At 40.4% G+C, this 121,896-nt stretch overlaps 1 protein-coding gene and 1 long non-coding RNA gene across 4 annotated transcripts; one reads left to right on the top strand and one right to left on the bottom strand.

The window, feature by feature from the left end:
- Positions 1-1,162: 1,162 nt before the first annotated feature.
- KIF14 (kinesin family member 14) lies at positions 1,163-77,980 on the top strand. Of its 3 annotated transcripts, none has more exons than XM_017966582.4 (30): positions 1,163-1,218; positions 2,728-3,957; positions 6,420-6,674; positions 7,676-7,763; positions 13,248-13,346; positions 15,924-15,976; positions 16,827-16,857; positions 17,260-17,367; positions 18,572-18,688; positions 19,604-19,719; positions 20,938-21,110; positions 22,509-22,656; positions 22,896-22,959; positions 24,733-24,917; positions 31,894-31,996; positions 33,419-33,579; positions 43,005-43,152; positions 43,884-44,036; positions 46,015-46,141; positions 51,521-51,614; positions 52,229-52,358; positions 56,050-56,150; positions 60,918-61,012; positions 64,627-64,851; positions 65,042-65,226; positions 69,068-69,226; positions 70,491-70,613; positions 74,441-74,515; positions 75,288-75,426; positions 76,150-77,980. In XM_017966582.4, the coding sequence occupies exons 2-30, from the start codon at positions 2,843-2,845 to the stop codon at positions 76,527-76,529; spliced, it is 4,950 nt and encodes a 1,649-aa protein (XP_017822071.4). In that variant the 5' UTR covers positions 1,163-1,218; positions 2,728-2,842; the 3' UTR covers positions 76,530-77,980. The 3 variants fall into 3 exon arrangements, with proteins under 3 accessions (XP_017822071.4, XP_035136627.3, XP_078212551.1); XM_035280736.3 differs by having other exon boundaries at positions 1,188-1,508; XM_078356425.1 differs by lacking the exon at positions 69,068-69,226 and having other exon boundaries at positions 1,188-1,508.
- LOC144580331 (uncharacterized) lies at positions 30,191-42,646 on the bottom strand. Its single transcript, XR_013529631.1, has 3 exons — positions 42,508-42,646; positions 33,388-33,497; positions 30,191-30,320 (listed from the first exon to the last, which is right to left on the bottom strand). It is a non-coding gene; the product is annotated as an uncharacterized LOC144580331 (long non-coding RNA).
- Positions 77,981-121,896: the final 43,916 nt, after the last annotated feature.

Genomic DNA, 121,896 nt, shown 5'->3' with positions numbered 1-121,896 from the left:
AAAACAAAACAAACAAACAAACAAAAAAACAGGAGTTGTAAGTTTTGTCTCTGACAAAATAGACTACAATAGTAACAAAGACTAAAAGAAACAAAGAAGGACATTTCATAATGATAAAAGGATCAATGCAACAATAGGAGTCAATAATCATAAATACATATGCACTCAGTACAGGAGCATCCAGATACACAAGACAAGTTTTCAATGACTTATAAAGAGACTTGGACTCCCGCACAATAATAGCGGGAGACTTTGACACCACATTGTTAATATTCGACGGATCAACGAGATACAAAATTAACAGGGACATTTATGATTTGAACTCAGACCCGGAACAAGTAAACTCAGAATATTTATAGAATTCTTCACCCCAGGTCCACAGAATATACATTTTTTTTTTAGTATCACATTACACCTATTTTGAAAGTGACCACATAAATGGAAGCAAATCACTCTTCAGCCCCTGCACAGCATTTCACAGATTTAAACGAAATATTGGTTGGCTGTTTGTTATTTTCTTTCCTTATTCCTTCCTGTCTCCGCTGTTAAGCACAATTATCAGCAAAAAATTTAATACCTATTTCTAGATTGCATTTCAGCCTGGGTAAGAGCAAGACTCCTGTTCGCTCTCCCCCTTTTCTCTTTCTTTCTTAAAAACAAAAACAAAAACAAAGAAATTCTCGATCCTTCACTTAAAAAAAAAATACCTATCTCAAAAGATTTTCAGGACTGAGCGTTTAAAATGCATGTAAGACATTTAGCCTATCCCCTACTTGAACGCCTTGCGTAGGAAACACTAGAAAAGTCAATTATTATGATTAACTTGGGGGCAAATGTCTATTTACAATGTGAAGTCTTCGATGCAATGGCTTCTTTCAGATTAAAGATCGACAAGAGTGTCACTGTCACGCGTCTCGCTTAACACCCACTTCAACGAGGTGCCCGCTGGACCCGCGACCGTCGCTCCTTCCTCCGCTCGGATTTAAAGCGACCCAAGCTCTACGCTTGAGCGGACCCGAGGAGGGGCGGGAGCGTCGCCTAGGAGATGAAGGTGGGGAGAGTGCAGCTTTCGGAGTCGGCTACCAGAGCCCAACCACGAGCGCTTCCGGGGGACGGGAGGAAGCGAAGGCGCGGCGCCCGACGCGACGCCCAGCAGCCAATCAGAAGGCAGGGCGCCCATTCAAATTGCGGCCTTCCTGAGAGCCAGCGCTGGAGGGGGTGAGTGGTGTGGGGACTGTCTCGAGGGGGTCCCCAAGTTGCCGGACCCTGCGGAGGGGCAAATTATCGGCACTGAGGGGGCGTGCGGACGCTTTTCCTATAGGCGACCGCTGCGGTGCGGGCGGGTGCTCTTAGCTCCGGTCCCCCATTCGAGTCCTCAGAATTCCAGGTCTGTGGCGAGGGGCTCCCAGAAGGAAGGGCGCAGGGCAGCGTCTCTGCTGGGACCCGGAAGCCCGGTTTCGGCCCGCTGGCTTCACCCCGAGTATCCCCGAATCGGTCAACATTAAGAGGTAATTAGTCCTAGCCCCTGGTGATGACTAGCAGAGAAACAACAGAATCACCGGATGTTTTGGTTTGGATTGTGTTATTTTCGTTGTATTCCTTCCAGTCCTTTTGAAAATATGATGAGGAAACTCCTCAAACAGAAAGCGTATTGATTTGTGCAAATCGTTTTTAGTTGCAAGAGAATTTTCAGAATCTTTTTGCCTTTAAATTCATTTCCTAACAGGAAGATTCTATATTTTGAGTTGAAACGTTGATGGGAGATGTTTATAACCTAAGTTTGTTTTTTTTTTTTTTTTGTAATGATGACTGTTATTTACGTAAAAATTTAAAAGACTCACTTAAAAACTACCTTCCATTAATTTGTTCCTCGATAGCAATAATCTCTGCAATAGTTTGAACCAGTGTCATTTTACAGGTTAGAACCCTGCGTGCAAATTTAAAGTCTTGTTTACATCCTTGTAAGGAGTTGGATGCAAAGTTGACTAGAAACCAGGTGTCTTAGCTGTCACTGCTGTTCCCTTTAAAACGTTAATGCCTGATAGATACTGTCCATGTATATTTACATACACCCCTGTCTAATTTGTTGTCTTATTGCTAAAGGGCAGGTTTTCTATTTATCTAATCTTGCATGTTTTTTTCTCAACACGATGACTCAACTTACAGTACTTATTGTACTTACTGCCTGTAATATTTGGGAATAATCTGCCTCGTGACACCAATCAATTTAATTTTCTCTGTAGGCATTCCTGTATTCGACACCCATGTAGCAGGTATTTGTGAAAACATTTTGCTTCACACTCTGATTTAGGTGCTAGGGTTTCCTTTAGTCCTTATTCCCACTCCCCAAGCTGGGAGTACTTGAAAATCTATGCTGACATGTACTTTTTACATCTCCTAAGTCATTTGACACATTTGGCCTGATAAATGGCTTATCTGTATATTTCTTCTAGACTAAGGAAATGAGAATTGTATTCTTGTCTTTGAAGTCTACAGTATCTATCAGCGGGCCTGGCACATAATGGAAACTTTGTCAATATTGGTTGAATAATGATCATAAATTCTTTGTGAGACTTGTCTGAAGTTGGTTGGAAGCAGTTTCTGAGCTGCAGATTGTGATCTTTTGTAATGTATGCCTCTGGGAATTTGCTTACACAATGGAATATTCTCTCTGTACTTTTAAAGCTTGTTTGTAGTCCATGTAATCCAAATCTTTTCTTTTTTCAGTTTAGCAGATATTTTCAGAAATGACTACTTAAGAAATGGCTGGAAACCAAATTAATGTCCAAAGAAGAGCTTAGGGTCTTAGTAACATTCTTTTTAAAAATAACTATCTGCCAAAATGTCGTTACACACTACTTATAATAGAAATAACAGCGGCGATATTCTTGATATTCCTTCTTCCCAAAATAGTTCGTCACTGAATACCCTCACCCACAATAGCCGACTTAAGCTGCATTTGAAGTCGGATATGTCAGAATGTGAAAATGATGATCCATTATTGAGATCTGCAGGTAGAGTCAGAGACATAAATAGCACTTATGTTATTTCTGCCAGTAAAAAAACAGGAGACATGCCCCTTACCCCTAACCCTGTAGGCAGATTGTCACTTCGGAGAAGAACTACAAGGAACAAAGAATCATCTTTGCTTGCTAGTGAGTTGGAAGACACAACTGAAAAAACAGCAGAAACATGTCTTACATTACAACGTCGTGCTAAAACAGATTCTGCAGAAAAGTGGAAAACAGCTGAAACAGATTCTGTCAATAAGTGGCAAATGACACCGAATGTGGGAGGCAAAGCAGAAAATAATTGTGTTTCTAAGGAAAGTAGAACAAATGTAAAGATTGTAAATAATGCTAAAAACGTTTTTGTGGCTTCTTCTGTACCTTTAGATGAAGACTCAAAAGTCATTGAAATAATGGCTAATAAGAAATACAAAGAAACATTTTCTGCCCCCAGTAGGGCAAAAGAAAATGTTGCGCTTAAGTATTCGAGTAATAGAGCACCCATTGCTTCCTTGAGCCAGACTGAAGTTGTTAGATCAGGACACTTGGCAACGAAACCTACTCAGAGCAAGTTGGATATCAAAGGAACAGGAAACTTGTATCAGAGAAGTATTGGGAAGGAAATTGCAAAAACTTCAAATAAATTTGGGAGCTTAGAAAAGAGAACACCTACCAAATGTATAACAGAACACAAATTGACACCAAAGTGCAACACACCTCAGCTTAAGAGCCCAGCTCCATCAATGCTGAAGAATAGAATATCTAACCTTCAAGTTAACCAGAGACCAAAAAGTTCTCTTCTTGCAAATAAACAGGAAAGGTCAGCAGAAAATACAGTCCTTCCTGAAGAAGAAACTGCAGATCAGAACACCTCTGCAGACAAAGACCCCTTAAAAGTAGAGAATAGTCAAGTGACAGTGGCAGTACGTGTAAGGCCTTTCACCAACAGGTAGGTGACACCTTTTAAAAATCTAAAGCCAAGCAGTGACATGTAATGTACCTTTAATTCCTCTCTGCCTTTGGAAGGTCAGTGTATTCATGCATCTTCAAACTTGTTGGCAATATTTTTACATAGAAAGAACTTTTAGGTCTAGTTGTCATGTGTTTATAATTTTTGATGACTGACTATAAAATTAAAAAATTGAAATCACTGTATTTTGTATATTGAAGTTTCTCTAGATATATTCTTTTAAAAAGTCTAAATGAGTCACTTAGGTCTCTAATGCAATCTGCTTTCAGATCTGCAATATATGCTGGAATGATATACCTATCCTTATAAAGAGCCACTACAGGCCAGCTGTGGTGGCTAATGCCTGAGTCCCAGTGCTTTGGGAGGCCAAGGCAGGAGGATAACTTGAAGCCAGGAGTTTGAGACCAGCCTGGCGAACATGATGATACCCTGTCTCTACTAAAAATACAAAAACTAACCAGGTGTGGTTGTGGCCACCTATAATCCCAGCTACTTGGGAGGCTGAGGCAGGAGAATTGCTTGAACCCAAGAGGTGGAGGCTGCAGTGAGCTGAGATCAGCCACTGCACTCCAGCCTGGGTGACAGAGGGAGACTGTCTCAAAAAAAAAAAAAGAAGAGCTGTAACAAATTACTCGTTCCCTAAAGAGGTCCTTTCAAAACCCTTTCCAAAGTGGTGATTATCATCATCGTTTCTGATTACTATATAGTAGTTATACATGCAGCGATTCATTAGATTTGATTTTGATGGCAAAAAAATCTCTGTCTAAAAGCGATGTGGGTGGGACAGACACAGATTGAGGATAAGACTGGAAAAGATGGACATGACAAAATGTGAATGTGACAAAATGTAATTGTTTTAAAACATTTTAATGTAATTTAAAAAATATTTTAAGGGACAATAAAAAACTTCACAGGGTTAGTAGTGTTTAACTTCATGCTGTGTATCTAAGCAAGTTAGAAGAGGACATGGTGATCACTGCATTGGGAAAGGAACCTCCAGTTTGAACCTAAGGGGTCAGTAGTTAAAGGCAAGTTATATAGTACTGTGCAAATGGGTTAGTAGTAAGAGGAGAGAACTGAGGGTGAGTTGGTTTGAGAGAACTGGGATGCCTAACAAAGCCTCAAGAGCCATGATAGGAAGAGAAGCAATAGAAGGAACTGGTAGGGACAAAATACAAGATGGATGACTATACTGAACTTAGTAAGTGTTGGAAATAAATGCTCTGTGCCACAGAGAAAAATAGCCCTGAGACAAAGGAACTTTCAGCAATGTGATTTTTACTTCCTTGACTGCAGGAAGGGTACTCTCGCTAGCATCTTGCCACAGGAGTACAGTGAATAAAGGAAAACAAACAAATTTATCCCTTATGCATTTGGGGTCGTCCTTACTGCTGTGTCTGATATTTGTTGGCTACAGTCGGACCTCACAATCTAAACTAAAACCTGACTGGCTAACAACTTAAAACTTTTCTAAACAGGTAAAAGAGCTGGGACATGCCTGTGAGCACATCCAGCACAGATGTCTTTGTTAAGTATAAGGACATAGAATATACTATGTTCCCGTAAGCATGGCACGTTTAACAGCTACGTGGGAGAGGGCTTAACAAAGTTGTTAGCCCACTTATTCTTTAACAAGAAAGGAAACTTTAAAGAGGAACTTGTTTACTTCCCACAGTAAGGGACCAAGTGCCTGATTCCAAACTCATCAGACAAGCCTTGAAAGCAGGGACAGGGTAGAGTACTCATGAAATTGATGAGGCAGCTGTTTTTTCCATAATAAATTCCAATTTAAAGCAGAGTCTCAGAGTCGGGAATGGAGGGGTGAGGGAGTGTATGTCTGGAGATAGACAGGAGTAATGATGTTTTTCCGTGCATCTAGAGTAAGTGAAAGATATCCACCTAAGTCTCAAAGGGAAGAGGCGTGTACATGAAGATTCATGATTTTAAGGGAGACAATCTAGAGGAAGAGAGACCTTTAGTAGCCAAGAGAGACACGATTCAAACTTCTAGTCAACGGAGTTTGTTGAAATTATATTTGTATTTTATGCCAGCTTTATTGAGATTGACATCTCCCAAATTTGTGTAATAAAGATATTTCTAGATTTGAACTGAAGAGCATAGGTAGATTCTAGTAGGTGGGATGGGAAAAGCTATAGTTCAAGAGAAAAGAAAAAGAGGAAAAAAATCTTATAAAAGTAGGGTAGGTTTTCTGGAGAAGAAATCTGGAATTTTCCCTTTGATTGGTGGCACTGGAGCCACAAGAAATATATTTTGGAAACCCACTAGGATTAGGTTTGCTTGTCTGCATTTTCCACGTGAAAGTAAATAACTATCCTGCCTTGAAAGATTGTTTAAATAGTTTTGAGGTCCTTAACATTCTGTGGGAATAAAACCCATGGTAATTATGGTAACTTGATTTTTTTCTTTGTGCTTCTTTCAAGAGAGAAGATTGAAAAAGCATCCCAGGTAGTCTTCATGAATGGGAAAGAGCTAACTGTGGAACATCCTGACATGAAACAAGTTTATAATTTTATTTATGATGTTTCATTTTGGTCTTTTGATGAATGTCATCCTGACTATGCTAGCCAGACAACTGTCTACGAGAAGCTAGCAGCACCACTCCTAGAAAGAGCCTTTGAAGGCTTCAATACCTGTCTTTTTGCTTATGGTCAGACTGGCTCTGGAAAATCCTATACGTAAGTTGTATTGGAAACGCACTTATCCAGAAGTGTTTAAATATACTTTTGTGAGAAGCAGCATGGGGGGATGAAAAGAATGTAGTTTTGAAACCACACAGATCTTGTCCCAAATCTCATTTGTTTTATATACCAGTTCTGCAAACTTGGGCAATTTACTTAACCTCTGGGTTTGTTTATACATTTATCTTGATACAATTCATCTTGTAATTATCATTATCACATGCCCACCCCCACCTGCCTTTTTTTTTTTTTTTAAAAAGAGATGGGGACTAAATTGCCCAGGCTGGACTTGGACTCCTGCACTTAAGCAATCCTCCTACCTCAGTTTCCCAAGTAGCTGAGACTCTAGGTGTATGCTACCACATCTAGCTTACTATACTTTATATATTTTATGTAAACTGAGGCCCAGAGAGGTTATCTTAAAGTATTTTTGTGGAAATTAAAAGTAAGGCATCTAAGCTAGATATGGTAGCATACACCTATAGTCTCAGCTACTTGGGAAACTCAGGTAGGAGGATTGCTTAAGTGCAGGAGTCCAAGTCCAGCCTGGGCAACTTAGTCCCCATCTCTTTAAAAAAAAAAAAAAAAAAAAAAAAAAAAAAAACGCAGATAGGGGTGGGCATGTAGCTATGATAATAATGGTAGCTATGATAATAATGTCCTAGAAGGAAATATTCGGCATTTTAACAATACTAACATTTGAGTTCTTACTATATTCCAGGCACTGTGCTAAAGACTTATTTTCTCCAGCAACAATTCTCAGAATTGGATAGTTTTATTATTCCCATTTTACGGTAGAGCAAATTGAAGTTTAGTGAGGTTAAGTATATTGGAGTTAAGATATGGACTCAGGCAGATTTGGTTTCAGTGTCCAGATTCTTAATTATGAGATTCAATTAACTTACTTCCTACTCCCTTCTCAGCCTATTTTCCCGAAAAGAATTTTAAAAAAAACTAATTAGTTTAATTTTTTCCCTTATTCATAATGTATTTTCCAGGATGATGGGATTTAGTGAAGAACCAGGAATAATTCCAAGATTTTGTGAAGATCTTTTTTCTCAAGTAGCCAGAAAACAAACCCAAGAGGTATGTTCTTATAATATCTGCAAGCTTCTCATCAGAGTAGAAAATAGTCAAACCAAGTTCAAATCAGTCACGGCCACTAAGGAAATATTTAATGGAAGATAGTTCTAATTTATAGATCACTGTTCCTGGAACAGTGGTATGGAGAGGGAGGGTGGAAATTCTAAATTCAGAATCAATTCCACCTGGTGGGCAGTGAGAGTGAAGTCGTCTCTTCTGTCTTCTCTAACTTGTTTTTGTTTGACTTCTTTTGTGTATATGTAGAGACTCACACGTGTGGTAGTTCTGTGCTATTATACATGTCTTTGTGGTCAGATAGGTACGCAGACTTAACTAAGTACAGCAGGCATAAACTTTTGGGCAACATGAATCAGAAAGAGTAGTGAAATTGGGATTTAAACCCAGAGTCTTCTTCAAAAGCCATCCTTTTCCCACTGTACTACACCTGAATAGGCTGTACTGGCTTCCTATTTCACTTACTCATTTACACATTCCGCAAGCTTTTACTGAGCATTCTGCTGTTGCCAGGCAGCCTGTTAGATCATTTTTTTTTCCTCAAATTTACTTGATCATAAGAATCACCAGGAATTCTTGGCAGGGACATATATGTGTATATGTGTATGCACGCTTGCTAAAAATCTCTTCTGGAGGTTCTGAGTCAGTTAGTCTGGTGTAGAGCTTGGGATTTTATAATTTTCATGCTTTTCCTCCAGTATTTTTTATGATAAGGGAAATTGGGAAAATTGTGCTAGATTAGGGGTGTGGAGTTAAAAGACCCCGTCCCTGTATTCAAAGGAGTGTAGTGGAAAAATAAGCCAGTTAACAGCCAAGTACAATCAATTAAATGCTAAACAAACTAAAGTAGATGCTATAATAGAATGTGTAACTAAGAACACAGTAGATTGGAGGGAGACAGATTCAGATTCTCTCAGAGGAAGGAGCAACTGAGTATATTTTTGAGGGATACATAGCATTATTAGCTTGGTGAAGAAAGGGAGAAAGACATTCCCGGAAGAGGGAGCAGCATATCAACATTTGAAAGCAAAAAAGTAGGGAACCTTTGGGAATCTAGAAATTATTTACTTTGTTTTGAGGATGACATTTGAGGGTGGAGAGTGATAAGAGAAGAAACTAGAGGCTGGGAGCGGTGGCTCACGCCTGTAATCCCAGCACTTTGGGAGGCCTAAGCGGGTAGATCACCTGAGCTCAGGAGATTGAGACCAGCCTGGCCAACATGGCGAAACCCTGTCTCTACTAAAAATACAAAAATTAGCTGATGGGATAGTGCATGCCTGTAGACCCAGCTACTTGGGAGGCTCAGGCCTGGGAGATGAAGGTTGCAGTGAGCCGAAATTGTGCCACTGCATTACAGTCTGGGGATAGAGTGTGACTCCGTCTCGAAAAATAAAAATAAAAATAAGGATAAGAAACTAGAGAGGCAAGAAGAACTTGGCTTTGAAGGTCTATCTTAATAAATATAACTGGTAAGACTTGCTGATTATTAGAAATGAGGGAGAGAGAAATTGGTGTTTCTGGTTGGACAACTGGATTAGATACTGATGGCATTTTTTGAGATCACAAGAGGAAAAGTAGATTTGAGTTAAGTGATGAGTTCTGTCTTCTCTGTGGATACACTACCCCTCCTCTGTCTTCTTCTACCTTCAACCTCTCGTTCTCAATAATTAAATTGAAAATAAGAGGAGTAGGGGATCAATAAAAGTATGGTGGTCTTGAGACTATGAGATAAAGTATGATTCAGGTCCAAGTTTAGCGGACATAAGAGAGTGAGAAAGCTGTGGGCTTGTAGGGCAGAGTCCTCTATTGGCTGTTCAGATTTTAGAGGGAGAGATAGACAACTAAAGTTGAGGCAAAGGTCTTTGGAATGATTTCAAAGGACTGGGAGGCTCAGATTTTGCACTGAATGACATAGTGTAATGAGGTGGCTCACACCTGTAATCCCAGCACTTTGGGAGGCTGAGGCAGGCAGATTACCTGAGGTCAGAAGTTTGAGACCAGCCTGGCCAACATGGTGAAACCCTGTCTCTATTAAAAATACAAACATTAGCCCGGTGTGGTGGTGGATGCCTGTAATCCTAGCTACTTGGGAGGCTGAGGCAGGAGAATCGCTTGACCTCAGGAGGTGAAGGTTGCAGTGAGCCAAGATCTCACCACTGTACTCCAGCATGGATGACAGACTGAGACTCTGTCTCAAAGAAAAAAAAGTAGAAATGTGACTTTGAGGGGGGCCGGGTGCGGTGGCTCACGCCTGTAATCCCAGCACTTTGGGAGGCCAAGGCTGGTGGATCACGAGGTCAAGAGATCGAGACCATCCTGTCAACATGGTGAAACCCCCCCCCAACTAAAAATACAAAAATTAGCTGGGCACAGTGGTGCGTGCCTGTAATCCCAGCTACTCAGGAGGCTGAGGCAAGAGAATTGCCTGAACCCAGGAGGCGGAAGTTGCGGTGAGCCGAGATCGCGCCATTGCACTCCAGCCTGGGTAACAAGAGGGAAACTCCCTCTCAAAAAAAAGAAATGTGACTTTGAACAGTTTTCTTAATGTCTGTTGCAGACAGAAAATAGACATGACATTGACAATATCTTTCTCATTGGTTTGTTGTGAGGATTAAATGAGTTGATCTATACAAAAGGTTTTGAAGTGTGCCCGACACATAGTGAGCCCAACTAAATGTGTTTATATCAACTTTGGAATTAAATTAATACTACTCAGGTAGAAGATAATAGTATGTGGATGGGGCTAATAGAAGGTTGTATAGCAAGCCTCATGGCAGGAGCCTTAGAGAAGAAAAAAGTAGGTCCTCTCCAGTGTGGCCCCAACTATCTTTTCCAATTTGTTTCCCACACTACATTTTCATTTCTAAGTCCTGGAGCCTCTATAACATAAAATACTATTTTACATAAAATAAACATTATTGCATGTTTATTGAATTCTGACAGCCTCCATACCTATTGGTAGCATTTGTCAATGACACGATAATTACATGGTGTTCCCATATATCTGACCTCTTTTTCTGGAAGTGTTTTGTTTCTCTCTCATTTCACCAACTGTATACTGCCTTATATTACTCATGTACTCTATTGCATCTCCAATTAGATTCTGAGTTCTTTCAGGATAAAAACTATGTCCAGTTTATCTCATGTTTTCCCACAGCTCCTAGAAGAGTGCTTTGTACCAAGAAGTGCACAATAAATATTTGGTGAATTGAACTTAAATCTCTTTGACACTCCTGTGAAGCTTCCAATTCCGTTAGATGCTTGCTAACTCAATTCTGGGTCAGTGGATAAAATTTATTTGTCTTAAATGTCAGAAGAGCTGTTTGGAAGCAAAATTTCCCCTTTTTGGCCTCTATGCTGTATCTTTCTAAGTCAAAAGAAGGAGAATTTCAGCCATACTTAGTCGAATGATTGCTTTCTGCCCGATCAGGAAGAATTGTTGATTTAAGGTTCTATATTACTAGATCAAATGTCAACCTTCAGGGTGTCTTTCCTATTCTCAGCATATGCTGCTGTCCTTACCCAAGAATGCTCTTCCCCCCCTTTATGGTTCAACCCACTGTGTCTCTCATGCCTCACATTCTATTTACTCCTTCCCTGTTCTTTCTGGCCCTAAATATTCCCCTTTCTGATTAGTCATTTTATTTATAGTTATCTCATTTTTTTTTTTTTTTGAGACAGTGTTTTGCTCTTGTCTCCCAGGCTGGAGTGCAATGGTGTGATCTCAGCTCACTGCAACCGCTGCCTCCTGGGTTCAAGCGGTTCTCCTGCCTCAGCCTCCCAAGTAGCTGGGATTATAGGCATGTGCCACCACACCCAGCTAATTTTGTGTTTTTAGTAGAGACGGAGTTTCACCGTGTTGGTCAAGCTGGTCTTGAACTCCTGACCTCAGGTTATTTACCCGCCTCGGCCTCCCAGAATGCTGGCATTACAGGCATGAGCCATTGCGCCCGGCCATACTCATCTCATTTTGATTCTTAATTTTCTATTGCTCTGTTTTACCTATTGGAAGGTATGTTATATGTCTCTGAAATGTTAGCCTCATGGGCAAGAACCTTGTCTGACACTTCTTATGTCCTTCTGACAATAACCTAAAGCCATACACATAGTAGGTAGGTACTTAAGAAATGCTTATTGGATTGAATTGAACCTTATGCAGAAAGTAAGAAGAAATGCAAGGACTTTTGTTATTGTTCATATTAAATTTTTTAAAATTAGATAAAATTCACAGAACAACAAATTAACTTCTTTAAAGTATGCAATTCAATGGCATGTAGTAAATTTATAATGTTGTATTACCGTTACTTCTATCTAGTTCCAGAAAATTTTCGTTGCTCTCCAAGGCGACCCTCTACCCATTAAGCAGTCACAATCCATTCCCCCTTCTCCCCAGTCCCTGGCAACTACTGATTTGTTTTTCTTCTATGGATTTACCTGTTCAGGAAATTTTATATAAATGGAATCAGGCAACATGTGATGTTTTGTTTCTGGCTTCTTAGCATAATGTGTTGAGGTTCATCTGTATTGTTACATACACAGTACTTCATTTCTTTTAATGGCTGAGTGATATTTCATTGTATGGATATACCAGTTTTATTTATCCATTCATCAGTTGATGGACATTTGAGTTGTTTATACCTTTTGGCTATTGTGAATAGTGCTGCTGTGAACATTGGTGCATGTTTTTGTTTGAATACCAGTTCTCAATTGTTTTGGATGTATAGGAGTGGAACTTCTAAATTTCTATGGTAATCCTATGTTTTTTTTTTTGAGATGGAGTCTTGCTTTGACTCCTAGGCTGGAGTGCAGTGGTGTGATCTCAGTTCACTGCAGCCTCTGCCTCCTGGGTTCAAGTGATTCTCCTGCCTTAGCCTCCTGAGCAGCTGGGACTACCGTTGCCCACCACCATGCCCAGTTAATTGTACTTTTAGTAGAGGTAGGGTTTTACCATGTTGGCCAGACTGGTCTCGAACTCCTGACCTCAAATGATCCACCAAACTTCACTTCCCAAAGTCCTGGGATTACAGGTGTGAGCCACTGTGCCCAGCTCAGTAATTCTGTTTTTAACCTTTCAAGGAACTGTCAGTTATTTTCCAGAGTGGCTGTACCTCCACTATCGATGGAGGAAGGTTCCAGTGTTTCTACATCCTCACCAACAGTTACTGCTTTCCACTTATTATTGCCATCTTAGTGGGTATGAAGTGGTTTTTCATCGTGATTTTAATTTGCATTTCTCTACTGAGAAGTGATGTTGAGCATCTTTTAATGTGCTTGTTTGCCATTTGTACATCTTCTTTGGAAAAATGTCTATTCAAGTCCTTTGTGCATTTTAAAATTGGGCTGTTTGTCTTTATGTTGTTGAGTTGTAAGATATTTTTATATATTTATATATTTTGGATGCTAGATCCTAATCACAGATATGATTTGCAAAACATTAAAATGAATTATATGCTTTGTTTCTATTCCTACTAGGTGACCTATCACATTGAAATGAGCTTCTTTGAAGTATATAATGAAAAAATTCATGACCTTCTGGTTTGCAAAGGTGAAAGTGGACAGAAAAAGCAACCAGTAAGATTAAAACAATTTATTATTGGTTTTGAATTTCTGTTATTATAAATGCATCTAATTATATGAGTTCTCTGGATGATATAGCTTAAATATTTACTGTAATGATATGATAGCATATGCTTAAATCTGCAGTCTAATTAGATATTTAGGAAATAAGCGGAAATTGGCCAGGCGCAGTGGCTCACCCCTGTAATCCCAGCATTTTGGGAGACTGAGAAGAGTGGATTGCCTGAACTCAGGAGTTTGAGACCAGCCTGGGCAACACAGTGAAACCTTGTCTCTACTAAAATACAACAAAATTAGCTAGGTATGGTAGTGTGTGCCTTAAATCCCAGCTACTTGGGAGGATGAGGCAGGAGAATTGCTTGAACCTGGGAGGTGAGGGCTGCATTGAGCCAAGATCGCGCCACTATACTCCAGCCTGAGCAACAGAGTGAGACTCTTTCTCCAAAAAAGAAAGAAAAAAAGCAGAACATTATCATTAGTAGAAGTTAAATTAGTTATTAGATTTAACGTCCTTATTTTGATCAAGAATTGTGTAAAACTAAAGATAAAATATTTGTTCCAAGATTCAATTTGACCACATAAGTTGAACACCAGTTTTCTAATAGTTTATAAGCCAAAACATAGTAAAAGTTTTAAAAATTATATTTTTATTATAGAATATGTATTTCAGTGGATTATTTAGCAGATTCATATCTTGTAGATAATCTGTGAAATAGAAAGTTTCACAATTATATCATCTTTTTAAAAAACTGCTATTCAGATTAAAAATTTTTAAGTTTGCAATGAACCTTGGAGCACAATAAAAAAAAAATCTAAAGAAGTCAGCTGCTCTCTTCATTTGCCTGTGGTCATGCAGTTTACCATTGGCAGTATCAAGAAACTTAAACAAAACTTGACATTTGCTTCTATGATTTCTATATGTTTAAAGCCTTTTTTGGGCCGGGCACAGTGGCTCACGCCTGTAATCCCAGCACTTTGGGAGGCCGAGGCGGGTGGATCACGAGGTCAAGAGATCAAGACCATCCTGGTCAACATAGTGAAACCCCGTCTCTACTAAAAATACAAAAAATTAGCTGGGCATGGTGGCGTGTGCCTGTAATCCCAGTTACTCAGGAGGCTGAGGCAGAATTGCCTGAAACCAGGAGGCAGAGGTTGCGGTGAGCCGAGATCACACCATTGCACTCCAGCCTGGGTAACAAGAGCGAAACTCTGTCTCAAAAAAAAAAAAAAGCCTATTTTTGAGATGGAGTCTCTGTCCCCCAGGCTGGAGTGCAGTGGTGCAATCTTGGCTCACTGCAACCTCCACCTCCCAGGTTTAAGCCTCCTGCCTCAGCCTCATGAGTAGCTGGAATTACAGGCACTCGCCACCATGCCCAGCTAATTTTTTGTATTTTTAGTAGAGATGGGGTTTCACCATGTTGGCCAGGGTGGTCTCGAACTCCTGACCTTGTGATTCGCCCACTTCAAGCCTCCCAAAGTGCTGGGATTACAGGTGTGAGCCACCGCATCCAGCCAGAAACATTGAAACATTTTAATGTCTGAAATTTAACAAATATGTTTTAGAGAGCATTTAAAAGTGTATAAACCATAGCTACTGCAAGATTTAACATTCGGATGTCTTACTGGAAAACTAGGAAGACAAACTGGGTTCAGTGGCTCACACCTGTAATCCCAGCACTTTAAGAGGTTGAAGTGGCTGGACCACTTGAGGTCAGGAGTTCCAGACAGGCCTGGCCAACATGGTGAAACCCTGTCGCACCATGGCTACAAAAGTTTGCCAATGTGGTGCTGCTGTCTTGTAATCCCAGCTACTCAGGAGGCTGAGGTAGGAGAATGGCTTGAACCAGGGATGTGGAGGTTGCAGTGAGCCAAGATTGTACCACTGCACTCCAGCCTGGGTGACAGAGTAAGACTCCATCTCAAAAAACAAAACAAACAAGAAAACCAGTAAAACATCTGCTCTATTGGACAATTCTAATAGCAGTCTTTTAAGAATAAAAAACTAGTGAGACATTTGATGCTATACTATGTTGTTGCATATTGTGCTACTATAAACAGTTTTTTATATCTAAGCTGTTTCCTAATGCCTTAGAGGTTTGTTTTTGCGAGAGCTTTTGTGTTGTGTGTGTGTTTTTTTTTTCCTGGATAAAATTAAGACAAATCTCTTACCTTAAACTGAAGATATAGAAAAAATGAGCATTAGGCCGGGCGTGGTGGCTCACGCCTATAATCCCAGCACTTTGGGAGGCTGAGGCGAGGCGGGTGGATCACAAGGTCAAGAGATTGAGACCATCCTGATCAACATGGTGAAACCCCGTCTCTACTAAAAATACCAAAATTAGCTGGGCATGGTGGTGCGTGCCTGTAGTCCCAGCTACTCGGGAGGCTGAGGCAGGAGAATTGCTTGAACCCAGGAGGTGGAGGTTGCGGTGAGCCGAGATCGTGCCATTGCACTCCAGTCTGGGTAACAAAAGCGAAACTCCGTCTCAAAAAAAAAAGAAAAAATGAGCACTTAAAATTATATGAAATATTTGTCATACTCCTAATGATTCATGTATTTGCTTCTACTAGCTGAGAGTGAGGGAGCATCCCGTTTATGGACCGTATGTTGAAGCACTGTCAATGTAAGTGTTTGGCTCAGCAAGGGCAAGGAGGATAAAACAAATGAATAGAGTGAATGTTACTCTCCCATAGTCTTTATTGTATTCTCATTGGCCTTCCTAGCTTGGAAACCCTGGGTAACTATTTAGACTTCTACCCTTGATAGTGCCCAGTTAAGTTTTCCCTCTCTTTCCATAGAGTGTTAGTTATTTGTTTTTATACTTGCTTGTATATTTCACAGTAGCTGTAAAGTATCTGGCATGGAGTATTCATTATAATGAGTGTGAAGTAAATATCTGCTTTTTCTCCCTTTTTACCCGTTCCTTTCATCATTAATTAAATCTTCCTTCTCAACCTGCTTTTTTATACCAATGACTTTAAGCTAAACAGAAGTAAGAAGAGTTAAGAGTTTGATACTTACCAAGAGTCACTTACTTTCTTTTTCAACACTCCAAATTCTTTCTTATAGGAAAGGAAAAGTGATTATTAACTCAGCTGCATTTAATACATCTGGGATTGTATTGGGACCCACATACACCCACATATAAATATGCCTATGCATATGCATATGTGTTAAAGTTTATCTTTTGGTATTGTGATTTGGACTTGAATATTGTGTTAAAATGCTAAGGTGCTTCATTGTGTTAAGAAAAATCGTACTTTTTGTTAAGATTAAAGCATTGTTTTATTTCCTGTCCTTTAAGAATGGGGAAAATAAAAGATTCTGGGAGAATCAGTAAAATAATATTCATGAATTAGTCCGTTGTGATCTTCAGAGAGTAATTATGTAATTGAAATGTTATCATTACTTTATGAGAACAAGAGTATAATCATCAGTAAAATTGATTTTATCTTTTTACTTCTTAAAAATAGGAATGTTGTCAGTTCTTATGCTGATATCCAGGTAAGACTGATTGTATTTTGTCTTCCTTTCACTGGATAGAGCATATTCCTAAATATTCATAAGAATATTTTTTCTTAATTGTTGTTTTACAAATAAAAGATTAGTTTCGTTAATTTATCACAAACATTTTGTTTGTTAAGTTTTAATCAAAATAATTGCTCTTCATATTTAAAATAAATATTGACCTTCATGTAAGCTTAGTTATATGCCTTTTAAAGTTATTATTTCCTGCCTCAGATTTCTATGTCAGAAAACAAGGCAATGGGAATACAAATTATTAAAAGATAAATACTCATTTAATTTTATAAATTAATTACAAATGTGTATATGTTATCTCTCTTACTTTTTATACCAATGAATTACAATCTGCTGATCTGATCTGCCTTCCTTTTTTCTGATAAGAGTTGGCTAGAACTGGGAAATAAACAGAGAGCTACTGCTGCTACTGGTATGAATGATAAAAGCTCCCGATCTCATTCAGTTTTCACCCTGGTGATGACCCAGACCAAGGTATTTTTTTTTCCACAAGCAAGATAGTAAATACATTTAAGTTTCATGTTTTTCTTGTTGTCTTCTTTAAATCAAAACATAAAAGTACAGTCATATAAATATATACACTTAATTTGATTGTAGGAAATATACCTAACTTTGAATGACTTTTGGTCAATGACCAAATGACGTACCACTGTATACTGTTTACCAAATTTTTAAATCAGTAATAGATGCTTGTTATCATGATATCATTGATATGAACATATCAACATATTATAGTATATTTTACATAATATATAGTAATTATGCAAGTATTTAGAAAAACATCAGAAAGTAAAAGACTTGTAAAAATTTGGCCATAGGTTCTACTACTCAGATAAACCCCTCTAAACATTTTGGTATATAATCTTTCAGGGTTTTTTTTACCATCACAGTTAAATTCACTTAAAATCACACTGTTAAAATCTGTAACAATTTTATGTTATTAAAATTTGTATAAAATAATTTTTAATAGGTATATACTATTCCATTAACTCTTACAGTTCCTCAAGGTTTTCTCTGCTGTTGGACATTTGTATTATTTTTAAATATTTTGCCATTATAATGCTGGGATAAGCAACATCTTTGTGCATTAAACTTTTTCTCTATTGTTATTTCCATAATATAACTGAATGGTTACAGATTTTAATCTCTAAAGCAATTTCTTTTATTTTGGCATAATCCATCCACTGCTCAATATTCTTTTCGGTAGACCATGTAAGTATTTTTATGTTATAAATTATCACAGATTTACCAAGGGATGATTTTAGGCCCAGTGTGGTGGCTCACTCCTGTAATCCCAGCAATTTGGAGGCCGAGGTGGGAGGATTGCTTGAGCTCAGGAGTTTGAGACCAGCCTGAGCAACATAGTGAGACCTTGTCTGTACTAAAAATAAAAAAATTAGCAGGTGTAGCAGTGCGTGCCTCTAGTCCCAGCTACTCGGGAACCTGAGGTGGGAGAATTGCTTGAACGCAGCTGATTGAGGCTGCAGTGAGCCGTGATCATGCTGCTGCACTCCAGCCTGCATGACAGAGTGAGACCCTGTCTCAAAATAAAAAGAAGGGATGATTTAAAAAATAAATGACTGATGTGTAATCTTGTACAACTTTCCCTTTAAAAAACCTCTATTGATAGCAAGTCATAGAACTTAAATTATTTTTCTTTAATATCATTTTGCTGTAGACAGAGTTTGTGGAAGGGGAAGAACACGATCACAGAATAACGAGTCGAATTAACCTAATAGATCTGGCAGGCAGTGAGCGCTGCTCTGTGGCTCACACTAGTGGAGATCGACTAAAGGTAAATGGGATGCTTTTCTCCTTTTGATGAAATTTATTCCTGAGGTCATTATTTTTAAGGAGAATACACTTAACCCCCAAAATGTATCTTTATCTGCAATTTATAGACTGCAATGCTGTGGTTGGAAAAGAGATACATACTTTTTGGTTACGACTAATTTTTTTTTAAAGATGGGGTTTCACCATGGTGGCCAGGCTGGTCTTGAACTCCTGACCTCAGGTGATCCACCCACCTTGGCCTCCCAAAGTGCTAGGATTACAGGTGTGAGCCACTGTGCCCGGCTATGACTAATTTTAAAGAAAATAAATTTTTGCCTGGTACGGTGGATCATGCCTGTAAGGCTGAGGCAGGTGGATTACAAGATCAAGAGATCGAGACTATCCTGGCTGACCCAATGAAACCCTGTCCCTACTGAAAATACGAAACTTAGCTGGGCGTGGTGGTACACACCTGTAACCCCAGCTATTCAGGAGGCTAAGGCAGTAGAATTGCTTGAACCTGGAAGGCAGAGGTTTCAGTGAGCCCAGATCGCGCCACTGTGCTCCAGCCTGGTGACAGAGCGAGACTCCATCTCAAAAAAACAAAAAGGGAAATAAAATAAATTTTGAGTCATAAGAAAGTTGGTAGTTTACCGAAAAAAGTATTTATAGAGAGGCATTGTGGCATGTGTCTGTAGTCCCAGCTAATCAAGAGGCTCAGGTGGGAGGATTGCTTGAGCCTGGATGGTCGAGGCTCCAGTGAGCCATGTTTGTGCCACTGCACTCCAGCCTGGGCAACAGAGTGAGACTCTGTCTCAAAAAAAAAGAAAAGAAAAAGGTATTTATTCAGACATATGAGGGGAGAAGTATGTTTTGTAAAATAAATTTCTTGTTGAGAAGTTATTTTAAGCTAAATTTCTTTTTTCCTTGTATGCAGGAAGGTGTGAGTATTAATAAGTCCTTGCTAACTTTGGGAAAAGTTATATCTGCACTCTCTGAACAAGCAAACCAAAAGAGAGTTTTTATTCCTTATCGTGAATCTGTTCTTACATGGCAAGTATCTTTTGAAGTACAAAGAATTGCATAAAATATAGTGAATACTATGGGGAAAAGAATGATAGACTGACTTCATTAACTTTGGGATGGAGAAAAGTGGTAAGCATTATGAATCCTAGAGCCAAACTACCTGGATTTGAATCTCAGTTCAGCATCTTAAAAGCCCTGTGACTTTGGGCAAATTACTTAATATTCTAGCCTGTTTCCTCATTTGTAAAATAGGGACAAAATCAATACCTTTTAGGGGTAAGTGAGGATTAACTTATTAGTGTAAAATTCTTAGTACATAATATGTACCATATGAGTGTAAATAATTATTCTTGTACTTAACTGTTATTTGTCCTTGATGTTTGAATGTATATGGTACTACCAAACATATTGCTAGTTGTATAAAGAGGAATTAAACCATTTTGTTTGTGTAGCACACAGTGCTAATATGTGGGTGCTCAATAAATGTTTTCATTAGTGAATGTAGATTTAATTTTCAGTATGTTACATTCAGATTACATCTGTATGGATTTAATATTCAGTTCTGATATTAATATACAGTTAGTATACAGGCATTAATATACCTGTTATGATAAGGACTGCATCTCTACTTGAGGGTAATGTGTCTTTACGATTGGTTTATTATAATGTGGTTGCCACCTTGAAACCTGTAAGGGAAAATCTTATTTTTTCATGTCTCATGAAAGTTAAAAATAGTGACATTCCTTCTGCACTAATACATGTTTTAAGTCTTGTACTTCCTTTTTTCTCTAAAGATTTTGCATATAGTACAATATAGAATTTTTGTTTCCATGTTCATTCATCATTTTCAACATTTATTGAGCACCTGCTTCAAAAGGTTGTGATAGCACTGGAAATACAAAGATGACCTAACCACTAAGATACTAGGATGACCTAGTGCCTTCCCTGTGTAGCTCACAGTCTTGTAAGAGGAGAGGTATCTTAGGAAACATTTGGTGGTTAACCACATTTTAAAGTCTGCACAGACTGTTGCCTCATGAAACAATACAAAAAGTGTAAGAGAAAAAAAGTGTTTATGAGATCTAGAAATAGTTACAAACACCAGAAAAAGTTTTAAATGATATTTGAGTAGACTACAATAATACTGTATTGTATACCCTATTAGTTTGTTTTGTGCTTTCTAGATAATTACTGTTATTACGTTGTTGTAGAAGCAAAGTCTAATTATGACTTTTTTTCTTGCAGGCTGTTAAAAGAAAGTCTGGGTGGAAATTCAAAAACTGCAATGATTGCTACGATTAGTCCTGCTGCCAGCAACATAGAAGAAACATTAAGCACACTTAGATATGCTAACCAAGCCCGTTTAATAGTTAACATTGCCAAAGTAAATGAAGATATGAATGCTAAGTTAATTAGAGGTGAATATTTTCTCAGAATTTAAAAATTATTTTGCCACAGTTTAGTCTCAAATATTAGTTGTAGTCTTAAAACATGTAATATATGAAAATCAAAGGCTTTTCTTTAATACCTATTTCAATAGAGTCTAGTCATCAGCCTATAGTGATGGAGTATGATAGGTAGAAGGACAAAGGGAAAGACAATAAATAATGAGAAAAAAATCAGAAAAAACCCCACAGAAAACAAGAGTATGGGTAAAGGGGAAAAAGCAAGCATTAAACAATAAATATACACACTGAGTCATAGATGTATACAGCAAAATACCAATGGAACTATTTATTATTTTACTTTTATGACCTTTCTTCCATTGTCGTTTTATGTACTAGCTCTGCTCATGCTTAGTTCATTGATCCAAAGGCAATTTAAGCTTGAGTTTCTAACATAGGCTGAACTTATTTATGCTAAATACTGCTTTGTATTTATCTCTAGCTAATCATCAATTTAGAAATAGACTTTAATGCCTGCAAGATTTCTTGATTTGTACAGTTTTATCTTTGCTGATGTAGAACTATCATTTTTTCATGGCCCTTTGTCTTCTGGCCCTTTTTAGCATCAGAAGGTGATAGACATTTCAGATGTGTGAGCCAGGGAGGAATCTGTTTTCTCTATTCTGATCCATCCTTTCCCTTTTGGATCCCTTCTTTTTCATGAGTGGGATGGTTTTCATTGGCATGGTGGCTCAAACCTGTAATCCCAGCACTTTCGGAGGCCAAGGCAGGCAGATCACTTGAGGTCAGGAGTTTGAGACCAGCCTGGCCAACATGGTGAAACCCTATCACTACTAAAAATACAAAAATTATCCAGGCATACTCGTGGGCACTTGTAATCCCGGCTACTCAGGAGGCTGAAGCGGGAGAATTGCTTGAGCCTGGGAGGTGGAGGTTGCAGTGAGCTGAGATTGCACCACTGCACTCCGCCTGGAGTGACAGTGAGACTCTGTCTCAAAAATAAAATAAAATAAAATAAGTATTCTGAATTCTAGCTAGAAAAATACTTGATCTTGGCTGTTCTGTCTAGTGAGTAGGCATTCTTTTATTCCTTTACTTTTTAAATAAACTTACTTTCACTTTAACAATTCCCCCTTTTCCTCTCAAAAGTGTCCCAATTTGGTCAATACATTGTATAGCTTTTCTACTTATGAACAGGGAAAGATCATTAATATGGGAGCATATTTTAGGTTCAGACTAAGTAAAGATTTATAGGTTATAAAAGTAAAGCTGATTTTTCCAATATTCTGTTTTATTTAGTAATACTGTATTAAAAACCTCAAATGAAATAGAAGATTGAAGGATTGTGCTTACTATGGAAATCACTGTATATCAAATATAATTGTCATGCATCTTTGTCTAAATCTTCAGAATTGAAGGCAGAAATTGAAAAGCTAAAAGCTGCTCAGAGAAACAATCGGAATGTTGACCCTGAACGATACAGGCTCTGTCGGCAAGAAATAACATCCTTAAGAATGAAACTGCATCAACAGGAGAGAGACATGGCAGAAATGCAAAGGTGGAATATAGTCAGTCCTTTAAATGTTAAGTGTGTTGCTGTGGAATCATAGGACTGGTAGGGACCCCAAGAGGATACTGAGTGTTTTTTCCTACCTTCCTTATGAATAGAGCAGCCCAGTCCCAGACTATCATATTTTAAATATTACTGGGTAGTTCCCTAATTTTCACTGATTTTCTCTTGACTCTCAGTCTTATATATCTGGATGTGTTTAACTTATTTTCTTTGTTTTTCGAAAGAGTATGGAAAGAAAAGTTTGAACAAGCTGAAAAAAGAAAGCTTCAAGAAACCAAAGAGTTACAGGTATCATTTCAACTTTCTCAACTGATTTGAAAATAAAAGAAATATGCCAAGAAATAAATATTGCTAATATGCCAATGCATGTAAATTTAATGTTTCAAATACTTAGTGTATACTGACTCTGTACAAAGCAATACCATAAGGAAAATTAATATAAAGAAATGTCAAGATCAAGATTGATTGCTTAGAGCTAGCCGATAAGCTAGTTGGAAAGTTAAGAGTATGAATAAACCATCTTGTCATATTTACTTTGGTTTCACAGATAGATATTAAATGTCTATGCTGTGCCAGGAACAGGGGAAGCCAAGGTGATTAAATACAGTTTCATCCCTCAGAGAGCTTGTGATCCAGAGAGAGATTTACAAAATGTAAATAGAAGACTAAAATGCAACATGATTTCATTAGATTGAGCCATAAGCAATTCCATTTTTGTAGGTAAAGAATGGTTGAACACTGGCAGTTTCATATGGTTGAAACTTATGTAATGAAAAGCATTTCAAGTGATTGGCAGTGGGATAGTACTATAAGAATTCAGGAGAAGGAAGGAAAATTCCTTGGGCATGGCCAGTCCAACCTCATAGAAGAGGTGGCATTTGAGATGGGCTTTGAAGTTTGCATAAGATTTTAATAGGAAGAGAAAAGGAAGACAGTATTCTCTGAAGAGGAAATTTTGTGAAAATTAAGGTAGAAAAGTTTGAGGTGTCTTTAGAAAAAGTTTGAGGTGTCAAATGGACAATCATTTACCAAACCTTGTTAATCTTAATGAAGATCCACAACTATCAGAAATGCTGCTATATATGATAAAAGAAGGAACAACTACAGTCGGAAAGTATAAACCTTTCTTTAGAAAGGGTGTGTAGATCAGTTTTATTGGAAGTAGTTTATCTGAGATCATAAGGAGATAAAACTGGAAAGATATGTTATGATTAGTTTATGAAGGACTTGATTTCCAGGCCAAGGAAGTCAAGTTTTATCCTGTAGGAAGTAAGAAGCTGTTGAAAGTGACCAGGGAATTTACAATCTGAGGGTACCCTTTCAAGAGAATTAATCTGGCTTAGGATATGAGATGGCTTGATAACAGAAGCTGTTGACAGTGATCAGGAGACTGCTTCAGTAGTTTTGGTATGAGTTGATAGGGGCCTGACTAAGGTGATGGCAATGAAGATGCAACAACAGAAACTGATCTATTGTAAAGACGGCCAGTCAATAAGAATAGACACAATTTAGTGATGATAGGTTGATATATGAGTAGACTGAGGATGGTGAAGGACAAAGAAGGTAACAGTTACAGGGAGGTCACAAAGGAGAGATTCTAAGGAAGGAGGAGAGAGTCTAAAAAATGTTTATGGCCAGGTGCAGTGGCTCACACTTATACTCCCAGCACTTGGGGAGGCCGAGGTGGGTGGATCACCTGAGGTCAGGAGTTCGAGACCAGCCTGGCCAACATGATGCAACCCTCTTTACTAAAAATACAAAAATTAGCTGGGTGCAGTGGCACATGCCTGTAGTCCCGGCTACTCAGGAGGCTGAAGCAGGAGGATCACTTGAACCTGGGAGGCAGAGGTTGCAGTGAGCTGATATTGCACCATTGCACTCCAGCCTGGATGACAGGATGAGACTCCATCTCAAAAAAACAATAAATAAATACGTAAAAATCTCATTTATTGAGACTTCTTATAGAATTGTTCTAATGTTTAATATAGACTGTTTGTTTTAGGTGAATTTAACAATTTCATATTGTGATTAAGATTAATTTCTTTTTCTGACTTCTACCAGAAAGCAGGAATTACATTTCAAATGGACAATCATTTACCAAACCTTGTTAATCTTAATGAAGATCCACAACTATCAGAAATGCTGCTATATATGATAAAAGAAGGAACAACTACAGTCGGAAAGTATAAACCAAACTCAAGCCATGATATTCAGTTATCTGGGGTGCTGATTGCCGATGATCATTGGTATGTTAATCCTCTAAAAAAAAAAAGGCACCTGTTCTATGTCTTGATAACGTGGTTTCTTTCATGGCATATTCATTGATGCTGACTGTTTGGTATAATTCTTCAAACTCATTGTTTGGCCAGGAAAAACATACATTCTGAATGTTTTGTAAGGTTGATAAGGTCAGTTACTCTCAATATAAAGTGCAGCGTAATGCTCTCTCTCTTTTTGTTTTGGCGTACTTGATCTGTTGATTGAAGAATAATATCTTTTTTGCAATTATAATGATGCACATGAAAGTAAACCATCTATCTTACATAGCAGAATTTTTAGTTGGATTGACCAATTTAAAAATGTTTTATGTTAATTTTGTTCATATGAATGGAATGATACTTGTATATATTGTTGGAATGATAGTGTATGTAAACTTTTGTGACTCCGCATTGTGTTTCTAAGATTTATGTACATTGGTCCTGTTTTATTTTCACTGCTATGAAGTATTCCATTGTATGAATTTATCTCTTATAAAATTTAGGAAGCACTGTTTAAGAGTAAAGATAATAGGTTGTAGAATATGTACATGTTCAACTTTAGTAGATAATTTCAAATTATTTTCCAAAATGATCACCACTTTTTATTCCAATTGGCATTGAGAATACCTGTTACTCCACATCCTTGCCAATGTTTAGTACTGTTGGCTTTTAATTTATGCCAGTCCGATGAACATAAAATAGTATCTTATTATGGATTCAGTTTACATTTCTGGTTAATGATAAGGTTGAGCATCTTTTTCATGTGTAGATGGGCCATTTTTGTTTACTATTCTGTGACTTGCCTGCCCATATCTTTTGTCTATTTTTCAACTGATGTGTTTGTTTCTTAATAATTTGTAGGAGTTTCATGAGCTTTTTGGTATAAATATACATATATATATTTTAGAATTTTTATATATTTTTTAAAAATATATATTTTATTGCACTTTAGGTTCTGGGGTACATGTGCAGAACATGCAAGATTGTTGCATATGTACACACATGGCAATGTGATTTGCTGCTTCCATCCCCTCGTCACTCATATCTGGCATTTCTCCCCATGTTATCCCTCCCTGACCTCCCTACCTGCCGCTGTCCCTCCCCTATTCTCCCCAAACAGACCCCAGTGTGTGATGCTTCCCTCCCTGTGTCCATGTGTTTTTATTGTTCAACACTGCCTATGAGTGAGAACATGCAGTGTTTGATTTTCTGTTCTTGTGTCGGTTTGCTAAGAATGATGATTTCCAGATTCATCCATGTCCCTATACAAAGGACATGAACTCTTCGTTCTTTATGGCTGCATAGTATTCCGCGATGTATATGTGCCACATTTTTCTTGTCCAGTCTATCATCTATGGGCATTTGGGTTGGTTCCAGGTCTTCGCTATCGTGAACAGTGCCACAGTGAACATACGAGTGCATGTGTTTTTATAATAGAACGATTTATAATCCTTTGGATATATACCCAGTAACTGGATTACTGGGTCAAATGGAATTTCTATTTCTAGGTCCTTGAGGAATCACCACACTGTCTTCCACAATGGTTGAACTCATTTACACTCCCACCAACAGTGTAAAAGTGTTCCTATTTCTCCACATTCTCTCCAGCATTTGTTGTCTCCAGATTTTTTAATGATCGCCTTTCTGACTGGCGTGAGATGGTATCTCAATGTGGTTTGATTTGCATTTCTCTAATCGCCAGTGGTGAGCATTTTTTCATATGTTTGTTGGCATCATATACATCTTTTTTGAAAAGTGTCTGTTCACGTCCTTTGCCTACTTTTGAATGCATTTGTTTGTTTTTTTCTTGTAAATCTATTTTAGTTCTTTGCTGGATATTAGCCCTTTGTCAGATGGGTAGATTGTAAAAATTTTTTCTCATTCTGTTGGTTGCTGGTTCACTCTAATAATTGTTTCTTTTGCTGTACAGAAGCTCTGGAGTTTAATTAGGTCCCATTTGTCTATTTTGGCTTTGTTGCCAATGCTTTTGGTGTTTTAGCCATGAAGCCCTTGCCTATGCCTATGTCCTGAATGGTTTTTGCCTAGGTTTTCTTCTAGGGTTTTTATGGTGTTAGGTCTTATGTTTAGATTTTTAATCCATCTGGAGTTAATTTTAGTGTAAGGTGTCAGGAAGGGGCCCAGTTTCTGTTTTCTGCACATGGCTAGCCAGTTTTCCCAACACCATTTATGAAACAGGGAATCCTTCCCTGTTTTTGTCCAGGTTTGTCAAAGATCAGATGGTTGTAGATGTGTGGTGTTGCCTCCAAGTCCTCTGTTCTGTTCCGTTGGTCTATATCTCTATTTTGGTACAAGTACCATGCTGTTTTGATTACTGTAGCCTTGTAGTATAATTTGAAGTCAGGTAGCATGATGCCTCTAGCTTTGTTCTTTTTGCTTAGGATAGTCTTGGCTATGCGGGCTCTCTTTTGGTTCCATGTGAAGTTTAAGGTGGTTTTTTCCAGTTCTGTGAAGAGGGTCATAGGTAGCTTGATGGGGATAGCGTTGAATCTATAAATTACTTTGGGCAGTATGGCCATTTTCACAATATTGATTCTTCCTAACCATGTGCATGGAATGTTTTTCCATCTGTTTATGTCCTCTCTTACTTCCTTGAGCGGTGGTTTGTAGTTCTCCTTGAAGAGGTCCTTTGCATCCTTTGTTAGTTGTATTCCTAGGTATTTTATTCTCTTTGAAGCAATTGTGAATGGGAATTCACTGATGCTTTGGCTCTCTGTTAGTCTGTTATTGGTGTAGGAATGTTTGTGATTTCTGCATATTGATTTTGTATCCTGAGACTTTGCTGAAGTTGCTTATCAGTTTCAGGAGATTTTGGGCTGAGACGATGGGGTCTACTATATATACAATCATGTCATCTGTAAATAGAGACAATTTGACTTCCTCCATTTCTAATTGAATACTCTTTATTTCTTTATCTTGCCTGATTGCTCTGGCTAGAACTTCCAGGACTATATTGAATAGGAGTGGTGAGAGAGGGCATCCTTGTCTAGTGCCAGATTTCAAAGGGAATGCTTCCAGTTTTTGCCCATTCAGTATGATATTGGCTGTGGGTCTGTCGTAAATAGCTTTCATTATTTTGAGATACTTTCCATTGATACCTAGGTTATTGAGAGGTTTTAGCATAAAGCGCTGTTGAATTTTGTGGAAGGCCTTCTCTGCATCTATTGAGATAATCATGTGGTTTTTGTCTTTGATTCTATTTATGTGGTGAATCACGTTTACAGACTTGCATATGTTGAACCAGCCTTGCATCCCTGGGATGAAGCCTACTGGATCGTGATGGATAAGCTTTTTGATGTGCTGTTGCAATTGGTTTGCCAGTATTTTATTGAAGATTTTTGCATCTATGTTCATCATAGATATTGGCCTGAAGTTTTCTTTTTTTGTTGAGTCTCTGTTGGGTTTTGGTATCAGGATGATGTTGGTCTCATAAAATGATTTGGAAGGATTCCCTCTTTTTGGATTATTTGGAATAGTTTCAGAAGGAATGGTACCAGCTCCTCTTTGTATGTCTGGTAGAATTCAGCTGTGAACCCATCTGGACCTGGGCTTTTTTGGTTGGTAGGCTATTAATTGCTACCTCAACTTCAGCTCTTGTTATTGGTCTATTCAGGCTTTCAACTTCTTTCTAGTTTAGAAGCCTAAACCAGGGAGGGTGCAAGCATCCAGGAATTTGTCCATTTCTTCCAGGTTTACTGTTTATGTGCAAAGCGTTGTTTGTAGTAATCTCTGATGGTAGTTTGTATTTCTGTGGAATCGGTGGTGATATCCCCTTTATCTTTTTTTATTGCATCTATTAGATTCTTCTCTCTTTTCTTTTTTATTAATCTGGCTAGCGGTCTATTTTGTTGAGCTTTTCAAAAAAAACAGCTCCTGGATTTATTGATTTTTTTTTGAAGGGTTTTTTTGTGTCTCTATCTCCTTTAGTTCTGCTCTGATCTTAGTTATTTTTTATCTTCTGCTAGCTTTTGAGTATTTTTGATCTTACTCCTTTAGGTCTTTCAATTTTGATGATAGGGTGTTGATTTTAGATCTTTCCTTGCTTCTCATATGGGAATTCATTGCTATAAATTTCCCCCTAGACACTGCTTTAAATGTGTCCCAGAGATTCTGGTACGTTGTGTCTTCGTTCTCGTTAGTTTCAAAGAACATCTTTATTTCTGTCTTCTAGATGTTTTGAAGTTTTGCTTTCACATTTAATTCTTGAATGTCTGGAATTTTTTATTTGGTGTGAATTAGGGATCTAAATTCATTTATTTTCCACATGAATAGCCGTTTCTCCCAGTACTGTATGTTAAATAGTTTATTGCTTCTTTTGGAATCTATAGTATTCCTACAAAAAATTTCTAAAAATATGGGAATCTGTTTCTTTCTACTAACACCCTACAGTCTTAATTACTTGAGCGTTTTAAAGAATCAGTCTTTCTTTCTTTTCTTTTTTGATGGAGTTTTGGTTTGTTCAGGCTGGAGTGCAATGGCACCATTTCAGCTCACTGCAACCTCTGCCTCCTGGGTTCAAGCAATTCTCCTGCCTCAGCCTCCCAAGTAGCTAGGATTATGGGCACCCACTACTATACCTAGGAAATTTTTGTATTTTTAGTAGAGATGGGGTTTCACCATATCGGCCAGACTGGTCTCAAACTCCTGACCTCAGGTGATCTGCCCATCTCGGCCTCCGAAAGTGCTGGGATTACAGGTATGAGCTACCGCACCTGGCCTGTAAAAAAATCTTTATTTCCTTTTTGTTTTTTTTTTTTTTTTTTTTTGAGATGGAGTCTCATTCTGTCACCCAGGCTGGAGTGTAGTGGTATGATCTTGGCTCACTGTAACCCCCAGCCCTGGGTTCAACGATTCTCGTGCTTTTGCCTTCCTAGTAGCTGGGATTATAGGTGCATGCAACCACACCCAATTGATTTTTGTATTTTTAGTAGAGACAGTTTTGCCATGTTGGTCAGCCAGGTCTAGAACTCCTGACCTCAGGTGATCCACCCACCTTGGCCTCCCAAAGTTCTGGGATTACAGATGTGAGCCACCACACCTGGCCATGAATCTTCATATCTGGTAGGGCACATCCTCGTTTTCTTTAGGTTCTTTTGTTTTTCTTTTAATTATTTTATTTAACAAATAAATACAGTATTATTAACATCTGTGGCAAAGATACAGAACATGCTCCCAAAGAGTTAAGAGTCCACTAAGGAACTTGGAAGCCCCCTGCTTGCCTCTAACTCTCTACTTTCATTTTTATTCCCTTCGTCAGTTTATCTCGTTCAGTAGACCATGAACTTCATGAGAGCTGGTTTCATGTCTGTCTTCATTGCTGACACATAACTGGCTCTTGGAGGCCAAATGAATGAAAGAACTCCATGGCTGAAGCTGGTCATGTGAAAGAGGAGAAAAAGAACTTCAGTATCCATTAATGCTTATTAAGTGTTAGATGAGTACTGCATACCTACTGCTTAAAAGTAAAGAGAAGGCAGAACTGACTTCTAACTTAAGCCCTGAAGAATAGCTTCTTGGAGGACTCTAAGTTGCACCATCAAGAATGGTCGCAATAAGGGAGAGGATGTGACTTTTCACAACCTCTGGAAGGAATGACTCAAAGAAAAGCTGACATCAAGGCAAATTCAGAGTATTCATATGGTTGGTTGAATGTGAAATGGAGTTCTTATGGGAAAATAGTGGCAGATGAGGGAGGTTGGTGGTTGAAGCCAGATTGTGGGGAGTGCAAAATGGTAGGCCATGGAATTTTGAGAGCAGAGTAGACAGAATTAGGAAAGGAAAGGGATCAGAACAAGCACACATTGTGTAAACCTTCACCTGGATAAGACACGAGACTGTGGGAGGGATTTAGTGCCTAAGGATGAACTGTTTTTTCTATGCTTTTCTCTAGATGCTTTAATTGAACTATTATTCTCCAATTACAGATCTTGGAACCTAATCAACAGCTAAAAAGATCTTTGGTTAGGACTCAGCTTTTGTCGCAGTTTTCCTTTTCTTTCTATCCAGTTGATCCAAAGATGAATTGGACTTTGGAGTTTATTTCCTATTCTCTGAATAAACAGACTCAAAGAAATATATAGCACTTATAGCTGATTTCCACCATATCACCTTATCATCCAGTTAATTAGGTGACTTGAGTATGTTTTCATCTCCATGCTTTTTTTCCTCTGTTGTACCCCACTTTTTTCAAGAGGGGAAAAATATTTGTTCTTTCTGTTTTTAAAGCTCATATGTAAAACCATCAGCTTAGAAAATTAAAAAGCACTTAAAACTGTTTTATTGAAAAAAATCATTGTCAATGTGTTAATGTTTTTTCCTTGAGGTTTTTTTTTTTTTTTTTTAAATTTTTGGGGGAAGTTTTTTGTTTGTTTTTCAAAGAAGTTATAATGGAAATACATCCAATGAAAAATGTTTCCACAACTGGTGGATCAGATTGCTAGCGGCCAGGCTTTTTTCACCAAACTTCAAAACCTAGTTGGAGGCTGGGTGCAGTGGCTCATGCCTGTAATCCCAGCACTTTGGGAGGCTGAGGAAGGTGGATCACTTGAGGTCAGAAGTTCGAGATCAGCCTGGCCAACATGGTGAAACCCCGTCTCTACTAAAATACAAACATTAGCTGGGCATAGTGGCGGGTGCCTATAATTCCAGCTACTCAGGATGCTGAGGTGGGAGAATTGCTAGAACCTAGGAGGCAGAGGTTGCAGTGAGCTGAGATTGCACCACTACAGTCCAGCCAAGGCAACAGAGTAAGACTCCATCTGTCTCAAAACAACAACAATAACAAAAAATCAAATTGGAGGAAAATAAAATAATCTTAAGTTATTGTTACATATTGGTATGAACCTTAACACCAAAGGAATAGCTCAAGAAGAATTATCCCATATTGCCTTTTTCTTATGTTTTAGTGTGTTCTACAATTGTAACAATGTGTTTCTTATTTTAACAGTACTATCAAAAATTTTGGTGGAACAGTGAGTATTATCCCAGTTGGGGAAGCAAAGACATACATAAATGGAAAATGTATTTTGGAACTCACAGTATTACATCATGTAAGTGGATGGGTGCTACAATATAAGAAACTGTTGGACTTAGACAAGCCATTTAATTTCTTTGAGTTTTAGTTTTCTCTATAAGGTAAGGATGTTGAAGTAGATTAAGGACTTTTTTGTTTCAAAAATTAATTTTCCTATTAATTGCTTTCTTTTGTACAAAGACAAAAGTTACATTTATATGAATCAAATCTGAATAGCTGACCACTAACTATCATTATGTGTGCTATAAAAAGCTAAGCTTTAGAATCAGACTAGATTGGTTGAAACCCTGGCTTTGCCATTGCTATGTAACCTTTGGCAAATTATTTAACGAGGTGATTAAACAATATCACCCAAGTCAGGACACTTTTGAAATCATTAGTAATCATTACATCAGGAGAACAAATGTCAGCAGTATATTGGAGGCAAACCCAGATGCATTGTGATTTTATAGATCCTGCCTTTCAGGGATAGCGAAGGATCAACAGAAATAATAATTTGTGTGTATAGTTCTTAGAACAGTATCTGCAAATAGTAAGCTCTCAAAGAATATCCGTTGTTATTAAGCTTTGTGCTTTTTAGTTTCCTCATTCCTAAAATTGGCGTGATTATATGTATCTCACTGAGTTGTTGTGAGTCATAAATGTGATAACCTGCAGTCATGCACCTCAGGATGATGTTTTGGGCAGTGAGGGACCACATATACAACAGTGGTCCAATAACACTATAATACTGTATTTTTACTCTATTTTTTTCTGTTTAGATATACAAATATTTGCCAATGTGTTATAGATGCCTAACACTATCCAGTACAGTAACATGCTGTACAGCTTTGTAACTAGGAGCAATAGGCTATACCATATAGTCTAGATGTGTAGTAGGCTATACCATCTAGGATTTTGCAAGTACATTCCATGATGTTCACACAACTATGAAATCATCTAACAGTGCATTTCTCAGAACATATCCCTGTTGTTAAGAGATATATGACTGTATATGTAATGTGCTTAACGCAGTGTTTGGTATATACAGAGTAATAAATGTCGGGAGGCGGAGGTGGGTGGCTCACGAGGTCAAGAGTTTGAGAACAGCCTGGCCAGCATGGTGAGACCCCATCTCTACTAACACTGCAAAAATTAGCTGGGCATGGTATCGTGCACCTGTAATCCCAGCTACTCAAGAGGCTGAGGCAGGAGAATTACTTGAACCTGGGAAGCCGAGGTTGCAGTGAGCTGAGATTGTGCCACTGCACTCCAGCCTGGGTGACATAGCAAGTCTCTGTCCCAAAACAACAACAAAAAGTAATAAATGTTAGTTGCTGTGATGTTTATGTTTATCATTAACACTAGACTATATTGAATTGTTGGGCATAATGAATTTTATCGTGTAATTTTTTGGTTGAGACTCACCTCAAGTAGTTAATTCTTTTGTGTGCTTTAGGGTGATCGAGTGATTCTTGGTGGAGATCATTATTTTAGATTTAATCATCCAGTAGAAGTCCAGAAAGGAAGAAGTCCATCTGGAAGAGACACTCTTATAAGTGAGGGTCCAAAAGACTTCGAATTTGCAAAAAATGAGTTGCTCATTGCACAAAGATCACAGTAAGTATTGCTGTTGATATGAAATAGGAAGTGTATGAGAGAGAGCTACAGCAGAGTTCATCACATTGTGCCAATCTCTAGTAATTAAATCTTTGGGTGCTGGTTTCTAGTGATATTATTTTTTCTCTTGGTACATTCATTAGTTCAGTAAATATTTATTGAACATCTATTATGTGTCTCACTGTAGGGGATATAAAAAGTAAGGGTTGAAATTTAGCTCATGTCCGGGAGGAATTCATCATCTCAAGGGGCTGACAGTTTTAACAGTGCTATGATATGGTGCTCTGAAAGAGTCCTGCACCGTGTGGTATGGAAGCTCATGGGGTGACACCTGGCCCTGACCAGTTATCAGCAAAGGTTTCTGGAAGGTGAGAAGGTGTTCTGTAAAGGAGAATCCCAACAGATGATTCGAATTTAGCCAGAGAAAGACTGGGAGCGTGTACTTTTGTTTTATTTTCTTCTTGTGCCCCAGTTTTTGTTCATGCAGTATTGTAGGATTTCTGACATAAGTTCTATCCTTGTAAGCTAACTGGTAAAGTATATACAAATAAACTGCTAAAGAGTTTGCACTTTCTCTTAAAGGACAAGGGAAACATTAAAGAATTTTGAGCATATGTGAGACACTCATAATCAGAATCACATTTTTAGACAGATCACCAACACTGAAATTTGGAGAATGGATTAGAGGTAGAGCAAGCTTAAAACCTGCAAATGCAGCTAAGAGACTATCGACATAAGATAAATATAGTGTGGTTAGGTAGGAAAGAAACATACAGGAGATAAGATCGACAAGGCTTGATGACTAAAGAGGATGAAAGGAGGAGGACTCAAGAACTAGGATGAGCTAGACTAACTGCTTTGTCACCTTTTAAAAAGCCTCAACCTGATTTTGCCCTTTAGAAAGAATTTTTTTAATTGAATACAATATAAATAGTACAAAATTTACCAAGTTATCCATTTTTAATTGTATAGTCCAGTGGCATTAAGTACCTTCACATTGTTTTGTTTTGAAACAAAGTCTGGCTCTATCTTCCAGTCTGGAGTACAGTTGGCACGATCTCAGTTCATTGCAACCTCTACCTCCCGGCCTCAAGCCATCCTCCACCTCAGCCTCCTGAGCGGCTGGGACTACAGGTGCACACCAGCACGCCTGGCTAATTTTTGTATTTTTTTGTAGAGATGGGGTTTCACCATGTTGCCCAGGCTCAAACTCATGAGCTCAAGCAATCCACCTGCCTTGGCCTCCCAAAGTGCTGAGATTACAGGCGTGAGCCACTGTGCCCACCCTAGTACCTTCACATTCTGTGCGACCATCACCATCATCCATCTCCAGAAATTTTTATTATTCCAAACTGAAACTCTGTATCTGTTAAACAATAGCCATTATCCTCTCTCCCTGGCTGTGAAATCCACTAGCTTTCTTTCTTCTAATATTCTTATTCTCTTTTTCAGTAAAATTGGGAATGGAAATTTCTGCGTAATACAGTTACTAAAGTACTGATTTTATTGAGAAGAAAGACTCTTTAGTTTTCTACAATCATTGATTCTTTCTCTCCTATATATGGAGAAGTGACAAAGCTAATATCATGTTTTGACTTATCAAAACATCAAATTATTACAAATGGCTTAAAATATATGATACAATCTCTGCTTTATCAGCTCTTGTATCACGTATTTTTTTTTAAATTTCTTATTGCATTTTAGGTTTGGGGGTACATGTGCAGAACATGCAAGACAGTTGCATAGGTACACACATGGCAGTGTGTTTTGCTTCCTTTCTCCCCTTCACCCACATTTGGCATTTCTCCCCAGGCTATCCCTCCCCACCTCCCCCTCCCGCTGGCCCTCCCCTTTTCCCCCCAATAGACCCCAGTGTGTAGTACTCCCCTCCCTGTGTCCATGTGTTCTCATTTTTCATCACCCGCCTATGAGTGAGAATATGCGGTGTTTCATTTTCTGTTCTTGTGTCAGTTTGCTGAGAATGATGTTCTCCAGCTTCATCCATGTCCCTACAAACGACACAAACTCATCATTTCTGATTGCTGCATAATATTCCATAGTGTATATGTGCCACATTTTCCCAATCCAGTCTATCATCGATAGGCATTTTGGTTGATTCCAGGTCTTTGCTATTGTAAACAGTGCTGCAGTGAACATTCGTGTGCATGTGTCCTTATAGTAGAACGATTTATAGTCCTTTGGATATATACCCAGTAATGGGATTGCTGGGTCAAATGGAATTTCTATTTCTAAGGCCTTGAGGAATCGCCACACTGTCTTCCACAATGGTTGAACTAATTTAGACTCCCACCAACAGTGTAAAAGTGTTCCTTTTTCTCCACATCCTCTCCAGCATCTGTTGTCTCCAGATTTTTTAATGATCGCCATTCTAACTGGCGTGAGATGGTATCTCAATGTGGTTTTGATTTGCATCTCTCTGATGACCAGTGACGATTAGCATTTTTTCATATGATTGTTGGCCTCATATATGTCTTCTTTCGTAAAGTGTCTGTTCATATCCTTTGCCCAATTTTGAATGGGCTTGGTTGTTTTTTTCCTGTAAATCTGTTTGAGTTCTTTGTAAATTCTGGATATCAGCCCTTTGCCAGATGGGTAAACTGCAAAAATTTTTTCCCATTCTGTTGGTTGCCGATCTACTCTAGTGACTGTTTCTTTTGCCGTGCAGAAGCTGTGGAGTTTGATTAGGTCCCATTTGTCTATTTTGGCCTTTGTTGCAAATGCTTTTGGTGTTTTGTTCATGAAGTACTTGCCTACTCCTATGTCTTGGATGGTTTTGCCTAGATTTTCCTCTAGGTTTTTATGGTGTCAGGTCTTATGTTTAAGTCTTTAATCCATCTGGAGTTAATTTTGGTGTAAGGTGTCAGGAAGGGGTCCAGTTTCTGCTTTCTGCACATGGCTAGCCAGTTTTTCCAACACCATTTGTTGAACAGGGAGTCCTTTCCCATTGCTTGTTTTTGTCAGGTTTATCAAAGATTGTATGGTTGTAGATATGTTGTGTTGCCTCTGATGCCTCTGTTTGGTTCCATTGGTGTATATCTCTGTTTTGGTACCAGTACCATGCTGTTTTGATTACTGTAGCTTGTAGTATAGTTTGAAATCCGGTAGTGTGATGCCCCCCGCTGTGTTCTTTTTGCTTAGAATTGACTTGGCTATGCGGGCTCTCTTTTGGTTCCATATGAAGTTCATGGTGGTTTTTTCCAGTTCTGTGAAGAAAGTCAATGGTAGCTTGATGGGTATAGCATTGATTCTGTAAATTACTTTGGGCAGTATAGCCATTTTTACGATATTAATTCTTCCTAACCATGAACATGGAATGTTTCTCCATCTGTTTGTGTCCTCTCTGATTTCGTTGAGCAGTGGTTTGTAGTTCTCCTTGAAGAGGTCCCTTACGTTCCTTGTGAGTTGTATTCCAAGGTATTTTATTCTTTTTGTAGCAATTGTGAATGGCAGTTCATTCTTGATTTGGCTTTCTTTAAGTCTGTTATTGGTGTAGAGGAAGGCTTGTGATTTTTGCACATTGATTTTGTATCCTGAGACTTTGCTGAAGTTGCTTATCAGTTTCAGGAGTTTTTGGGCTGAGGCGATGGGGTCTTCTAGGTATACTATCATGTCGTCTGCAAATAGAGACAATTTGGCTTCCACCTTTCCTATTTGAATACCCTTTATTTCTTTTTCTTGCCTGACTGCTGTGGCTAGAACTTCCAGTACTATATTGAATAGGAGTGGTGACAGAGGGCATCCTTGTCTAGTGCCGGATTTCAAAGGGAATGCTTCCAGTTTTTGCCCATTCAGTATGATATTGGCTGTTGGTTTGTCATAAATAGCTTTTATTACTTTGAGATACGTTCCATCGATACCGAGTTTATTGAGGGTTTTTAGCATAAAGGGCTGTTGAATTTTGTCAAATGCCTTCTCTGTGTCAATTGAGATAATCATGTGGTTTTTGGTTTTGGTTCTGTTTATGTGGTGAATTATGTTTATAGACTTGCATATGTTGAACCAGCCTTGCATCCCCGGGATGAATCCTACTTGATCATGATGGATAAGTTTTTTGATTTGCTGTTGCAATCGGCTTGCCAATATTTTATTGAAGATTTTTGCATCTATGTTCATCATGGATATTGGCCTGAAGTTTTCTTTTCTTGTTGGGTCTCTGCCAGGTTTTGGTATCAGGATGATATTGGTCTCATAGAATGATTTGGGAAGGATTCCTTCTTTTTGGATTCTTTGGAATAGTTTCAGAAGGAATGGTACCAGCGCCTCTTTGTGTGTCTGGTAGAATTCGGCTGTGAACCCCTCTGGACCTGGGCTTTTTTTGTGTGATAGGCTCTTAATTGCTGCCTCGACTTCTGCCCTTGTTATTAGTCTATTCATAGTTTCAGCTTCCTCCTGGTTTAGGCTTGGGAGGACACAGGAGTCCAGGAATTTATCCATTTCTTCCAGGTTTACTAGTTTATGTGCATAGAGTTGTTTGTAATATTCTGTGATGTTGGTTTGAATTTCTGTGGAATCTGTGGTGATTTCCCCTTTATCATTTTTTATTGCATCTATTTGGTTGTTCTCTCTTTTCTTTCTAATCAATCTGGCTAGTGGTCTGTCTATTTTGTTGATCTTTTAAAAAAACCAGCTCTTGGATTTATTGATTTTTTTGGAGGGTTTTTCGTGTCTCAATCTCCTTCAGTTCAGCTCTGATCTTAGTTATTTCTTGTCTTCTGCTGGGTTTTGAGTTTTTTCGATCTTACTCCTCTAGCTCTTTCAATTTTGATGATAGGGTGTCAATTTTGGATCTCTCCATTCTTCTCATATGGGCACTTATTGCTATATACTTTCCTCTAGAGACTGCTTTAAATGTGTCCCAGAGATTCTGGCATGTTGTGTCTTCGTTCTCATTGGTTTCGAAGAACTTCTTTATTTCTGCCTTCATTTCGTTGTTTATCCAGTCAACATTCAAGAGCCAGTTGTTCAGTTTCCATGAAGCTGTGCGGCTCTGGGTTGGTTTCTGAATTCTGAGTTCTAACTTGATTGCACTATGGTCTGAGAGGCTGTTTGTTATGATTTCAGTTGTTTTGCATTTGCTGAGCAGTACTTTACTTCCAATTATGTGGTCAATTTTAGAGTAGGTGTGATGTGGTGCTGAGAAGAATGTATATTCTGTGGATTTGGAGTGGAGAGTTCTGTAAATGTCTATCAGGTTTGCTTGTTTCAGGTCTGAGTTCAAGTCCTGGATATCCTTGTTAATTTTCTGTCTGATTGATCTGTCTAATATTGACAGTGGAGTGTTAAAGTCTCCCACTATTATTGTGTGGGAGTCTAAGTCTCTTTGTAAGTCGTTAAGAACTTGCCTTATGTATCTGGGTGCTCCTGTATTGGGTCCATATATGTTTAGGATCGTTAGCTCTTCTTGTCGTATCGATCCTTTTACCATTATTTAATGGCCTTCTTTGTCTCTTTTGATCTTTGTTGCTTTAAAGTCTATTTTATCAGAGATGAGAATTGCAACTCCTGCTTCCTTTTGCTCTCCATTTGCTTGGTAAATCTTCCTCCATCCCTTTATTTTGAGCCTTTGTGTATCCTTGCATGTGAGATGGGTTTCCTGGATACAGCACACTGATGGGTTTTGGATTTTTATCCAATTTGCCAGTCTGTGTCTTTTGATTGGTGCATTTAGTCCATTTACATTTAGGGTTAATATTGTTATGTGTGAATTTGATACTGCCATTTTGATGCTAGCTGGCTGTTTTGCCCGTTAGTTGTTGTAGATTTTTCATTATGTTGATGCTCTTTAGCATTTAGTGTGATTTTGGAATGGCTGGTACTGGTTGTTCCTTTCTATGTGTAGTGCCTCTTTCAGGAGCTCTTGTAAAGCAGGCCTGGTGGTGACAAAATCTCTGAGTACTTGCTTGTTCGCAAAGGATTTTATTTTTCCTTCACTTCTGAAGCTCAGTTTGGCTGGATATGAAATTCTGGGTTGAAAGTTCTTTTCTTTAAGGACGTTGAATATTGGCCCCCGCTCTCTTCTGGCTTGTAGAGTTTCTGCCGAGAGATCTGCTGTGAGTCACCTTTGTGGGTGACCCGACCTTTCTCCCTGGCTGCCCTTAGTATTTTCTCCTTTATTTCAACCTTGTTGAATCTGACGATTATGTGCCTTGGGGTTGCTCTTCTTGCGGAATATCTTTGTGGTGTTTTCTGTATTTCCTGCAATTGAGTGTTGGCCTGTCTTGCTAGGTGGGGGATATTTTCCTGGATAATGTCCTGAAGAGTATTTTCCAGCTTGGATTCATTCTCTTCGTCACATTCTGGTACGCCTATCAAACGTAGGTTAGGTCTCTTCACATAGTCCCATGTTTATTGGAGACTTTGTTCATTCCTTTTTGCGCTTTTTTCTCTGATCTTGGTTTCTCATTTTATTTCATTGAGTTGATCTTCGACTTCTGATATTCTTTCTTCTGCTTGGTCAATTCGGCTATTGAAACTTGTGCATGCTTCGCGAAGTTCTCGTATTGTGTTTTTCAGCTCCTTTAATTCATTCACATTCCTCTAAGTTATCCATTCTTGTTATCATTTTCTCGAATCTTTTTTCATATCTTTTTTCAAGGTTCTTAGTTTCTTTGCATTGATTTAAAACATGTTCTTTTAGCTCACAAAAGTTTCTCATTATCCACCTTCTGAAGTCTAATTCCGTCATTTCATCACAGTCATTCTCCATCCAGCTTTGTTCCTTTGCTGGTGAGGAGTTTTGGTCCTTTCTAGGAGGCGAGGTGTTCTGGTTTCGGGTGTTTTCCTCCTTTTTTCGCTGGTTTCTTCCCATCTTTGTGGATTTATCCACCTGTCGTCTGTGTAGTTGCTGACTTTTCAATTGGGTCTCTGAGTGGACACCCAGATTGTTGATGATGAAGTATTTCTGTTACTTGGTTTTCCTTCTACCGGTCTAGCCCCTTCGCTGTACGACTGCTGAGGTCCACTCCAGGCCCTGCTTCTCTGGGGTGCACCTATAGCAGCTGCGGAACAGTGAGGGATGCTACCAGTTTCTTTTTCTGCTATCTATGTCCCAGAATGAAGCCTGCCAAATGTCAGTCTTTTGGATATAGAGGGGTCGGGGGCTGCTTGAGGAGACAGTCTGTACTTTGTAGGAGCTCAGTTGCTGAGCTGTGAGCTCTGTTGTTCATTCAGGGCTGTTAGGGTGCTATGTTTAATTCTGCTGCAACATAACTCATAAAAAAACCCTTTTTTTCTTGGATGCTCTGTCGGGGGGGGTTGCTACTTTCCTTGTGAGTGTCTGCCACGCTGTCCTGCCCAGCTAGGAGGCAGTCTAGTCACTCTTTGCCTGCCGAGGCTCCGCCCTGCTGGTGTGAGGTTTGCCCTGTTGCTGCAGGCTCTGCCCTTCTGCTGCGGTCTCCGCCCTGCTGCCACGGGCTACGCCCTGCGGCGGAGTCTCTCTGTTGTAGCGGGTTGCCTCGGCAACGGCAGGCTGCATCAGCAATGGGCATTTACCTCAGTAGGGCCGGTTTGCCTCGGTAATGGCGGGCGCCCCTCCCCCACGGAGCTGCGGCCTCAGGGAACCCCTCCAAGGGGAGCGTTTGGAATCGCCGTTTTGTTTGTCCCACTGCGCTACCCCAAACGCTATCACCCTGGAATCTCCTGGGCTGGCTCACTGTCCAAGTTCCGGTCAGTCTCAAGTTCAGCCCTCCCAAGTCTCAGGTTGCCGGCCCAACGGCACCCGGACAAGTGCGCTTTGTGCGGACCGCTGTGTAGCGCTGCCACAGCACAGGCTGCCGCCGCACCGGCCGCCGGCTGCACCAGCCAGATCCTCTGCCTGGCATCCCGCGTCTCCTCTATACCTAGGAATTTCCTCGTGCTGTGGGCAACAAAGATCCGTCTGGAAATGCGGCCCTGACTCACCCCTTCTGCGCATTGACCGCGAGCTTCAATCCTGGGTTGTTCTCACAGCGCCATTTGAGTCCTCTGTATCATGTATTTTTAGTCGTCAGTATTTTCCTAATGTAAATTATTGATATATGAAATATAATTTTTGCTCTAACCAATGTTTAACATAAAATAATCTTATTTTACATTTATTATATTAAATATAATATTTACTATACTGTTTATTATGACACCATATTTTTATATAATTCATTTTTCTTAAGCATTAGAAAAATATATTTATTTAAATGTCAGGCATCTGCAATAGTAACTAAGTTAGAAATAAACAATTTTTTCATCCTGTGTGCTTAAATTTTGATTGTAAAAATTGTAGAGCCAGTGAAAAATTTAAAAACACTGGTGATAGAATGTCAGAAATTGAGTTTTAAGAAATTAAGTTTAAAAGTTCAAACTTCTGTTCAATGGAAAACTTTTCAATAGGATTAAGAACTGTTAAGATGTAGGGTCCAGCCCTACAGGGTCCCGTGAGCCCCTCCCTGCTGGTGTAGAGACAAGAAACTAGGAATAAAAGACACAAGACACAGAGATAGAGAAAAGAGAGTCTGGGCTCTGGGGTCCACTGCCAACCAAAGCGCAGAGTCCAGCAGTGGCCCCGAGTGCCTGGACTCTTGACTTTCATTGAGTACAAAGCAGGGGGCAGGGAGGGTAGGGGGAGGTCATGGTGGTCAGTGATAGGATCAGGCAAATCACAGGTCTTGGAGATAGGGAGCCCAGGACTTTCAAGTAGCTCAGACGAAGAGAAAACCTAATGTGTCGGCACTTTTCTCATATTTGTCAGAAATGTCAAAGACATTAAGATTGTGTTACTATTATTAATTCTTATCTTCTGAGAAAAAGAGAAACCAGGTACAGAAGCGGAGCGTGAGAGTGGACATGGAACGTGACCACTGAAGCACAGCATCACAGAGAGACAGTTAAGCCCCTGGATGTCTGTGGGCCTCCCTGACAGCTGTCAAGCCTTACCACAACAGCGTGGAGAAGCGGAGTTTTCTTTAAACTTCCCCAGGAAGGAAATGTCTTGGCCATTTTGGACATCTCCTTCCCTAGCTGGCTAAACAGCGGGTGCTTTCCCAGCACTGGTGCTGCCCCACAGCCGAGGTGCCCTCCAGCACTCCTTATGCGGGCGTGACGGAGGACTTAAAGCAGCTTGCCTTAGGATCACTTTGTTCACAATGTCACCTCAGTTCCATGCTTCATAACCTGATAATCATTAGTAAAATTAAAGGTTATATTGAGTATATTATCTTTATGATTATAAGTGAGTAACTTTAAGATTATATATGATTATATAAAGGAATAACCATATGCCTATATTTCTAATTCTTTTCTAAATCAATATTTACATGGGAACAGGCTCAGGCTTCAGACCATTGCTACGGCACTTGTGGGGTTTCCCCCCAACATCATTATATATAAAGAATTCTTAACATGTACCCTGTAAACATCTTGCTACATTGTAGACTCGAAGCAGAAATAAAAGAGGCGCAGTTGAAGGCCAAGGAAGAAATGATGCAAGGAATCCAGATTGCAAAAGAAATGGCTCAGCAAGAGCTTTCTTCTCAAAAAGCTGCATATGAGAACAAAATAAAAGCACTGGAAGCAGAACTGGTAAAAGGCAGAATTTTTTTTTCTGCCAGCATACCCCAAATGATGTGTTGCCTGTAAAGTTGATTATGTCCGTGTAAGGGAACTGGGGGAGATCAGAGATTAGTGAATCAAAGCTACAGTGAGTTTTGGTCCTGTTTATTTTTACTTTAAGAAATAAGTTGGGGCTGGGCATGGTGGCTCATGCTGTGATTCCAGCACTTTAGAGGCTGAGACAGCAGACCACTTGAGCCCAGGGGCAATGTAGGGAAACCGGTCTTTCCAAAAAGTTTAAAACATTAGCTGGACATGGCAGCAAGCACCTGTAGTCCCAGCTACTCTGGAGGCTGAGATAGGAAGATCATCTAGCCCAGGGTGGTCAAGGCTGCAGTGAGCCTTGACAGAGTGAGACCCTGTCTCAAAAAAAAAAGAAAAAGAAAAGTGATAGTAGGCAATGGCTACTGGAAGAAGAAGAAAAACAAACAGAGAAACTTCTGTCTTCTAGCCACTTGAGTCATGGCTGTCTCCATGGTTTATTGGAAATTGTGTATTCCCAGAAGCCCATTTTAGAGAATACTCTCAAAAGTTTGACTAGTGATATTTATTTTCAGTTAACCTGAATGAAGTGGAGAAACTCTAATAGGGCAACTTTTCTATTAGTGAGTAATTTCTTGTACATTGATTAGAGAAAGGGATTTTTATACTTTTTTGCTACTATTTTTGCCTGAGTTATTTTTTATTATTGTTCTTTAAAGAGAGAAGAGTCTCAAAGGAAAAAAATGCAGGAAATAAATAACCAGAAGGCTAATCACAAAATTGAGGAATTAGAAAAGGCAAAGCAGCATCTTGAACAGGAAATATATGTCAACAAAAAGCGATTAGAAATGGAGACTTTGGCTACAAAACAGGTAATTTCATTGTGTAACCAGTTTGCTCTATTCTGAGAAAAAGCAGGTTTTTTTTTTTCCTTAAAGAAGTTGCTTATAGTATGTTGACAGAAGAGAGCCAAATCAGGGTTTGTAGATGTGTAGATGAGAAAAGTTCTTCTTGCCTTATATCCTGGTGCTGCTTACAGATCTGCTCACACACATCACATAGAGATTTTGAAAGAGATAGACTTGTCATTTCCAGCTAGTTCCGCTCCAGTTTTCTCTTTGTACGCATCTACAACTATCTGGTCATCAGTCATGCCAAGCAGTTTGAGTGTGAAATAGCACTAGGGCACATAGAGGAAGGAAGAAAGGCACAGCTCCTACGCTGGGTCACATCTTGATGTCACAGTGAAACATCTGCCTGTGGAAAGAGCAGCAAGCAGGCTGTTTCCTAAAATAACTCATAGTATGGCATTTGTTACGTCAGTCTTATGAGCTCAGGCACCTGCCGTGTCATTGAGAACAGAGGCATCTCTTACAGGCCACCTCACACTAATCAATTTCACAAGCCTAAGGGATAAACCAGCATGTTAATACCTTCAGGCACCTTACTGTCAACATTTTTGGTCATTCTTTCTATGAGTGGTTCTTGAAGTGGCTAGTGAACCACCTCAGAGAGTTTTAGGAGAAAAACATAGAACTGTTTAAATCTTGAAAAACAGTTATTATTACTGGGCTTATAATACTTATTTGTGCTAAACTGGATTTCTTGTGTCTTTTAAATTTAAATTATTTAGTCAACAAATGTTCTTGGGTATGGCCTTTTTATTTTTCTTTTTAAAACAGTTTGTACTTTTTTCTTCCTGCTTTGTTGGGTTTTCTTATTTTTAATTTTTAATTTCAATAGCTTTAGGGGTACAAATGGTTTTTGGTTACGTGGATGAATTGTATAGTGGTGAAGTCTAGGATTTTAGTGCACCTGTTACCTGAGTAGCGTACATTGTACCCAATAGATAGTTTTTCATTCCTTGCCCCCTCCCACCCTTCCTCTTTCTGAGTCTTCAGTGTCCATTGTATCAGGGGTCCCCAACCCCCTGGGTCACACATGGTTGGGTAGTATTCCATGGTGTGTGTGTGTGTATGTGTGTGTGTCACATTTTCTTTATCCATTCATTGGTTGATGGACACTTAGGTTGATTCCATATCTTTGCACTTGTGAGTTTTGCTGTGATCAGCATATACATGCAGGAGTCTTTTTGATATAATGACTCATTTTCTTTTTTTTTTTTCTAGTTTTTTTAACTTCTATCAATGGGAAGAAAAAAGATTAATTTATGTCATCAAAAATCTCTAATGATATTGTGGGGAAAAATTATAAGAAAATTTTATAAATAATTTTTAAAAGCTTATCGTGTTTAATAAAACACATAAAACATGTTAACTAGGCTGGGCGTGGTGGTTCACGCCTGTAATTCCAACACTTTGGGAGGCTGAGGCAGGCGGGTCACCTGAGGTTGGGAGTTTGAGACCAACCTGACCAACATGGAGAAACCCTGTTTCTACTAAAAATACAAAATTAGCTGGATGTGATGGCTTGTGCCTGTGATTCCAGCTTCTTGGGAGTCTGAGGCAGGAGAATTGCTTGAATCCAGGAGGCGGAGGTTGTGGTGAGCCAAGATCGTGCCACTGCACTCCAGCCTGGGCAACAAGAGCAAAACTCCATCTCAAAACCCAAAAAAAAACAAAAATCAAAAAACTGTGTTAACTATATAGGCTTAATAAAATGTGTACTATAAAATGAGGTTTGCTATAGTGTGTTAGTATTATCAATTTGGTGTTTTCTAAAATAGGATTTATTGTGTATATTTAAGTTATACAATGTTATGAGATACAAAGATAGTAAAATGGTTACTATAGTGAAGCATATTAACATGTCCATCATCTCAATATGGTGTTATAATTTCTCTCTTTGCATATTCTCATGCGGGGGTCTGTATGAATGAATGTCAATTAGGCTTTAGAAGACCATAGCATCCGCCATGCAAGAATTCTGGAAGCTTTAGAAACTGAAAAGCAAAAAATTGCTAAAGAAGTACAAATTCTACAGCAGAATCGGAGTAATAGGGATAAAACTTTTACAAGTGAGTGTATGCTGATTTTAGTAAATATTTTCTAAAATTATATGTGTTTTTATATGTAAATAATTACTAAAATGTTAGCATTAGTTGCCTTTATATATTCAACCTATTTTATTCTAGTTGTTAACTTTTCTGGATCTAAATAAATTTATATGAGTGGTTGTTTTTGAATATTCAGTTTTTGGAATATTTATTGTATCAATGCTTTAGACTGAATGTTTGTGTCCCCCAAAATTTATATGTTGAATTTATAACCTCCAAGGCAGTGGTGTTAGGAAGTTGGGGGCTTTGGTAGGTGAGTAAGTCATGAGGTTAGAGCCCTTATAGAATTAGTGCCCCTATAAAAGAAGTCACAGAGCGTTCCCTCACCTCTTCCACCAAGTGAGGACATTGCATGAAGACAGTAGTCTGCAACCCAGAACAGGGCCCTCACCAGAACCTGACTGAGGCTGGAACCTTGATCTCAGACTTCCAGCCTCCTGAACTGTGAGCAATAAATTTCTGTTGTTTATAAGCCACGCAGTCTGCCAATTTGTTAATAGTACTGCAACTGGGCAAATAGTAAGCAAAATTTCAATGTGCAGCATGTTTTTTTAAAAAAAATCTTACTCTAATTCTTAATCCTTGCTTTTATGTCTGTTAATAGTTGTGCTTAATCATGGAGAACTTTGTGTGTTTTTCACTTAGACATTTTTTTCTTAAGAGATAATTTTTTTCTAGCTTTACTGAGGTATAATTAACAAATAAAAATTATGTGTATTTAAGGAGTACAACATGATGTTTTTAATACTTTGCAAATGATTACCAAAATCAAGCTAGTAATATATTTATCACCTCACCTAGTTTTTTTTTTTTGTCATGAGGACACTTAGAATATACTCTCTTATTTCAAGTATATAATATAGTAGTATTAATTATAGGCAATTTTCTGTACATTAGACTTCCAGAGTGTATTCATCCTGCATAACTGAAACTTTGTATCCTTTGACTGACATCTTTCCATTCTCCTGTCCTGTATTTCCTGGTACCCATCATTCTACTCTATGTGGCTATGAGTACAACATTTTTAGATTCCACATGTAAGTGAGATCATACAGTATTTATCTTTCTATGTCTGGCTTATTTCGCGTCTGGCTTATTTCACTTTTGATAGTGTTATTAGAGTTTTCTACATGTAAGGTCATGTAATCTGTAAACAAACAATTTTACTTCTTCCTTCTCAGTTTGGATACCTTTTATCTCTTTTTCTTGCCCAACTGGTTTCGTTGGAACTTCCAGTACTATGTTGATTAGAAGTGGTGAGAGTAGGCATCCTTGTCATGTGCCTGATCTTAAAGGAAAAGCTTTCAGCTATTTGCCATTGAAGATGTTAGGTGTGGGCTTGTCCTATATACCCTTTATTATGTTGAGGTACATTCCTCTATACAGTCTATCATAAGAGGATGTTGTATTTTGTCAAATGATCATATGATTTTTATCCTTATTCTGTTAATGTGGTATATAACCTTTATTGATTTGTATGTTAAACCATCCTTGCATCCCAGTGATAAACCCCACTTGATCATGGTGTTTGATCTATGATCCTTTTAATATGCTGTTGGATTTGGTTTGCTAGTATTTTGCTGAAGATTTTTGGATGTGTGTTCATCAGGGATATTGGCCTGTGGTTTTCTGTTCTTGTAGTGTCTTTAGCTGGCTTTAGTATCAGGATAGTGCTGACCTTGCAAAATTAATTGAAAATGTTCCCTCCTCTTCAGCTTTTTGGAAGAGTTTGAGAAGGATTGGCATTAATTCTTCTTCTTCTTTTTTTTTTTTTTGATTCAGAGTTTTGCTCTTATCGCCCAGGCTGGAGTGCAATGACGCGATCTCGGCTCACTTCAACCTCTGCTTTTCAGGTTCAAGCGATTCTCCTGCCTCAGCCTCCCAAGTAGCTGGGATTACAGGGGCACCCGCCACCACACCCAGCTAATTTTTGTATTTTTAGTAGAGATGGGGTTTCACCGTGTTGGCCAGGCTGGTCTAATTATTGTTTAATATTTTGGTAGACTTCACCAGTGAAGGTATTAAGTCCTATGAAACTTTATTTTAGTAGAGATGGGGTTTCACCGTGTTGGCCAGGCTGGTCTAATTATTATTTAATATTTTGGTAGACTTCACCAGTGAAGGTATTAAGTCCTATGAAACTTTTTTTTTTAAAGATGGAGTCTTGTTCTGTTGCCAGGCTGGAGTGCAGTGGCATGATTCCGGCTCACTGCAACCTCTGCCTCCCAGGTTCAAGCGATTCTCCTGCCTCAGCCTCCTGAGTGGCTGGGACTACAGGCGCATGCCACCACACCTGGCTAATTTTTGTATTTTTAGTAGAGATGAGGTTTCACAAGATTGTCCAGGATGATCTTGATCTCCTGACCTTGTGATTCACCTGTCTCAATCTCCCAAAGTGCTGGGATTATAGGCATGAGCCACTCTACCTGGCCCAACTTTTTTTCCTTTTCTTTTTTTTTTTTTGAGATGGAGTTTCGCTGTTATTACCCAGACTGGAGTGCAATGGCACAATCTCGGCTCACTGCAACCTCCACCTTCTGGGTTCAACCAATTCTCCTGTCTCAGCCTCCCGAGTAGCTGGGACTACAGGTGCGCACCACCATGCCCAGCTAATTTTTGTATTTTTAGTAGACAGGGTTCCACCCACCTTGGCCTCCCAAAGTGCTGGGATTATAGGTGTGAGCCACCACACCTGGCCTTTTTTTTTTTTCTTTTATCTTTCAGTCTTCTTGTTGCCCAGGCTGGAGTGCAGTGGTGTAATCGTGACTTGCTGCAACCTCTGCCTCCCAGGCTCAAGCAATTCTCCTGCTTCATCTTCCCAAGTATCTGGGATTACAGGCATGCATACCATGCCCAACTAATTTTTGTATTTTTAGTAGAGACAGGGTTTTACCATGTTGGCCAGGCTGGTCTCAAACTTCTGACCTCAGGTGATCTGCCTGCCTCAGCTTCCCAAAGTGCTGGGATTACAGGTGTGAGCCACCATAGCTGGCCAAGTCCTGGGAGACTTTTGATTGCACTTTTTGACAGTACATTTCTATGTAAAACAGCATGTTTTTAATATAAACTTTTTTTATTATGAAACATTTTTAACTAAAAAAAGTAGAGATTGCTGAAGTAAGCCCTTATATATTTATCCGACTTCAATGATTCAACATGTTCAATCTTGTTGCCACTATCCTCAAACTCCCTGCTTCCCTATTTTGAAGCAAATTCCAGACATCATATCATTTAAGATGTACACACCTCACTGCATATCTCTAAACTAGATAAGGATTCTCCTTTTGCTCTCCGTCTCTCTCTGTCACTCTTTTAAGCATTGCCATGATACTATCACATCTATTTATATTAATGATAATTTCTTACACATCACATATTTACTCCCTATTCAAATTTCCTGGATTGTTTAATCCTTTTTTTTTTTTAACACTTGATTTGTTTGAATCAGGATACCAACATGATCTATACATTGTGTTTGGTAGATGTGCCTTTTAGATCTCTTTTAATCTGTAAATTCACTCTTCTATTTCATCTAATAATTTGTTGAAGAAATCAGATGATTTGTTCTGTAGAATTTCCTGGATTTCTTCGCTGACTGTGTCTCCCTGGTGTTGCTTAACAGGCTCCTCTGTTCCAGTATTCTCTAGAAAGTGGTAGGTAGACCTACAGGCCTATCATATTCAGGTTCAGTTTTTATCAAGAATACTTGGTAGGCATGTTGTACTTTCTGTAACTTCTTTAAAATAACTTAAAAATATTAATACTCTTTTTTTTTTTTTTCCTTTGAGACAGTCTTGCTCTGCCGCCCAGGCTGGAGTGCATTGGAGTGGAGTGGTACAATCTCAGCTCACTGCAACCTCTGCCAGCCAGGTTCAAGCAACTCTCCTGCCTCAGTTTCCAGAGTAGCTGGAACAACAGGCATATGCCACCATGCCTGGCTAATTTTTATATTTTTAGTAGAAATGGTGTTTCACCATGTTGGCCAGGGTGGCTTTGAACTCCTGACCTCAGGTGATCTGCCCGCATCGGCTTCCCAAAGTTGTGGGATTACAGGTGTGAGCCACCACGTCCAGCCAATACTCTTTATTTTCTATTGCCAGAGAGAAATACTTTTATTCTTCTGAGGGCCTAGACAGAGCCTTACAATGATTACTTGATTTTTTAATTCATGTGAATAATGAATGAGTATATCCTTCCAAAAAGCTATTTTACAAAAAAATCTTTTTTTTTTTTTTTTTTTTGAGACAAAGTATTGCTCTGTCTCACATAGACTGGGGTGCAGTGGTGCATAGTTCACTGCAACCTCAAACTCCTGGGCTCAAGTGATCCTCTTGCCTCAGGCTCCCCAGTAGCTAGACTATAGGTACATGCCACCTGACCTGCCTATTTTGTTTTATTTTATTTTGCTTTATTTTATAGAGATAGGGTGTCACTAAGTTGAAGGCCTTGAACTTCTGGCCTTCAAGTGATCTTCCTGCCTCAGCCTCCCAAAATCTTGAGATTATAGACATGAGCCTCTGTGCCCAGTCAGAATCTTAAATTCAAATTAGGAGCTGGGTGCAGTGGCTTGTGCCTATAAGCCTAGCACTTTGGAAGGCTGAGGCATGCAGATTGCTTGAGCCCAGGAGTTCAAGACCAGCCTGAGCAACATGGTGAAACCCCATCTTTACAAAATATAAAAATGTTAGCTGGGTGTGGTGGCATGCACCTGTAGTCCCAGCTCCTTGGAAGGCTGAGATGGGAGATCACTTGACCCGGGGGAGGTTGAGGCTGCAGTGAGCTGTGATAGAGCCACTGCATTACAGTCTGGGTGACAGTGAGACCCTGTCTCAAAAAAAAAAAAAAGAAAAAAGTGAAATTGTGCACCAAATTATTTTCCTTTTGTACTTAAATGTTCTAACATATATATATATATATATATATATATATATATATATATATATATATTTTTTTTTTTTTAATTTTTAGGCAAAATGCAAAAGGATGTGATTCTATATAAGTAAGGCTATAGGATACCCAATACTTGAAAGAATTTAGAAATGAGAAAGAAAAAAGACATTAGAAAAAAAAAATCTTTGTAGATATTAGAAAGAATATAATTGTCTTTAACTTATCTTTTTTATATCAACTAAGTTTCTTACATCTTTCCACAGGCAAAAGACCTCATTTTATAGGAAGAATGTTTTATTTCACCTAATTACTCAAATATCACTTATCGTCTGCAATACAGAGTTAAAACCATTCATTTAAAATCAGAAATTTGTTTTTTTAGAAATTGTTTTGCCTAATTGTTAGTGCCCATGTATGTATTTTGAATCTTTTCTATGTGCTTTGTATTAGCGCAGACAATTTGGAGCTCTATGAAACTCTCAATGATGATTCAGGAAGCCAATGCTATTAGCAGCAAATTGAAAGCATACTATGTTTTTGGCAGGTGAGTAATTAATTATCCCAATTATAAATGTTTTAAACAAGTTGGCTTTTATATCATTTAGTTTCTCTTAAGTCCATTCTACAGCTGTAGGAAAGAGCTGGTATCAGAATCCCCAGTGAAGCTTTAGACTCCCATTTCAGAGCTCATTCTGGAGTAAGAGAGATTTCAACAATTAATATACTAGTATATTTATAAATAGAATAATTTTAGTTGTTTTAGGAATTTGGTTATTTTCTTTTGAGCTGAAAAGTTGGGCTGCGGCAGGAGAATCGCTTGAACCCAGGAGGTGGAGGTTGTAATGAGCCAAGAGCACGCCATTGCACTCCAGCCCGGGCAACAGTGCAAGACTCCATCTCAAAAAAAAAAAAAAAAAGTTTATCAGTATTCCACTGTTCAAAAGGAATATACCTTATTAGAATTTTTTATTTAAAAAAAATTTTTATGTTTTTTTATGTGGTATATACTTATATGATTATTACTATAATAAAAATAGTTAACTGTGGACTTAATCAGTGGACACAATTTTTAGGGAAATTATTCTACTCTAGAAAATTCTTAGTATAAATGGATGTGTGTGTTTTAGGATAATCTTTTTTTGCTTGTTTTTCTTTCAGACATGATGTATCAGATAAAAGTAGTTCTGGCACTTCTATTAGGGTTCGTAACCTAAAACTAGGAATCTCAACATTCTGGAGTCTGGAAAAGTTTGAATACAAACTTGCAGCAATGAAAGAACTTTATGAGGTTTGGAATATTATTAAAATCTCTATAAACTTTTTAAAATAGAAAGGTATAAAAGTTCAAGTATCTGCTTTTGGTGAAAAATATATATATATAAAAGTAACATATTCTCCATATAGAAAATTTGGGAAATAAAAGGCAGTCTGTTAATTCCCTAAACCAACCAGTATTAACAATTATATATATTTACTTTGCATTTAAATGGAGTTTTATTGGGTTGTTTTAATACAGTCCTAAGTATAATAGAGAAATTTAATAGCTGAATCTATTGTTATAATTGTATATTTTTAAAATTTTTACATTTAAGTTAAGGAAAGAAGAAATTTGTTAGACATAAATCATATGACATCGTTTGAAATGATCTTCCTATGCCTAATATACGTTTCTGCATATTTGCATTTCTCCGTTGCTGTGCTTTGTGTGCTTCCGTCTGCTGCCTATTACAGTCACAACTAAAAAATCTCTGTACATATTAGTTTTAAATATCTTATTTTCCCATCTTTTATTTTCCAAAATGAAACTAAAAATGTGAATACAGTTTGATGCTCACCAACAAATTGCTTACCAGAAATATTGCCATTTACCAATGTTACCAGTTTGCATTTTACCGGTGTGTGTGTATGTATTTTTTTTTAATAGAGACAAAGTCTTGCTATGTTACCCCTGGCTTCAAACAGTCCTCTCATCTTAGCCTCCCACAGTGTTGAGATTGCAGGCATGAGCCATTGTGTCCAACCTGTATTTTAATAACTAGTAAATCTGGCGATTTGACTCTTGTTTCTTTATGGGTAAAGTATATGTTCATACCCTTTGAATTTTTTGTTAAATGAAATGTAGGAAATTAGCTAATATAGCTATAAAAGTTATTTCTATATTTTGATAAGCCTTTATATTTATCATATACTTTTTTTCCTGATTATATCATCTTTTCGTTGGTTTCATTTTGTTATGCAGGCATTTTTAATTTGGTAAATTTGAATCCATCTATTATTCCAGAGATCTTGCTGAAACATTTTACAACCCCTGAATTTTCTTTTAATTAAAAAAAAAAGTTCACATCTTTGAATCACGTAGAATTTATTATGGTGTTTTGTGAGTGGTATGAATTTAAAGTTTATGTCATTATCTAATTGTCCATAAAATTATCCCTGAAATAGTTGCAACATATATTAAATTGTTGCATTGCTACTATTTGTCAAATGTACTACCTTTAAATAATGTGACTCTATATGGAACTATATACTACTTAGAGCATTATAGTAATGAAGGTATTATATGGAAAAACTTAGAGGATGCTGCCAAATTGTAGCCTAACACTTGAATTGTTTAATGGATAAATGAAAATAAAAATAAAATAAAACAAAGGAAAAGAGTTAAATTCATTTTATCATTATAAGGTAAAGGCAATAATTAATGAATTAGAAATTAATAAATATAAGTTCTTATTCTTTGAAAATATAAATGTGATTTTAGAAATAAGTGACATTTAAGTAAACATAAAGAAAACATTTAAAAATTATATTACCTATAAAACTTCATCTAATAAATTTGACAATTTCCTACAAAGAAGAGGCTTTTTAAAAAAAGATAAATTATCAAAGTTGACTTCATAGGTGAATAACCATGCAGTAATTTGAAACGTTAGTCAACAGACTGCCCTCAAAAAAAAAAAGTGTAGGAAGAGAGGTGATAATCTCAGACACTCTTATGAGTAAGCTCTTTTAAATTGCCAAAGAACAGGTAAATCTTATTCTGTTTAAACTGTTCTAGATTAAACTATTCTAGAACATAGCAATAAATAGAAAGTATCAGTTTATTTTATGCTAGAATAACTGATTAAAAACAAAACAAGCAAAAACCAAAAAACTGAAAAGATGACTCAAAAGAGAATTACGAACCAATCTTTTTTTTTTTTTTTTTTTGAGACAGTCTTGCTCTGTCGCCCAGGCTATAGTTCAGTGGTGTGGTCTCGGTTCACTGCAACCTCCATCTCCCAGGTTCAAGTGATTCTCCTGCCCTCAGCATCCCAAGTAGCTGGGACTACAGGCACATGCCATCACGACCAATTAATTTTTGTATTTTGAGTATAGTTGAGGTTTCACCGTGTTGGCCAGGTTGGTCTCGATCTTAACCTCCTGATCCTCCTGCCTTGGTCTCCCAAAGTGCTGGGATTACAGGCATGAGCCACTGCACCCGGCCTACCAACCAATCTTAATATGAACATAGCTATAAAAATTCTAGAAGAAATTTTAGCAGGGTTGGGCGTAGTGGCTAATGCCTGTAATCCCAACGCTTTGGGAGGCTGAGGCTGGAGGATCACTTGAGCCCAGGAGTTCACAACCGTCTGGGTAGCATAGTTTTTGTTAGTTTGCCTGTTTGTTTTGAGATGGAGTCTTGCCCTGTTGCTCAGGCTGGAGTGCAGTGGTGTAGTCTTGGCTCACTGCAACCACCACTTCCCAGGTTCAAGCAATTCTTGTTCCTCAGCCTCCTGAGTAGCTGAGATTACAAGCGCATGCCATCATGCCCAGCTAATTTCTGTTTGTATTTTTAGTAGAGTCAGCATTTCACCATGTTGGCCACACTGATCTCAAATTTCTGACCTCAGCTGATCCGCCTGCCTTGGCCTCTCAAAGTGCTAGGATTACAGATGTGAGCTACCATGCCCGGCCAATGCTGTCTCTTTTACAAAAATTCTAAAAATTAGACAGATGTGGTGGTGTGTGCCTGTATTCCTAACTGCTTGGAAGGCTGAGGTGAGAGGATTGCTTAAACCTGGAAGGTCAAGGCTGCCTTCTAATCCCAGCACTTTGGAAGGCTGAGGTGGGAGGATAACTTGAGCCCAGGAGTTTGATACCAGCCTTGTCTCTACAAAAGGAAAAAAGAGAATCTTACACCACGAAGAAGTAGGGTTTATGCCAGAAACACAAGGTATATTCATAAGAGAAAATCCAAAAAGGCTGAAAGGAATCATACCAAAGTATTGACAGTGTTTATGTGTAAATGATGGGTTTATGAGTGGTTTTAATTTTTTTCTTTGTGTTTATATGTATTAATAATTTCAAAATTTTCTACAATTAATATGAATTGTGTTTTTAGAACAATAAAAGCAGTATGAAGGTCATTTGATTATGCTTGCCTTGATACATACTTTAAAACCTAGTTGTTGAATTACCCTAGGTTTAACTTACGTCCTGCTTTTAACCATTCATTGCAATTGTTTTAACTCATTTTTCTATGTAATGATACTGTCTCTGAATCAAGTTCTATGTAGCATTTTGGTAGAATTGTAATTATTATTACTTTAAATATATAAAATATAGATTATAATCCTGATCAATATATTTAACCAGGAAGTGACTATCTCTTAATTTTGTCAGATTATTCTTTTATGTCTCTGCTGAGGATTTTATTGTTTGTGTTTTTATTATTCTTATAAATTCAAAGTTTATTATTCCCGAATTGTTTAATGATTTCTACTGTTTTTATTAAAAGTAGATGTCTTTTAATATCATCCCCATCATTGTATGATTAATTTTTAATTTGATCAGGAATGATTTTTTTAGACCTATCAGATAATATATATCCTTGCTAATTTTATGGTTTAAATGTAACAAAGGATTTAATCTTTGTTTTCTTAGTTGCTAAACATTTTTCGCCTCAAATTGACTGAAACTGTATATTGTATTTTTCTTAGAGTAATGGTAGTAACAGGGGTGAAGATGTCTTTTGTGATCCTGAGGACGAATGGGAACCCGACATTACAGATGCAGCAGTTTCTTCACTTTCTAGAAGGAGGTAAAGACATTTTTGTTACTGGTTTTCTTGCTCTGTGTGTGTGTGTGTGTGTGTGTGTGGGTGTGGGTGTATGTGTGTGTAAATTGTATTATTTTAAGAGAACCATTGTCATGATAGGTATGTCTAGACAAAAAACCCAGAAATATAAGAGGAATAGTATGTTAATGGTCATTACAGCACTTAGGGCATTAAATGGTTTATTAATCAGTTAGAAGATAAATCAAATTTCGTTGTTTCATCATATAAGTGTTAAGAGCAACTTAGGGTAGCACAAATTAAATTTTCCATAAAAATGAGTAGTATTTACTACTTTTAAGTAGCTCTTTCTCAATGACTTGGTGTCTTCTATAATATTTTCTTTTACATTACAGAATTTTAAATGCAGTGAAGTTAGTATGAACTCCACAAAAGAATAAATCATGGTGATAGACCACTTTTATATGTAACCAATGTTGCTTATTAACTCGAAACGTAAAAGACTTCCATGGTGAATAATAGATGCTTTTCAAGGAAAAACTAGTTCTCCTTAGACCTCAGATGCTTAGATTATGTAGAGAAGCAAAATAGTGTCATGGAAAGGCCTCGGAGCCAATTTAGCCTCCTAGTTTGGTTTGGTTTTTAAGCAAATGTTTCTTTGATGGCTACTGTCTGCCATGCCCTGAGGAAGCAAAGATGAATACAAAATATCCCCTGTCCCGAAAGGCCAGAAATTGAGGAAAGTAGAGGCAGGAGCAGTTGACAAAATCCTGAACTAAGGCTGGACAGAAGGATTTTAAATGCAGTGAAGAGGAAAGTCGAGTTTTCTGCTTATTCAGGCTGCAGAATCAACAGGATGCGGAGACTGGCTCTGGGGCTGAAGGTGTGACGGGTGCAAGGATGACTCCTGGTTTTAAATTGGGTGACTGCCAAGAGGGAAGTGGTGTTACCTGAGATAAAGCATAACAGGAGTTTAATTTTAAATATGAAGAATTTAAGATATTCTCAAGGGACATCCAGGTGTATATTCAGGTTTAGAACTTTGGTGGATGGAGCTGGGGATTTTCAGGATATAAGGGTCAATAGTATTCATCTGTCAGCAGAAGCATTATTGTTATTAAGAGCATTTATTAAATACTAAGCCTTGTCTCAGCTAGTACTCACCACAAACTATGAAGTAGATATTGTCATTACCCTCATTTTACAGATGAAGAAACTGAGACTTTAGAGACGTGAAGTGACGTGTGCAAAGTCACAGCACTGATAGGAGGAACAGCTGAATTTGAGTGACTCCAAAGCTCCTGATTTTCTTAACTGCTATGCCATATCGCCTCTTCGTTGCATATGAAAGAGTAGCATCCTCTGTTTAAGCGAATTGTTTTATGTTTTTTTTAAACTTCATTGCCTTCAGCTGCAGATCAGGATCCATTTGGGTTTCTTTTTTTTTTTTTGAGATGGAGTTTCACTCTTGTTGCCCAGGCTGGAGTGCTCACAGCAACCTCTGCCTCCCAGGTTAGAGTGATTCACCTGCCTCAGCCTACCAGGTAGCTGGGATTACAGGCATGGGCTACCACACCTGGCTACTTTTGTTAGCAGAGATGGGGTTTCCCCACGTTGGTCAGGCTGGTCTTGAACTCCCGACCTCAGGTGATCCACCCGCTTTGGCCTCTCAAAGTGCTGGGATTACAGGCGTGAGCCACTGCACCCAGCCTCCATTTGGGTTTCTAAATCGTTTTAGGCCTATAGCATTGTTTTTGACTTGGCTTATTTTAAACTCATTTATAATTTTCCTTAAAGAGTTGAAACTATTTTATGGCAACTTTCCCCCTATTATTTCTGCTTTGTCACATGCTAACCTCTAAGCTACAATAAGAAATTGCTAACACATAATAAGCATTATTCTGAATGAAATACAATGCATAGCTTTTATACAGAAATCAGCTTTTTGAGTGTAGGGAACATGTCTGTATCCCCTACAATATAGGATAGTAAAAAGGTCACAAGCTCTGTTATCAGGGTCCTGGGTTCTAATCTATGCTCAGTGTGGTCATGGACAAGTGACATTACATCTCTAAGCTTCAGTTTTCTCATCTGTAAAATGAAGACAGTCATATATACCTACTTTACAGGGATTTATCATTAAGATTAAATGAGGTCCTATGTATAGAGCATCTGCTGCTCCTGCTTTGTCTACTGTGACCACCATGATTGACAACATGGGACTGATGATGATCATGTTGCAGAGTTGTTACAAGGATTAGAGACAGTACGTGTAAAGCTCCTCTTACAGTGGGTGAGCATTCAATAAATGGCAGCTCTGATTAATATTGGATGCTTAATATATATTGAATAAGATTAAATCTTAGAATACAGAGAAGCTATGGATTCTGTCCAGTACTGGTAACAGATGATAATATCTTCAAGTGATTTGTCTTGAGGACTTGACAGAGCTGGTCTCTGGCACTGAAGTGAGCTAAAAATGGTCCTTAGGTGAAATTGGGTAGATAGAGCTTGAGATATATTTAAGCCAACCTAGAATAACATAAACCTCCCCAAAATTTAAACCAGACCAACAAATTCATCAGAGAATGATTTATGAATATCTTTGGATCTTATGATTACTAGTTTTGTATCATTTTTATTGTAAACAGATTTAAACTTTGTATATTTAGAAATGTAAATCACAATATAACCATTGATAATTAATGAGCATTAAACTTTTAGCCTACTGAATGTTGGTAATTTACATCTTATTTTCTGTTAACTTTTAAGTAATAATAGGGAATCAGCAGAAGTTTAAAATGTTATCAAAAATCAAAACATCTCAATACGTTCTAAGATTTTGAAATTGGGTATTTTCATTTGACAGAGATATTTTTGGGAACTTCTATAATTTAAAAGTACCATATTTTTAAAAAATGAATTGCTCTTAGTCTGAGACCTTGTATATGAAGTTTCAGCCTTGTAAGAATGTTTATGACAGAATTCCAAACTCTGAGAATGCCTGCAGGTAATGGAAACAGTGACAGATTCTTAACTATAGAACTTCTACTGGACAATGATATGCCACAGTTGTTCTGCAATAAAATAGACTGGTTTGGCTCCCTATAAATTTTGATATATACTGTTGACAGTTAAAAGTAAATTTCCTCCTGAGGTTAAGTAAAAGGTCTTTGAAAGGAATATGACAAGCATTTTATTTGGGTTTAAACATTGTTTAACTATGAAATTGTTGCAAGAATAACTGTTTTACTAGTTTAGATTTGCTGTAATCATATACCCTTTTTTCACCCCTAGTAGAAAAAGTAATATTTGAGAATTGATATTTTCTTTCCCTTTTATCAGTCCTATTTCTGTGTTTTGGTTTTTTTTTGTTTTTGTTTTTTGGTTTTTTTTTTTTTTGGTAGGAGTTCATGGGGTCAATTTTATATTTGAAACATTTAGGCTACTACTGATAGAATGCTTTGGCTTAATAATCTTTTCAACAATAGTATTTTTCTTTGAGTGGCCAACAGTAGTAGAGAGTTCTGTTAGGAAAAATGCTTCAAAGGATCCACTCAGTTTAGATTTAGATCACTGCTTGAGTAGTTTCATTGACATAGGAGTTGGAGTTTGATTTTATAAAATTTATAGATGAATGGCAAAATAGAGGTAGGCTGCTTTCTCCAGTAGCAGAAAGGGTAGCCTGTGTTTTCAAGAAGCAGACAGAAAGAAAATTACCTTAGACAGTCAAGCAAACTCAAGGCAGAAAGTGGGGCATTTTTATATGCTGAGGAAAAAGGTCAGCAAAAAGAGCAATTGGAGATAGAAGCATTTCTTCCATTTGTACTACTGCTGCACTTCACAGGTGTTATGCTTTATACAGAGTGTAGCAGATATTTACTTAAATGCTTATTTACCTAAATCATATCCTGTTTAAAATCTTTCCTTGAAACGTTGGGTATACATGGACACAAAGAAGTGAACAATAGACACTAGGGCCTATTTGAGGGTGGTAGGTGGGAGGAAGCTGAGGACTGAACAACTGTTTAATGCCTTCAGGTATTACGCCTGTTACCTATGTGACAAAATTATCTGTAGACCAAACCCCCACAGCACGAAATTTACCCATGTAACAAACCTACACATATACTCCTTAATCCTAAAATAAAATTTGGAGAGAAAATAAATAAATCCAAACTTGGCCACTTAAAAAAATAAGATAAAATCCTTCCCTGGATAATCTGCTCAGGATAAAACCCCAGCTTTATTGCCATATGAAGACCAACTCAAGCAGGCCCCTGCACACCTCCCAGCCTCATCCCTTGCTGCTCTCTCTCTTACATCATGGGCCGCAGTCCTTCTGAACCTTGTTTGGTTCTTAGCATTCATTTATCATCAAGTCTTTCTTCCTGTTGCTTGTGTCTGAGACACTATTCCCTGCTTCCCAGGCCTGCCCTCTGTTTGGCTTTTACTCATCCTTAAGGGTCCCTGCTCCAAGAAGGCCCCCCTGACTTCTTGGGCCAGGTTAAGTTCTTTTATAGAGTCTGTCACAACATTCTATGCCTTCATCACATTCATCACTTTCTTGCAATTATTTGCCTAATTGATCTCTTTTGTTCTGCCTAGAACAGTGTTGATAAACAGTAAAATTCTTACTCAATTGACCAAATGAATTTTTTCCTTTGATGAAAATTTTTATTGAAAAACACACATATGAATGTCCATTTTCTTAGAGAACTTATAAATATTCTTAATATTTATTATCCTATGTGGTAAAACACTACTAATCTAATGGTTTCTCTTTTTCAGGAGCAGGAGTTTGATGAAGAATGGAAGAATTTCTGGTTGTTTACATGATATACAAGTCCACCCAATTAAGAATTTGCATTCTTCACATTCATCAGGTATTTTTTTTTCCACATTTTTTGTATGACAAGAAAAGCATTAAATCCTAGCTCAACCGTTAAATTTTTTCTTATTCTTGTGCAAATCATTTCATTTCCTAGAAGCTTCCATTTCCTCTAAAATGAGGAGGTTGGATCAACAGCCCCTTCCACTTCAAAAATTCTGTGCTCTGTATAATTTATTTCAAAGTCTTTTAGTAGAGTAACTAATTCAAATGTGGAAGACGTGTATGTTCCAAAATATATGAGAATATTACTTCCTCACAAGTGAAAAAGCAAAGTGCAGCAGATTATGTATCATATTCTATCATTTGTGTGGAGGAGGAGAAAAAAGAAGACGTGGACATAGATGCTTGTAAATGAATAAGGTCTCTCTGGAGAACTACACCAAAACCCCAAAGTCCCAAAGTGCTGGTTGTACATGGGAGTGTGGGGTTAGGGACAGGACAGGAAGGAAGACACCCTTTTCACTGCATACCATTTGGTTTCTTCTGAATTTTGCATAATGATCTACGTATCATCTATCCCAAAGTTATTTTAATTTTTTTTAAAAGTTAAAGAATTATTCCTCTGAATAATTATTTTGTACCAATACGTATTATAATGTTAGTTTATCTGTAGAAGGAGAAGATACACTGTAAATTTTGTATGTGTAACTACCTTTAATAATTACAATTTAAATATTACTACCTGCCGGGCCAGGCTCAGTAGCTCACACCTATAATCCCAGCACTTTGGAAGGCCAAGGCAGGGGGATCATGAGGTCAAGGATTGACACCATCCTGGCTAACATGGTGAAATTCCGTCTCTACTAAAAATACAAAAAATTAGCCGGGTATTGTGACACATACCTGTAGTCCCAGCTGTTCAGGAGGCTGAAGCAGGAGAATGGCTTGAACCCAGGAGGCGGAGGTTGCAGTGAGCCAAGATTGCACCATTGCACTCCAACCTGGGCAACAAGAGTAAAACTCTGTCTCAAAAGAAAAAAAAAATTACTACCTACTAACCATAGACTACTACGTAGCAATGAAGAAGAGGGAATGACTGATTCACGCAAAATGTGGGTGAATTCCAGAAACATAACATTGAGTGAAAGAAGCCAGATCCAAAAGAGTATATACTACATGATTCCTTTTATATGAAGTTCAAGGATGGGCAAGCTAAACCATGGTGACCAAAGCCAGAGTAGTTTAGAATTGAATAGTGGTTACCTCTGTTGGGAGTTAGTAACTGGGAAGAAGAAGCCTGTTGGGTTGGGATGGGATGGTGGAAATGTTGTATACAGTACATTGAGCTAAGTGGGGGTTACAGATATATGCATATATTAAAAAAAAAATCTGTACACTTAGGAAACAAAAATTTTAAACTAGTTATGCAACATAATATATATGATAAAGGTCCTAATGGAATATGAGTAGCCATAAAAGGTATTATATCTCATCTTGACTTTAAATTTTAGGAATTAGGGTTTCTTTCAGGAAGATAATTATCCTACTACTTATTTAATCTAAGGTAGATTAAAATATGCTGTGGGTTTTTTATTCCTAGTATAATAAAAAGATGTATATCTGTGGTAACTTATTTATTCAATATTATTCGAGTAGATATTTTACAAAAATAATTTTAAGGAAAGTCAGATATAGAAAAGGTCTTTGCTTATTTGCAGTTTGCAAAGACAGAAATGGAAACCCACATGTGAACTTAGTAGGACCCCATCTGGGCAGCTGTGAGTGGTGGAAGGGGGACCAGGCCTGGAGGTGAGGGGCTATACCCCACCGTCTAGCACTTTCTAGCTTTGGGAAGTTGGGCAAGTATCTTAACTTCTAAAATTAAGGGCCATATTTTGCCTGTATTTTTGCAGATCTTTCTAAAATGTTTTTGTTGGATTTTGGAATGCATTAATACAATTATCTTTTAAAATAGAGAATATATAGTTAACTGTTCTCAATGACTGTAATATAGTCATTATCATCATAATGATATTGAGTCATCGTTACTCTACTATAGCTTTGGGTTTTGTAGCTTTTCTTTTTTCTCTTTCCAAACCAAACTCTTACTTTGTTCTAGTTTTTTGTATATTCTCCAACCTATGCCTTTATTCTCCCTCCTTTTAGTTTGCTGCTTTTAAACACCTATAAAGTGGACCAGAAAACTTAATCTTGCCTTAAATAGGAATCATTATACTCATATATTAGCACTCCAGGATAAAGTTATTTCCAGGGGCTCTGAATGAGCTCTTTCAAGCTTTTCATTTACTTCTGGTTTAGACAGTGCTTAGAAAATCCATTTCCCAGAGATGTGCTGTATTAACTGTATATAATCAGTTGATTGTAATATACCCTGAGGAGGAACTAATATAAAGTAGAGGTACTGAGACATTACTTTTGTTTGTTTGTTTTTTGAGATACAGTTTCACTCTTTTTGCCCAGGCTGGAGTGCAATGGCGGGATCTCGGCTCGCTGTACTCTACCTCCTAGGTTCAAGTGATTCTCTTGCCTCAGCCTCCTGAGTAGCTGGAATTACAGGTGCCTACCACCATGTCCAGCTAGTTTTGTATTTTTAGTAGAGACAGAATATCCCCATGTTGGTCAGGCTGGTCTCGAACTCCTGACCTCAGGTGATATGCCCAACTTGGCCTCCCAAAGTGCTGGGATTATAGGCGTGAGCCACCACACCTGGCTGAGACATTATTTTTAATATAGTTTATCATTGTTTACTTTTCCAGTTTATGGATCCAATTAAATTTAAATTTTATTTTATGTAACTGTCATTGGTTTCATCAATTACAATTTTTCAGGTGTTAGAGAAAATTAATCCCACTAGACGTAGTGGCACATGCTTGTAGTTCCATCTACTGTGGAGGCTGAGGCCAAGGGATTGCGGAGTTTGAGTCCAGGAGTTTGAGGCTCAGTGTGCTATGATCACGCTTATGAGTAGCCACAACGTCCCAGCCTGGGCAACACAGCAAGACCCTGTCTTTTAAGAGAAAGAGAGAGAGAGGGAGAGAAAGAAAGGAAAGAAAATTAATCCCTACCAAAAAGTAAGAGATTAAATCAATGGTTACGTGGGATATTTGGATTCTCTCTTGTCTCATAGTGCCGTTGAGGAATTACTAAATCTATGGATTGATGCTATTGAGAGGTTAATTGATCCCTGTATGGAATTGTGTTTTTATTTTGGCATATAGAAATCAAGCTGAATTGAAATAAGTATAGCCTACTTTGAATTTATTGAACAGTGATCCTATAATATTCTTGCATTAAAACATTTGTTTGAAAGTATTATACCTGAACATTTTTGGAAGAGAAATAGTATATAAGTAACATTTGCAAGCAGCAGAGGGGTAGTTTCTGCAAAATTAACATTATGGAGCACCCTGGAAATCAACATATGCAAGTATGGTGTGGAAGATATACTTTCAAGTACAGCATAGCATATGATGTTGTAGATACTAATATTTTTGTTTTTCTAATTCCACAACAAATACAAAAATGCTTTCTTATTGTAATACATTCAAATAATGCAAAAGTACATAAAATAAGGATCCCCTTTTTTTTAAAGAAAGTATTATTCCTGAAAACAAGGCTTAAAATGACTATTTTCTGTTGATGTAGGTTTAATGGACAAATCAAGCAGCATTTACACAAATTCGGCAGAGTCATTTCTTCCTGGAATTTGCAAAGAATTGATTGGTTCTTCATTAGATTTTCTTGGACAGAGTTATGATGAAGAAAGAACTATAGCAGATAGCCTAATGAATAGTTTTCTTAAAATTTCTAATGGGCTACTTGCCATTTCCAAGGCTCATGAAGAAGAAGATGAAGAAAGTCAAGATAACTGTAAGAAATCGCACTGCTTTTGTTAACTCACATAAATAATTATTTTCTGCACATTGCACTTTGTTTTGAATGATTATTTGGCACATCTGGCATGCATCTTTTAACTGAGTCAAATGTTTTAATATGATCATATATGAGTTATTTTATTTGGATATTATTTCTTCCAGTAATTTTTCTTCTTCTTTCAAAGTGTTTTCTTCTGATCGAGCAACCCAGGCACTTACTATTCAGACTGCATGTGCTTTTGAGCAGCTGGTAGTGCTAATGAGACACTGGCTGAATGATTTACTGCCTTGTACCAACATAGCAAGACTTGAGGATGAATTGAGACAAGAAGTTAAAAAACTGGGAGGCTACTTACAGTTATTTTTACAGGTAAATTGATTTGCTTAGTATCATTTGAAGGATTCATTTGCTTAATAATTATTTATTGACTTTTTACTGTCTGTATCTTCCCCCATATTAGCTCAGTATGATTTTCAAAAGTACATTCTGTTTTGAAGTCCTGAGACAGTGGATGTCTGTAATTAATTTATTGAACAAAGACTTACATGGCTTTCTATGTACGAGTAGTCCTAAGTGATTTACAAATATTAACTCATTTAATCCTTGTAACAACCCCAGCATCGGGCACTGTTTTTATCACCATCTTGTAGATGAGGAAATGGAGGCACAGGGAAAATAAATATTCTATCCAATGTTACCTAACTAGTAAACAACTGAGTTGGATTTGGACCCAGGCAGTCTTGGGCCCAGTTAATGCTCTACCATTATACCATGCTGGCCCTCAATAAGGGATACTGGGAAGAGAGACAGAGTCTTGCTCTGGGTATGGGACTGGGTTTCAACTCATGCTGAATTGAACACAATCCTGCTGACACAGAGACAAATAATTTTGTTTTCCTGCTTGTCTTGTATCAGATAAGATTAGGTTTGGCTGTGAGAAGTAAGATAAAAGCTTATTCTCTCTCACATAAAATCTAGAGGTAGACCTAGTGACTCTGCTCCAGAATCCTCAGGATCCAGGCTCTTCCCAGTGCTCCCCTCCACCATGCCCAGAGTGTAGCCCCTGGTTTCATGACCCACCATGGAGGAGCCCACCTGAGCTCAGTGCAGCGGGGTGGAAGGAGTGCTGAGAAAGATAGGGCCAAGTTTGCCTTCTTTTAAGGAAAGTTTCTAGAAATCACCATATGCCACATCTATTTATATATCTTTGGCTAGAACTTTATCATTTGACTACATCTAGCTGCAAGTATCATAAGGAAATGTATTTTTTTTTTTTTTTTTAATTCTGGACACTTCTGTGCGGAGCCAAAAATCAAGGGATCTGTGAAAGAAGTGGAAAATTGATATTGGAGAATACTTAGTCATCTACAAAATAGCAAATTCCTTCATAAAAATTCCTTGAATATACAAAAGGAGCAGATAAGAAAATAATGGCCGAGTACAGTGGCTCATGCCTGTAATCCTAGCACTTTGGGAGGTTGAGGCAGGAGGATCAGTTAAGCCTAGGAGTTTGAGATCAGCCTGGGCAACATAGTGAATAATAAGTATCCAACTTGTTGGATACTCTGTCTCTAAAAAAATTTTTAAAAAATTAGCCAGCTGTGGTGATGTGTACCTGTGGTCCCAGCTACTTGGGAGGCTGAGGTGGGAGGATTGCTTGAGCCCAAGAGGTTGAGGCTGCAGTGAGCCATGATTGCACCACTGTACTCCAGCCTGGGTGAGAGAGTGAGATCATGTCTCAAAAAATAATAATAATAACAAAAAATAAACAATTTTAAAAAGAAAATGTTAACAGGATTAGATTTCACTTTTTAAAAAGGATAATTAGACTGTATAACAAAATGTTCTAGAACATTTGGACAAATTTTATGTTATAGTGCCCACCAAAAGACTTTCCACATTCTATTATTGCAGTAGAATTTTTGTTGTGTCGAATACTTCCTGAATGGGCGAATTACTAACTGGGATATGGAAATCTTGAGCTGATCTAACTAGTAAGCTTGAAATCAGATTATTAGTTTTTAATGTGCATTATTCTCCCTCAGGAGGATTTTCTAGGTCTCCCCAAGACTTGGTTGGGCACCTGTCTTATTTGTTTCTCTAATAACCCTGAACTTCACCTGTTAGGCCTTTTAATGTAACATGTATTTTAGAAGCCTGTACATCTCAATGGACAGTTAGCTCTGAGAAGGTAGAGGACTATGGGTGTCTTTTTTCACAGGGCCTCATTATATGATAGATGTTTGGTTGGATACTTGTTATTAAATTAATTATAAATTCATACAGGATGAAGGATCACTTTGTATATAGGTAATGAGGGAGTAGGATGACTAAGATGGGGGGGAACGGTGGACTGCAAACAGGTGTGGGTAAAGTAGTAGATGAAGGAGAATTTCTGATGGCATAGAACCATGAAAATGAAAGGTATGTTGGTCAGAGAGCAGAGCTAGAGAGCCAGAAGTGAAGGGTGTGACTTAAGTTTGAGCCTAGAAAGGAAGCTTGTTGAAGGAGGGTCAGCACTTAGTTGGCACTCAGCTTTTAGAGGCAGTACTAGAATAGTGGGAGAACACACACAAAACAAAAGCTCACTATTGGCCCTTGAAAAACTGATGTTTGAACCCACAGTAAATTAATTGTGTGTCCTTGGGCACACTGCTTAAATTTTTGAGTCTTCTATTTCTCATAGGAAAATAAATATAGAAATGCCTACCTGGGAGGATTGCTGTGAGGATCAGATGAATTAATGTTATAAGAATGTATCTTGGCCGGGCGCCAGGCATGGTGGCTCACACCTGCAACCCCAGCACTTTGGGAGGCCAAGGCAGGTGGATCATGAGGTCAAGGATTGACACCATGCTGGCTAACATGGTGAAATCTCGTCTCTACTAAAAATGCAACAAATTAGCCGGGTATTGTGACACACGCCTGTAATCCCAGCTGTTCAGGAGGTTGAGTCAGGAGAATCGCTTGAACCCGGGAGGTGGAGGTTGCAGTGAGCCAAGATCCTGCTACTGCCTTCTAGCCGGGTTGACAGAGCAAGAGTCCATCTCAAAAAAAAAAAAAAAAGGATGTGTCTCTTAGAGTAACTGGTGTATAGTTTCTTTCCTTCTGAGAAGAACACTTTGAACTGAACTTACGGATTTCAACTCATATCCCTGTGAGAAATGTCTTATACAAGGAATCAAGGATGGAGAGAACAGGTGACTTGGAAGGGAAGTTAGATTAAGCTACAGAGAGACTTGTGTTAAGCTAGCAAACCTGAATTTAGTGACTACACTTTCTACTAAGTATGGTTTGAGAATCCTTTTCTTATAGCGATACAATTAGCATATTCCAGAAAGCAGGCCAAGAGAAGTATTTTGAAGAGACATCGTAGGGGGCGGGGTAACAGAAAGAAGAAAAGCTCAAGAGAAGCTTCCTCATTCCTTTTTGATATGTGTACTCTGAGTGCATGTGGGAAGTCTTTTGTTTGAAGGTGTTTGGGTCCCCCCCCTCACTTTTGCTTCCCACCCCCGCCTCTCTCTCTATTTCTTTTCCCCTGAGAAAATAATGTCTTTACTGTCAGATGGTTATCAGAACACAAAAAGTTCAAAGGCCAAAAGAACCACCCTTCTTTTTCTTTCTTTTGGCTTTCACTTATTAATTCTGTCTTATATGTAGTTAATTTTGTACTTACCTTATGTGTTATTAGTGTGTAAGGTGTTTGAGGGTAGAGACTATATCTTACTCACTTTATCACTTTTCTTAGCCACAGGGCTGCATGTTTTCTGGTTCTGACTGAGACATTTACGAAGTGAGATCACCGTATCAATAAATGCAGAACTTATTTTCTCCAGATCATTCTCCTCTTTTCTTTTTTTGAGATGGAGTCTCACTCTGTCACCCTGGCTGGAGTGCAGTGGCACAATCTTGGCTCACTGCAACCTCTGCCACCTGGGTTCAAGCAATTCTCGTGTCTCAGCCTACCGAGTAGCTGGGATTACAGGCACGCACCACTATCCCTGGCTAATTTTTGTATTTTTAGTAGATACAGGGTTTCATCATGTCAGCCAGGCTGGTCTCAAACTCTTCACCTCAAGTGATCCACCCACCTTGGCCTCCCAAAGTGCTGGGATTACAGGTGTGAGCCACTGTGCCCAGCCTTTATCTCTTCTTTCCCACCTGTTATAATCTCATGTATCTGCTATACTTGTCCATTTTTATTTTACAGGGATGCTGTTTGGATATTTCCTCAATGATAAAAGAGGCCCAAAAGAATGCAATCCACACTGTACAACAAGCTGTAAAGTATGTGGGGCAGTTAGCAGTTCTGAAAGGGAGCAAGCTACATTTTCTGGAAAACAGTAACAATAAAGCTGGCAGCGTCCAGGTAATTTAGCAATTTACTTTAGAGAGACTTCATCTAGACTTTTGATAATAGTATAGTATTAAGCATGACAAGTTTTTTTTAAGTTTTCAAGATAGCTTATACTTTTAGTAATTTTTCTGTAAGATTTAAAACCATTTAGGCCAGGCGTGGTGGCTTATATCCATAATCCCAGCACTTTGGGAGGCCGAGGCAGGTGGATCGCTTGAGTCAGGAGTTCAAGACCAACCTGGCCAATATGGCGAAACCCCTGTCTCTACTGTGAAAATATAAAAATTAGTCAGGCATGGTGGTCCATGCCTGTAGTCCCAGCTACTCAGGAGGCTGAGGCAGGAGAATCACTTGAACCCAGGAGGTGGAGGTTACAGTGAGCTGAGATCGTACCACTGCCCTCCAGCTGAGTGGCAGAGTGAGACTCCATCTCAAGAAAACAAAAACAAAATAAAACAAAAAAAATCTGTTTTAAATATATTGGGTTATTTTACAAACCTTATTTTACCTTTCAGATCCTTAATTTGATGCTAGCCATCTACTGTGGAGGGTTTTCTCAGCCAATCAACACATGAAAAACTCTGAAATACTAGATAATTTATATCTGCTTGCTTTCACTATTTATGCTATTGAAAACAATGTATTATGTTAGAATGTTACTGTGTTCTGGTGGTGGCTCATGCCTGTAATCCCAGCACTTTGGGAGGCCAAGGCAAGTGTATTACCTGAGGTTAGCAGTTCAAGCCCAGCCTGGCCAACATGGCAAAACACTATCTCTACTACAAATACAAAAATTAGCCAAGTGTGGTGGTACGTGCCTGTAATCCCAGCTATTCGGGAGGCTGAGGCAGGAGAATAGCCTGAACCAGGGAGGTGGAGGTTGCCGTGAGCCGAGATCATGCAATTGCACTCCAGCCTGGGCGACAAGAGTAAAACTTTGTCTCAAAAAAAAAAAGAAAGACTGTTTCTGTGTTCTAACAATACAGAGCCCTGCTTAAAGATGATAAACATTCTCTACAATATGTTATATATATATGTTATATATGAGATACTAAATCACATATTTGCTCATTTTATTTCTTTATAGGCTACAGATTGTTAGTTCTTATTCCAGCTTTAGTTGAACTTAATAAACATAGGATGCATTATAGTCCTAAAGTAAGCAGAAAATATAACTTAATTACTTGATAATTTTTAATGTATAAAATTTAAATTTAAATAAATTAAAATATATAAAACCTAAATTTTCTAGTTAATGCTTAAATACTTTTTCTAGGAGGAATTCATGGATGCTATTTGTGATGGTGTAGGCTTGGGAATGAAGATTTTATTAGATTCTGGACTAGAAAAAGCAAAAGAACTTCAGCATGAACTCTTAAGGCAATGTACAAAAAATGAGGTAAGATGAATAAAAGAATATTCCATATTATTCCACTAAATCATATATGAAGTTGATCTTTTAAATCAACAAATTAGATTTTTATAAATTCATATGTTTTAATTTGTTTTATTTTTCACTGAGAGGCTGACATCACGATTTTATGGTGATATTTTCTCAAGTTATTCTTGAATCACTGCAGCCTCTATTGTTAATATTTTGCTTGATCCTGTTGCAGCTGCTATGAAGAATTCAGTCTGTAAACTCCGAAGCAGAGCACAGAGTGTGGTAGTGACACCTACTGTTTGCTTTCTGGTTGTCACATTCTTCCTTAGCTTTGTTCAGGCCTTTTTCTAAGAATGGAAACTATTAGTAGCATTTCTTGATTCAGTATCTTGAACTAAATATTTTTCCAGGGGCATTCACATAAGATATTTCATATCAATCCCAGCACTTTGGGAGGCCGAGGCGGGTGGATCATGAGGTCAAGAGATCGAGACCATCTTGGTCAACATGGTGAGATCCCGTCTCTACTAAAAATACAAAAAAAAAATTAGCTGGGCATGGTGGCGCGTGCCTGTAATCCCAGCTACTCGGGAGGCTGAGGCAGGAGAATTGCCTGAACCCAGGAGGCGGAGGTTGCGGTGAGCCCAGATTGTGCCATTGCACTCCAGCCTGGGTAGCAAGAGCGAAACTCTGTCTCAAAAAAAAAAAAAAAAAAAAAAATTTCATATCAAGATACAGATCAATTAAGGATTTCAGTGATTTCCTAAAATATGTTTCCTCCCCTCCTCCAGCTAACATTACTTAGTACCTTAGGAAAGATCTGGGTTTTAATATTAGAAGACTTGTATTGGAAACCTGGTTCTATCACTTTCCCCTTATCATTTAGCAGGTCACTTAATGCTCTGACCCTGTTTCTTTCCCTGTCACATGTAAGCATACTTACATCACAGGCTGTAAACTATTTATTTACTGATTCATTTCCTCTGTTACTGGACTAGGTGCTTTACATGTAACGGTGGTAAACTTGGCCATTTCTGTAATGGATTTTTACTTTGTCAGTAAGAAAAAGCCCTATGAATATCATGTTTCATATTCATGTCACTTTTCAAGGTAGAAATTAATATTCATTGAATTGGAGTATTTTGCCTAATTACCCAGCTGTTAAGCCCTGAGCCAGGATTTTATATTCTGCCTGACTCCAAAACTCATCATGCTACATAAATAAGTTTTTAAAGTCATTGTTCATGGATTAATTTTCTTTATTGACAATAACTATTAGTGAAGTGGGGATTAGGAAGATAAAAGTTCAAATTCATATGAGACTGAATTTCAGAGACTTGTCTGTTCTAGAGTCTTGTTGTAACAACATATTAAAACTATCCCTGGCTAGGCACGGTGGCTCATACCTGTAATCCCAGCACTTTGGAAGGCCAGAGCGAGAAGATGGCTTGAGCCCAGAGTGTGAAACCAGCCTGGGAATTATATTGAGACCTCATCTCTACAAAAAATACAGAAATTAGCCAGGCCTGGTGGCATGCACCTATAGTCCCAGCTGCTCCAGAGGCTGAGGCAGGAGTATCACTTGAGCCCAGGAGTTCGAGGCTGCAGTGAGCTGTGATTGCACCACTGCATACCAGCCTGGGCGATGGAGCAAGACCATGTCTCAAACAAAAAACAAAAACCGTCCCTGTCTATTCCATTTCTCTTGCTGGAGTCAGGTGGCTGGGGCAGTGCTAGCTGCGGACATTTAGGTTCCTGAAATCTTAGCTGGGCACATTTAGGTTCCTGAGATCTTAGGATGTCTCCTCATTTACATACATATTGATTGATCTAGAAAATTAGATCATGTGGAGTACTGTTGACTTCTGTACCTCTGTCGTCGTTTCTGGAAAGGCATGGAGTAAGCTAGTTTTTTTTGTTGTTGTTGTTTAGTACAACCTTGGTATTAATGTACTTCTAGCTCATCTTAGCTGAGGTGAAACTCTGTGTAAGCCACAGAGATTTTCCATTCCTTTGCTCGTACTACAGGGCTATATAGATTTCTCTCTACCCAGAAAAACTCCATATCAGGTTAGGAGAAAGACATGTAACATTAAGCTGCTTTCCTACTGCCTGTGTATCCGTGAACAATTTACCTGAGCCTCAGTTGTTCCATTTTTTAAGTCAGGATGATCATACTTATTTCATAAAATTGTTCTGAGAATTATATGAGATTAAGAAACAATATATATGAAAATGCTAAAAATGTAGTGCCTTGCAAATCCTAAGTCATTCATCTTACTTGCATGCGTTCTCTTTTTCTCAGTATATGTCTGCCCCTCTCATTTTGTGTGTGGTTTTTTTGTTTGTTTGTTTTAAAGATAAAAACACATTGTTACTACGTTTAGGAGCTCATATTGTCAATAAATCAAGCTCATGTTCCACCAATAGCATGAGGCTGATTTCAGTTCCGTAGTACCACTTTGAAGAAAGGGACATATTGGGCTGTCAAAGTCTCAGACCACCACTGACATCTCAAATTTGGTTTTGCTAAGCAGCAGCACCAGTTATCATTAAAATACTTTACCATCTTTGCAAAGTGATACCACTTTTGCAGTCTACCACTATTGCAAAGAATTTCTGCTGGCAGTAAGTGCAAAAGGGTGTAGAATAATTAATGAAAAGTGTAGATGAAGTAATATATGGGAATGTGCTTAGTAAGCTGTTGAAGTAGGTACAGATGTTAGCCTTGGTATTGTTTTGAGGAAATAAACAGCAAAAGGGCCAGGCCCATTCTGTATACAATTTACACTATCTGCATACCTTCCTTTCTCTTGTTTTCTCTTTACAGTGTGACAAACCTGTACTTTGTTACTCATGATAGGGTTTTAGTTTATCTACTCTTGTAAGTTAAAACTCCTCTAAGAACCTATAGAAGAATAATAAAAAAATCCAAAGAAATAAAAAATGAGCTGAAACATAAAAAGCATTGGAGCTCCAATTTTAAAGCTGGAGTCAGAAAAGAAAAATAATTTGGATATTCTTTTTTTTTTCTTTTTTCTTTTTTAACCACATAGAGCAAATCTGAATTAAAGCTAGGGAAGAGCTATGTGGGTAAAGCCAATGAAATACTGAAAAAGAATCCCTGGCAGAAATTGAGCAGGAAGGCACCTTAGGGGGCAGCATTAGACAGAATAAAAGCAAAGGCTTAGAATTTAGATGTGCGCTTCCACCCTAGTTCTCAGTCTTAGGAGTTAGGAACCAAGGTCCGTTTCCTTACTTATAAAATGAGATGTGCCATGGGCAGCATAGGACTGTAATGGAGACTCAAATAACAAAATATTTGTGAAGTTGTTAGAATATAGTATTTGCTTGATATGTTACCCCCTTCCAAGGGAAATTTTAGAAATTTCATACCTGTAAATATTTAAGTATAACACAAATTCTATTATTATAACAAACATTAGAGGGTGTCCATATTTAATACAGAAATCAATGTGTAGTTTATTTTGAAAGAAATTATTAGTGAATACAGATGATTTAGACTGATTATTTTTCCAAGACGCAGGTAAATAGAAAATAACAGATAAAATGTATGATTAATGTGTTTAAAGGAGAGTAATTGCTTTGTCTTAAAATTTTTTATGAAATAAAATAAGTGAGATTATAAAGTTGACATCTTAAAAGTGAAATAAACTTATTTGGAAAGAAATGAATGTGCAATTTATCTTGAAAGAAATTTTACATATATGATTTAAGTAACTTCAAGCTATTTAATTGCAAGCCCAGAAATAGAACTCCAGTCTTTGGGCTTCTAGACTAGAACTCTGTAGTATAATAAAATATTTTAACATTTTCTACAGGTTACCAAAGAAATGAAAACAAGTGCCATGGGACTGATTAGATCTCTTGAAAACATCTTTGCTGAATTGAAAATTGTAAGAGAAGCTTTAAATTGATTTTGTTTAATTTGGATTATTTTTTATCATTTCTCTTGGTTCAAATGTAGATATTTTTATTTCAGTTTTTAATCCGTAGCCAGAGACAACTCTTGCATATGTTTAATTGTAGCATGTAAGATAGCTCTTTATCTTTTTTTGTGTGTGTCATAACTTACTATTTTTAGTAACAGATAAAGGATTATATAGAAATTTATTAATATATCTATTTCTTATTGCTACTGATTTAGTAACTATCAGCTTTTGCTTGAATGATCATTATAGACTAAAAAATTGTGTTTAATCATCATTGTGCTCAAAGATTTTAAAATACAGGTGAATTAGATTATTCACGTGTCTAATGGTAAAGAGAAAAATATATAAGTATATGATCAATGTTTTAAAAAGGAGAGTAATTGCTATGGCTTGAAAATTTTTATTTAAATAAGTGAGAACTATTATAAAGTTGAGCTCTTAAAAATGAAATAAATGTATCTTTTAAGGTATTGGATAATAAATGGCACTGTTTCCTTATTCCATTCTCATGTAATAGATGATAGACTTTGAAAATTTAATTGAAAATTCTGATTTCTTTTTAAAACAGTAATTAATATTGTATTTTGGTCTTGCTTCTAGAAGTAGAGTTAAGCACTGGTAAGGAAGTGAAACTGTCTTAAAGAGAAGATTCTGGCAATTGAGATCATATTGACTAACCCTTACTGCCATTGAGCCTGTTAATGTATTATTTTAAATATTAACTTTATTTATACAGAAAAGTTTCAGAAGGCAAGTACAAGAAGAAAACTTTGGATACCAAGATTTCAAGAAGATGGCTAATTGTGCTCCAGAATTCTTAAAGTTAAAACATTGCTTAGAGAAAACTATTGAAGTTGTTATTTCTGCACTAAAAGGTATATTCTCCAAATGGAGTTTTAATCAGAATTTTATATTTTAAGAAACCCTAGACAGCTTTCCTTTTTGTTTTTCAGACAGAGTCTCGCTCTGTCACCAGGCTGGAGTGCAGTGGTACAGTCTCAGCTCACTGCAGCCCACCTCCTGGTGGCTCAGCCTCCCGAATAGCTGGGAGTGATTCTCCTGCCTCAACCTCCCGAATACCTGGGATTACAGGTGTGCACCACCACACCAGGCTAATTTTTGTATTTGTAGTAGAGCAGTAGAGCTGGGGTTTCACCACATCAGCCAGGCTTGTCTCGAACTCCTGACCTCAAATAATCCACCCACCTCAGCCTCCCAAAGTGCTGGGATTATAGACATGAGCCACCACGCCTGCCGACATCTTTTCTTTTTATTTCCAGCCTTTTCATTTTTGTAGTCATTAACTAAAGCCTACCCAATGCTACTTCACTGGTATTAGTTACCAATATAGGAACTTGTACTGATAATTAAATTTCCACTTAATATGTATGTCAGTACTTCTGCCTAAATAATTAGATCCTGGAAAACCAGGTGCTTACCTAGCAGATAAACACTTTAGTTGACTAATCTTAAGTAGTTTGGAACTGTTTTGATAGGGTCACTCTGACTTGAAAGATACCTAGAGTCTATAAAAGTTGTAAATGCCTGATGAAAACTGAAAAGGTTAATTAACTTTCCCCTCTTTCTCTTGAATACAGGATGCAGTGGTGATGTAAACCTTCTCCAGGATTGTGTTGAAAGTATTTGCAACTTGGCCAGTGATTTTTACAGAGACCTCAGTGTGCCCTCCACTTCTGTTGAGAGCTATGAGGGTAGAGTAACTCACGTTGTCCACAAGGAACTAGAATCTTTAGCTAAGTCTCTTCTCTTTTGTTTTGAATCTGAAGATAGACCTGATTTGTTGAAACCCTGGGAAACTTATAATCAAAATACCGAAGAAGAACACCAACAATCTAAATCAAGTGGGATTGACGGCAGTAAGAATAAAGGTGTACCAAAGCGTGTCTATGAACTCCATGGCTCAGCCCCAGCAGTGGGCTCAGAGGAATGCACACCCAGTAGGATTCAGTGGGTGTGAATGCTGACGTGTAGGCACCTTTATGACCACCAGGGTATAAAGAGAAATCAGTGCAGGTATTTCAAAAAAGTCCATGTCTTTTTATCTTTAAAGTATTTAGCTTTAACATTGGTATACTAGCTGTGGTTGGTTCATTAGTCTGTTTATAAAGGGTTATTTTTTCATGAGTGGAAACCTGAACAGTCAGTTACCTTTGTGCCTACGCCTTCTCTCTCCTGCAAACAGCTTGGATGACGTTTATGGTGAAATGGCCTATACAGGTTTAACTAAGGCAGCTTAACTTGCATTGTTAATCAAACTCTTTCTCAAAGGTTTATCTAGTTGCCATTTTGAATAATATGCTCAAGGCTGTAGCTTCCTCTTTTTCTCTGAATTATAAGTAGCTACCTAAATATAGTATAATTATATATTAATAATATGGCTTGCTAGCATAATAGCTTACTGTGTTATCTTTGTTCCGTTATGGGGGCTGTATTAATATAATTTAAAACTAATTAAATGTTGCCAGAATCATACTCAACTGTTGGGCAAGGTTAGGAGATCAGAGGCTGGACCTTCTCTTGAGAATGCTTGTTTTGTTAAAGGCATAATGAAATAATTTGTATATGATTTGATGAAGATTAAAGATCTTTATATTCCAGAGCTTCAAGAAAACGCTTTATTTATGATCAAGTAATAAAGATAATATTCTACTTGTGGGATCTTACATTAAGGAAATAGTTTGACATTTTTGACCTCAAGAGTATGTATAATTTGAAGAGGTAGTAACTCTGCTTGGGTGATTTTGAGCAGTTCCTGGAGAATAATTCATCTGAATCCTATTCATTTAAATAACCTGATCCCTTTCAAATTTACAGATACTGCTTATACATTTGGCATAACTAGTTGAAATTGGCCATTAGCACTGTGAAGAAATCTAGTAATTTCTTTGTCAGGAAGAGATTGTAAATAAATACTGGTCACTGCAGACAGAACAGTACTAGTGAACCTCATGTGGTGTTTTCAAGCTCTTTAAAATGGTACAGTGTAGCACATTTGCTTTCCCTTTCTTTTTTATATTTTTGACATTTGACCTTGTATAACCTTCTGAAGCTCTCTATATATTTTCATTAGTCAATACTCTGGCAAGTAGCACTCTGCCTGTCCAGCTTGCTGGAGTGTAGATGTACACAGGATTTCCCGGGAGGCGCACTTCTTTGAAGACCTTCCTAAGGTATCTGTATAGTAGTGTTCATCTTAATATTCAGTATTTAATCTTCAGTTTCTGCTTTGTAAACTCATGACTTAGTCAGAAACTTTATATTGTCTTTATAAATTTTGTATATATATTTATACTAAATACATTGTTCTGTATTTGAAGGAATGGTAGGAAAATATTTTGCTATTGGAATCATGTGTACTGACATATGTTATAAAGAGAATGCCTTTAATAAATCTTTTCAGCATTAGAATTGCCTCTTGGGCTATGCTTTTTTATTTTATTGATTTTCTTTGTTTGCTTTACTCTTCACTCAAACTAGCTCTGCCTTGATAATAGCTAGCCTAGTGTTGCAAATCAAATTAGTAATTAGGAAACATTAAACAGCAACTGCGCCCGGCCTACTTTTTTTTTTTAAACATTGTTCTTCCCGTCTTTAGCTGGTTAGGCCTGGAATAGATTTATCACCATGTGCGATGTGGAAAGAGCATGAGCTTTGGAGTTTGACATATTTTTCACATGTCTGGCATGTGAATCTCAGCCAGGCTGCTTAGTAACACAAGTTACTTACTGTCTTCACTCCCATTCCTTCATCTGCAGAAAGAAAAGTAATACCCACCTCACAGACTATCTATGAGCATTTAGTGAGAAAAATGTAGGAGAAACTCCTGGCAAGTAATAGACTGTTACCAAATGTATTTTCTGTCCTTTTCATTACCAGCTACAAAACCCTTGTTATGTATAGAAGATCACACTTGGTACAGGCATACGCCATTTATAACATTCTGCCCCGGTACCAAATTGTATTGCAGTTCTTTAAACATGACATATTTGAGCCTGGCGTGGTGGCTCACACCTGTAATCCCAGCACTCTGGGAGGCTGAGGCGGGCGGATCACCTGAGGCAGGGAGTTCAAGACCAGCCAGACCAACATAGAGAAACCCCATCTCTACTAAAAATACAAAATTAGTCAGGTGTGGTGGCCCGCGCCTGTAATCCCAGCTACTTGGAATACTGAGGCAGGAGAATTGCTTGAACCCCGGAGGTGGAGGCTGTGAGCCGAGATCATGCCACTGTACTCCAGCCTGGGCAATAAGAACGAAACTCCATTTCAAAAAAAAAAGGTGTATTTGAAAATATATCTTCTGTTGTCATTTTGTTCCATGATAATAAATGGACAATAAAGATAACATTATCTCACTGCTCTTAAATAAGGTATGATGTGCTATGTGTCCTCCATGGTGTCCATCTGAAAGTTTTAGCAAAAGGTTGTTTAGTTAGCTAGCTAGCATACTTGAGTTTCAGAGCCTATGTGCCAATAAGCATTTCAAAGTTTGCCTAAATATGGAAAGTAAGAATTAATTTATCACAGGTGAGGGGAAAAGGTATCAATAGTTTGGTTCAGTTAAAAAAATGTTATGGCCAGATGCAGTGGCTCACACCTGTAATCCCAGCACTTTGGGAAGCTGAGGTGAGCAGATCACGAGGTCAAAAGGTTGAGATCATCCTGGCCAACATGGTGAAACCTTGTCTGTACTAAAAATGCAAAACTTAGCCAGGCATGATGGCAGGTGCCTGTAATCCTAGGTACTCAAGAGGCTGAGACAGGAGAATCATTTGAACCCAGCCTGGGTGAGACTCCGTCTCAAAAAAAAAAAAAAGGTTATGTGCCCAGCTTCCTGTGCGTGATTTGTCAGGTAAATTTGTGCTCTGGATTTTGCAAGTTACAGTCATTGCATGATGTAATCAAGACTGAGCTTTTTCATCTTTTTCCCTTTAGCCAATATTTATGGGATTTTTAGATGTGGAGGATGGTCATTTAGGTTGTTTTAATATCTGATAGCTAGGTTCATTCATTCCAATAATTATTTAATGCTAGGTATGCTTTTGGTGTTAAGCTATAGCAGCCTGGAAAAGATTAGATTGCCTCATGGACTTTTGAAAGGTCCAACTTGTTGGATCCCAGTTGTTCATAACATTATGGTTCCTCAGTGCCAAAGACCTAAACACACTCAACCCAGCTGGGCACAGTGGCTCATGCCTGTAATTCCAACACTTTGGGAGGCTGAAACAGGTGGATCACTTGAGGCCAGGAGTTTGAGACCAGCCTGGCCAACATGGTGAAATCCCATCTCTATTAAAAATGCAAAAATTAGCTGGGTGTGGGGGTACATACCTGTAATTCCAGCTACTCAGGAGGCTGAGGCAGGAGAATTGCTGGAACCTGGGAGGTGTAGGTTGCAGTGAGCCGAGATCATGCCACTGTGCTCTATCTAGCCTGGGGGACAGAGCAAGACGCCATCTAAAAAAAAAAAAAAAAAAAAACCAGGCATGGCGATGCATGCCTGTAATCCCAGCTACTCAGGAGGCTAATGAGAATCACTTAAACCTGGGAGGCAGAGGTTGCAGTGAGCCAAGATCATGCCACTGCACTCCAGCCTGGGAGACCAAGCCAGACTGTCAAACAAACAAACAAAAAACCAACCAAACAAAAGATCACACTAAACTCAAACATGCAGGGGAACCACCAGAGAATCGCTGACTTAGTGAAGACAGAATTCAGGGGCAGACTGTAAGCAGATGGCAACTGGCAACTGGCAACTGCATATTTCCTGTTGCTGAATGGTCCTAAGCTCAGAGAATCCTAATTTTTTTAAAGAATTTAAGAGCTATTCTGTGTTAAGTCACAGGCTTTTTCTGAGAATGAATCAGGCTTTCTTTTCTCTGGCTAATATTCAGTGAAAACCTTTGAATTTGTCTAAAGAGCGAGCATCTGCTCATTAGGGGCCTCATTTTCACGAAGAGCAGATTGTGCTGCCCACTAAGAAGATGAAGAATCTGAAATTTGGAAAATGGGTATCACTTTCTATGGACCTACATCCCCCTCTTTTTAAAATATTTATGGGCCAGGCACAGTGGCTCATGCCTATAATCCCGGTCCTTGGGGAGGACAAGGTGGGAGGATTACTTGAGCCCAGGCATTCAAGACCAGCCTGGGCAACATAATGCAACCCCATCTTTATTTAAAAAAAAAAAAAAAGTTTTTCCCCAGTTTTATTGAGGTATAATTAACAAACAAATTGTATATATTCAAGGTGTACGATGTGATGATTTGATTTACAAATAGACGTGAAATTGTTACTACAATCAAGTAACATATTCATCACCAAAAATACTTACTGTTTGTGAATGTGCACATGGCGGGGTGGTAAGGACACTTAAAATTTAGCGAATTTCAAGTATATTATACTTGCTATACATTAGCCTCCCAGAATTCATTCATCTGACAAATGAAAGTTTGTATCATTTGATCAATATCTCTCTATTTTCCTCATCCCACCCTCAACCTCTGACAAACCACCCTTCTCCTCTGCTTCTATGAATTTGACTTTTGTAGAATCCTCATACAAGTGAGAGCATACAGTATTGGTTTTTCTGTGTCTGCTATTTTACTTAGCACAATGTCCTCAAGCTTCCTCCATGTTGTGGCAAATGGCAGAATTTCCCGTTTTTTTTTTTTTTTTTTTTGGAGAAGGAGTCTTGCTGTGTCACCCAGGCTGGAGTGCAGTGGCATGATCTTGGCTCACTGCAACTTCTGTCTCCCGGGTTCAAGCAATTCTGCCTCAGCCTCCTGAGTAGCTGTGGCTACAGGTGCGTGCCACCACACCCAGCTAATTTTTGTATTTTTAGTAGAGACGGGTTTCACCATGTTGGCCAAAATGGTCTCGATCTCTTGACCTCGTGATCCACCCACCTCGTCCTCCTAAAGTGCTGGGATTACAGGCGTGAGCCACTGCATCTGGCCAGACTTTTTTTTAACCCAACCTAGAGACTGAGGCGAGAGCATTGCTTGGGCCCAGGAGTTTGAGATCAGCCTAAGCAACATAGCGAGACCTTGTCGCTACAAAAAAATGGAAAAACAAAAAGCAAACAAAAACCTTAGCCAGGCACTGTAGTGTGCACCTGTGGTCCCATCTACTTGGGAAGAGAAGGTAGGAGGCTCGCTTGAACCTTGGAGGTTGAGCCATGATCACATCACCGCACTCTAGTCTGGGTGACAGAGTGAGACTGTCACACACACACACACACACACACACACACACTGATTTTCTAACCATTCTCTTTCCAGAAAACATCTCTGGGGACTCGCTGAACTGACTTGCTCAAACACCTCTCCCTGGCAGCAACTTGGAAATCAGACTTTGACACGGGCTCACAATCACTTGAGACATTGTATGTCCATTGTGAGGGGATTCTGGGTGATTATTTACATAAAGTGGGGGCTAAAAATAAAACTCACTTTTTTTTTGAGACAGAGTCTCACTCTCTCACCAGGCTGGAGTACAGTGGTGTGATCTCAGCTTACTGCAACCTCTGCCCCCTGGGTTCAAGTGATTCTCATGCTTCAGTCTCCTGAGTAGCTGGGATTACAGGCACACACCACCACATCCAGCTAATTTTTGTATATTTAGCAGAGACAGAGTTTTACCGCTTTGGCCAGGATGGTCTCAAACACCCGACCTCATGATCTGCCCTCCTAAGCCTCCCAAAGTGCTGAGATAACGGGGGCAAGCCACCCCGCCCAGCCAGAACTCACTTTTTACATATTTAAACATTTAACTTTATTTCTTTAGTGCTTCTTTGTTTTCACTCTTTTCACAAAGTAAAAATAGGAGTTTGGGGAGAAGCTATAAAGAATACAAGAAAGGTTGGAGCAGAACACAGTGCTAGGGCCTCTGCTGCCCAAAACAGCTTATGGGAAAAGACGGAAAGAGGCCAAGGGTAAAAAACCAAACACACAGAAACAAAAGCACAACCAGAAAGGGCAGAGTTTAGGGAGGCAGCACCAAGTGGCGAGAACGTGGGATTTCAGGCCGGCCACACGTGGGCTGGAGTCTTTCACCGTGTGACTCTGGCCAAGTCGCAGCCTCCCTGCATCCCATGTTTCTCATCGTCCCCAGAGATGATCATATACCCTCATGGGGTCATCGCGAGAGAATTGAAATGTTAAGCCATGTTAATTGCCTAAGACAGTGACTGGCATGCAGGTTTCACTAAATTTATTATTATGAGTGTATTAATATTATCTACCCTGTTTCCAGCCCCAGACCGTGCCTGGACTGTATCCTGTCCCTGCTGGGTCCGGCTTTGGCAGCCACGGGCCTTAGACCCTGAGCTGTGCTGGGGAGGCCCACCTCTCCACCTTCACCTGCTTCTCAAGGCTTCATTCCCGTCACTCTCTGTGTTTTGTGCTCTTTATGCCTACACTTGTGCTTCCTCTTCAGGTTTTTCTAGCAAGCTAAGTCCTAGTCCCTCAATTCTGAATCCACCGTTTTAAAAGCAATCTAACCCAGAAAAAGACTGCCAGGGCCAGGTATGGTGACTCACACCTGTAATCCCAGCACTTTGGGAGTTCGAGGTGGGTGTATCACCAGGGCAGGAGTTCAAGATCAGCCTAGCCAACATGGTGAAACTCCATCTCTAATAAAAATACAAAAATTAGCCAGGCGTGGTGGTGCATGCCTGTAGTCCCAGCTACTCAGAAGGCTGAGGCACCAGAATTGGTTTAACATGGGAGGTGGAGGTTGCAATGAGCCAAGATGGCGCCACTGACTTCAGCCTGGGTGACAGAGTAAGACTCGGTCTCAAAAAAGCAGACTTGTAGCCTCTTCACAGCTTATCCTGGTGATTCACCAGTACGATCAGTGTAGATGTCCAGTGGGCATTGTTTTCTTTTAGGAGTCACTGGACACACCCATATATTAATGGCATTTACCTTCTGGCCGTAGATCCTCCCTGCCGACAAATGCAATCATAGCTAACACTTCCTGAGAGCTTACACTGTGACTTTGCTGAGTTCTTACATGGGCCAGTGTCTTACAAACATGATCTCATTGAATGTTCACAGTAATTCAAAATAACACGCAGTACACCATTATTGCCACCATTTTACAGATAACAAAATTAAGGTTCAGAGACATTATATAACTAGCACAAGATCACACAGCTGGAGGAGGCATCAAGTTTAAGATTTTGGTTTGTTGCATACCAAATTCTGTACTCTTTGCCACTACCTTACACTGCTACAGCTCACCATTTGTGTTGTGTTGTGTTGTAATTACTTATTTTGAGATGGAGTCTTGCTCTGTCACCCAGGCTGGAGTGCAGTGGTGTAATCTCTGTTCACTGCAACCTCCGCCTCCCAGGTTCAAGCAATTCTCCTGTCTCAGCCTCCCGAGGAGCTGGGATTACAGGCACATGCCACCATGCCTGGCTAATTTTTTGTATGTTTAGTAGAGATGGGATTTCACCATGTTGGTCAGGCTGGTCTTGAACTCCTAACCTTTGTGATATACCGGCCTCGAACTCCCAAAGTGCTGGGGTTGCAGGCATGAATCACTGTGCCCAGCCTGTATTGTATTTATGGTCAAGTCTGGCTCCTGCCCCCCAATTTCTAATTACTTTTAGAGGGAAGACTATAGTTTGCAGAATCCTTAGAATGACATAAAAATCTTAGTACTAGGCTGAAATTTTTGCTTATATAGAGATCTTTCTTTTTCCGTTTATCTCAGTTTCCATATCCTCCCTAACCAACAGGTTGTCACGTTATCCTGAGGCTAAGGGATTAAGAAATGTGAAGTATGTGGCCCCATGGCCAGGTAAGTTCACACTGGCCCAGAATACGTGACCGGAAACTTATCAAAAGCTTAAGCACTCAATGATATCCACGCAGACTAGATTATGGGAAATCCCTTCTGAAGTAAAATAAAATGTACTAGACACTGAGGGAAATTTCTAGAACAGCAACCCAAGTTCCTACTAACCCATGTGCAAATCAGCAAGGAGTTTCTGAGTTATTTGCAGAGCGGTACTTTCAGGAGGGTCTTCACAAGAAAAGTGAATAATCTCTGGACCTTCTGATTCTTCTTGGTCTTTCTGCAGCATGACATGCCTTAATTATTCTGTCATCTGCTCCAGGACGTCTCCCTCCTCTCCATCTTACCTAGTCCTATCCATCCCTCAAATTCTACCTCCTTTATGAAAATCTTCAATCAAACATGCATAAAATGCCTGTGGTGTGCCTGCCGCCCACTGAGACATTGAGAATACAGTGGCTGTGAGGAAAGGTAGAAGCTTCCAGTTCTCTCTCTCTCTCTTGAGACAGGGTCTCCTTCTTTTACCTGGGCTGGAGTCCAGTGGCATGATTATGACTCACTGTGGCTTTGAACTCCTGGGCTCAAGCAATCATCCCACATCGGGGCTCAAGCAATTCTCCCATCTCAGCCTCCGGAGTAGTAGCTGAGATTACAGGCATATGCCACCTTGCCCGGTTAAGTTTTTTTATGTAGAGATGGCATCTTTCGCTGTTGCCCAGGCTGGTCTTGAACTAGCCTCAAGGAATCCTCCCACCTCAACGTACCAAAATGCTGGAATGACAGGCATGATCCGTGTGCCCAGCAAGGCCTCTCTTGTTGTAGATGGCTGTCGTTTCCCTGTCTCGTCACATTATCATCCCTCTATGCATGTCTGTCTCCCAATTTTTCCTTCTCCCTGCTTTTTTTTTTTTTTTGACAGGGTCTTGCTCTATCTCCCATGCTGGGGTGCAGTGGCGTGAACATGATTCACTGCAACCTCAATTTCCCAGACTCAAGCAAGCCTCCTGCCTCAGCCTCCTGAGTAGCTGGGATTACAGATAGCATGGCACCACGCCTCGTGTGTGTGTGTGTGTGTGTGTGTGTGGAGACAGGGTCATGCTATCTTGCCCAGTTTGGTCTCAAACTCTTGGGTTCAAGCAATCCTCCCAACTTGGCCCCCAAAGTGTTGGGAGTATAGGTGAGAGCCCCCGTGCCCAGCCAGGCCTCTCTTTTCGGCTTGCAGATGGCTGTCTCTTCCCTGTCCCTTCACATCATACCTCTATGCAAGTCTATCTTCCAATTTCCCCTTTTGATAAAGACATAGTCATACTGGATTAACATCCAACCTAATAACTTCATTTTAGTTTGTAAAGACCTGTCTTCAAATCAGATCACATTCTGAAGCACCGGGAATTAAGGCTTCGACATACGAATCTTGAGGAGAACACGATTCAACTCATAAGAGGAGACATAGTAAACTTAGTTCTAGATTTGTTGATTTGAAGGATCTTGGCATAGCCACAGTGTGATATGCAGTAGGAAGGTGAAAATATGTGTGAAAGGGGTGGCTTTATAGGTCTTCTGTATTTCCACACTGTGGCTTATCTCTCCTTCTGACCTACAGACCTTCTCACTCTGATAAGTAGATACTTTGCCTCAGGGGAGCTTAATGAATCATCTACTTCTCTTTTATTTATTTATTGAGATGAAGTCTTGCTCTGTTGCCCAGGCTGGAGTGCAGTGGCACGATCTCAGCTTACTGCAACCTCCACCTCCCTGGTTCAGGCAGTTCTCCCTGCCTCAGCCTCCTGAGTAGCTGGGATTACAGGCACCCGCCACCACATCCAGCATTTTTTATAGAGACTGGGTTTTGCTATGTTCACTAGGCTGGTCTTGAACTCCTGATCTCAGGTGATCTGCCCATCTCAGCCTTCCAAAGTGCTGGGATTACAGGCGTGCACCACCGCCCCTGACCAGTTGAATCATCTACTTCTCATAGCAGTTCATGATGTAAAGATAAGCACTCTCTCATTTTACCAAAGAATAAACAAAAAATGTAAAGAATTTGAACTATTTGTCCAAGATTGCACAGGCAGAAATAATTAGAATTAGGTCTCAAATACTGGTTTATAAACTCCAAATGCCACCCTTCTTTATAAGTCTTCATAGATGAAGTGGTGATAAGAAGAGAGGGTTGAAAGATGAATGGAGGAATGGGTGGGTGGATAGATGGATAGGTGAATGGCTGGGTGGGTGAATGGATGGATGGATAAATGGGTGGATGGGTGGGTGGATGGATGGATGGATGGGTAGATGGGTGGATGAGTGGATGGGTATATAGGTTAATGGATGGATGGGTGGGTAGATGAATGAGTGAATGGGTGGATGAATGGATGGATGAATGGACAGGTGGATGAGTGGATTGGTGGGTGGATGGGTAAATGGGTGGATGGGTAAATGGGTGGGTGGATGGATGGATGGGTGGGTAGATGAATGACTGGGTGGATGGGTGAATGGATAGCTAGATGGGTGCGTGAATAGATGAATGGGTGGATGGGCGGATGGGTGAGCGGATAGATAGATAACAAGAGCTTGCATTTGTTGAACACTTACTATCAGACAATTACTAAGCTAAGCAGTGTATATGCAACTGCTCGTATAATCATCAAACAGCTCTATGAAGGAGGTACCATTGTAATCTTTACCAGCCTACTTAAAGAAACTGAGACTTGGAGAAGTAATTCTTCTAGGCTATAGGGTGAGGAAGTCAGTAGGGTGCAGATTAGAACTCAGGTTTGTTGGAGAATTTTGATCCTCTCTGTTAATTACTGCAGTATTCTGAAAGCATAGATGCCACTCCAGACTCAAATCCTCTCTGGCTTATTTTGAGTATATAATTAGTTAGCAAGCACTTTTTTTTTTTTTTTTTTTTGAGACAAAGTCTCACTCGGTTGCTCAGGCTGGAGTGCAGTGGCGCAATCTTGGCTCACTGTAACCTCCACCTCCTGGGTTCAGGTGATACTTTTGCCTCAGCCTCCTGAGTAGCTGGGACTACAGGCATATACCATCACGCCTCGGTAATTTTTTTTTTAAAGTTTTTAGTAGAGATGGGGTTACACCAGCTTGTCCAGGCTGGTCTTGAACTCCTGACCTTATGATCCACCAGCCTCGGCCTCCCAAAGTGGTGGGATTACAGGCCTGAGCCACTGCGCCCGGCCGTTAGCAAGCATTTTTTATGTTTATTTGTTTATTTGGGGACAAAGTCTCACTCTGTTGCCCAAGCTGGAGTGCACTGCAGCCTTGACTTCCCAAATTCAGGTGATCCTCCCACCTCAGCCTCCTGGGTACCTGGGACTACAGGTGCATGCCGCCATGCCCAGCTAATTTTTTTTTGTATTTTTTGTAGAGACGGGGTTTCACTATGTTGGCCAGAGTGATTTCAAATTCCAAGGCTCAAGCTATCCTCCCACCTCAGCCTCTCAAAGTGCAGGGATCACAGGCATGAGCTACTGTGCCCAGCCTATTTGTTTTTAACTGTAGGTGGGCAAGACTAAATCAACTCCCAGAGGGAAACTCCTTCCTTTCTTTGCCCCTCTGAATATCTGTCTTGCTGTCACTCTCTATACCATTGAGCAATCATGAATGTGCTTATCATGAGCTTTAAAGCATTCCTGTTTTAAATGTCTTCTTATTTTTTAACCTGCCCCAGGCATGTTAACACTATTTGCATGGTCAGTTTTCTTCAAATAAACTTGTTAATTGAAGCATAACAAATATACAAAATGCAGAAACTATATGTGTCCTACAAGAATTTTCACTATGTGAATGCATCAGTGTAGCTGCTTACTCAGATAAAGAAATGGAGTATCACAAACACTGGAAGCCCTTCTGATGCCTGCTCCTCATAACTGATCCCAAAAGTAACCCCCACCCTGGCTTTTAACACCGGTCATTCGTTGTGCCTGTTTTTGAGGTTTCTATAAGTAGAATTATACCTATGAATTCCTGTGTTTAACTGCTTTTGCTCAGTGTTATTTTTGTGAGGTTTAGGTCATGGATAGTGATACTTCATTTTCATTGCTGTATAGTATTCCATTGTATGTCTGTCACAATTTATTCATCTAATAATAAATGGTGATAAATTGCTTTTTTTTCTGAGATGGAGTGCAGGCCGGAGTGCAGTGGCGCGATCTCAGCTTACTGCAACCTCCACCTCCCAGTTTCAAGCAATTCTCCTGCTCCCTGCTTTGGCCTCCCGAGTAGCTGGTACTACAGGCATGCATCACCATGCTGGCTAATTTTTGTATTTTTGCAATTTTTTTTTTTTTTTTTTTTTTTGAGATGGAGTCTCACTCTGTCACCAGGCTGGTGTGCAGTGGTGCCATCTTGGCTCACTGCAACCTCTGCCTCCCAGGTTCAAGTGATTCTCCTGCCTCAGCTTCCTGAATACCTGGGACTATAGGTTTGTGCCACCATGCTAGGCTAATTTTTGTATTTTTAGTAGAGATGGGGTTTCCCCATGGTGACCAGGCTGGTTTTGATCTCTTGACCTCGTGATCCACCTGCCTCGGTCTCCCAAAGTGCTGAGATTACTGGAGTGAGCCACCGCATTCAGCCAATTTTTGTATTTTTAGTAGAGATGGAGTTTCACAATGTGCCAGGCTGGTCTCAAACTCCTGACCTCAGGTGATCCACTTGCCTCCCAAAGTGCTGGAATTACAGGCATGAGCCACCACGCCCGGTGGATAAATTGCATTGCTGACCATCCTTCCTTTATTCATACCCTTTGTCATGTAACTTTTCAGTGCCCTCCCACTGTGGGCCGCGTGCAATTTCCTGCTTTGGGTTCAAGCATGTGATTTCCTTTGGTTACGAGGATATTAGGAGAAGTTAAGCCATCTTGAAAAAAGTGCTCTGAAGATTTGGTTTGCTAGCTCTTGTTTCTCTGCTGTTGCCATGAGACAAACAGGTACAAGCTGGTCCTAGGAGCAGGATGAGAGATGTGTAAAGTGGTGCCTCCCTTGAACCCTCCAGAGTCCAGCCTGGAGGAGCCAGCCATAGAAGCATGAGCTGAAAAATACGCTCTTGCTGTGTGCCGTGCGATTAGTGTGGCCATAGTTAATTGACACTGCATTCTGCAGTTGATGGGCCTTGGTGTCATTCTCTGTTTTTGGTAATTACAGTAATGTTGACATCAACATGCTGGGGCACACCTTTTGGTGCACACATCTACAGGTTCCCCCATTGCTCAATAATGTAAAAATTAGTATGTCCTCAAGCAATTTCCTTTATTAATTGTATTATGAAATATATAACCAAAAAGTAAAAGTAACATCCATGTGTCTTTGTTTTCGTCTAAGCCTCTGGAGAGATTTATAGTAATTGCAAACAATAATTTCTACGGCAAAAGTGGTTACGACCTCACTCTTTAACTGTGTGTACAGCTGCTTACTTTCCTGCAAATAGAAGGCCTCGGGAGGCCAGTGGGAACATGGCCTGATGGGATCTAAGGTGTGTTTCTCTTTGCTTCTACAATCTAAACTGAACCCACTTTGAACTTGTTCTCTCCCAGGTGGTGCCCTTGTCAGGGCATACATCACCAGCATGCTTCCCCCAGACGACCATTTCCACTATACATCATCCAAGTGAGCTGGGGCTCTCTTAACGTATTGCTCTTATACATCAGCAAAGTGAGCTGCGGCTCCAGTAATCTATTAGTGTAATACACCAGCAGCGTGAGGCGTATTGATAGAGCAAAGCTGGTCGATCTGTGAATTGTGGTTATCTAGGAGTTCGGGTCAAGAGAGTAATGCAGATTTCAGGTTGGATTGATGTGGCTATGAATGGTATTTTATGATATAAAGTTTACCTCTGATTTAGAAAGTAATTTAATGTGGGTGACCGCTCAGGTTCGGGCTAAGAGAGGTCGACGTGGTAGATATCTGTAACTCCTGGAAGATGCATTTCAGGAATAAATTACTCTTGTTGATACTTTTATTTCATTTTGCCATATGTCATCGAGGGCACCAGAAAATTGGCCTGGGAGGAAAGTTTTGCACATAAAGCAAAACGGGCTCATTCTGCTGCCTGCCAGGTAAATAAATACGAGGGGAGTGTGGCCTTTGGAAGGCTCAGTTGCCATCTGTTTCAGTTGGTCAGAGCTGCATTCTCAGGGTCTTGCTCTTGACCTAATGTTTATGTAACAATGCAGCAGTTACAATGCGTCAATTGTTATCCGCTTCTGCAGGACTTCAGAGATCAGAAGAATTGTAGCGTTTAGGCAGGGAAAAAGGGAATACAGAAAGTACAATGACCAGACCCCAGTGGGTGGTTCAAATAAATGAGGCTTCACATCAGGGGCACATAGCTACATTTGCTGCTCAGGAGAGAAGCAGCTCTGTTCTGTACCATACGCATAACTGACAGCTTTTGATGGGATGTGGAAATTATTTTCTGAAGATTCTCAAAGGTTACTCACAACTTCATTAGATATAAAAACAATAGCAAACACTTACTAAATAACTATCCGGGCCAGGCGTGGTGACTCATGCCTGTAATCCCAGCACTTCAGGAGGCTGAGGTGGGCAGATCGCAAGATCAGGAGTTTGAGACCAGCCTGGCCAAAATATGAAGCCAGGTGATCTGGATCGAGACATTCTGCTTTTAGCCATTAAGAGCAGAGTCCCAAACCTAGCTGCACATGAGTATCACCTGGGTAGCTGTTTTTTGTTTGTTTTTTTTTTCTTCAAGACAGTGTCTTGCTTTGTCTCCCAGGCTGGAATGCAGTGGCTGTGATCTTGGCTCACTACAACCTCCACTTCCCAGCTCAAGCAATCCTCTGGCCTCAACCTCCCAAAGTGCTGGGATTACAGGCATGAGGCACTGCTTCCAGCACTGGGTACCTTTTTAAAAATACTAATACCTGTCTGGGTGCAGTGGATCACGCCTGTAACTCAGGACTTTGGGAGGCTAAGGTGGGCGGATCATTTGAGATCAGGCGTTCAAGACCAGCTTGGCCAACATGGTGAAACCCCATCTATACTAAAAACACAAAAAATTAGCCGTGCGTGGTTGCTGGTGCCTGTAACCCCAGCTATTTGGGAGGCCGAGGCACAAGAAGAGTTTGAACCTGGGTTGCAGTGAGCTGAGATCACGCCACTGCACTCCAGCCTAGGCGACAGAGTGAGACTCCATCTCAAAAAAACAACAGCAACAACGAAATGGCCGGGCGCGGTGGCTCACGCCTGTAATCTCAGCACTTTGGGAGGTGGAGGTGGGCAGATCAAGAAGTCAGGAGATCGAGACCATCTTGGCCAACATGGTGAAACCCTGTCTCTACTAAAAATACAAAAATTAGCTGGGTGTGGTGGTGCATGCCTGTAAGTCCAGCTACTCGGGAGGCTGTGACAGGAGAATCGTTTGAACCCAGGAGGCAGAGTTTGCAGTGAGCCGGGATCATGACACTGCACTCCAGCCTGGTGACAGAGCAAGACTCTTTCTCCAAAAAAAAAGACCCTGACTCTTAGAGATTTTGATTTATAATTGATCTGGGGTAGGAATGGCCTATAAATATGTTTTTGCAGCTTAGATTCTATTGTGCAGGCAAAGATAAGAAATAATATCTGTCAATAAATGGTACTTATTTTTATTTTAATATTTTAATGCAAATAGACCTGAAAAGGTCAGATGTCACTTTCCAATCAGCAAGCGAGACGCAGTGCCTGCCACTTATGCAGTAGTCACTCATTGGCTCAATGGCGACGCCTATAGGCGAAGACAACAACTGCAGATTACCATGCATTGCCCAGCTTAGACATCAGACGCCAGCTGCCTCACAGGACCTAGAAGTCATGGACTCCCCCCCCTTTTTTTTTTATGGACCCCTTCTAAAAATAGAAAGTGAGACTGGGCACAGTGGCTCACACCTGTCATCCTAGCACTTTGGGAGTCCAAGGCAGGCCGATTGCCTGAGCTCATGAATTCGAGACCAGCCTGGGCAATATAGTGAAACTCCATCTCTACTAAAATACAAAAAATTAGCCAGGCATGATGGCATGTACCTGTAGTCCCAGCTACTCGGGAGGCTGAGGCAGGAGAATTGCTTGAACCCAGGAGGAGGAGGTTGCAGTGAGCTGAGATTGTGCGACCGCACTCCAGCCTGGGCGACAGAGCAAGACTCTGTCTCTAAAAAGAATAAATGAATAAAAATAAAAGTAGAAAGTTGGCCGGGTGCGGTGGCTCACGCTCTGTAATCCCAGCACTTTGAGAGGCCAAGGCAAGCAGATCATTTGAGGTCAGGAGTTCGAGACCAGCCTGGCCAATATGGTAAAACTCTGTCTCAACTAAAAATACAAAAATTAGCCAGGTGTGCTGGCGTGGGCCTGTAGTCCCAGCTACTTGGGAGGCTGGAGCAGAAGAATTGCTTAAAAGAAGAAGAAAAAAAAAAACCCAGGAGGCAGAGGTTGCAGTGAGCTGAGATTGTGCCATTACACTCCAGCCTGGGCAACAGAGCAAGACTACAAAAAAAAAAAAAAAGGCCGGGCGCAGTGGCTCAAGCCTGTAATCCCAGCACTTTGGGAGGCCGAGGCGGGTGGATCATGAGGTCAAGAGATCGAGACCATCCTGGTTAACATGGTGAAACCCCATCTCTACTGAAAATACAAAAAATTAGCTGGGCATGGTGGTGCGTGCCTGTAATCCCAGCTACTCAGGAGGCTGAGGCAGGAGAATTGCTTGAACCCAGGAGGCGGAGGTTGCGGTGAGCCGAGATCGCGCCATTGCACTCCAGCCTGGGTAATGAGCAAAACTCCATCTCAAAAAAAAAAAAAAGTAGAAAGACTTTAAAAGTAAAAGTACTTTTAAACTTAACAGCAATTTTTAGAAATATTTTTAGAAATTTCTTCTTATCTCAAAGGCAGTGAGTATTTTGTTCCAGCAGAGATGCCTTTCATAGTTCGTATCAGTCGTGACTAACAGAGCTTGTGTTTTGTCATTTCAGGCAGCTGAGACAGAACCACATACCATTTGAATGGGGGCTCCCTTACCTCGGGTGTGTGTACTCACCCTGTGTGGGGAGTCTTAATGCTTCCTGGTTCTAGTTCTTGCTGCCCAAGAGCTCCAATCTGCACTGCAGGCCAAATGGAAAATGGCACAAACCCAACTCATTCATACATCCATTTGGCATTTGCAATCCAAATCAGGAAACATGGTCATTCTTCCAAGGGTTTTCTATGTAATGAGGACAGAATACGGATAAAAATTAACATCTTAATATTGTAGATTCGTTTGAATAATATTTAATGTTTCTTATGCAATATAGCCAGATGAAATTACCTGAAACTGACCGTTAAGCTTTACAATGCTAATATAGAATATAGATCTTTCGTGCAACTTTGATTTAACACAAAGCTTTAAGTCCTATTAACATCTAAATGCCAACTGAGGCTATAAGGTACACATAAGTAATTTTGGAAACTGAAACAGATAAGCTTTTAAAATATAATTGATGACACCTGTAATCCCAGCACTTTCAGAGACTAAGGTGGGCACATCACTTGAGCCCAGGAATTCAAGACCAGCCTGAGCAAAATGGCAAAACCTCATCTCTATAAAAAATACAAAAAAATTAGCCAGGCATGGTGGTATGTGCCTGTAGTGCCAGCTACTTGGGAGGCTGAGGTGGGAGGATCAACTGAGCACGGGAGGTTGAGGCGCTAGTGAGCAGTGATCACAGCACTCCACTCGAGCCTAGGTGACTGAATGAGACCCTGTATCAAATATATATGTAATTGAATACATCTAAACTGTCCATCAAATCTTAATTTCATAACTGTTCTGATATGCGTTTTATATAACAGCTATACTATATCTGATAGTGATAGGTGCCATGGAGAAAATAAAGACTACACAGGATAGAAACTGCTAGGGTAGCTGGGTATGCTGGCTTATGCCTGTAATGCCAGCACTTTGGGAGACCCAGGCAGGTGGATAACCTGAGGTCAGGAGTTCAAGACAAGCCTGGCCAACATGATGAAACCCTGTCTCTACTAAAAAGACAAGAATTAGCCAGATGTGGTGATGAACACTTGTAATCCCAGCTACTAGGGAGACTGAGGCAGGAGAATCATCTGAACCTGGGAGGTAGAGGTTGCAGTGAGTTGAGACCGTGCCATTGCACTCCAGCCTGGGTGACAGAGTGAGACTCTGTCTAAAAAAAAAGGGCTAGGGTAGAATGAGTAGGGGTTGCTATTTTCTGTAGGGTGGTGAAGGAAGACCTCACTGATAAGATGTTGTAAGAGCAGAGACATACCAGAGATGATGAGGCCAGTCATGCAGATACCAGGGAAGAGCATTGGAGGTCGAGGAAACAGCAGGTGCCAAGGCCTGAGGTAGCACGGGGTCCTAGGCACTTGAGCTGCTGTGTGTGGGAGTGGCAGTGGGTGACACGATTAGTGAGGGGAGAGGACAGAGCACAAAGGGCCTCACAGACGTTCAGAAGGACTTTGGTTTTTCTGTTGTTTGTTTTGTAGAGACAAGGCCTTGCTGATTTTGCCCAGGCTGGTTTTGAACTCCTGAGCTCAAGGGATCTGCCCATCTCAGCCTCCCAAACTGCTGGGATTATAGGCATGAGCCACCACTCCCAGCCAAGACTTTGGATTTGACTCTGAGTAGAGAACCACTGGAGGGTCCTGAATGATGTGATGTGACTTCTTCTTTTTTTTTTTTTTTTGGAAGATTCAGTCTTTCTGTTGTTTGGGGAACAGACTGTCGGGAATAAGATCAGAAGTCAGAAGATACACAAGAAAGACACAGTGGTGGCTGTCAGGTGCTGTCCTCCCACAAACTCCAATAGACGATTCTCCAGTCACTCAGGACCAAACTCACAGAGTTAATAAAACGAACCTTTGGCAAGAATGCTTTCCCAGCAGTTGAAATCATTCATGCACATCTCTGGGGGTCAGGAAATCCTCCCTTGAGGCTTGAAGTCTAAGCCTATTAAACAACTATGCAATATTAGAAACCAGTACCAGGACCCAACTAGGGAGCAGCTTAGGCTCCACAAAGTTTGGGACAATTGGCTATGGTTTGTAAGGCACGAACAAGTCATCCATATGGGTGTCAACATGACCGTGGATGAAGAGTCTTGAGTATGGTAGCTCACGCCTGTAATTCCAGCACTTTGGGAGGCTGAGGCGGATGGATCACTTGAGACCAGCCTGGCAAACATGGTGAAACCCCATCTCTACTAAGAATACAAAAATGAGCCAGGCATGGTGGTGGGTGCCTGTAATCCCAGCTATTTAGGAGGCTGAGACATGAGAATCCCTTGAACCTGAAAGATGAAGCTTTCAGTGAGCTGACATTGCACCACTGCACTCCAGCCTGGGCAACAGAGAGAAGCCAGAGGGCAAGGGAACCCCTCGGAATGGGCCATATGGGTTAGCCTCCTCAGCACAGAGTCAAGTGGAAGAGGATTTAGTTTAGACCCAGAAAAGCAAAAAATTTCATGGTCCTGTTGGGAGTGTGGAGGAAATGCCCTTCCCAGCTTCTTCCCACATCGGAAGAGGAATTCAAGAATTAGGATAGAGAGCCGGGGCAGTGGCTCATGCATATAATACCTGCACTTTGGGAGGCCAAGGAGGACAGATCAATTGAGATCAGAAGTTCGAGACCATCCTGACCAACATGGTGAAACCCTGTCTCTACTAAAAATACAAAAATTAGCTGGGCATGGTGGCAGGTGCCTGTAATCCCGGCTATTTGGGAGTCTGAGGTAGGAGAATCACTTGAACATTGGAGGTGGAGGTTGCAGTTAGCTGAGATCAAGCCACTGCACTCCAGCCTGGGCAGCAAGAGTGAAAACTCTGTCTCCAAAAAAAAAAAAAAAAAAAATTAGGATAGAGAGATGGGGCATTGTGCCTGCCTCCTGTGTGAAATGAATGAAATAGGACTTTGTAAGGAACTCTAGGTGGAATAGGGGACAAATGTTTTGTTAACATAATGAAGTTAAAGTCGTGTTAAAAGACGAGTTGATCTTGAATGAAGACTTGATAAGGGTTATTAATAGGATTGACTTTTCCCCTCCCTAAGTGATATCAAAGAAAATCAAATGGAGGGGAGGGAATCTACCAAACTGCACCAAGGAGAAGAGGAATTATCTCACGTGGTTTCTTCCCTGCTCCTCTCCCCTTTCTCTTGGGACTAGAAGCTGCTCCATCTCTTCTACCCAGCATCCGGAACAGAGAGGGAGGCTGAGGCCCACCCTCCCACCAGGGGCTGTGAAAACACGCAGTTCCCTTGAAGACGCTGTTCACTTCTTGGGGAAGGAAAGTCTGCAGAGAGCAAAGGAGACAGGTCTTCAGAGAGAGAGGGTGTAAAGGGAAAGGCCCTTTGGTCTGTTGCAGGAGGGGGGAGACTGCGAAAGTGATTCAGCACTGTGCCCAGGTGCAAAGTTAGTGCCAAGTAAGTGTTAACTGCGGCTTTCTTTCTTCTCTCTCTCTCTCTCTCACACACACACACACACGTGCGCATGCACACACGCACACACAAGCAGATTCTACTACAAATGCTTGTCTTCTGCTATAGGATCCTACTGTCACCTGACATCATACTCAGGGAAGTGATGTGGGCAAGGTGTGGGGGACTTTAATCGTGTCCTCTCTGGGATCCCCCGGGACAGGGTATGGTAAGACAGCAGGGATGCCAATCTCACCAGTCATTCAATGCAAAATTTTGCTTCTTTGGAGGTTTTGGCTTAACGTGGTCTCAGTTCCACTTCACTTCTACAGAGTGCAGACGATGTGGTGGTGTGGCCTAGATGCTTTGAACTGGCCTGAACACAGGAGCCCAGGGCCCCAGGGAAGGATCACAGCTGCACTGCGGGGGCGCAGGGGGTGCAGCTGCTTAGCTGAGCAGAGTGGGTGTGGCTGCAGCAGCCTGTAAAGGAGCTTGGTCTCAGGGTCTTTATGCAGATAAAATACGGGTTGCTGACAGGTTAGGGAACACACCTCACTTTACACGGAACCAGCACCGCCGTGTTAATCTATTTCTGTAAGGTTTGTGGTCACCTAATGGGGTTGGGTTTACAGAGTGGGCCTTTGGCCCCTGCATTTTTTTTCCTATCAAGTCAAGAAGCCTGAAATTCCTGTTGCAAACAGCCAAGGCTCTAGGAGAGGCAGAAAGATGACAGAGCACAGAGCCAGACAATGCAATCCGCGAAAGTAAGAGCGTCTATGCTTAACCATTCAGGAAATACGATAAGCACATTTATTTTATTTTATTTTATTTATTTAGTCTTTGAGACAACTCACTCTGTTGCCCAGGCTGGAGTGCAGTGGCATGATCTCAGCTCACTGCAACCTCCTCCTCCTGGGTTCTAGAGATTCTCCTGCCTCAGCCTCCTGAGTAGCTGGAATTACAGGTGTGCACCACCATGACTGGCTGATTTTTCTATTTTAGTAGAGAAGGGGCCGGGCATGATGGCTCATGCCTGTAATCCCAGCACTTTGGGAGGCCAAGGCGAGTGGATCACCTGAGGCTGGGAGTTCCAGACCAGCCTGACCAACATGGAGAAACCCCATCTCTACTAAAAATACAAAATTATCTGGGTGTGGTGGTGCATGCCTGTAATCCCAGCTAGTTGGGAGACTGGGGCAGGAGAATCACTTGAACCCAGGAGGTGGAGGTTGCAGTGAGCCGAGATTGTGCCACTGAGCTCCAGCCTGGGCAACAAGAGCAAAACTTGGTCTTAAATAAATAAATAAATAAATAGAGATGAGATTTCACCATGTTGGCCAGGCTAGTCTCGAAATCCTGACTTCAAGTGATTTGCCCACCTCAGCCACCCAAAGTGAAACACCATGCCCGGTGGGTAAGCCATTTAAAGAGATGCCCACACACTTACATCCTCCCGACACTGTCCATTAATCTTTACAGGAGCCCCTTCAGCTCACCATTTAATATACGAAGACGAGGTTAAACCATTTAATATACGGAGAAGAGGTTAAAATTCACACAGCTAACAAGGGCCGGGGCTGGGATTTGAACCCAGTGCACTCCAGCCGATGTTGGAGGTGACCCCTTAGCAAGATTTGCAAAAGGTGCTGCAGTTGAGTGAAAGTCCAGTGCTTCCTGATTACTTTCCATTCTTCTTGGTCATTTCTAGGGTCAGCCAGCTTCTGTCACGGGTTAAAATGGTAACCACTTTCCACTGTAAATGAATCCTGCCCTCTGATTAGTGACCTTAGAAGGTGATGTAAAGCAGGTGAACTTTAAAGGGAACGATGTTTCACACTTCACTTCTGAAACATGAAACCATGCAGACAGCTCTGAACCAGTTTTATAACTGTTAGGTTCCCTCCCGTTTGGGTCATACCCAGGAAATCAGGCCACCTCACCTTTCTGAGCTTTCAGAACAAACAAAAACTCCAGTTAATCTGGTTTGTTTTACATTACTGAGTCTAATTACAACCAAGGGGTCCGCTTCCCCTCTTGCGGACTCTTTGAGACCTTAGGTTAATGTGAGCACTTCACAGAGTCACTCATGGTATTTTCAGTTATGCAGTTTTTTTTTGTTTTGTTTTTGTAAACCTGATTTTCTGCTGACACTATTTCTTAAAGTGGCTTTCCACTTCTCTTCTTTCGAACTTGAGCCATGGATGGAACAGGAGGCGGCTAGTTGTCAGCCCTGGGCTTGGTCTTTATTCTTTGAATGATGCGCCTCAGTTCCCATGGGCAGGGACAAAGCAGGGGACTGTCTTGGGCTGGGGCAATCACTCACAGCCATGTGATTTATGTGCTCAGTCCAAGCCAGGCATGGCCCAGTGGCTGTGATTTTCATTCGAGTAGACCCAGCTTCGATAAGGATACCTGGAGAGCTCCCACCCAGCTTTTATGAAGACAGCCCCAGAATGAGGTAGCTGATCCCACACTAAAGTAATGATAGAGTTAACTTCCCAGCTCTTTAAAGCATAAGTGCAATTTGAACAGTTACTGAACACAGTTCAATGACAGCATTATCCTAGTTCCCTTAGCAGAGACCACATGATTGACATCAAGGACTGATGAATCACAGAATAGCAGAACTGGACAGAACAGGAAACCCACGTGCTATACCTTTTTGTTTTAGTTTATCTTATAGTTTATTTATTTATTCATTTATTTATTTTGTGATGGAGTCTCGCTTTGCTTCCCAGGCGGGAGTGCAGTGACATGATCTCGGCTCACTGCAACCTCCACTTTCTGGATTCAAGCCGATTCTCCTGCCTCAGCCTCCTGAGTAGCTGGGATTACAGGTGTACGCCACCATGCCAAGCTAATTTTTGTATTTAGTAGAAATGGGGTTTTATCATGTTGGCCAGGCTGGTCTGGAACTCTTGACCTCAAGTGATTTACTTGCCTCGGCCTCCCAAAGTGCTAGGATTACAGGTGTGAGCCACTGCACCTGGCCTATTTTATTTTATTTTTTGAGACAAGGTCTTGCTCTGCTGTCCAGGCTAGAGTGCAGTGGCACAGTCAGGGCTCACCAAAGCTCCAACCTCCCCAGCTCAAGCGACCCTCCCACCTCAACCCCCGCCACATGCCCCTACCATTGAGTAGCTGAGACTATAGGTGTGTACCACCATGACTGGCTTCGTTTTTTTTTTTTGAATTTTAGTAGAGATGAGGTCTCACTATGTTTGAGTTGAGGTCTCAAACTCCTGAGCTCAAGCAATCCTCCTGCCTCAGCCTCCAGAAGTGCTGTGCTGGGATTACAAGTAGGAGCCACTGCACCTGGCTGCTTCCTTATTTTAAAGTACCCGAAGTCACATAGCCAGTTGGCAGTCCAGCAGGCACAGTAGAATTTTTGTGTGATTGGCTCTACATGTTGTGTCTCTAAGAGATGTAGCATAAGAAATCACAAAATGCCTTCAGGAGGGGCAGTAGCAAGGCATCGTATCAAAAGCTGAGCCTCAGGAGGGTGGCCTTCATAACTGACTGACAGCCAGCCAAGTATCTGTGGTGTGCCTGATGAGGCTGCCCCGAGTGCCTCTGTCATCTGGAGTATGGTGGGCACATTTTTCCTTAGAGATCGAGGATGAGTGGCCACAGTAGCCGAGAGTGGCATCCCCCGTCTAAGAAGCTCCCCAGAGTCTTGCAGTGAACAGTGATTTTTTTTTTTTCCTGTCTGGCATCCCTCATGCATTTGGTGAACTGCTTTTTCCTTGTCCTAAATCATATGACTCTGATTCCAACTGCAGGGTTCCCTCCTTGGCCATGGTCATGTGGCCTAGGCCTGAACAGAGAGGGAAAAAGAAACAGAGACCTGAGGATGTCAACTGAGTTCCTGGATTCAGCTGTGTCTGTAGAGAGGGTTTGCTCTTCTGGGCTTTTGGGTTACTTGAGGCAATTAAGTTTCCATGACTCATAACCACGAGTGCTAAGGTCTGGGGGCTGGGAGAAGGTTACTGAAGGGGCTCAGCTGGTACACGTGGTCATCAGACCAGGCAAAGAGGCAAGCAGTTCCGTGATACACAGTCCAGACAGCCCATGCCTGCCCATGGCCAGGCCCGGAAGCCCCCAGTGTGGAGGCTGTGGGTCCCTCTCTGAACCAGGTCACCTATTGCCTGAAAAGCCTTTCTTACCCCAGGAAAGACAGGGCTATGGGCTGGAGCAAGTATCTTCAGCTTTTCTAGGAAACAGCATGGTGGCCAGTATGGAGACAGGAAGGGGTACAACCCGACTGCTTTCTTGTCTAAGGAGAGGTGAGGCCTTTTCCGACCTTAGTGATTCCTCTTCACTCCCTTGGGGGAACCAGGAAGACATACAGGGCTTGACTTCTTGGAGCTTTGCTTTCAGAGTAGAGTGGAGGCTCGGGTGACAGAGCTGCAGGGGTGCAGCGCCTCTCTAGGCTTCCGGGCTGATTCCCAACTGCACCCGTTCTCAGCTCCCTACAGGGACCAGCAGATGTGTAGTGAGTCAGCTGTTGGAACATACACAGCCCAACTTGTCAAGCTTTGAGTGGACCTCAGGAGTATTTCTATTGATTGCCCTTTCTGTGGCAAAACACACCTTCAACTGTTGCCCCCTGGCATCTGCTGCAGGCGTAAATGTGCTTCTTGGCATTTTATCACTGTCCTACAGCAGGGCTGGGCATTCTGCAACCCACTCTCAAGAGGAAAAATGCTTTTTCACTTATTCGCTATAGGATGAGCTTTCCATGAAGGTCTAAAACCTCAAGCAGATGACTCTTGTAAGTGCATTGCTACTTTGGCAATGAAGGATGGTTGAAATTTCATAGATTTGATACTCATGGCTCAATACTCAGAAAACAATGTTGGGAAATACATGGAAAATGTCAAATTTGATTAAAGGTCATATCAATATTTCTAGGAAACACTGTAAGTGAAGCTACCACGTTTCTGGTGACACCGAGATCAATTTGCACCTTGTTCGTCGACTGGATTCGTTGACTGGGTTAGTCATAAATGCACAAGTGCTTTCCGATGGCTCCTGCCATATTTTATCTATGCTTAGAATTTTCTAGTTTACCCTCATTGCCTCTGAAATAGACCTGCAATTATCAGAAAGTTCAGTGGTTTCTAGAACAGTACAGTTCATGTTTCCCTAGTTCTTCTTTTTCCTTTTTTAAAAATTAGAATTAGAATAAGCACAACAACATTAATGAAATTGACTCAGCAGTTACAATGCTATCTTCTCAGTGGCTGCTTTTCTTGCCTCATTCTTTAGAAGAAATTGAAGTATTCACAGTGACACTTTTTAATCTACCAGCCACAAAATATAATCCTGGTAATAACGGTTGGAAAATGCACATGTTGTGATGTAATAGATTTTTTTCACTCACTAGGTATTTTCTAAATCCTCGGGGTAAGAATGGGTCTCCTTTATAGTTCCTAGTGATTTATGCAGAGAGACGTGGCTCCTGGATGTTCCTTGAGCAATAATCACACGGTATTAAAAAGGCATTTGGGGAAGAAGTCTGGGGAAGTCATCTTTGCAGGGATTTTTGGCAACGTGGAGAAGCCCTTTACTTAAAAGAACATACAATGGGAACCGGAGAACTCCTAAGGTTTTTCTTTTATTTTTTGTCTATTCAGCTAACTTCAGAATAGATTTGTGAAGAGAAAAGGCAGGGCACTAGTTAATGAGGCATGATTTATAGGTAAGCAATGCTGTTCCTGGTGAGGCCTGGAATGCTCACTCAGCCTCTTCCCCGTCAAATCCTCTTGTCTCTCCTGGAGGCACTTGACTGCTCCTGAAGGTGTTCTTCAAATATCCTCACCTCCAGGTTCCCAAGTTCAAACCTGACAGGTTCTTGGCTGATGCAGCCTTCTGCAGCTGGATGCTGGCTAACAAAGAGAGACCGTTTCCCATGTGATGTGGTTACTGGGGGACTGGGAAGATCTCTGTCCTCTCTCTCTGCTCTCCAAATATCGAAGTGGCCTTCTCCACTGCTAGGATTTCCACCATTAGTCACGACTTTGTGTCAAAATTTAGGTCGATAGCAGATGTTGTGGCCAGGTGGAGTGCCTAAATGAAAAGACTTGTGAATCCAGGATGGGGTTTTATTTTCTTTTATTTTAGTTCAAATATCTTTTTTTTTTTTTTTTTTTTTGAGATGGTGTCTCACTCTGTCACCCAGGTTAGAGTACAGTGGCACAATCTTGGCTCACTGCAACCTCCACCTCTTGGGTCCAAGCGATCCTCTAGCCTCAGCCTCCCGAGTAGTTGCGACTACAGGCATGAGTCACCACACCTGGCTAATTTTTGTATTTTTAGTAGAGACAGGGTTTCACCATGTTGGCCAGGCTGGTCTTGAACTCCTGACCTCAAATGATTCGCCTGCCTCAGCCTCCCAAAGTGCTGGGACTACAGGCATGAGCCATTGTGCCCAGCCCAAATATCTTTCTAAATTGTAAAGATCTGTACAAAATCAAAGGCTAAGTAGTACATGTCAAAGTCTAGAGAAGAGTCAACGCTGTTTTCAATTTTGTTCCTATTCTTTCCCTAGCTCCCTTTCTCAAATTCTTGCTTCTTAGAGATAACTATTTCCCAGCCACCCCACAGTACCTAGTATAGGGCCTCCGTCACAGCCAGCATGCTCTCAAAATCTCCTCTAAGCTCTTCACCTGCTGTCCTTCCTCCAGTGACCTGGAGCCCGACTGCTGCTGAAGAATATCTGGGAGCAGTTAGGAGTTAGAGGAGGCACTGGCGGGTGTTTGTGAATTAGCTATTGTTGACTCACTCAGCTACGGTGCTTCATTCTGGAGAGGTGCTGAGTAGAAACTGCGGTTTCAGGGAAGAAAAGTCTGGCTAAACATACTCATATCAGGAAGGGAAGCAGTGGCTCAACTTTTCAGAACTGCCCAGCAGAGGGACACGGGATGCCAGGGTCACCTGGGTCTCCATCGTACTCCAGTCTACCCTCCATGTTATGTCCACTGGAGTGGTGGCTCATGCCTATAATCCCAGCACTTTGGAAGGTTGAGAGGTGAGCCCAGGAATCTGAGACCAGCCTGGGCAACAGAGTAAGACCTCCATCTCTCCAAAAAAAAAAGCCCTATGCAGGCGTGGTAGCACACACCTATAGTCCCAGCTTCTCAGGAGGCTGAGGTGGGAGGATCACTGATGTGGGAGGGCCCAGGAGGTTGGGGCTGCAGTGAGCAGTGACGACACTACTGCACTCCAACCTGGGTGACAGTGAGATCCTGTCTCAAAAAGAAAAAAAAAAAATCAGATTAAGACAATTAAAATAAAAACAGCAGAAGAAAGAGAATCAGTGATTTCAGCTTAGGTTCCAGCTCTGTATCTTTTTTTTTGTTTTTTTGAGACAGAGTCTTGCTCTGTCATTCAGGCTCAGGCTGGAGTGCAGTGGTGCAATCTTGGCTCACTGCAACCTCCACCTCCCTGGTTCAAGCAATTCCCCTGCCTCAGCTCCTGAGTAGCTAGGATTACAGGCACATGCCACCACACTCAGCTAATTTTTTTGTGTTTTTAGTAGAGATGGGGTTTCGCCATGTTGGCCAGACCAGTCTCAAACTCCTGACCTTAGGCAATCTGCCCGTCTAAGCCTCCCAAAGTGCTGGGATTACAGGTGTGAGCCACCCTGCCCGGACATGGATTCTTTTTAATACGGAGACTTGCTCTGTTGCCTAGGCTGGGGTGCAGTAGCGTGATCTCAGCTCACTGCAACATCCGCCTCCCAAGTCAAATAATTCTCCTGCCTCAGCCTCCCAAGTAGCTAGGATTATAGGCACCACCACCCCTGGCTAGTTTTGTATTTTTAGTAGAGATGGGGTTTCACCATGCTGGCCAGGCTGGTTTGGAACTCTTGCACTCAGGTGATCCACCTGCCTTGGCCTCCCAAAGTGCTGGGATTACAGCTGTGAGCCACTGCGCCTGGCCCGGCTCTGTATCTTTCTGTACCATCTTGGGCAAATAACATTCCCTGTGGTTACTTGAAACTCTGCATTGCAGAGTCGTAAGGACCACGTGGGATAAAGTGCTTTGAGATGCTGTTCATGGATCTGCAGTTTGGCGCTTCACACACCATAGTGTGCTCATGAATCACCTGGGGGTCTTGTTAAACTCAGATCTGACTCAGTGGGTCTGGGGCAAGGCCTGAGTCCGTCTTTCTAACAAGCTCCCAGGTGACGGCAATGTGCTGGTCTATGGATCACACCGTGAGCCGCCAGAATTCTTTCAAAGGTTTATCACAGGTGAGGCACATCGGAAGTGTTCCAGAGGTGGTGGCTATCATTAGTAGTAATACTCAGAATAGCTTTGCTCTTATTTTGATCTAGAGAATTGCTTTTGGATTAACCTCCCACGTCCACCACCAATCTGGTTGATAAAATATTTTGTAGTCCTGGCTGTGCACGGTGGCTCACGCTGATAATCCTAGCACTTTGAGAGGCCCAGGCAGGTGGATTGCTTGAGCCCAGGAGTTCAAGACCAGCCTGGGCAACACAGTGAAACTCGATCTCCATAAAAATACAAAAATTAGCTGGGTGTGGTGGGTCACAGCTGTAGTCCCAGATACTTGGGAAGCTGAGGTGGGAGGATCACCTGAGCCCAGGGAGGCTGAGGCTGCAGTGAGCCCTGATGCACAACTGCACCCCAGCCTGAGTGTCAGAGTGAGACCCTTTTTAAAAAAATGCAGTCCTAAGGAAAATTTATAGCACAAGCTCTTTTTCCTGAAGAACACCCCTTGGACAACCCCTTGAGAGTGAGAACTTTCATGATTATATTTCTAGAAGGAAGGTTTCTTTTCTTTCTTTCTTTTTTTTTTTTTGAGATGGAGTTTCGCTCTTGTTACCCAGGCTGGAGTGCAATGGCACGATCTCGGCTCACCGCAACCTCCGCCTCCTGGGTTCAGGCAATTCTCCTGCCTCAGGCTCCTGAGTAGCTGGGATTACAGGCACGTGCCACCATGCCCAGCTAATTTTTGTATTTTTAGTAGAGACGGGCTTTCACCATGTTGACCAGGATGGTCTCGATCTCTTGACCTCGTGATCCACCTGCCTTGGCCTCCCAGAGTGCTGGGATTACAGGCGTGAGCCACTGCGCCAGGCCAGGAAGGTTTCTTTCTTTATCCCTTGCCATTATCTCTGCTCTTTGAATGGGTTGAGATGTAGTAAATCTAGATTTCTGTGAGGTCTGAGCTCGGAATAAATCTTACGCCACCTTTAAAGGAGATGTGAGAGTTTACCAAGTTAGATCAGGTACCTACTGGGAGAACTGTTGAGACAGGAATCAGGAGTCAGTGTTAACGTTGTGTTCATCTTCCGTAGTCTAGTCAACACCGCTCAGGAGGACGTGGCTTCTTCCAGTCTGACACAGAATAATCAATACGTGCAGAATCCAGTAACCTCAGGGCCTCAACAAAGTCTGAGGTATAAGGTATTTTCCTCACTCACCTTTAATTATTTTTTAAAAATTAAAATCCAGATCCTGTACAATAATCATTTTTAAAAATAAAATTCCATATTTATACTGAACCTGACAGGCATGCAAAAATTTTGTCCTAGGTGAAGCAGGAAGAAAATGTGTCCTTTTACCACGCCTCTCAGACAGGCATTGCTCCTGTTTTATCTAGCCTACGTTGTGTTATTAACATCCTTATTTTACAGATGAGGAAACCGAGGCTCGTGTAAGTCAGGTGGCTTTCCCAGCAATAACTGGTGCCTGTCAATTGACCAGGAAGATGCAGTTGTTGGCCGCAGTCTCTGAATAGATGATAGAGCAAGTCGAGGTGGGATTCTGGTTCCTTCTGGAAGAATGTGGGTTCATTCTTTTTACTCCTTCCGTTTGCTAAAAGCTGTGCCTCTACCTTTTTCCTTGATTGTTCCATGACTGTGTTGTTGTTTTCTTGAATCTGCATTCCTCTGGTAAAGTTAACTTTTTTTTTTTTTTTTTTTTTTTTTGATACGGGGTCTCACTCTGTCACCAAGGCTGGAGTGCAGTGGTGTGATCTCAGCTCACTGCAACTTCAGCCTTCCGGTTCTGGCGAATCTGGTGCCTCAGCCTCTTGAGTAGCTGGGACTGCTGGTGTGCATCACCATGCCTGGCTAATGGTAAAATTAACTTTAAAAGAAGCTCTGGAGGCTGGGTGCGGTGGCTCATGCCTGTAATCCCAGCACTTTGGGAGGCCGAGGCGGACAGATCATTTGAGGTCAGAAGTTCGAGACCAGCCTCCAACATGGTGAAACTCTGTCTCTACTAAAAATGCAAAAAATTAGTTGGGCATGGTAGCACATGCCTGTAATCTCAGCTACTCGGGAGGCTGAGGCAGAAGAATCGCTTGAACCCTGGAGGTGAGGTTGTAGTGAGCCCAGATTGTGCCATTGCATTCTAGCCTAGGCTATAGAGCAAAACTCTGTCTCAAAAAAAAAAAGGCTCTGGGCTTCCTGTCCATCTGGACTGTGCAGCATTTAACAACTGCCACTTTTCCCCCAGAAGAGGCTGCGTCTCAGTAGCAGAGTCTGTGTCCCCAATATATAATTTATCTATTCTTTTATAAAGCACTTTAGGGTCTTTGGGGATAGCAAGGGCTGTGTAAATATGTTATTTATTATTCATTAACTCTATCCTCCTAATGGTCCCCCCTAACAGGTCTGAATCAATTGAGAGGCGTCAGGTTGCAAGAAATGCCACAGAACCTCCTTTGTCGGTGAGAGGCCTGGCCACCGCCCACACGTGTCCACAGGATGGGCTGTGTTGAAGTGAGCAGCTGACCTGAGGTGCCTATGATCCCTGCAGCAAACTCTGTTCATCACAGAAATGTTGTTCAAAGCACAGGAACCCTCAATTCGTCAGTGAGTGGGGGAGAGCACTAGCTAATGGTCTAGCAAATTGAGTGTTTTTGTTTCAGCGCTTCAGAGTTGCCGGAGATCTCGCCCATGTTTATTGCTCCTAGCTAGTAGAATACACAAAATACAAATAAATCATTCTTTTCTTTCTCTCTCTTTCTTTTCTTTTCCTTTTTGAGACAGGATCTCACTCTGTTGCCCAGGCTGGAGTACAGTGGTGTGATCACAGCTCACTGCCGCCTCAACCTCCTGGGTTCAGGTGATATTCCCACATCAGCCTCCCAAGCAGCTGGGACTATAGGTGTGTGCCACCACACCTGGCGAATTTTTTATTTTATTTTTTGAGACAGGGTTTTGCCATGGCCCAGGCTGAAATCTTCTTTTTCTTTTTGAGACGGAGTCTTGTTCTGTCGCTCAGGCTGGAGTGCAGTAGAGCAATCTTGGCTCACTGCAACCTCCGCCTCCTGGGTTCAAGCAATTCTCCTGCCTCAGCTTCCCTAGTAGCTGGGACTACAGGTGCTTGCCACCACGCCCAGCTAAGTTTTTGTATCTTTATTAGAGATGTGGTTTCACCATATTGGCCAGGCTGGTCTCAAGCTCCTTACTTCTTGATCCTCCTGCTTTGGCCTCCCAAAGTGGTGGGATTACAGGTGTGAACCACTGCACCTGACCAGGCTGAAGTCTTTCTAAAAATTAGATTTTGTGTCTGATTATGAAAATATTAGTCCGGGTGTGGTGGCTTGCACACCAGGAGTTTGAGGCTATAGTGAGCTATGATCGTGCCACTACATTCCAGCCTGGGCAATAGAGTGAGATTCTTTCTCTAAAATAAATAAATAGGCTGGGTGCAGTGGCTCATGCCTGTAATCCCAGCACTTTGGGAGGCTGAGGTGGGCAGATCACCTGAGGTCAGGAGTTTGAGACCAACCTGGCCAACATGAGGAAACCCCATCTCTACTAAAAATACAAAAATTAGTCAGGCACAGTGATGGGCACCTGTAATCCCAACTACTCAGGAGACTGAGGCAGGAGAATCACTTGAACTGGGGAGGTGGAGGTTGCAGTGAGCTGAGATCATGCCATTGCACTCCAACCTGGGCAACAGAGTGAGACTCCATCTCAAAAAATAAAAATAAAAATAAATCCAAAAAGCACAAAAGGGTGGCCAAAAAAAAAGCCTTCCTCCCTCTGCAGCCATCCAGTTTTGCCAGTTTCTTATGTGTCCTTCCATAGATAGTTATGCATTTATTAGCAAATGTATATAATTTTCACCTTTTAATCAAATAGTGTGTTCTGTATACACTCTTCTCTGCCTTACTTGGTTCCCATAACAATGTCTTAGAAATCATTTCAAAAGCAGTTCATAAACAGCTTCCCATTCTATTTTAGAGCTGCCTAGTATTCAGTTGTGCAGGCCATCATATAGTCAATCCATCCCTAATTATTGTATTATTATTACTCTTTTGAGACAGCGTCTCGCTCTGTTGCTCAGGTTGGAGTGCGGCGGGATGATCGTAGCTTACTGCCACGTTGACGTCTTGGGCTCAAGCAATCCTTCTGCCTCAACCTCCCGAGTAGCTGAGGCCACAGGCACACACCACCATGCCTGGCTAATTTTTGTACTTTTTGTAGAGACAAGATTTTGCTGTGTTGCCCAGGCTGGTCTCAAACTCCTGGCATCAAGTAATCCTCCGGCCTTGACCTCCTAAAGTATTGGCATTACAGGCATGAGCCACCAACCTGGCCTCACCTCTTACTAATTGACATTTAGGTTTCAATCTCTTATCATTACAATGCTTCAATGAATAACAGTATAGTTCATTACTTTATGTGTATGAGGGAATCATATATGCTTTGGCATCTCACTACATGGATCTGGAAGTTTCAAACGGATGGGATGAATTGAGGCAAATATAATTACGTGTTGAAATGAGGAGGAACTGGTGTGTTCAACTTTTTTTCTACTGGAAACAAAATTAGCCTGCCCAGGTAAGTGTCTAGTAGGGTCGATAGCACAGCATGGGCATTACCGAATTTCAGCGCTTAGCTCTTTGCTGTCTAATCAACTTAGAGAGGTACAAAGCAGTCAATCCGAGGTACTTGCATTCCCCAAGACTTTTTCTTTTATCCTCTCTCTTTACTCAATCCCATTTTCTTGTATTTTTAAGGAATCAAGAATAGGCATCAAACACTCTAAACACTGGAATGTGGAGTGCCACCAGTCCTCTGTCTGTAGCTTCAAAAGGAACCTGAGCCTCCAGCTGTCGGTGAGCTCTATTCCCTCCCTTTTCCTTCCTCCCTTCTTTCCCCTTCCCTGCCTTCTTCCCTCTCTTCCTTTTTTCCTTCCATCAACCACCAACTAACCAGCCTTTACTGAGTACCTGTCCTAGGCAAGTCCTGTGCCCAAATCCCTGCCCAGAGAGGGCTGCCATTATGGTTGTGTAGTTTGGAGGACACTTCCCAGAGGGAGGTGGGCCTGGAGAAGACCTCATGGGCAGAATTGAGGTGAGGGATCCCAGGCAGGCGGGTGGAACAGAACAAATGAGGCCAAGGGGGAGGCGTGCTCCCCAGACACAGAGAACATCACAGCAGTGCGGGAGAGAGGGGCAGGCGTGACTGGGAAGGGTGGTCTGGGGTCAGACTAGGTCTATGAGATGCTGGGGACCAGAGGTTGTGTGAGCAGTTGGAGGGGAGAGGTCAGAGAAGCTGGAATGACTTCCCTGCCATCCTGTGTAGATTGACTGCTACTCCGGCTGGGGCAATGGAGTGACTTGGCCTCAAAAAAAAAAAAAGTTTCCCATGTGGGGCAGGGCACAGTAACTTACACACCTGTAATCCCAGCACTTTGAGGGATGAAGGCTAGAGGGTTATTTGAGGCCAGGAGTTCAAGACAAGCCTGGGCAACATAGGGAGACCCCATCCTTACAAAAAATTACAAAATTAGCCAGGTGAAGTGGTGCATGCCTGTGATCCTAGGTACTTCAGAGGCTGAGATGAGAGGATCACAGAGGAATTTGAGGTTACAGCAAACTGCCACCACACCACCACACTCCATTGCCTGGGCAACAGAGTGAGACCCTGTCTCTTAAAACAAAAATTCCCATGTGTACTCCACATACCACATCATAAACAATGAAAATAATTTTTCTGAAATGTCATTTGGGTAGTTTGAGTATGAAACTCAACCCATCTGAAAAAGAATCCCAAGAAATGTTACTGCACTTCCCAAATATATTACAGATCATTTCAAACTAACGTTGAAGGAACAATAGCCACACAAATAGCATCTTAAAAACGTAAATTTTCATATTTTTAATAATTCAATTCTGCTGTGGAAAAATTTACAAAGGTAGAAAAAGAACAGGATAATCATCCACAATTTTACTTCCCAGAGAAATTATGTTGACATTTGGGAATCTTTTTATATTTGTTTGTTTAGGTCTCAAATATAATATGTGTGTGCAAATACACGTACATACAGATGTAATATGTACCCCACTTTTCTTTACTTATTATTGGCATTTCCTCATAGCATTGTTTTTACTGATGGCATAAATCCATTTCTATGGATGCACCATCATTTATGTAGCCATTTAGCATAGAAGATTTGTATTTCTAGTTTCTCCCACTACAGACAATGCTTCAGCAGGCATTTTGGTACATGAATACTTACCTCTTTGATTATTTCCTGAGGACATATCATAGAAGCAGGATGATAATATCCAAGGGTATGGAATTTGTTTTTTGTTGTTGTTTTGTCTTGAAACAGGGTCTTGTCATTCAGGCTGGAGTGCAGTGGCACAATCACAGCTCACTGCAGCCTCAGCCTCTGGGCTCAAGCAATCCTCCCATCTCAGGCTCCTGAGTAGCTTTCCCATACTACAGGCAAGCACCACTATGCCAGCTAAATTTTAAATTTTTATAGAGACGGGGTCTTGCCATGTTGCCCAGGCTGGTCTCGAACTGCTGGCCTCAAGCAATCTTCCTGCCTGAGCCTCCTAAAGTGCTGGAATCACAGGCATGAGCCACCAGGCCCATCCCACATTAAATTCTTTAATGTATTTGGGGCTTATTTTGCTATGTGATGAGATGTAAAGAGGATTTTTCCCCAAGTAGTTAACCATTTGTAAAAACAGTATTCATTTCACACTCCAACCTTTCCTCATTGATCTGTGATTTTAAAAATAAATATCATATCCCAATATCTTAAATATTTGAGGGTCCATTTTAGACCCATCTTTTGTACTTCACTGATCTATTTACTTACTGTCATGTCACTATCACTTTGCTTCAATGAATGTCTTTCAGTTGGCTTTAATATTTGGTAAGGCAAATCCTCCCTTACCATTCTTTGCTGTCAGAATTTTCCAACTATTCTCAACTATTATTTCAGATATATGCTAAAATGATTCTGTCAAATTTTAAAATATGATATTCTGTTTGAATTGTATAAGCCTATACACTGATAGAAATGAAGTGTTCTTCCACGAATGTGCTTGCCTTTTTTCTTGGATTGCTAATTCTAATCCAACAGGAGAAAGCCTCTTAAAAGTCCCTGGTAGATAACAGAGAGGAAATTTAGAGGCAGATAATAGCTCTCTTGGGTGACTGGTATTGAACATTACGTATTTCCTTGTCAGAACAATTAGAAAGGAAAAAAAAAATAGTAGATGCCTTAAAACCTACTAGAGAGTTGAGTGGGCAATTGCAGATGTAGAATTACATGTACATGTATGTAAAAAGAGTCAAAGTGGCTTTCATTGTAAATAGAGCGTACACATTCAAGAGACTGGCCACAAGCTACATTTCCTTCATAATTTGGAGTGCTCTCTGTGCAGGCAGTGGAGAGCTTGTGTCAGCCCTGCTGCGTTCTGTGCCTCACATCCCTCCATTCTGTGGTTGATGTGTCACCAACAGAGCTGAGCATGATTCACTTGGCTGAGTCAGGATCAGACACTGGGGGTCTTAAAAATAGATGTGTTGGAGAGTAGATTTAGTTTTATTTCATGAAACACGCAGTCTTATAGGCTGCATACTAAACCCTGATGGAAACTTTAGCATTTTAAGCCTACTGAGCAAAAACTCTTTCTCCTGTGGTCTAACTCAGCTTCAATGGAAATCTAAGAAAAAGAAAGAGGGAGAGAAGTGTCCTCTGATTTTATAAAGACTGTGCAATGATTAGTTGTGTGAACTAATTATAAAAGTAAATCTAAAGCTCTTTCTTCACTTGGGCAGGGTATAAGTTAAAGTGGCAACAATGTTGGCTATCTTTTTGGTATAGAGAAGGCAATGTTCCTAATTTCAAAAGGACTGTCTTGGAGTTTTAGTAGTCTGGGCAAGCTGATTGCTCTAACAAACAACTCTTATATTGAGTGGCTTAACACAACAAAATTTTATTTCTTACCCATATCACATTTTAATGTGTGTCAATGAGGCACTCTACTCCATGCAGTCATGCAGGGATCCAACTCTACCTTGTGGCTCCATCTTCCTTTAGGTTCTTGGGTCTTCTTTCAGCCGGCAGATGGGAAAAGAAAAGGAGCATCCCAGGTAGAATGTTTTAATAGGCCAGGTCTGGGCATAATGTTTGCAGCGGCCAGAATTTAGTCCCATGTCCATACCCAGCTTCAAAGGAGACTGGAAAATGCAGTCTAGTACTGTGCCCAGGAAGAAGAGAGGAGCACAGGCATTGGTGAGTACTAGTGGCTTCTGCCATAGGACTCATTCATTTCTCTCCCTTTCTTTCTTTCTCTTTCTTTCTTTTCTTTTCTTTTCTTTCTTTCTTTCTTTTTCTTTCTTTCTCTTTTTCTTTCTTCTTTCTTTCTTTTTCCTTCCTTTTTTCTTTCTTTCTTTTCCTTTCTCTCTCCCTCTTTCTCTCTCTTTCTTTCTTTGTTCTTTCTTTCCTTCCTTCTTTCTTTCTTCCTGTTTTTTTGGAGTTTCACTCTTGTTGCCCAGGCTGGAGTGCAATGGCCCAACCTCAGCTCACTGCAACCTCCAACTCCTGAGTTCAAGCAATTCTCCTGCCTCAGCCTCCTGAGTAGCTGGGATTACAGGCACCCACCACCACACCTGGCTAATTTTTATATTTTCAGTAGAGACAGGGTTTCACCATGTTGTCCAGGCTGGTCTTGAACTCCTGACCTAAGGTGATTTACCCATCTCAGCCTCCCAAAATGTTGGGATTATAGGCTTGAGCCACTGCACCCAGCCAGGACTCATTGATTTCTTCATGCACTCATTCATTCATAAACACTTATTGAACAGTCATTATGTGCCAGATACTAGCTAAGAAAACAGCAGTCCACAGGACTGCAGAGTATCTGCCTTTAGGAAAAGATAGTCTTGATATTGAATCATCACTTACTAGCTGTGTAAGTTTCATCTGTTTGAGCTGCTAGGTGGGGGTGAATAGAGCTTGCAGTGCCATTGTGAGGGCTGTATGAAATAACGTATATGAAGCCCCTCATGCTTTACATACATAAAGTAAATAACCTATTCTGCATTGATCACATAGTTTGTCTTCAATATTATTTGCTATTACTGTTAAGACACAGAATTCACACAATACATGCTTTCCCCTCAAATCTCAAAATAGATTTGTTCTCCCACGTTCACTGTTTACAAATTAAATAGCTGGGTTTTCCTTTTATCCAAATATCATTTTTCCAAATATAAAAAATACTTAGTTCTTCAACCCAAGTAGTTTATGGTTTTTATTATAGATCATTTGTGCTCTTCATATTGAGAAAAGAAAAACATTTGTTTGAGGGCCTAGAAACTACTGGAAATATAATCAGTGGGAGTACCAGCAAGAAGAAATAAAACCTCAAGTTTGAGGAACAAAGAGGGCCAGCCACCCACTGTTGTGTTCATATTAGCCACTAGATGGCAGTGTCTCACAGGAATACGATGACCCACTCGGGCATTAATAGGTGTTCGCTCTTGGACTTCAAGTCCTAACTTCAAAACAAACTAAAGAGAGATGAAAGAAGCAGTACAAAAATATCAACTTTTTGTTCTTAACCTTGTAAAAAGAAATATCTCTAAATACTCTCAAAATGTTCTCTTGTGACATTTTGCATCCATTTTTTGTACCTGGAGGCCAATAGAAATAATGCAGTTATCATAGTTTATGAACACTGACTATGTACACGTGAAACCCTTAGGGTTTTCTGAGTCCGTTTCTGAGTGCCCTTTGAGCTTGATTTCTATTCTTGGTTTTCCATGCACATTTGAGAGCCAATTTTTTCTTTTTTCTTTGAGATGGAGTCTTGCTCTGTCCCCCAGGCTGTACAGCAGTGACACAATCTTGGCTCATTGAAACCTCTGCCTCCCAGGTTCAAGCAATTCTCCTGCCTAAGCCTCCCAAGTAGCTGGGAGTACAGGTGCAGGCCACCATGCCCGGCTAATTTTTATATTTTTAGTAGAGACGGAGTTTCATCATATTGGCTAGGCTGGTCTTGAACTCCTGACTTTGTGATCTACCTGCCTCAGCCTCCTGAAGTGCTGGAATTACAGGCACAAGCCACCATGCCAGGCAAAAGGCTGGTCTTGATTGAGGCTGCTGATAAAACTGTCATTTTTTTCCCTGGAACATAAAAAGGTCAGTCACGTGGTAGCTCACACCTGTAATCCCAGCACCGTGGGAAGCCAAGGTGAGTGGGTTGCCTGAGGTCAGGACTTTGAGTCCAGCCAGGCCAACATGATGAAAGCCTGTCTCTACTAAAAAGGCAAAAATTAGCTGGGCGTGGTGGCACATGCCTGTAGTCCCAGCTACTTGGGAGGCTGAGGCAGGAGATTCATTTGAACTTGGGAGGTGGAGGTTGTAGTGAGCTGAGATTATGCCACTGCACTCCAGCCTGGGGGACAGAATAAGACTCCATCTCAAAAAAAAAAAAAAAAAAAAAAAAGAAAGAAAGAAAGAAAGAAAAAGAAAAAGAATGAGACATTCACTCGGATCACTCGGAAACATCCAGAGATACTGAAAGTGAATATGAGAGTTTCTAACAGTGTTTATCCTTGAGGTGCTTATCAGACTGTCCAGCCTAGAATGGAAGTCAGGTGTTTTGTTTGCTGTTTAGTTTTAATTTATATCTATGTCTAGTTTTCTTCAGAGAACCAAATATTGAGTTCATTAGACATGGTTGGAGATGATGTCTTAAAAGATAACTTTACTAATAATAATCACAGGAGCTGTTGTTTACTAAGACGTCGCTCTGTGTCAGGCACTGTCCTAAAGGCTTTACTTTATTTTATTGAATCCTCACTCCAGGTAGCTATGAAAAATACTATTGCTATTGTTAATTTAAAAGCAAGGAAACCGTAAGAGAGTGAGATTAAGTAACATGTTCAAGTCACAGAGCTAGTAAACGGTAGATTCAAAATCTGAACATGGGCTTATCTGGCTCCAAAGCCAATTTTAAAAGTCCAGGCCCTTGCGTTTTTAATATGTCCTATTTGTTTTTCTTATTGGATTGTCTCCCTGCCTAGACTGTGAACTCCATTAGGGCAGTGATGATGTGTCTATTTTGTTCATCCCTTCTAGATGTGTCAGATACCCAGCAGGTATCAAGAATAATTTGTCAAAGAAAGAAATGTATGGTGATCATGTTTTCAGAGTAAAAATAGTCACATGTTTCTAGAAAACGGTTTTTGTTGATTTGTTCATTTATTTACATAAAGTCATGTAAAAGGCTGAGTGCGGTGGCTCATGCTTGTAGTCCCAGCACTTCAGGAGGCCAAGGTGGGAGGATCATTTGAGCCCAAGAGTTTGAGACCAGCCTGGGGCAACATAGCAAGACCCTGTCTCTATGAAAATAAAATAAAATAGAGTTATGTAAAGATAAAATATTTCATCACATTTTAAAATAACCCTTAAGAAATCGACATAATCAAGATGATTTAAATTGCTGAAATCAGCGATGTCAGGAAGACAGGATTGCCGCCCCGAAAGAGATGCGGTCGACTGAGCAGTCAGCACCCCGCAGCATGAAGATGGATAGCCTGGACTAAGGATCTGGTAGGTGAAACCAAACACCTGCTCTAAGAGTTCAGAGGGGAGAGTGAACCTTTGGGCATGGTGATGCACACCTGTAGTCCCAGCTGCTCTGGAGATAGAGGCAGGAGGATCACTTGAGCCCAGGAGTTCAAGACTGTGGTGAGCTGTGACTGTGCTACTGCACTCCAGCCTGGTAGAGTAAGACCCTGTCTCTTAAAAAAATAAAATAAGCTGAGCGCGGTGGCTCGCGCCTGTAATCCCAGCACTTTGGGAGTCCAAGGAGGGGCGGATCATGAGGTCAGATTGAGACCATCCTGGCCAACATGGTGAAACCCTTTCTCTACTAAAATACAAAAAAATTTAGTATTTAGTAGAGACAGGCATGGTGGCATGTGTGTAGTCCCAGCTATTTGGGAGGCTGAGGCAGGAGAGCCGCATGAACCTGGGAGGTGGAGGTTGCAGTGAGCTGAGATCATGCCACTGCACTCCCGTCTGGCCACAGAGCAAGACTTCGTCTCAAAAATGATAATAATAAAATAAGAAATAAGAAATAAGAAAGAGAGGGAGGGTTTTGAGGAGGGAATATGTCAAAGAAAGCCTCAGAGCGGTGCAGAAGGACAGGTTGCTGTGGGTGGCCTCGAATGGGTACAGTTTACTGAGTTGGCAAGCCGGGCATTGGGTCACTCATGCTCCTGCCATCCCTGATGACCCGCCCCACACTTTGTCTCAGGTAGGAATAAGTATGACAGAGCTTGCAGCACCAAACTTCTCTTGCAAGTTCCCAGTTTAAACTTCCACACTAAATCTCACCTTCAATGAGAAGCGGCTTTCAGTGTCTCAGCAATCGTTCTGGAACCTCCTCCTACCACTGTCAGGTTTGTGGGTTTTATTTTTGTGTGTGTAATTGGAAAATTCCCCTGTGAGACTGGAAAAAGGCATCAATGTCACTACAAAAATGGTCTCCAGATCCAACCTATGGGATTGGGCAAGCTTCTGAAAGTGAAGCCCATCAGAGAGGTGAGGGTCAGGTGGATAATTTCACTCGTCGCTCTGGTCTAACATGGGTCTTTCTTCTGTACGATTAGGAGATGACAACAGCTGGGCGACAACGAGGCTGCAGAAGGAAACGCAACACATAAAACACATTTACGACACCTCCCGGGGCAGAGCGGGCTGGCGGCTGGCAGCATCCAGGCAGCAGGAGCAGTTCTGTGCTGTGCCTGAGAGCCGCCACTGCAAGCCCCCTGAAGGATATTGGTGTCACAAAAATGAGCTCTTTGTGTCCAAACACCAATCTGCAGGTCTTTCTCCTTCCACCTCTCCTTCTGCCTTGTTTATCTTCTCTTCACGAAAGACAAAGAGAAACTATCGTCAGATGTCTCCAATCTCTCTCTCTCTCTCTCTCTCTCTCTCTCTCTCTCTCTCTCTCTCTCTGTCTATCTTGTCCACCAAAGCCAAATACTCTTCTCCATGATCTTCAATAATTTATTCCGGAAAATTCACCAGAATAATTTTGCATTTTGATGTCTCCATTATTGAGTAGTGTGTGTGATGTCTCAGCATGGCTCTTGGCCACCTGCACTGAGAGAGAACTAGAAAAGATTTGCTTGTGAAGTAAGGAAACATTTCCATTTACAAGAGCATCTCCCCTCTCTTCCACAGTCCTGATTTTTAGCAAAGTGCCCTTCACTTGCCAGAGACTCGACTGGCATTGCTTGTAGAGAAATCGCCCTTTTGCCTCTTGGTGTAAGACTCACTTCTCCTCCCACATCCAGTTTGCATGTCTCTGAATTCCCCAAATCTGGGCTCGTATTTAATAGACCAGTGTTTGTGTAAATCAATGCCTATAAACCATTCACTTGAGAATGGGGAGCTGGTATTTTTTATGACTCAAAGGACAGTAAAAGCAGCCTCCACATAGGGCAACCACACGTTTGTGATTGAGTTATTAAGTTCTTGTTAGATCCGTCCCACTCCTGACATACTGCACATCTCCTGTAGCCTGTAATTTCTCTAGTAGGAAAAGAACAACAAGACAAGCAAACTCCATCTGAAACACTCTAGAATCTCAAGTACACTTGCAGTTGGAGAAATAATTCCAGGCTGAGTTTCTTATGACAGCAAGAATGGGATGTGTTAAGTGTGGGATGAAGGAAATCAGTTATACCCTAGTATGTCTTTTGATGTATACATATAATTATTAACAGTTCTAATTTCTTCTCTTTCCTCCCTCCCCTCCTTCCTTCCTTTTTCCTCTTCCTTTCTTTCCTTCTTTCTTTCTCTTTCCCTCCCTTCCTCCCTCCCTCCCTCCCTCCTTCCTTCCTTCATTCCTTTCTTCCTTCCTCTCTTTCTTTCTTTTTTTCTATCTTTCTTTCTTGACATGTCCAGGTTGGAATGCAGTGGTGCGATCATGGCTCACTGAAGCCTCTACCTCTCAAACTCAAGTGATTTTCCCACCACAGCCTCCTGAGTAGCTAGGATTACAGGCACCCACCACCACCTATTTGTTTCTGAAAACATCCTTCTAGGTCGGGAGCAGTGGCTCACGCCTGTAACCCCAACACTGTGGGAGGCCGAGGCGGGTGGATCACCTGAGGTCAGGAGATTGAGATCATCCTGGCCAACATGGTGAAACCCCGTCTCTACTAAAATACAAAAAAATTAGCCAGGCATGGTGGTGCATGCCTGTAGTCCCAACTACTCAGGAGGCTGAGGCAGGGGAATTGCTTGAATCCGGGAGGCGGAGGTTGCAGTGAGCCGAGATGGAGCCTCTGCACTCCAGCCTGGTGACACAGTGAGACTCCATCTCCAAACAAAAACAAAAGCAGAAAACTTCTAGAGCCAGGGTCAGCAGACAATGGCCTGTGAGGCAGATCTGACCCACTGCCTGTTTTTGCTTTTGCATGGCCCAGAGGCTAACAATGGTTTTTACATTTTTTAAATGGTTGAAAACAATTAAAAGAATAATATTTCCTAATGTGAAAATTATGTGACATTTAAGTTTTAATGTACCAAAATAAAGTTTGAGTCTGATGGGAACACAGGTGTACTTGTTCGCTTTTGTCCCGTCTGTGACTTCTGTACTTCCACAGCAGAGTTGAGTAGCTGCCACAGAGAGCATATGGCTTGCAAAGCCTAAAATATTTACCATCTGGCCCTTGACGGAAAAAGTTTATAGAGTCCTATTCTAGAAAAACAAAATGATGCTTCTTTGTTCACAAATAAATTCTCAGTATGTGAGTCCCCAAAAGGCAATGTTTTCATCTTCAGGGAGTGCCATTTCCCAACGGTCCCTTCTGAGCTCGGTCCCTTCTGAGCTCGGTCCAAGGTGTTCTTCAGAGTCGGTGATTGCCCCCTTGAAGAATGCTGTTTGGCAAGTATTTTTTCCTAAGTGTTACTTTTCAATAAGGACACAAACTCTTTAATTGAGGAAACCATAAATCAGTGTTTCTCATCCTTGACGGCTCTTTAGAATCACCAAAGGAGCTTTTAAAAGTCCCGAAAGCCAGGTTGTATGCTAGGCCCACGCAATTTGAATCTGGGTGTGGGGCCCAGATTTATTTATTTATTTATTTCTCTTTTTTTTTTTGATGGAGTCTCCCTCTGTCACCCAGGCTGGAGTGCAGTGGCATGCCCTTAGCTCACTGCAACCTCCACCTCCTGAGTTCAAGCAATTCTCCTGCCTCAGCCTTTCAAGTAGCTGAAATTACAGGCACACATCACCATGCCCAGCTGTGCAAAGGGAGAACCCTCTATTTAGAAATTAATGTTTTAATTGCTGTAGTCAATTCCATTGAAAATTGAAATATTTACTGCATGTCCACAAAAAGCTAATTGCTCTGGAACTTCTCTCTCAAAAAGGAATGAAACATCTCTCCACTCTCAGTAATTTAGCAAGGCAAATCATCGGCAATGGATTGAGTGGCCCCCTTTTCCCCTTCTAGACATCATTTCTGAGTGTTCATGAAATACACAGAATTAGGTATGTAGACATATGGATGTCAAAAGGGCGTTGGAGGAGTCTTTAATTTTATCATTAGAAGCAGCGTCATCACAGCATAAAGCTCCTAGACCCTCCCACTTACCAGCTAACTAACCCTGAGCATATCTCTTCATTTCTTTTAGATTCGTTTTCTACTTCTGTAAAATGAGGTCATTCTAATACAGTACCTACATCACAAGATTGTTGGAAAGAGTAGATGGAGTAATATGCATAGAAGCTCTTTTATGGCCAGACATGGTGGCTCATCCCTATAATCCCAGCACTTTGGGAGACTGAGGTGGGAGGATTGCTTGAGTCCAGGAGTTCGTGAGCCAAGATTGCACCACTGCACTCCAGCCTGGGCAACAGAGTTAGACTCCGTCTTGGGGGAAAAAAAAAAAAAAAAAAAGGTGATTCATGCCTGTAATCCCAGCACTTTGGCAAGCTTAGGTGGGTGAATCACTTGAGTCCAGGAGTTCAAGACCAGTCTAGGAAACATGGCAAAACCCCATCTCTGCAAAAAATACAAAAATTAGGCATGGTGATTTGCACCTGAAGTCCTAGTAGCTAGTTGGTAGGCTTAGGTGGGAGGATCATTTGAGCTACAGAGTTCAAGGCTGCAGTGAGCTGTAACTCCAGCCTGCATTCCAGCCTGGGTGACAGAGTGAAACCCTGCCTCAAAAAAAATAAAAAATAAAAAAGTAACAAAATAAAGAGGATCAAACTGTATCTCAGGCACTTGATAAATGTTTGTTGAATGAATAAATACATGCATGGATAAACGGAATATATATAGAGAGGTGGAGTTTCGCTCTTGTTCCTCAAGTTGGAGGGCAATGGCAGGATCTCGGCTCACTGCAACGTCCACCTCCCAGGTTTAAGCGATTTCCTGCCTCAGCCTCCCTAGTAGCTGAGAGTACAGACACCCACCATCATGCCCAGCTAATTTTTTGGATTTTTAGTAGAGATGGGATTTCACCATGCTGGTCAGGCTGGTCTTAAACTCCTCACCTCAGGTGATCCACCTGCCTCAACTTCCTATAGTGCTGGGATTACAGGCATAAGCCACCGAACCTGGCTGGATAAAGGGAATATTATAAGGTAATGTGTGTGCACAAACTGAAGAGGATGACTTCAGGATGAAGCCGTCTCAGTCACACAGGAGCAATATTGAAGGCAGAGACTTCAGGATGGAGTCATCCTCTGAAGAGGATTAGCAAATGAAGAAGCAAGTGGAGAATTATA

The sequence above is a fragment of the Callithrix jacchus genome, chromosome 19, assembly GCF_049354715.1.
Source record: "Callithrix jacchus isolate 240 chromosome 19, calJac240_pri, whole genome shotgun sequence".
Taxonomy (NCBI): domain Eukaryota; kingdom Metazoa; phylum Chordata; class Mammalia; order Primates; family Cebidae; genus Callithrix; species Callithrix jacchus.
Note: the sequence above shows the minus strand (reverse complement) of the source record. Positions and strands in the feature narration are given on the sequence as shown.

Excerpts from the sequence above, each read along its gene's own strand:
- KIF14 (XM_017966582.4), top strand. The coding sequence starts at position 2,843 with ATGTCGTTACACACTACTTATAATAGAAATAACAGCGGCGATATTCTT. Across the intron at positions 22,657-22,895 it reads GACATGGCAGAAATGCAAAG|AGTATGGAAAGAAAAGTTTG; the intron begins GTGGAATATAGT and ends GTTTTTCGAAAG. Across the intron at positions 33,580-43,004 it reads CTCATTGCACAAAGATCACA|ACTCGAAGCAGAAATAAAAG; the intron begins GTAAGTATTGCT and ends GCTACATTGTAG.